Source organism: Monodelphis domestica, chromosome 4 (assembly GCF_027887165.1).
Source record: "Monodelphis domestica isolate mMonDom1 chromosome 4, mMonDom1.pri, whole genome shotgun sequence".
NCBI classification, from domain to species: Eukaryota; Metazoa; Chordata; class Mammalia; order Didelphimorphia; family Didelphidae; genus Monodelphis; species Monodelphis domestica.
In genome coordinates this window covers 449,035,512-449,179,690 of record NC_077230.1, presented here as the reverse complement: position 1 = coordinate 449,179,690, position 144,179 = coordinate 449,035,512, and the positions used below count along the sequence as shown (strand labels likewise).

General features: G+C 40.7%; 3 protein-coding genes across 3 annotated transcripts; all 3 read left to right on the top strand.

Moving 5' to 3' along the window:
• Positions 1-20,753: 20,753 nt before the first annotated feature.
• On the top strand, positions 20,754-28,090 carry LOC107650517 (zinc finger protein OZF-like). Its single transcript, XM_056826313.1, has 2 exons — positions 20,754-21,053; positions 26,472-28,090. Exons 1-2 carry the CDS (start codon positions 20,754-20,756, stop codon positions 27,912-27,914), a joined length of 1,743 nt encoding a protein of 580 aa, XP_056682291.1. The 3' UTR covers positions 27,915-28,090.
• Positions 28,091-56,659: 28,569 nt separating this feature from the next.
• LOC130454045 (zinc finger protein OZF-like) lies at positions 56,660-58,473 on the top strand. The gene has a single exon (XM_056796869.1). It carries the CDS (start codon positions 56,700-56,702, stop codon positions 57,993-57,995), a length of 1,296 nt encoding a protein of 431 aa, XP_056652847.1. The 5' UTR covers positions 56,660-56,699; the 3' UTR covers positions 57,996-58,473.
• Positions 58,474-80,138: 21,665 nt separating this feature from the next.
• LOC107649100 (zinc finger protein 420-like) lies at positions 80,139-113,703 on the top strand. Its single transcript, XM_056796870.1, has 2 exons — positions 80,139-81,118; positions 112,770-113,703. The coding sequence occupies exons 1-2, from the start codon at positions 80,200-80,202 to the stop codon at positions 113,648-113,650; spliced, it is 1,800 nt and encodes a 599-aa protein (XP_056652848.1). The 5' UTR covers positions 80,139-80,199; the 3' UTR covers positions 113,651-113,703.
• The last annotated feature ends 30,476 nt before the right edge of the window (positions 113,704-144,179 follow it).

Here is a 144,179-nt window from a genome sequence, read left to right as displayed (position 1 = left end):
TTGTCTGAGTGTTAGGTAGATGTCTCCCCAAAGAATGTGAAGACTTCCTCAGCTGAATGGGCAGATGAGAACCATTTCTTACAACAGCCATGAAGGCAGTGGTTGAGGCAGGGCTGGGTTTTAGGGCTCTTAGAGTTTGGTTAGACATTTGAAAAAGCCAGGGTCTTCCACTTTGCAACCGAAATATTCTAAGTCTGGGAGCAGGAGGGCAAACAGCTCTCATTCCTAGCCACTTTTTCTTTAAGAGGAATGGGCTGTCTTAAGATCACACTCAACCATCTGAGCCTTTCCCACTAAATCCTGGCTACAAAAAGGCTGTCACCAATAGTGAATATTGAGGATATCTATTTACTCAACCAAACCCAAACCACAAAATAGATGAATTGCAAAAATTAGAGTATGGAAAACATGGCTCCCCAACTGGGATCAAGCGATTTAAGTTCAACCAACAGTCAGGTTTTCCATATCATCCTGGGGAAAATTCTCAGAAGTCTTTAGAGAAGCCAATGGAAATCAGTGGATATACTGAGGAGCTAGCTATCTCTACATATCTGTAGGAGATCTCTATTTCTCCTTTCTGGTGACTTTTTATAAGAAAGAACAAAGAGGGAACAGCCAGGTGATTTAGTGGATTGAGAGCCAGGTTCAAATCTGGCCTCAGACATTTCTAAGCTGTGTGACCCTGGGCACGTCCTGACCCATCCCAGTTGGGCCCCTGGGCACCTCCTGACCCAGGCAGGCTGTCTGTCTCTGGTGTTCACCCTCTGCAGGGACTGCCTGGTCTTCACTGCTCAGCCTGACATGGCCTTCAAGGCTTGGTTCAAGCCCTGCCTTTTCCCTGCCACCTTCCCCAACCAGCCAACCACACCTTCTGCAAGACTCCCTCTCAGATGATCCCAGACTCTCCTGCTCATAGCTCCTGGCTGCCTGTCGTCTCACTTCTTTCTGATGGCTAGTACCAATTTGTTTCCTTCTTTGAAAACTTCCAATTGCTTAGAGAAATTATCATTATAGATGTTGATCCTAAGATTGTTTTGGTTTTCTTCATGCACTGCTTTTCCTTCTTATAGAAACAAATTAATCTTTTTTCACAGTTTCATGTTATGTCTCATTAAGACTTTTCCCCATCATATGTGTAAAAGATTTAATATCATCTTTTATATTTTTGATGAGGATTTTCTAAAACTCTTTATGAATCCATTTGGACATTATGGCTCTGCTATGACACGATCATCTGCTTGTTTTTCTCACGAAACTGATTTCCAGTTTTCCAACAGTTTATTTTTAATCAAAACCTTCTCCCGTGTTTTGTGAGTTTGGGTCTATCCAACCCCAGAATAATACCCAATATGGCACGTGTCATAGTTCTATCTCATCATTATCTAGTCAGATTTCAGATCTTTTTCTATACTTTGTCAATATTTGCCAATTTTGCCTTGCTGTTCTCACTTCCTTACATGTTTACATACTATCTTCTTACATTTTTATCTAGTTTAATGAAGCTTAAGTGCTATTTTGATTGGATAAAACTCTCTAGATTGATTCATTTGAGTACCATCATCATCTTTATCATGTGTATGCAGTATTTTTATCTTTTACTGCACCTGTGATTTAATGTGTACTGAGCTCCTGGTAAGGAATTTTCTTTACCTTTGAGGCACCTTCTTTGCAATTTTTAGTCTTAGAGCTTTGGAGGGACTGAGTTATTAAGTGATTTACCCAGGATCATTCAAATTTGTCAGAAGTAGAACTTGAACTCAGATCTTTAGGACTAGAAGACCAACTTTTTACCAATATTGACATGCTGCCTAATGGTATTATTGAATATATTTTACATATTTAAATTTTAAAAATATTTTATGTCCCCAATTTTATGTAACAGCAATATTCAATGTTTCCTCAAAATTATAAGGTCCAAGTTGTCTCCCTTCTTCCCTTCCCTCTCCCCTCCCCAGAGGGTGAGCAATTTGATCTGGGTTATACATACATGTATTGTCATGCAAATCATACTTCCCATATTGGTCACTGTTGTAAGAGAATAGTCATATAAAACCACATCCCCAAAATAAAAACACAAAGAAAGTGTAAAATAGAATGCTTTGATCTGTATTCCAACCCCCACAGTTCTTTCTCTGGAGGTGGATAGCATTCTTTATCATAAGTCCTTCAGCATTGTCCTGGATTATTACATGGCTGGGAATAGCTAAATCTCTCACAGTTAATCACCATGAGTTATTCTTGTTACTGTGTACAATATTCTGCTGGTTCAATTTATTTCACTCTACATCAGTTCACTTTGGTATAATTCTTCCTGAAGTCATGCTGCTCATCATTTCTTATAGCACAATAGTATTCCATTAACATCATACCCCACTGTCCGTTCAGCCATTCCCCAATTGATGGATATCCCATCAATTTTCACTTCTTTGCTATCATAAAGAGTTGTAAATATATTTGTACAAGTAGGTCCTTTTTGCTGGGGGCCATCAGTCCATGAAGCCTTGACAGAATCACTCATGGTAGCTGGGGAGGCCACAGAGTGTCCTTGGAGAGATGTGACTGCCCACTCTATCCCCCTTGCATGACTTCTTCCATCAATGCCCCTTACCTATGAATTGACATGATTATTATTCCCCCAGTCTCCAAAGAAATAATGCAAGAGCAAAGCACCTGTACCCTAATTCTCCTATACATCACCAAAAGATCAGACCCTCAAACCCAATCCCAAAAGACTATCGTGGGTTACCTTTTACTTAGGTACATAATTCCCAGCAAAACCGCAGCTATAGGCCAAGCCAAACACACTTCCACATACAGAAGCCTCTTCTCATGAAGGCAGCACACAAATCAGTCATAGAGGCCCAAGCGATAAGTACAGGTACATCAATCTTCAGTATGCCTCAGTGACTCGATCCCACAAATCAGTAACTCCCTAGAAGCCACCTGTCTAAATTTGAATTGTGTTCCCAGACCCCTCAGCCTCCATGATATGATTGTTGAATTGTCTTCTATGAACTGCTGATTAATTATTCCGTTTTATTAAAAGCAATACATAATTTTCCTTGATTGCTTATAAGCTCAAAACTTCTCACAAGTTAATGAGAAAATTAAGCCACCTGTGACAGAAATCATTTATCTTGTGCGCAACCTTTATTCTGTCTGTAATCACAATACAAGAATATAGAATGTTAATCAAGTGATTTGTTAAAAGTTGATGTATCACTTTTCCAATTATCTCTCTTTGATTTTGTGTGTCTGCATGCCAAGAATATGGATATAAAATAATCCCAAACCTGGAAATGTCGGAGCAGCTGAGATGCAAAGCAGTCTCATGGCCATAATGATTAAGCTGTCTTATGTTTGTTATTTATTTTATTTTATTTATTTTGACTGATCCTTTGCCATCTGTCAGGAATCCTGGAGTTGCAAGTGGGGCTGGACCACGACCGCGGCACCTTTTCTCTCCCCTTTTTTTATATCACTGGAACAGACCTAGCAATGGTATTAAGGGATCAAAGACTGCCCAGTTTTATAGTGCATTGGGCATGTAATTGGGAAAAGAGCAAAAACAGCAGCAGCAACTAGAAATACTTCCAAATTATATCTAGCAATAGTTATTCTCTTAATGTTATTTTCTAATTCCTTTAGCTAACATATTGAGAAGTATGATAACAATGGGAAGCTTGAATTTCCTATTGTCCTTACTAGGAACTCCTCTTTTCTTTTCCCCATTATAAGCAGTTCTTTTTGCATTTCTATAATCAATGTCGATTTAGAGCATTTTTTTTCCACATGGCTTTAGATAGTTGTGATTTCTTCTGAAAAGCGCTTATTCATATCCTTTGGCCATTTTTCAATTGGGGAATGACTTACAGTCTTACAAATTTGGCTTATTTCTCTATGTATTTCAGAAATGAGGCTTTTATCAGAGAATTTTGCGGTAATATTTTTTAATTATGATTACTATGTATTTCCCTCCATCCAATTTTCCCTATTTATCCTTCTCTCTCCTTTCACCCTATCCCTACTCAAAAATATTTTGCTTCTGAACACCTCCTCCCCTAGTTCACACTTCCTTTAGAACCTCCTTCTATTTTCTTCCCTTCCTACTTTCATGTAGAGCAAGATTAAGATTTCTAAATCCAGCTAAGTATGCATATTATTCCCTCTTTGGGCCAATTCTCTTGAGAGTAACGTTCGAGCATCGCCCACTAACCCCAATCTTCCTCTCTACTTTATATATAGTAATAAAATATGGCACTAGTGGTTCAGAGTCAGTTTTCCCTGGCAGGCTTTCGCTCCGGAAGGGCTGTGGTCAAGCTGGCTGCCCAGCAAACTTCCATATCCTAGAGCCAGGGTCTCCATGGCTTTGGAAAGAAAGGGAAGGTATAAGGGTGGTCAAGACACAACTCTCTAGAGTGCCCTTGGGTCTGTTAGTACAAACTTGCTGCCAGGAGCATGTAATGCAGCTGGAATCAGTAAGCATCAGTTCCTGGTTGTCCCTAACCTTTTCGATGTCCCCATTATAAAGCCAGCTGTCATTGCTTTATGTCTTATATAAAATACTTTTGAGAGATTAAAGGGGTTGTAGAGAAAGAAAAGATCTGTTTGTCATGTTGTTCATATGACCATCTTTGCTTCTTCATAAAAGGCTCTCTATACTTGTTCTCTGTCCATGGTAGTTTGATCAGTCCCATGAGTTCAATTATCTTTAATGTAGAAACATTGCACATAAAGATGCTTTTCTCCATAGCCCATCTCTTCTTCCAAATTTGCTGTTTCTCTTGAGCAACATTATCCTTTACCTTGATTAGAATTTCTTTTATCAGTTAAAATCTTACCTTATGCCAGAGTTCTTTCCTAGTTCCAATCAAAACCGGTGCCTCCACTTGCCCTCTATATCTTGGATGAGCATCATTGGAATGTGAGCTCCTTCCGTGAGGTGACTGTTTTTGTCTTTAGAAGCCTAGTCCTTCACCAGTTCTGGGCACACTTACTAATAATTGTTGATGTGCTGACCATCCTAATAATATATGAAAATATAGTGGTGTCCCTACGTCACTATGCCACAAGGAAGCGTGTTGGTATTTTCTACATGACCTTCACTATTTCTCCAATTACTTTAACTTCTGTTTAATGTTCTCTTTATTTAAGATAGACAGACAGATATATAGATAGATGGACAGACAGACATAGATAGATAGACAGATATAGATAGACATACAGATATAGATAGACAGAGAGAGAGAGAGAGAGAGAGAGAGAGAGAGAGAGAGAGAGAGAGAGAGAGAGAGAGAGAGAGAGAGAGAGAGAGAGAGAGATAGAGAGGGATAGAGGGAGAGAGAGATCCAAATAACAAATCTAACAGACATTTACTAGGCATCCTATGCAGGGCACTCAATTAGATACAAAGAGAAAAACAAGTCTCCACCATCAAGGAGCTTCCATACAAAATTCTATTTCCTCACCTGAATCTATCTATGAAAAGTCACCTTCTAAGAAAGGCTTCATATTTCTATATTCACACTTATTACTGCCAAGGAATGAGAAATTCTATCAATAGCAGAAACATTTTTCTCCCCACAGTCCTGCCAATATTTGATTGGATTGTTTTTAAGTAACTCCTTTCAGTTGTTTGTGATTTGGGAGTAAAGAGCTTGGAGATGTTTGCAGAAGACTCAGAGAAAGTTTAGTTCTTGTAGATTCTGCTCTTGGGATATTTTGGAAGTTTCTACAATCAGACCTTCCTCTGACATCCTCAATTCAAGTCCTCCCACCCTCAAAAGCCTTTACCTTCTGTCTTAGTAGTCATTCTAATAAATGAGCAACAAGAACTAGATATCTAGGGTTGTGACATGCCCACAGTCACATAGTGAAGAAGTGCCTAAACCCAGATTTGTACCCAGGTCCTCCTGACTCTAGACCATCCCTGGTGTCTTAGCTTCTATTCTGAAAGGCAATTTTTTATGCATAAGTTTGAAGAACATGATTACAAGATTCCAAACCATGCCTTTTCGGATTTATACAAATTGGGCTCTTCATGACTTTTAGCTTATAATCTTATGATTTTTGAAGTCTTCATGATGTCAGTTCTATTTTTGTTGTTTAAAGAGCTTTATCTCTATCCTTCTGGAGTTTGAAAATTTTATACAGATTTTGTGCCTACGATTTTGTGTCTTTTTCCTGTTTTAAGTGTTACTGCTAATTCTTCTTAGCTATGAAGGATATTCTTCAACATAATCTTCAAGTTGAATTCCTCACAAATGGCCATTTTGGGTAGGTTGGAGAACCCCAATTCATTCTCAACAACAGATTTCCCTCTGCCTTTGTATAAATCCTAGTATACCTCATCAGGTTTTTGCCCCTCTTCAGCACCTGGCACCTCCTCCTTACCCTGATCATCTTTGTATACATCATCCTAGACATCATCAGGCTTAGTAAGTAGGGATCAGTTTCCCCTGCTCCTCGCCTTGCCTATCAAGTAACTTCTACCAACAAGATTATTCAACCCATCCACATCCCTCTATTTTTATCACTGTCTTAGATTATTTCACAAGTTGTGATATTCTTGAGTTATAAAAGAAGTCTTCTCACAAGTGGGGTCCTTTAGTCTTGACCAGAAGTCCGGCTTTATTATAAGACTGGCACTGTTGTGTAAATCTTAAAATTTCTTAGACTTATAAATGTTGGAAATTTCACCATTCGGGAATTTCATACTTGAAAAATTTCCTATTGAGAGTGGGAACTCTATTGGAATGTCAACCCCATTCGCATGGGAGGTTCCTCCTCCTTCCTTCTTAATATTACTTTAGGACAGAAACCTTTTGCTGAACAATGGAAAGGGCTTTGACCTATGCTTAAGCATACAACAGGAATTTCTTTGAGTCATGATTGATTTTAGAATTGATACAATGGAGATACTTGGAATGACAGGACCAGGTCTTGGAAATTGCAATCTCCACCCTACTCAGTCCTACAGGATTTAGGAAGGGCTGCAGCATAGATCAAAATTTAATTATTCCAATCTCTACCCTACTCAGGGTAACAATATTAAGGAAGGGCTGTAGCAAAAGATCAAGAATTAATTATTTGAGAATATGACCTTCAAAAGATATCCGGGCCTGCCGGACTTCAACGGTGGGGTTCGGGGAGCAGCCACCTAAAAAGAACCCATAGGGGGAGAGAGGGGGAGACCAAGCACGCAATAGAGAGACAGAGTCAATCTGGTAGTGTCAAGGCTCCGTTTATTGCAGGTGTAAGGTAGAATATATATGCTTGAGGTAAAGGGGGGGTGGTGGTGGTGACTAAAGACTGCTTGTACCAGGAGGGAACATGAAGAATGGTTATTGTTATGTTTTGTGGCTGTTGGTCTTGGCGACGCCTGGGAGGTAACTTGTTTGTTCAGTTTCCCTAGGATCTTAAATCTTGTTTCAGGTCAAGTTGTCCCCGAATATGGTCTCTGACAATTCCCCCTTTCTTTTTTATAGAGGGAAGGTTTTAAGTCAGGACCGCAGTGACGGCCCCTGTCTTAGGCTACACAGGGGGAGTTGCTTGACCATCAAGGGTCAAGGACCTGTGCTATTCCCGTCATTGGGTTACCGCCCTGCTAGTAAATTGGAGACGATCAGTAGGGATGTGTGGTCGGTCAGTATCTGTTATTTCGATACGATGGTATTGGACCGTAGGGAACTTAGTAAGGGCTGAGTCAATGTTTGATTTAATAAATCCAGTCAGGTGTTGGAAAGCCCAAGGGCCAAAGGTGAGTATTAGGAGGATGATAATAAAGGGAGCTATTATTGTGGGAATTAGAGTAGAGAGCCAAGGGGATTTTCTTAAAAGATTGTTGTACCATCCTTCTTGGGCCTCGGCCTTCTTTTTTCTAAGGGCTAGGCGTTCTCTTAATTTTGCCATTGATTTTCTGACTATGCCTGTGTGGTCAGCATAAAAGCAACATTCTTCTTTAATGGCTACACATAATCCCCCATCTTTTAAAAAAAGTAGGTCGAGGCCACGTCTGTCCTGCAGTACAACTTCTGAGAGGGAGGATAGGGATTTTGCTAAAGCAGAGACAGACTTTTGTAGGATCTCAATGTCAGTTGTCATATCAGCATGTAAAGTTGTGAGGTGTTGGGTCTGTAGGTAAGCGGTGGTGCCGGTACCAATGCCGGCAGCAAGACCACCAATACCTAGAATAATGGCAATAGTAGAGAGGGGTTCCCGTTTAACCCGAGGGAACGGAGACAAAATTTTTTCTAAAGCAGTGTCTGTGTGATAAGTAATTCTGGGCCATAATTGTATAAGTACACAGAATTCTGAGGAGGTATTAAAGACCTGAAGGGAGATGCAGGGGGTGAGGCCGGTGTTGCAGGCCCAAAAGGTGTTATTGGGGGCCTCTAGATAATAAGGGGAGTGGGAGATGGGAAGGGTAACATTACAAAGATGGGAGTGAGAGGAAGGGGTGTGACCTATGCAAAGGCCTTTTCCGGAGACTTCGGCAAGGGTAAAGTGGTGGGGGAACCGGGCGCATCGAGGGGAAGGGGTAGAGGTGTTGTAAGGGTGATCGGTAAAGGCGATTCCTTCATAGTATGGGGGCTGCGAGTGGAGACATAGCCAACAGCTGATTGTAAGGTTTGGGGCAGTAGCATTCAAAACCAAATAGGAGCTCTCAATGAGTTTGAGGAGTCTATCAGTGGTACCAGGAGGTATTTTGGGAATAGGGGTAGGTGGGAGTGTAAGGGGGGGGAATTGGGTGGGGGAGAGGGGTCGGGGGGGGGGCTGGGGGTACTGATATGAAGGGCGGTGTTGGTCGGTGAGAACAAAATTAGGACCCATAGAGTTGGTAATAGGGGTCACGCGCAGTCGGAGTGTGAAGAGAAAGACATCATCGGGGCCCCTTTTATAAAGGCGCAGTCCCCAGGTGAGTCCTTCTGTCCAACGGGGATCCGTTTTGCCCTTGTTGGTGAATTTGATAATAAGGGGATTGCAATTGGGGGGATTAAAGGAGCAGGTCTGAGGGCGGGAGGGATTTCGGGCGATGGTAATCAAATCTTTGTTGGTGATCCAATAAGCAGTGCCAAAAGTCACACAGCCCCATGTGGCACAGAATCCATCTGACTGGCCCCCACAGTAGTCTGGCTGGCCGAACCCAGGGCAGCCGTATAGAGGGTACTGGGTATATTGAGTCCAATAGTCCTTAATCGGGAGACCAGGCACATTTGGGGAGCAATAGTGCATTGATGACTGGTATGGGATACCGAGGACACAAAGGTCGATGGTCAGTTGGGGGAACCATGTAAGGCGCGGCCACTGGGAACTGGAGACAGAGGCAAGAACGGCTTGGTTCACTGGATTGACAATCTCCCATACTTGATGAACGGGGATGTGTGGACTTCCTGATCTGGTGGCTGGTAGCAGGATACAGATGAGGGTTACTGTCAGAACTGTCGCCATCTGTTCCGTTGTGAAGTAGCTGAAAGAGAACAGAAGATTTTCTCAGGGATGGTCCCTGGAAGCTGATTAAGGGGAGGGGATATTTGTGGTTTTGATTAATCGAGATGGGACCCAGCGGGCGTTGTTTGCTTTGGCATCAAAGATGCAAGCTGAGCCTTTTCCCCAAGTGAGGACAGGGTCAGGGCCTTGCCAAAGGCCTGTAAGTGGGTCTCGCCAAAGGACTTTTGCCAGATCAGATGTGGTGTGTGGATGCCAGTGGCGATCAGCGGCAGAGCATCCCTCTGCATCCAGAGTGAGGAAGTTAAGAACAAAAACTTTGCAACCCCAGACCTTCCCTGTCCTTATGGGGTCGAAAGGAAATGGGGTGGGGGAGGCCTTGTTCCCTTTTTCCAAGGCCCTTCCCTGGGAGGTACCCAGATTTTAACATCATGGTGGTGACAGGGTCACTAGGGCTAACCATGAGAAGTCTCATTTGGGCTAGGATGTCTCTGCCCCAGAGATTGACTGGAAGCCCTGCAACTACATATGGGCGTGTGGTGCCTCTATTGCCCTCAGTATCTTGCCAAGTAAGGATCTTAGAGCTCTGCAGGGTGTCTTGGACTTGGCCTATTCCTGATAAATGGGTAGATGAAGGTTGAAGGGGCCAGGAGCGGGGCCAGTGAGCCTGAGAAATAACAGTGGAATCCGCTCCTGTATCTAGTAATCCAGTGAAGGTTTTCCCTTCGATTTTCAACTGGAGTGTGGGTCGGGACTCAGTAAGTTGCTGCACCCAGTAAATATTGGAGGAGCCTGGGGAGGAGGGGCCCCGTGTGTGGGCTACCGCTGGAAAATTGCCAATCATAGGGAGGGGGAGTGCTTGGGCTAAGCGTTTGCCTGCAGGGATGGTAACAGGGCCATGTGGAGATTCTATGATGATTTTTATTTCTCCTGTGTAATCATTATCGACAAGGGTGGGATGTACTACAACACCTTGCAGGGTGGTGAGTGCTCTACCTATGACCAAGAAAAACATGCCAGGGGGTGGTGGTCCGAATTTGCCAGTAGGGAGAATTATTGGGCCCTCCTCTGGTGTCAGTATTCTGGTGGTGGAGGCACAGAGGTCCAAGCCTGCGCTACCTGCTGTGGCTCGGGTAAGGGAGTTGGACAGGGGCTCCCGAAGGAGCCCCGCACCCCGTTTCCCTGAACCGGGGGAAATATCTGCCCATTAAAGGTGGTTCTGGATCGGCAGTCTCGGGCCCAGTGCCCGCCCTTTCTACACTTTGGGCAAATGCTAGGCGGTGGTTTGTGAGGGGCTATTATTGGTGCGGGTGCCTGCCTAGGATTTTGTCCAGAAGGGCATTGACGTGCAAAATGACCAAGTTGTCCGCATTTAAAGCAATTGCGGGGGGTGTTGGGGCGAGAAGCCTGGATGGCAGCCCCTATGGCTAGGGAGATGGACTTGTTTATTTTGTGATCATAAGCATCAATATCATTGCATAAGCGGATCATTCCATCTAGATCAAGATCTCTTGCTTTTCCTCTTAGGGCAGCCTTACAGGCAGAATTAGCATTTTCAATTGCCAAATGTCTCACCATCGGGTTATCTGCTCCATCTTGGCCCAAGACCCTTTCAGCAGTTTCTAAAAGTTTTGCAACAAATTGAGCGTATGGCTCATTGGGTCCCTGGAGAATTTTTGAGAGGGGTGCTGTGACTGACCCAGCGGCAGGAACTGCCCGCCAAGCAGCCATAGCAGCGTGTGCAGTTTGCATGAGCAAGCCAGGGGTTAATTTCATTTGCTGGCTTTCTGATGCAAAGCGGTCACGGCCGACGATTTTGTCAACCGTCCAAGTAGCTGTCTGGGCATTTTTCAAGTTAAGTTTAGCCTGATTTTCTGCACTTTCAAGGAATTCTGCCTTCCAAATTAAAAATTGTCCCCTGGAGAGGACGGACTGTACTACTTTGGACCATTCGGAGGGGAGCATGTGTCCTTCTCCTCCAAGCCCCTCCAGAATGGAGAGTGTAAAAGGAGCGTTAAGGCCATAATTTTTAACAGCTGAATGGAGGTCTTTAATGTGTTTGAATTTTAACTTTTTATAGATCGGGTTACCGAATTGTGGTGGGGTTGAAATATCAGCCCCTCTAGGATTTTTCCCCTCTGTATCATTTCCTTCTGCTCCTTCAGAGTCAGAGGAATCTTCAGAAGGGGGGAGGGGGGTGTCCTCGGGTAGAATCTGAGTAGCTTGTTGTTGCCTAGTAACAACTGGGAAGGCAAGAGTGGTCTTATCTTTTAATCGAGTTGGCTTGGACTTAGGAATCAGAGGCCGAAAAATATCTATTTGCAGCTCATGTAATTGGTTAGTTAATGTATGCACCTCCTTTTGAAGTCCTAGGAAATTTTTAAGTTCAGTAACTTGCTGGCTGAGTTGTTTTGTGGCCTCTTTAAGATTCTCAGAACCAGGAAGTACGGAAAAATTAGGAGGAGTGAGGCTGCCACAGAGATCGTGCTGGAAAGATTTGTTTTTATACTGCAGGGGGGGCCTGTTTTCCAGGCGATTGCTGTCCTGATAGCGGGCGGCCTCTTCTTCTAGCTCTGTCTGATAATTGGGTTTAAGTATGTTCTCTGATTCGGGGTTTGTATATAGAACAGGATAAAGGTGGGGTTTGGAAGGGACAAGGGGTTCCCTAAGGGAGGAATTTTCAATTGGTTCATCTAAGAGGGAAGGAGGGCGTTTGTCTTTTTCTGGTGGTATTTCCTCCTTCTCAATTTTTGTTTTATGGTCTAAGATAGCCTCTTCAGCTAAGCTAAGGAGGTGGGACACCTGTTTATTGGTGTCGGCTTCTTTAAGAATATCACGGATTAGTCCGTAGTAAGAAAAATATTCATCGGAGATCTCTTGGCCTGATTTTATTAGGCTATTCAATTCTTTACCCACTTTGTTCCAAGTAAGGGGGTGAATTCCCGGGCCATGTAGAATGAGCCAGGGGCATTGTTCCTCTATGAAGCAGAAGAACTTAAATAAATTTTTCTTTTTTACCCTAATACCTCTCTCCCTGAGACTATTTTTTAATTCTTTAACAAATAAAGTTTCTTTTGAGAGTGTCTTCCCCATCTCAGTCAACAATTATTACACACAGTCACATACAGTCACTCTGGGGTAATTACTCTCAACTTCTTATGCCTATGGGGGATGGGACGACTTACCCTTATCTCAAGGCTGTCCATTCAGCCTCTACCGTTTACTTTGTCCGCGGAATCTGTTTCTCAGTCGTCCGGTAAGCTGTCTTACTCAAATCCCAACACGTTGAGACGCCATCTATCCGGGCCTGCCGGACTTCAATGGTGGGGTTCGGGGAGCAGCCACCTAAAAAGAACCCATAGGGGGAGAGAGGGGGAGACCAAGCACGCAATAGAGAGACAGAGTCAATCTGGTAGTGTCAAGGCTCCGTTTATTGCAGGTGTAAGGTAGAATATATATGCTTGAGGTAAAGGGGGGGTGGTGGTGGTGACTAAAGACTGCTTGTACCAGGAGGGAACATGAAGAATGGTTATTGTTATGTTTTGTGGCTGTTGGTCTTGGCGACGCCTGGGAGGTAACTTGTTTGTTCAGTTTCCCTAGGATCTTAAATCTTGTTTCAGGTCAAGTTGTCCCCGAATATGGTCTCTGACAAAAAGACATGTGCAAAGCCACAGACCTCTGGGTGGTCCTGGGTTAAGCTAGAGCCTCCATTGGCACAGGGAAAATGATAGACAGTAATTGGTAGATGTGAGAACTGAGGGGAGGGAACTTGGATGGTTTCCTTAAAGATAGAGGGGTCTGAAGACTGAGGGATTGGTTGGAGAGTTTTGGCTCTGAGTGGTTGGAGAGGTGCTCTGAGAAGCTTGCTCTGAAGAAAGCTGGAGGTGGAGGCCCTTGAGACTGTTTCTCCATTTTGGTCACGTGAGTAATAGGGACTGATCTCTTTTCTTTGCCCCAGCTATCTAAGGGCTTGGGCCTTTTGGCCCAGCCTAAACAGAAGGGGTATTTAAGCCCTATTCCCTTCTCTCCCTTTCTCTCTCTCTCTCTCTCTCTCTCTCTCTCTCTCTCTCTCTCTCTCTCTCTCTAATTCCTTTCTTCCTCCTGTTTGAAATTAAACTCTATAAAAGGTTGACGGCTGACTTGAGTTTTCATTTAGGAATTACATAGCTGAATTCCTTGGCGACCTTAAATTAATATATATCAGTCTTTTAAAGTGATTTCCTTGTCACAGGTGCAATAAACCTATTTCTTTTTGGCTTGGAGACTTGGTTTCCCTTATTTGCATTCCTACAGTTAGAAATTATACAACACTTTACTGAAAGAATGTGGGAAAAACTTCATACACAGGTCACCTTTTTCTCACCATCAGAGAATTCTTACTTAAGTTTTATCTTGACTCTGAATTCTCTGATGATGAGAAAAAGATGACCTGTGTGTGAAGTTTTCCCCACATTCACTCATTACATTTATAAGGTTGCTCTTCAGTATGAATTTTCTGATGTTGAGAGGATAAACTGTCATTGAAAGATTTTCCACAATCAATAAACTTATAAGACTTTGGTCCTATACGAATTCTCTGATGTTTCATAAGGGAAGAGCTGCTACTAAAAGCTTTGCCACATCTACTACATTCATAGGGTTTCTCACCAGTATGAACTCTCAGGTGTAGAACCAGTAATGCATTCTGCCTGAAGGTGTAACCACATTCATTACACTTAAAGGGTTTTTTCTCCAGGATGAATTCTCTGATGATGAGAAAGAGAAGAACTATCACTAAAAGATTTTCCACAAGTACATTTATAAAGTTTCTCTCCAGTGTGAATTCTCTGGTATCGAGTAAAAGATGAACTGTCACTGAAAGATTTTCTACAATCATTGCATTTATTGGGCTTCTCTCCTGTATGAATACTCCGATGCTTAGTAAAAGAAGAGCTATCACCCAAGGCTTTGCCACGCCCACTCCATTCATAGGGTTTCTCACCAGTGTGCATACTCTCATGTAGTATCAGAAATACATTCTGCCTGAATGCTTTGCCACATTCATTACACTTAAAGGGTTTTTCTCCAGTATGAATTCTCTGGTGGGGAGAAAGGGATGACTGTGTGTGAATGCTGCACCACATTCAGAACATTTGTAGGGCTTCTCTCCAGTATGAATTCTCTGATTTTGAGCGAGAGACAAACTGTCAATGAAGGATGTTCCACAGTCACTGCATTTATAAGGTTTCTCTCCTGTATGGATTCTCTGATGTTTAGTAAGAGAAGAGCCATCATTGAAAGCTTTACCACATTCATTGCATTCATAAGGTTTCTCTCCAGTATCAACTCTTTGATGTAGTTTAAGATGAAATTTACCTAAAACTTTCCCACACTCCTTGCATTTATAGTGTTTCCCTCCAGTACACATTCCCTGATGTTGAGTTAAGAACTTACTGTGTAGGAATGCTTCCTCAAATTCATTAAGTTTGTAGGATTTCTCTCCAATAGCTATTTTATTACATAGAGCTGAAGAGTAATTAAATTCTCTCTTACAAACATTTTTGTTACAAAGTCTCTTTCTTGAGATTCTATGTTTTTAATTGCTTCTGAATACTGTTTAAAGTTATTCCCATGTATATCATATTTATAAATACTCTTTCCTAGGGAAATGTCTCTTTATATAACAATACTTGACTTATGAAGGAAATTCTTCCCAAATATATCACATTCACAAATTCTTATTTTATAAGGTATGTTCTTGTGGCTGATGGTTATTTGCCTCAAATTCCTTTCATGGGTCTCCTGTGGCCTCTGGAATCTGCCATCACATTCCCAGTATGGTCCCTAATTGGAGTCCCATAAGTCATATTCTGCAAGTCCTCCCTGGGATAAGTCTTTCAAGGAAGTATCTTGCTTTGCAACTGAGTTCTTGGTCTCAGGTCTAGCCTCCCAATTTATGGGGAAACAAATCATTGGAGTAAAAGCCCATGTTCATATTGGAGATATTTTCTCCTCACTCAGATTAAAAATAACATTTCCTCACAAACATCTGGTGAAATACTTAGACTGAGTAACATCCACATTTACAGATATAGAAAAGCCAGGGGAGACAGGGATTATTAGAAGTAGAAAGACTAAGTAATAGAAGTTCAAGGAAGGGAGGAATAAAAATAATCTGTAATAGCAAAAAAAGGGGGCGGGTGGACATAAGGAAGGTGAGGCTCCAATTGACTAGTAAAAGATGTAGAAGATGTAGAGAATGTGGATTACTGGAGAAGGAGCAGGACAGTTCAGGCAGGAGGCATACTCCTGTTTGTCAGTATATGAAAGAGGTTAGCTTAGATGAGAAAGAGAGTGTTCTTTCAGTAATAAAAAGTTTAAAGCAGGCAAAAGATAAGATACCATTACTAGAGAACTGCAAGGTTGTATTATCACAAGTCTGAAAAAAAAAAGACAAATGGGTGGTCTGACCATATTCAAGAAAACCAAGGGCTCCAAGTCCTACCTTCAACACATAATGGTTGAGGGAATGGCAGGAAAGAAAAGATGAGAAAGTCAGGCAGGTGATTTGATGACAATAGGTCTATGGGAACAAACTAATGTCTGAAAGTCTGAGGCCCCCTCTCCGGGACTAGTAGACTGAGTAAAACTACACACCTAATACTCCAAAGACTGAGGAACAGAGCTATTGACTCCAATAACTACTATCCACTTGTCTTCTCCCTTGCTTACTTGGATATGTGTTTCTTGGTACTTCTTTCTCTGCTGTCCATGATACTTCTTGTTCCAACAGGGAAATCACTTCTGCTTTGGACACCAGAAACCTTGTTCATGAGTTTTTTAAAAAGAAATGAAACAGAGTTCGAGAGAAGTATCAGTCTCACAATTTAATCTTGGCTAATCTTCATTAGGAGAAAGAAGCCATAGGAAAGCTCCAAGAGTGACAGATTTTTAAATTTTATTCTTATATTTCATTTTACAAAAAATTGGTAATTTACCAATAAGAAATTTCCAAATTATTCAAAGTTACAAGATTCAAATTTTCTTCTTCCCTCCCCCTTCACAGAGCTTGCAGGCAAGCAAGCAATTCACTCTGGGTCATACACATATCATCACATTTTCCTTTCCCAACTTAGGAAACACTCATGACCCTCTTTTGGGGTTTTTGTAGATTGTTTTACTCTGGGAAGACCAAAGAAAAACCTGATCTTTGGTTTGGACTCTGAGTCTGTAAAGGTTCAGAGTCCTAACTTGATTCTTGTTGAGACTTGACCAGTAGACTTTCCTATTTTATAATTTGAAGGTGAAGTTGAGAAATATAAGGATAATAGCAGTAGTTTTTGTTTAGATAATATAAATTTGGGTTTGTCAGAACAAAGAGGACTAGTGTAGCCTTCAAATCACAGGAGAAGTGGTTCCTCCTGGAATCTGGGAGTTTATTTGGGTGGATTTAGAATCTCTTAGAATTAGAAGTCCTTTATTTATCCTTATATAGTTCAATAAACATTTTATGTTTATAATAAGAGTCTCTTTAACATCCTTGCACCTCGGTCTGACAGGAAGTTCACATTTGAGCTTCACTTCATCACTGAGGAAACTTTTGATTATATTTATCAAAAGTATTGGAACAGTTTTAAAAAGTTTTGAACCTATATAGAAACAGTTTTTCCAGCTAAATATTTTCTTTATTTTGTAAACCTTAAAATTTCTTAGACTTATAAATGTTGGAAATTTCACCATTGGGAAATTTCATACTTGAAAATTTTCCTATTGATAGTGAGAACTCTATTGGAATGTGAACCCCATTGGCATGGGAGGTTCCTCCTCCTCCCTTCTTAAGATTACTTTAGGACAGAAACCTTTTGCTGAACAATGGAAAGGGCTTTGACCTATGCTTAAGCATAGAACAGGAATTTCTTTGAGTCATGATTGATTTTAGAATGGATACAATAGAGATACTTGGAATGACAGAACCAGGTCTTCGAAATTACAATCTCCACCCTACTCAGTCCTAACAGGATTTAGGAAAGGCTGCAGCATAGATCAAAATTTAATTATTCCAATCTCTACCCTACTCAGGGTAACAGGATTTAGGAAGGGCTGTAGCAAAGGATCAAGTTTAATTATTTGAGAATATGACCTTTAACAGACATGTGCAAAGCCACAGACATCTTGGCGGTCCTGGGTTAAGCTAGAGCCACCATTGGCACAGGGAAGACATGGACAGTGATTGGTAGATGTGAGAACTGAGGGGAGGGAACATGGATGGTTTCCTTAAAGAGAGAGGGGTCTGAGGACTGAGGCGGTTGGTTGGAGAGTTTTGGCTCTGAGTGGTTGGAGAGGTGCTCTGAGAAGATTGCTCTGAAGGATGCTGGAGGTGGAGGCCCCTGAGACTGTTTCTCCATTTTGGTCACGTGAGTAATAGGGACTGATCTCTTTCTTTGCCTCAGCTATCTAAGGGCTTGAGCCTTTTGGCCCAGCCTAAACAGAAGGGGGTATTTAAGCCCTATTCCCTTCTCTCCCTTTTCTTTCTCCCTCTCTCTCTTTATCTCTAATACCTTTCTTCATCCTCTTTGTAATTAAACTTTATAAAAGGTTGACGGCTGACTTGAGTTTTCATTTAGGAATTACATAGCTGAATACCTTGGCGACCTTAAATTAATATATATCAGTCTTTTAAAGTGATTTCCTTGTCACAATTTTTATACTGGATTTCAAGTGGAAGTCTAGCACCATTAATGGAAACAATCCATCCTTCTAGAGGGTCTAGATTCTCCTCTAATTAAACTCCTAAACAGAAAACAGACTCATATGCACGTAAACCCTTGTGGCACATGCATACCCAAAGGCATAGAATTCTAGTCCAAGGATTCTAAACCACAGAGGATCCCAGAATCAGAGGTGGAAGGGACCTTCCCTCTAATTCTGACTCTTTACAACATCCCCAAAGGGGGGTAATTCACATTCCAGATGCTAACCTTCCCCAACAACTCCTTTTGGGCAGCTCTCATATTCAGGATGGTTTCTTTCCATGTCAGAAAGATCTTCCCTTCCCTCTTTTCTTGCCAAGGCACATTCCCATGAACCTTCTACTTTCCTGGGTTAGAGGGACAGCAAAGAGACTGAAAAAAAATTTTGAGAAATTTTTATTAATTAATTTAGAATATCATTCCATGGTTACATGATTCACACTCTTTCCCTCCTCTCCTTCTACCTTCCTCCCATAGCCAACAAGCAATTTCACTGGGTTTTATATATAATGTGAAGAGTGAAATATTGAGGGAACTGATTTACTCATGAAGGGAAATCCAAAATCAGAGAACTTATGCAGAGTATGTAGAAAATGACTCCTCAAAGGGGAGCAAGTTATCTGAGTTCAACCAAGAGACAGGCCTTCAGTATCATCCAGATGTATTAAAAATAGATGATCTGTGGAGCTATTTCTAGTTGCAGTAAATGATATACTCTGCTTCTGATTAGAGAGATACTGGGGAAAACTCAGGAAGCCGAATTGTAATGGAGATAGAGGTACTTCTGAGAGATAGAGAGATACTATTAGAGAGAGATATTCTAGGGTTGCCTATTGATCACTACTGATGTCTAATTGATTATTTTTCCTAAGCTCCTCCTCCCTCAATCCCTCCCTTCACCACCCTATTCTGTAGCCTTGTCTGATTTTGCCTTTGGCTTCGCACCACCCCCCTGAGTGGACTATAAGATTAATGAGGAAAAACTCTTTTCTCTTCCTTTTTCAAGTAAGGGGGTTTATTGGGAACAACAGGATGGAGAACTGAGGTAAGATGAGGTGAGAGGGATAAAGTGTTCCCTAATCTCTAAGGAAGGTTAGGAGGATTTTGGGAAATGTCAGTTCTGTCACAGCTGTGACACAAGTCTGTCAAGGAGATATGAAGGACAATTGATTTTCTTCTGTCTTCTTCTAATCAGCCCAGTATATAACAGTCAATGACCAACATCAGTCACACCAAAGCCTCAGCCTAGGTCAGAAGCCAAGGCAGTCTCTCAGTTCATCCCCTGGCCATGCTCCACCTGATATTCCTGGGAACATTCTATTTGAAATGTTCTTTCTTGATTGACATCTGAGGTCCTTTACTCTCTGTCTCCCATGCATGGAATTATCTCTTCCTTCATGACTCTTCCACATTGCGGAAAACTCCCAGAAGTCTTTAGGGAAGCAAATGGAAAATGGGGATAGACTAAGAATCCATCTTCCCCTACCTGTCTTTAAGAGATCTCTCTTTCTCTTTCCTGCAGTCAGTTTCAAAGAGTCTATCACCATGAGTGCTTGTCTCCAAGAATGAATGAAAAACACTTCTTATCTGCAAAAGTCTTCTACTGATTCTGACTCTCAGGTGGGCACAACATTGGCTTTTCAACACCAATTAGTAGAGCCACATGAAGACAACCACAAGGACTCATGACAAGAAGGGCCCTCTGCCTCCAGAGAAGGAGCTGATGGAGTCTGGATGCAGACTTCCTTTTTTCTTTGCTCAGATTCTCTTCCACTCAGTGATGAGTATGGGGAACAGTTTGACAGTATTGCTTCTGTACACTCCATATCAGATTGCTTGCCCACTGTTACAGGGAAATTAGCAGGAATAAGAGATCCTGCAAGGCAGAAGAGCAAGGTTCCAGAACTCTGGAGAGTGACAGGCAGTTCCTTCTGAGAGGGACAGTAGAGCAGCCAGGAGTTGAGTTTCTGTCTAGTTCTTCTAGGAAGGATGTAGAGAGCTAGATATTCTCTCTCCTGTGGCTTTCCTGGTGATCCAGTCTGTTCTTGTGGGTCCCTGCTACTGCTGAGACTGATTTCCAACAGAGATGCTCAAGACTCCAGAGGACAACTGTCAGCGAGATCTTCCTTTGAATCCTGTTCCTGCTACCTTCAATTCCTCCCCACTTTTATATATTAACTAAGGGGGTTTCATTTCACTAGATGAAGCAAGTAGATTTGTAGGTAGTGAAGTATTAAATGGTGGAGGTAACCACTTGACTTGGGTTTTAGATAGATCATCCCAAATCCCTTCCTTCCCTTATCTGAAAATGAACTATTGTCTCAGTTAGATTTATATACATTATTTCAGTAGAGTTATTTCACCACTCAGAGAAGGGAAGGGGAAGAAGGGAGAGATGCTGTGATTCTTCCACACTCTGCCCTTCTCACAAGGCATACTGGCTGCACTTTCCTGTCCTTTTCCTGGTCTCTCTCTTTCTCGTTGCTAGTCTCCCTAGCAGGCTAACTCTCACTCTCCAAGGCTACAATGGCCCTCAGATCCAATCAGACATGGCAGCTGAAGTAGCCAGAAACAGACATGCTCCAATCAGATTCTCCTCCAGCAGCAGGGATCCCCCACCAGCTCATCCACGCCACTCACAAGACTCCTGGCCAAGAGCAATTCTTTAGGGACACAAAAGACACAAGTGAGCAGGTGAAAAGTGGAACCAACGGATCACAGCCCCACCAAGCCAAACACCAAACCATTCCGGAGCACCGTAGGTGCCTTTCCAAAGAGACAGCCCAGTATATTTCATTTCCAAAAAGATTGCAGGAACCAGAAACAGAATCAATTCGACACAAAAGCCAGGATGGATGTAAAAAGAACTTTGACAAGGCCTGAGGATACATCCCAATGTAAGAGAGCTCAAGTGCAGCCAGAGGAGAGATTGAAAGACCTGGAGAGATGGAAAGAAACAGCTTTAGCCAAGAGACACTCGAGGACTTTTCAACAACTCACTGCCAAGAAGGGTCTGAGCAGCAGTTAATCCCAGAACAACAATGATTTTAGAACACGATCACTCTGTGTTAAACCTGGTCTATGTTGAACCCTGTTGTTGTCCTCTGGTGTTGTCTTATCTGGTGTGCACAAACAAAAAAACCAGGATTGAGCCTAAGAGACGTCTGATCAGAATAAGTAGAGCCCCAAACAAGAAAGTTGTTTGAGGTTATGGATTATATATGAATGAAATCAGAATACTAACAAGAAAGATTTTTATCTCAATTTTAATGTATAAGATTTATGAAAAAAGGGTTTATGGAAATCACACCACTGGGATATTTTTACTTAAAGTCATAAAGTGAAAGATGATTAAATACCCCCCAAAATGATTTCATATTCATACTGAGTATTTAATCATTGATGAGAACAATCTAAATGCTGCTACGAGGCATTTTCATGACTGTAAAAACAAAAGGGGGACAGTAAATCTAATATAGGCAATGGACTTGATTATTGATTAAAAACTGATTTCAGATACTCTGCTTCCTGTGCTCACAAAGTATCCTCAGTTTATATCAGTGAAGTGAAACTCATAAATGAACATCATTTCAGGGCCAGGCACAAGGATGCTAAAGAGACTCTTGTTATCAAAAATAAAATATATGTTGAAATATATAAGAATAAAAGGATTTCTAACTCTAAGGGATTCCAACTCCACCCAAATGAAACACCCTGGTTCCACAAAGATCTGGTTCCACAAAGATCTGCTTCTCCTGTTTTTCACAGGCTACATTAATCCTCCCTGATCTGACTAACCCAAATTTATACTATCTAAATAAAAACTACCACTATTATCCTGATAAATCTTAACTTTGCCTTCAAATTATAAAAAAGCAAAGGATAGCTGGTTGAGTATCAACAAGAACCAAGTCAGGACCCTGAGCCTTAGCAGACTCAGAGTCCAAACCAAAGACCAGATTTTTCTTTGGTCTTCTCAGAGTTAAACAATCTATAACGACAGTAATTGATAGTCAATAGTACTGCACTCAGACAAAGGTCATCATGAAGTCCTCAGTCCCCCCTCACTCTGGAAAGCAAAGAGGTCATTGTAATACCAAGACTGAAAGTACCACACTTGCCTTTCTCCAAGTTACACAGAAGAGATTAGCAATCACAGTTTCTCAGCTTGCTTACCTCTGTAATAGCAACCCTGGTAATGCTCATGTGTGGAGCCATTTTCATAAACATTATCCTGTGGGAGAGTAGCACATCCAGCCCCCCAATGTTGTTGTGCTTAGGATTTTTCTCTCTATAAAAGACTTTCTTTTAGTCACAATAAAGGAAGTCATAGCCCCAGTCATGGTGCCATGATCCTTTCCCCTGGTCCTTCTCAAAAGGCATGCTGGCTTCACCCTTCTGGTCCTTCTCCTTATCTCACTCTTTCTCTCTAGATGCTAGTTTTCCTAGCTGGCTCACTCTCACTCTCCATGGCTACAACAGCCCTCAGATCCAATCACTCATCACCAGTCTCCCACACATGACCCCCATAGAGAGGGGAAAACAATTTGACTCAAAAAAATTTTAAAGGTGGTTAAAAATCATTTTTACATTTAATTAAGGGAAAAAATAGAATGTGATTTTTAAAAATGTACCAGGCTGGGCCCCAAATCTGCTACTTAGATAACGAAATCCAAACCTTCTCAAGGTCTATGCCATCTCCCGAGGGAAGTAAATAAGCCCTGAATTAAGAGAAAATTCTACCACCTGGAGGTGATCAAGATGGGGCAGGGCAGAGCTGAGGCCTGGAATAAAGGCAGAACTCCCAGAGCTTCAGAACCTTGGGAGGAAAGAGGCCAGATAAGGAAGTGAGAGGTACCAGGCCTACACTTTCTGATGGAGACTTCCTCGGGCAGCCCTCAGCCTGGATGAGTCTTTTTAGGTGGGAGCTCTTGTTCTGGTCCCACTGAACTGAACCTGAGGTTACTCTATTGAGCTTCAGGGCCTTCTGGGGTCTGTTCCTGCTGTGGGTGAGTCTGCCCCATTTTCTCCTCCTCCTCCTCAAGTCCTCCTTGCTTCAGTCCCTCACCCCAAGCTCTCAGAGGGGTCTCCTCCTGCCTTAATGAGGACCAATGACCTAGAACAAGGTAGCTGAGGGTCACCCCTGATTGCAGAGGAAAGGAGGCCCTGGATTCCTCAGGGGCCTTAGTTCCCCAATGAAACCCTTATCTATGAAACCTCTGGTAGGTGCTACTCCCAGTTCTAGGTGATGAGGAAGCAAAGGCCAAAGGCAAATAGAACCTTTCCTTTAGGAGTTTCCCATTTACCCTAAGGCAAACAGATAAGAATGTAGGGAATGGGAAGGGACCTCAATACTAAGAAGGGCCAGGGGAACCAGGAGATATTCCCTTGGGTATCCTGTTAATCCTATGTATAGCTTCCTTGGTATGTTTTTGTTTGAATGTTGTCTCCTGTGAGCTTCCTCAGGGAGGAGCCATTTTTTACCCCTTTTTTGGATGTCCAGCACTTAGCATAATACACAGCTCATAACAAGCTCTCAAGACATGTCCACTGATCTATTTTTCATGTTTAGAGTGTTATCAAATCGGTTACAACTTGACATAGAAAATTTAGAAACTTCAGAAGCAGATTTAGAGATAATAGATAAATTAATGGATAAATAAAATATCAACAGCAAGTCTATTCTATGCTGGGCTGTACTGAGCACTTTATTATACTACCATCTCTTAAGATCCTCACAACAATCCTAAGAGGTAGGTTGTCACTTTACCATTGAGGAAAGTGAGTCAGCAGAGGTAAAGTGACTTGGCCAGGGTCACCCAGCTAGGAAGAGTCTGAAGCCCAGATTTGAACTCAAATCTTTCTGACTTTAGGCCCTTGTGAACTCTTCCCTTCACCATCACTTCACTGCCACTAGATTAGGAGGGACTTTATCTGCAATTGGCAGATGAGTGCTGGGGGCCATCAGTCCACGAGACAGAGTCACGCGTGGTAGCTGGGAGACCACAGAGTGGTCCTTGGCGAGACGTGATTACCCACCCAACCCCCTTTTACATGACCTCTTTCATCAATGCCCCTCACCTATGAATTCACATGATTATTATTCCCCCTAGTCTCAAAAGAAATAATAAAAGAACGAAGCACAAGTGCCATAATTCTCCAAAACATCACCAAAAGGTCAGACCCTCAAACCCAATCCCAAAGAGACTGTCATGTGTTACCTTTTACTTAGGAACATAATTCCCAGAAAACCTCATCTACAGGCCAAGCCCAAAACTTGCTCATGAAGTCGGCACCCAAATCAGTCAAAGAGGCCCAAAGATAAGAACTTCAAGCTTCCGTGTGACTCAGGAACTCCCTAGAAGCCACCAGTCTAAATCTGAATTGTGTTCCCAGACCCCACAGCCTCCATGATATGATTGTTGAGTTGTTTTCTAAGAACTGCTGATTAATTATTCCATTTTATTAAAAGCAAGACGTAATTTTCCCTGATTGTTAGCTCAAAACTTCTTACAGGGTGAGAAAATTAAGCCACCTGTGACAAAATCATTGATCTTGTGTGCAACCTTTATTCTGTCTGTAATCACAATACAAGAATATAGAATGTTAATCAAGTCATTTGTTAAAAGATAATGTATTGGGGCAGCTGGGTAGCTCAGTGGATTGAGAGTCTAGAAATGGGAGGACTTAGCTTCAAATATGGGCTCAGACACTTCCCAGCTGTGTGACCCTGGGCAAGTCACTTGACCCCCATTGCCTAGCCCTTACCACTCTTCTGCCTTGGAGCCAATACACAGTATTGAATCCAAGAAGAAAGGTAAGGGTTAAAAAAAAAAAGTTAATGTATCACTTTTCCAATTATCTCTCTTTGATTTTGTGTATCTGCATGCCAACAGAATGGGTATAAAAATAAAGATTAGACATGGAGAAAGCAGAGCAGCAGTCAGATGCAAAGCAATCCCATGGCTGTTATGATTAAGCTCTCTTCTGTTTCTTATTTTTTTGACTGATCGTTCATCACTCAGGAATACCCTGGAGTCTTGGACTTCGCCCATGACACCAGTTAATCCAGTGTCTACTAAGTAGGTAGTCTAATAGTTGAAGCCAGATTTCCTGACTCCTAAACTAGGGTTCTCTTTAGGCCACAGTGCTGCTTCCTATGACTGATGGTGGAGTCTGACTTGACTCTCCTATCCCAATCAGACCATGCCATTCTCCTACTCAAGAAATGCCAGTGACTCCCATTTGCTCTGGAATTCATGGGTCCAACTATGTGACCCTGAGCAAGTCACCTAATCACCACTGTCTACTCTTTCCTGCTCTTTTCCTTTGGAACCGATACACAGTACTGATTCTAAGAGGGAAGGGAAGGGTTTAAAAACCAAAGAATTCATGAGTCTTCCTCTGTTCAGCATTGATAGGCCTCTCTACCTCATTCCAACTTCCTCTTACACAGTGTTTATTCATTACAATCATTCAGTTGTCCTTCTGATATTTCCCCTCATCTTCCTTCATCCTTGAACTCTTTTGGTAGTTCTCATGGCTTGGATTCCCAAATCTCTGATCACTCCTCATTACCCACCTCCTTCAATTCCTTCCTAGCTCTGTGTTGCCCATGGATCATGGCCACTTTTCCCTCCTAGTTCTGTTGACCTTCTCTGCCTTTTCCCCATGAATTCAGGCTATGTTTGAGAGAACTCAAGGGCATTCCTTTTAGGGCTATTGTCACTGTGGGGTATGTGCCTGGTTTTTCTCAGCTACAAGGGTCCCCTTCCCCTAGAAGAGGCCACAAAGGAAATTTGTGTATTTCATTTCATCTCTTTCAGACTGGGAGTCCAGGTCTAAGAGCAAGAAGGAAACTCCAAAATAAGGCATTCCTGAGGAAGAAGGAAGCAAAAAGATTGGTCTTGCATTCTGCTTTTGGAGAAGTAGAAATTGATGAAAACAAATTCTGTGGAGAAATCAGAGAAACCAGGAGTCACATTTGGGGCATTTCATCTTTACTCATTTCAGAAAAGTACCAACATGTATACTGGAGAGAAATTCTACAAGTGCCCTCAATGTAGGAAAGCTTTTAATAAAAGCTCAAAACTCATTTTACATCAGAGAATTCATGTTGGAGAAAACCCTTATGAATGCAATGACTGTGGGAAAGGTTTCCGTCATACGTCAAAACTTAACATACATCGGAGGGCACATACTAGAAAAAATCCTTATCAATGCAATGACTGTGGGAAAATGTTTATTAATGACTCAAAACATATTTTGCATCAGAGGATTCATACTGGTGAGAAGCCTTTTAAATGCAATGATTGTGGGAAAGTCTTCAGTCATAGGTCAAAACTTATTATACACCAGAGAATTCATACTGGTGAGAAACCTTTTAAATGTCATGATTGTGGGAAGGCCTTTATTCGGAGTTCCCACCTCCTTCAACACCAGAGAATTCATACTGATGAGAAGCCATTTCAATGTCATGGTACTGGGAAGGCCTTTAATCAGAATTCCAACATCTCTATTCACCAAAGAATTCATAATATTGAGAGGCTATTTAAATGTAATGATTGTGGTAAGGCCTTTAATCAGAGTTCCCACCTCCTTCAACACCAGAGAATTCATACTGGTGAGAAGCCATTTAAATGTGATGATTGTGGGAAGTCCTTTAATCAGAGTTCCCACCTCCTTCAACACCAGAGAATTCATACTGGTGAGAAGCCATTTCAATGTCATGGTACTGGGAAGGCCTTTAATCAGAATTCCAACATCTCTATTCACCAAAGAATTCATAATATTGAGAGGCTATTTAAATGTAATGATTGTGTGAAAGCCTTTAAACAGAGTTCCCACCTCCTTCAACACCAAAGAATTCATACTGGTGAGAAGCCATTTCAATGTCATGATTGTGGGAAGGCCTTTAATCAGAATTCCCACCTCCTTCGGCACCAGAGAATTCATACTGGTGAGAAGCCTTTTAAATGTAATGATTGTGAGAAGGCCTTTAATCGGAGTTCCCACCTCCTTCAACACCAGAGAATTCATATGGGTGAGAAGCCTTTTAAATGTAATGATTGTGAGAAGGCCTTTAATCGGAGTTCCCACCTCCTTCAACACCAGAGAATTCATACTGGTGAGAAGCCATTTAAATGTGATGATTGTGAGAAGGCCTTTAATCGGAGTTCCCACCTCCTTCAACACCAGAGAATTCATACTGGTGAGAAGCCATTTAAATGTGATGATTGTGAGAAGGCCTTTAATCGGAGTTCCCACCTCCTTCAACACCAGAGAATTCATACTGGTGAGAAGCCTTTTAAATGTAATGATTGTGAGAAGGCCTTTAATCAGAGTTCCCACCTCCTTCAACACCAGAGAATTCATACTGGTGAGAAGCCTTTTAAATGTGATGATTGTGGGAAGGCTTTTAATCAGAATTCCCACCTCCTTCAGCACCAGAGTATTCATACTGGTGAGAAGCCTTTTAAATGTGATGATTGTGAGAAGGCCTTTATTGTGAGTTCTACCCTCCTTAAACACCAGAGAATTCATACTGGTGAGAAGCCATTTCAATGTCATGATTGTGGGAAGGCCTTTAATCAGAGTTCCAACCTCCTTCAACACCAAAGAATTCATACTGGTGAGAAGCCATTTAAATGTAATGATTGTGGGAAGGCCTTTAATCGGAGTTCAAATTTAATTGTCCATCAGAGAATTCATACTGGAAAGCTCATTAAAAAATCATGAATGTGGTAAAGATTTCAATAAGAGAACAAACTTCCTGGTACATCAGAGAATTCACATTGGTGAGGAACCTTATAAATGTGAAGGCTGTGAGAAAGTCCTCAGTTTTCAGTCATATTTTCTTGACCATCAGAGGGCCCATATTGGTGAGAAACTTTAGTAATGTGATGAATATGCCAAAGGGCTCTGTAAGCATCTAGTAGTCATTGATCATCTGATCATGTTAGATATAAACCTTTTCCGTACGCTTCTTGTGAGAATGTTTTGGTACAAAATACAAAATTTTCTACATTAGAAAACTTGTGCTGAAAAAAAACTTTCATGTGAAAAAAAAGTTTCATTTGGCTGTATGATAATCATGAAATGAGTTTCTGTTATGTAACCCAATAATGAATTCAATTTTTTATTTCATTCTTTACCTCATTTTTGACACTCAGATAATACAAACCATTTATATTTATTATTTTTATTAATATATTTTCTCCTCTCATTTATTCCCACTTTTATATAGGATTGATATTTATCTTTACATATTACAAACAAGGTAATGCTTTCTAGTTTGAATGTCACTTCATCTTGATATTAATATTCTAATTTCTGACGTATAATAAAATGTGATTTTTAGAATAATTGCTTATTTTAAAACTAGGGATTGTTTATCTTCAATGGTTTTTAAAACTCACAAGTGTTTTTGTTAATTGAGACATTCCACATGTCTTATTTTAATAAGAAATTCAAACTATTTCTAAAATTTTAGGAATTTCAGTTTATTTTCAATAATTTTCTTTTTATTCTTTTTGTCAATCCCATCATTCATTGATTCATTTATAGCAAAAACATATAATGGGGACAGTAAATGGACAAGTCCAGTAGCAGGAATAAGGGAACATTGCTGAACAGAATATGTCCTCTGTTGGTATATCCATACAATATCTGCACATTAGGTGGATTGTCTGTAAAGGGCTGAGGAAGAAGAGATGAGTTTGGATCTGTACTACTAGGGGCAGATGCAGACTAGTAGTAAATGGGAAGAATTGGGTGTTTAAGGAAATGATAGATTTCCAGATAATGGAGGTAGATAGTTTTGAGTGATGTTAAGATCAAGCATATAATCAACTTTATGGATGGCTAAGTCACCAAGACAATGTTAACGTGGATGTGGAGAGGCTAAAGAAATGGGGGGCCAGCCTATTAGAGGGGGTATCACCATGGATGCTTCAGACTCGTAGATGAGAAGGCGATTGAGTTGGAGGAAAAAATGATGTTGTGAGCACTGGAATCCAAGAGAAGGGAAAGAAGTCTCTCAGTTTTGACGGGTTTTCCACCCTACTATATTGCAATTCTCTCCATTTGCTTTACAAGTTGCACTTGAATGGTTCCTTCTGTCCATGGATGAATACCAGTAGTGAGGAGGTGACAGTTTTGTAAAAAGTTTTCCAAATGATTTTAATTCCAGGTTTCCAAGCAGGCTTCACAGTGTCTTTTGGAGTGGGAGAACTTGGCAATATTCCAGAGAGATTTTTCCATTTTGTCCCAGAAGATGCATTTAGACAAATCGTGTAGACTTCCTCATCTTACAAGGGCAGCCTTCATACACCTTACAGCTAATTTGGGGAGGAGGCAGAGAACTTTTCCCAGTAGGGGCCCTACTCTCCCCACATTCTTTGTTGTCCCTATAATCCATGAAAGTGAAAGATTCATAAGACCTGGCAAGAGAAGATGGGAAGGGCGGATTTCCTCCATTGATGAAAACCATATAACATGAGAGCTGCCCACAGAGGGTAGAAGTGGCTTGGTGGGATAGGGTAGAGGGAAGTTGTTTCTTCACAGGTTAGTAACAGAGAAGTAACTGATCCCTCTTTGAGGATGTTGCACAGGGTCGGGAGAAGATAACTTCCAGCTGCAACTCTAGGATTCTCTGTGGTTCAGGATCTTTGGGCTAGATTCAGTCCTGGGGAATACAACTGTTTCTGTGCTATGTGGCTGGCTGTGCATATCAATCCATTTCCTGTCCAAGAGTTTCATTTGAGGGTAGTCTAGCCCCTCTAGAGGCCAAAGGTTGTTCTCCCATCCATGGGAGGTGTTAAATTTATTTGTGCTTGTGACTGAAATATATTAATTAGGCCTTTGCCAGGGAATTAAATTCTAAATCCCAAGATGAATTACTAAAGTAAATGGAATTAATGATTTATTTATTTACAATTAGGGGAAGATCATATAGAGAGAGACAGAGACAGAGAGACATCAGGATTGGGCTTATTCTGATATCAGTTAGAATTTCTAAGCCCCAGGGGGGTGGGTCTCAAGATGATGGGCCTTTATTAAGAGATTTAGATCTCTGTGTCAGACTTTCACTCACCAAAGGAAAAGCAGTCTGAGGTCTCCTGCAGGAGTTCCTCCAGAGGTCCATTTCCTCTAGTCCAACTCTGTGTTGGATAGAGGAGTCAGAGTATCCTCCATCCAACTCGAATCTTGAATCAAAATATCTTCTTCTGGCCTCTGATCTCTTTAAAGATCTTTTTCTCGTGTCACGTCCAATCACAGCAGATGCTCCTCTCCAGGACTGCCCACTCTTTAGTTCACACTGTCTTTAGTTATATTATCTATTTTTGGTTATTTTAACACCTTTTTTAAATTAGTTCACCTTTTGTAGTTACTTAACACCTTTTGTAGTTAAAATGGGTAGATCGACTTAAAATACTGAATCACCACCTTTTTGTAGATTAACATCTAAAAGTAGATTGTGAATTACAATTCAATCTTCCCAAGAAAGGAAGACCCAAGTGCCTTCATTGTTAGAATCAGGGGATGTAAAGGCGTAAATTTAGGGGTTTTGACTAATATATCATCCTTATGGTCACCAGAGATGAATTCAAATCCAAATAAAAATATTCAAGTCAGTTAGGGAATTTTTTATGTTGGTTCAATTAATATAGAGGGAAGGAATTAAGAAGAGAGAGGGAAAAGGGTATAAGATTTCTCCAGCCAAGCCTGAGCCAAGCTCTTCAGAGATCTTGCAATCATGAGGCCTCCTCCCAAGATGAGGGACCTCCTAGGAGGAAAAAAAGGAATCAGCCTAAACTCCAAGAGAGCTCAGGAAACAGGCCTCACCTGACCCACAATATTAAGCTTCTCCCAGTTACTGTATCAAGGACACTCATCACCAAACCGGGACAATAGCTGCAGCCATGCCAAGATGCCAAGATGCCGAGCACACTGCCACAAGCCACCTCTCTCCACCAAAAGAGAGCTGGCAAGAGGAAGTGCTGTGAATATATAGACTTTTTTTAATATCACTTCCTGCATCTCACATGTACCAATGGTAGCTTAAGCTTGACTTAGGACAGCCTAGGGCATCTGTCAGTTGTTTCAGATTTGTCACTTGATGAAACATATCAAAGAAGGCGTGTAGACATTCCCATTTTGTTAGGATTTCCCAGAAAGTGCCCTCCTACTCCAGGCAGTCACACACAGCAGAATGTGGGCCTCTTGGCAAAGGGAGAAAGGACTACAGAGAAGGCCCAGAGATTCTTCCCTCTCTGACTGTCCGGCAGAAGCTGAAGGGCCCTTTTCCCTCCTATACTATTAAGGTTTTGGGCCTGAGTAATGTAATATTTATAGAGGAAATGGGTGGGATATGAAGAACAGGAGATACTGAAGGTTTTGGAACAGGGAATGGAGGAGTTGAGGGGAGAGAGGAAATATGGCTGCTGATGAGGGAATAGGAGATACCCCCTGCTGAGGCTATTTTTGAAAATGATAGCCTGAGGGGACATCTTCTCTATTTGGATTGATGTGGGAGATACCCCAGAGCAGGAAGGCATGGGACACTCCTGAGGGACAAGGCTCCCTCCAGTCTTAGTTGCCCAGCAGGGGTCAAGGACTATTGATTGTTGAAAAACTGTCCTGAGATTCGGCTCCCTCTATGTCCCCTAAAATGACAGTCCTCTTATCTGACTGCAAAGATAAATTTTAATAACAATGTTGGATTGGGGAAGGTATCAGGGAAGAAGAGGGATTTCCCTAGATGAGGTTTGAGTCTCTCTCAGCTTTTGAGCTGAGGTCAGGACTCACAGAGGGATGGAGGGTTTCTTTTATTCCTGTCTATGCTATTCTGTGCTAGTTTTCTTAAATTCAAAGTCTTAGCAGTAGACAGCAAGAGGAAGAAAAGTTCTGATCTTCAGAGGTGGTTGGGCCTGTCTCTTCGGGCTGATGCCCCTAAATACTAGCCTTACAATCCAAACTGTTTCCACTGAGTCCTTTTGTCCGATGAATATGATCACAGGGATCCAGGTAGAGCACACAGTTGGGAAATTTGTGAATAGAGGCACTTCTATCTAGAAACAGGAAGAGAGTGCTCCTCACACTCAACCATCTGAGCCTCTCCCACTAAATCCTGGCTACAAAAAGGCTGTCACCAATAGTGAATATTGAGGAAATCTATTTACTCAACCGAACCCAAACCACAAAATAGATGAATTGCAAAAATTAGAGTATGGAAAACATGGCTCCCCAACTGGGATCAAGCTATTTAAGTTCAACCAACAGTCAGGTTTTCCATATCATCCTGGGGAAAATTCTCAGAAGTCTTTAGAGAAGCCAATGGCAATCAGTGGATATACTGAGGAGCTAGCTATCTCTACATATCTGTAAGAGATCTCTCTTTCTCCTTTCTGGTGACTTTTTATAAGAAAGAACAAAGAGGGAACAGCCAGGTGATTTAGTGGATTGAGAGCCAGGTTCAAATCTGGCCTCAGACATTTCTAAGCTGTGTGACCCTGGGCATGTCCTGACCCATCCCAGTTGGGCCCCTGGGCACCTCCTGACCCAGGCAGGCTGTCTCTGGTGTTCACCCTCTGCAGGGACTACCTGGTCTTCACTGCTAAGCCTGACATGGCCTTCAAGGCTTGGTTCAAGCCCTGCCTTTTCCCTGCCACCTTCCCCAACCAGCCAACCACACCTTCTGCAAGAATCCCTCTCAGATGATCCCAGACTCTCCTGCTCATAGCTCCTGGCTGCCTGTCATCTCACTTCTTTCTGATGGCTAGTAGCAATTTGTTTCCTTCTTTGAAAACTTCCAATTGTTTAGAGATAGTATCATTATAGATGTTGATCATAAGGTTGTTTTGGATTTCTTCATGCACTGCTTTTCCTTCTTATAGAAACAAATTAATCTTTTTTCACAGTTTCATATTATGTCTCATTAAGACTTTTCCCCATCATATGTGTAAAAGATTTAATATCATCTTTTATATTTTTGATGAGGATTTTCTAAAACTCGTTATGAATCCATTTGGACATTATGGCTCTGCTATGACATGATCATCTGCTTCATTTTCTCACCAAACTGCTTTTCAGTTTTCCAACATTTTATTTTTAATCAAAACCTTCTCCCATGTTTTGTGAGTTTGGGTCTATCCAACACGAGAATAATACCCAATATGGCAAGTGTCATAGTTCTATCTCATCATTATCTAGTCAGATTTCAGATCTTTTTCTATACTTTGTCAATATTTCCCAATTTTGCCTTACTGTTCTCACTTCCTTACATGTTTACATACTATCTTCTTACATTTTTATCTAGTTTAATGAAGCTTAAGTGCTATTTTGATTGGATAAAATAATCTAGATTGATCCATTTGAGTACCATCATCATCTTTATCATGTGTATGCAGTATTTTTATCTTTTACTGCACCTGTGATTTAATGTGTACTGAGCTCCTGGTAAGGAATTTTCTTTACCGTTGAGACACCTTCTTTGCAATTTTTAGTCTTAGAGCTTTGGAGGGACTGAGTTATTAAGTGATTTACCCAGGATCATTCAAATTTGTCAGAAGTAGAACTTGAACTCAGATCTTTAGGACTAGGCGATCAACTTTTTTCCAATTTTGACATGCTGCCTAATGGAATTATTGAATATATTTTACATATTTAAATTTTAAAAATATTTTATGTCCCCAATTATATGTAACAACAATATTCAATGTTTCCTCAAAATTAAAAGGTCCAAGTTGTCTCCCTTCTTCCCTTCCCTCTCCCCTCCCCAGAGGGTGAGCAATTTGATCTGGGTTATACATACATGTATTGTCATGCAAATCATACTTCCCATATTGGTCACTATTGTAAGAGAATAGTCATATAAAACCACATCCTCAAAATAAAAACACAAAGAAAGTGAAAAATAGAATGCTTTGATCCGTATTCCAACTCCCACAGTTCTTTCTCTGGAGGTGGATAGCATTCTTTATCATAAGTCCTTCAGCATTGTCCTGCATTATTACATGGCTGGGAATAGCTAAATCTCTCACAGTTAATCACCATGAGTTATTCTTGTTACTGTGTACAATATTCTGCTGGTTCAATTTATTTCACTCTACATCAGTTCATTCTGGTATAATTCTTTCTGAAGTCATGCTGCTCATCATTTCTTATAGCACAATAGTATTCCATTAAAATCATACCCCACTGTCTGTTCAGCCATTTCCCAATTGATGGATATCCCATCAATTTTCAAATCTTTTCTATCATAAAGAGTTGTAAATATTTTTGTACAAGTAGGTCCTTTTTGCTGGGGACCATCAGTCCATGAAGCCTTGACAGAATCACTCATGGTAGCTGGGGAGGCCACAGAGTGTCCTTGGAGAGATGTGACTGCCCACTCTATCCCCCTTGCATGACTTCTTCCATCAATGCCCCTTACCTATGAATTGACATGATTATTATTCCCCCAGTCTTAAAAGAAATAATGCAAGAGCAAAGCACCTGTACCCTAATTCTCCTAAATATCACCAAAAGATCAGACCCTCAAACCCAATCCCAAAGGGACTATCATGGGTTACCTTTTACTTAGGTACATAATTCCCAGCAAAACCGCAGCTACAGGCCAAGCCAAAAACTCTCCCACATACAGAAGCCTCTTCTCATGAAGGCAGCACACAAATCAGTCATAGAGGCCCAAGCGATAAGTACAAGTACATTAAGCGACTCCCGGGTAATCATGGCTGCAATCTAGACGCCGCACGCTTCCTCTCCCCAGCACCGAACGAAATAGACTACATCAAAGGAGCATAAAATCACCTTTGGAGGAACAGAAGGACTCCCCAGTACCCCACAGAGGCAAAGGTACGTGGGGCTTGAACATTTCCACATTAAAATAAGAAGGAAAAGCTTGCACAGAAAAGTGAACTGAGCTGCCCTTCCACCACCCCACCTCCCCCACTAAACCAGAGTGAGCTACCTGAGCGCTCACCGGGACAGCGAGTGAGTGGGGAGCATCTCTGTCTGGGGGGGGCACTCCAGGGTCCTTGGGATCTGGGGACTGCCAGGAAAAAACGTCTCAGGGCGCTTTCACTGGAGAATCCAGCGGCCCTGGACTTGGGGCGGGCTGCGCTGAACAACGCGCGCTGATTATCTGGGCGGAGCTGAATACCTGGGCTCGGAGGCTGGGAAGAACTAGTCTGAAGCAACCTAAATTCACAGAAAAACCACTCTTATAACCCAGACCCCAGACCAAAAAGGAAAGGGAAATAAAACCACCAAAGGGATGGCTCACATGGCCCAAAATCAAGCCTCCAGGAAGAAAGGGAAAAAAGTGACTATTGAAAACTTTTATGGTGGAAGTACCCAAGGAAAAGAGGAGAATGAGGAGGAAATCCAAAAAAATTCAGAACACGCCTCCCAAAATGGAAACTATCAACAAGCTCTGGAAGATCTCAAACTGGAACTTATCCAAAAGATGGAACCCTTCTGGAAAGAAAAATGGGAGAAAGAGATCAGCTGTCTGACAGATAAGACTGCTCAATTGGAAAAAGAACTCGAAGCATCCAATAGAAGGGCAGACTAGGCTGAAAAGCAAAACCAGTCCCTAATGACCAGAATTAAGCACCTCGAAGAAAGTGAGATTACAAAACAGCAAGAATCAATAAAGCAAACCCAAATAATTAATGAATTGGAAGAAAACATAAAATATCTCACTGAGAAGGTCACGGACCTGGAGAACAGAGGAAGACGAGAAAATCTCCGTATCATCGGTCTCCCAGAAAAACCAGAGGTAAACAACAAATTGGATATTATTCTAGAGGAGATTATAAAAGAAAATTGCCCCCACGTTCTGGAGCAAGGGGGCAAAATAGAAATAGAAAGGATTCATAGAACACCTTCTATACTAAATCCCCAAAAGACAATGCCTAGGAATGTAATTGCCAAATTCAAGAGCTTCCAAGTAAAGGAGAAAATCCTACAAGAAGCCAAGAAGAAGAGCTTCAGATATAAGGGGTCTCCCATAAGGATCACACACGACTTAGCGGCTAATACACTAAGAGACCGCAAAGCATGGAACACGATATTTAGAAAGGCAAGAGAGCTGGGTCTCCAACCAAGAATCAACTACCCAGCAAAACTGACTATATACTTCCAGGGGAAAGTATGGGCATTCAACAAAATAGAAGATTTCCAAGCATTTGCTAAGAAAAGACCAGAGCTCTGTGGAAAGTTCGATATCCAAGCACAGAAAGCAAGAGAAACATGAAAAGGTAAATATGAAAGAAAGGGAAAAGGAGATAAATCTTATCTTTCTCTTTAAGTCAAACTCTCTTCTATAAGGACTACATTTACATCAAATTATACATATTAATATGTGGGGAAAATGTTTTGTGTAACTCTCATAAATTGTATCATCATAAGAGTAGTTAGAAGAAACATGCATAGGGAAAGATTGGGGAATTAAGAAGATTTGGGGAAAGTTGGGGCAAAAAAAGGAAAAGGGAGGGGGGAACCGTGATAATACTAAGATTAACTTCAAGAAATAGGGGGGGAATCAATAGAATAAACTTTCCCATATAAAGATACACATGGGAAGAACTCTCATATGAGAAGGAGAGGAAGAGAGCGTGAAGTGGAATTACTTAAACCTTACTCTCAGTGAAATCAAATCTGAGAGGGAAGAACACCTAGATCCGGTGGGATCCTGAATTCTATCTTATCCATTAGGGCAAGAAAGAAAGGAAAATTAAGGAGGGGGAGGGGGGAGGGAGTACAAGAAGGGAGGGAAGGGGAGGGGGGAGGGGAAGGGAGCATAAAAAGGGAGGGGCTAGAAAGGGAAGCATCTCAAGGGAGGGGACTAGGGGGACTGACCTAAAGTAAATCACTGGTTCAAAAGGAGAAAGCTAAAGAAGAAAGGTCAGAACTAGGGGAAGACATCAAAATGCCAGCAAATCCACAAATAACAATCATAACTTTGAATGGGAATGGGATGAACTCACCCATAAAACGCAGACAAATAGCAGATTGGATTAGAACACAAAACCCTACCATATGTTGTCTTCATGAAACACATATGAGACGGGTTGACACTCACAAGGTTAGAATTAAAGGTTGGAGTAAGACCTTTTGGGCCTCAACCGACAGAAAGAAGGCAGGAGTTGCAATCATGATATCTGACAAAGCCAAAGTACAAATAGACCTGATCAAAAGGGACAGGGAAGGTAAATATATTCTGCTAAAAGGAAGTATAGACAATGAGGAAATATCACTAATCAACATGTATGCACCAAATGGTATAGCATCCAAATTTTTAATAGAGAAACTAGGAGAATTGAAGGAGGAATTAGACAGTAAAACCATATTAGTGGGAGACTTGAACCAACCACTATCAAATTTAGATAAATCAAATCAAAAAATAAATAAGAAAGAGGTAAAAGAGGTGAATGAAATCTTAGAAAAATTAGAATTAATAGACATATGGAGAAAAATAAATAGGGACAAAAAAGAATACACCTTCTTTTCAGCACCACATGGCACATTCACAAAAATAGATCATACACTAGGTCATAGAAACATGGCACTTAAATGCAGAAAAGCAGAAATATTAACTGCAGCCTTTTCAGATCACAAGGCAATTAAAATATTGACCGGCAAGGGTACATGGAGACCCAAATCAAAAATTAATTGGAAATTAAATAACATGATACTCCAAAATCGGATAGTTAGAGAAGAAATCATAGAAACAATTAACAATTTCGTTGAAGAAAATGACAACGGCGAAACATCCTTTCAAACCTTATGGGATGCAGCCAAGGCAGTACTTAGAGGAAAATTCATATCCCTGAGTGCATATATTAACAAATTAGGAAGGACAGAGACCAAGGAATTGGAAATGCAAATAAAAAAACTTGAGAATGAACAAATTAAAAAACCCCAGAAGAAAACCATACTAGAGATCCTAAAAATTAAGGGAGAAATTAATAAAATAGAAAGTGTCAGAACTATTGAGCTAATAAACAAGACTAGAAGCTGGTACTTTGAAAAAACAGACAAAATAGACAAAGTACTGGTTAATTTAATTAAAAAAAGGAAAGAAGAAAGGCAAATTAATAGCATCAAGGATGAAAAGGGGGATCTCACCTCAAATGAAGAGGAAATTAAGGCAATCATTAAAAACTACTTTGCCCAACTATATGGCAATAAATATACCAACCTAGGTGATATGGATGAATATTTACAAAAATATAAATTGCCTAGACTAACAGAAGAAGAAATAGTTTTCTTAAATAATCCCATATCAGAAATTGAAATCCATCAAGCCATCAAAGAACTGCCTAAGAAAAAATCCCCAGGGCCTGATGGATTCACCAGTGAATTCTATCAAACATTCAGAGAACAGTTAACCCCAATATTATACAAACTATTTGACATAATAAGCAAAGAGGGAGTCCTACCAAACTCCTTTTATGACACAAGCATGGTACTAATTCCAAAGCCAGGCAGGCCAAAAACAGAGAAAGAAAACTATAGGCCAATCTCCCTAATGAATATAGATGCAAAAATCTTAAATAGGATACTAGCAAAAAGACTCCAGCAAGTGATTAGAAGGGTCATCCACCATGATCAAGTAGGATTCATACCAGGAATGCAGGGCTGGTTCAACATTAGGAAAACTATCCACATAATTGACCACATCAACAAGCAAACCAACAAGAATCACATGATTATCTCAATAGATGCAGAAAAAGCCTTTGATAAAATACAACACCCATTCCTACTAAAAACACTAGAAAGCATAGGAATAGAAGGGTCATTCCTAAAAATAATAAACAGTATATATCTAAAACCATCAGCTAATATCATCTGCAATGGGGATAAACTAAATCCATTCCCATTAAGATCAGGAGTGAAACAAGGATGCCCATTATCACCTCTATTATTTGACATTGTACTAGAAACACTAGCAGTAGCAATTAGAGAAGAAAAAGAAATTGAAGGCATCAAAATAGGCAAGGAGGAGACCAAATTATCACTCTTTGCAGATGACATGATGGTCTACTTTAAGAATCCTAGAGACTCAACCAAAAAGCTAATTGAAATAATCAACAACTTTAGCAAAGTTGCAGGATACAAAATAAACCCACATAAGTCATCAGCATTTCTATATAATTCCAACACAGCTCAGCAGCAAGAACTAGAAAGAGAAATCCCATTCAAAATCACCCAAGACAAAATAAAATACTTAGGAATCTATCTCCCGAGACAAACACAGGATCTATATGAACACAACTACAAAACACTTTCCACACAACTAAAACTAGACTTGAACAATTGGAAGAACATTAACTGCTCATGGGTAGGACGAGCCAATATAATAAAAATGACCATCCTACCCAAACTCATCTATCTATTTAGTGCCATACCCATGGAACTTTCAAAAATTTTTTTACTGATTTAGAAAAAAACATAACAAAGTTCATTTGGAAGAACAAAAGATCAAGGATATCCAGGGAATTAATGAAAAAAAATACAAAGGAAGGGGGTCTTGCAGTCCCAGATCTCAGACTATATTATAAAGCAGCGGTCATCAAAACAATTTGGTACTGGCTAAGAGACAGAAAGGAGGATCAGTGGAATAGACTGGGGGCAAGTAACCTCATCAAGACAGTATATGACAAACCCAAAGATCCCAGCTTTTGGGACAAAAATCCACTATTTCATAAAAACTGTTGGGAAAATTGGAGGACAGTATGGGAAAGATTAGGCTTAGATCAACACCTCACACCCTACACCAAGATAAATTCAAAATGGATGAATGACTTGAACATAAAGAAGGAAACTATAAGAAAATTAGGTGAACACAGAATAGTATACATGTCAGACCTTTGGGAAGGGAAATACTTCAAAACCAAGCAAGAATTAGAAAGAGATACAAAATGCAAAATAAATAATCTGGATTACATCAAATTAAAAAGGTTTTGTACAAACAAAACCAATGTAACCAAAATCAGAAGGGTAGCAACAAATTGGGAAACAATCTTCATAAAAACCTCTGACAAAGGTTTAATTACTAAAATTTATAAAGAACTAAATCAATTGTACAAAAAATCAAGCCATTCTCCAATTGACAAATGGGCAAGGGACATGAACAGGCAATTCTCAGCCAAAGAAATCAAAACTATTAATAAGCACATGAAAAAGTGCTCTACATCTCTTATAATCAGAGAGATGCAAATCAAAACAACTCTGAGGTACCATCTCACACCTAGCAGATTGGCTAACATGACAGCTATGCAAAGTAATGAATGCTGGAGGGGATGTGGCAAAGTGGGGACATTAATTCATTGCTGGTGGAGTTGTGAATTGATCCAACCATTCTGGAGGGCAATTTGGAACGATGTCCAAAGGGCGATAAAAGACTGTCTGCCCTTTGATCCAGCCATAGCACTGCTGGGCTTGTACCCCAAAGAGATAATGGACAAAAAGACTTGTACAAAAATATTCATAACTGCGCTCTTTGTGGTGGCCAAAAATTGGAAAACGAGGGGATGCCCCTCAATTGGGGAATGGCTGAACAAATTGTGGTATATGTTGGTGATGGAATACTATTGTGCTAAAAGGAATAATAAAGTGGAGAAGTTCCATGGAGACTGGAACAACCTCCAGGAAGTAATGCAGAGCGAGAGGAGCATAACCAGGAAAACATTGTACACAGAGCCTGATACATTGTGGTACAATCGAAGGTGATGGACTTCTCCATTAGTATCAATGCAATCCCTGAACAATCTGCAGGGATCTAAAAAAAAAATACTACCCACAAGCAGAGGATAAACTGTGGGAGTAAAAACACCGCTGAAAAGCAACTGCTTGACTACAGGGTTGGAGGAGATAAGACTGAGGAGAGACTCTAAATGAACACTATAATGCAAACTCCAACAACAGGGAAATGGGTTCGAGTCAAGAACACATGGGATAACCAGTGGAATCATGCCTCGGCTATGGGAGAGGGAAAGGCGGGGGGGTGTGGGGGAGGGGAGGGGAGGAAAAGAAAACGATCTTTGTTTCCAGTGAATAATGTATGAAAACGACCAAATAAAATAATATTAAAATTAAAAACAAACAAACAAACAAAAAAAAACAAGTACATTAAGCTTCATAATGCCTCAGTGACTCGATCCCACAAATCAGTAACTCCCTAGAAGCCACCAGTCTAAATTTGAATTGTGTTCCCAGACCCCACAGCCTCCATGATATGATTGTTGAATTGTCTTCTAAGAACTGCTGATTAATTATTCCATTTTATTAAAAGCAATACATAATTTTCCTTGATTGATTGTAAGCTCAAAACTTCTCACAAGGTAATGAGAAAATTAAGCCACCTGTGACAGAAATCATTTATCTTGTGTGCAACCTTTATTCTGTCTGTAATCACAGTACAAGAATATAGAATGTTAATCAAGTGATTTGTTAAAACTTGATGTATCACTTTTCCAATTATCTCTCTTTGATTTTGTATACCAGCATGCCAAGAATATGGATATAAAATAATCCCAAGCCTGGGAATGTCGGAGCAGCTGAGATGCAAAGCAGTCCCATGGCCATAATGATTAAGCTGTCTTCTGTTTGTTATTTATTTTATTTTATTTATTTTGACTGATTGTTCGCCACTTGTCGGGAACCCTGGAGTTGCAAGTGGGGCTGGACCATGACCGCGGCACCTTTAATCTCCCCTTTTTTTATATCACTGGAACAGACCTAGTAATGGTATTAAAGGATCAAAGACTGCACAATTTTATAGTGCATTGGGCATGTAATTGGGAAAACAGCAAAAATAGCAGCAGCAACTAGAAATACTTTCAAATTATATCTAGCAATATTTATTCTCTTAATGTTATTTTCTAATTCCTTTAGCTAACATATTGAGAAGTATGATAACAATGGGAAGCTTGAATTTCCTATTGTCCTTACTAAGAACTCCTCTTTTCTTTTCCCCATTATAAGCAGTTCTTTTTGCATTTCTATAATCAATGTCGATTTAGAGAATTTTTTTTTCCACATGACTTTAGATAGTTGTGATTTCTTCTTCTGAAAAGTGCTTATTCATATCCTTTGGCCGTTTTTCAATTGGGGAATGACTTACAGTCTTATAAATTTGGCTTATTTCTATATGTATTTCAGAAATGAGGCTTTTATCAGAGAATTTTGCTATAATATTTCTTAGTTATGATTACTATGTATTTCCCTCCATCCAATTTTCCCGATTTATCCTTCTCTCTCCTTTCACCCTATCCCTACTCAAAATTATTTTGCTTCAGAACACCTCGTCCCCTAGTTCACACTTCCTTTAGAACCTCCTTCTATTTTCTTCCCTTCCTACTTTCATGTAGAGCAAGATCAAGATTTCTAAATCCAGCTAAGTATGCATATTATTCCCTCTTTGAGCCAATTCTCTTGAGAGTGAGGTTCGAGCATTGCCCACTAACCCCAATCTTCCTCTCTACTTTATATATAGTAATAAAATATGGCACTAGTGGTTCAGAGTCAGTTTTCCCTGGCAGGCTTTCGCTCCGGAAGGGCTGTGGTCAAGCTGGCTGCCCAGCAAACTTCCATATCCTAGAGCCATGGTCTCCATGGCTTTGGACAGAAAGGGAAGGTATAAGGGTGGTCATGACACTAATGTCTAGAGTGCCCTTGGGTCTGTTAGTACAAACTTGTTGCCAGGAGCATGTAATGCAGCTGGAATCAGTAAGCATCAGTTCCTGGTTGTCCCTAACCTTTTCGATGTCCCAATTATAAAGCCAGCTGTCACTGCTTTATGTTTTATATAAAATACTTTTGAGGGATTAAAGGGGTTGTAGAGGAAGAAAAGATCTGTTTGTCACGTTGTTCATATGACCATCTTTGCTTCTTCATAAAAGGCTCTCTATACTTGTTCTCTGTCCATGGTAGTTTGATCAGTCCCATGAGTTCAATTATCTTTAATGTAGAAACATTGCACATAAAGATGCTTTTCTCCATAGCCCATCTCTTCTTCCAAATTTGCTGTTTCTCTTGAGCAACATTATCCTTTACCTTGATTAGAATTTCTTTTATCAGTTAAAATCTTACCTTATGCCAGAGTTCTTTCCTAGTTCCAATCAAAACCAGTGCCTCCACTTGCCCTCTATATCTTGGATGAGCATCATTGGAATGTGAGCTCTTTCCGTGAGGTGACTGTTCTGGTCTTTAGAAGCCTAGTCCTTCACCAGTTCTGGGCACACTTACTAATAATCATTGATGTGCTGACCATCCTAATAATATATGAAAATATAGTGGTGTCCCTACGTCTCTATGCCATAAGGAAGCGTGTTGGTATTTTCTACATGACCTTCACTATTTCTCCAATTACTTTAACTTCTGTTTAATGTTCTCTTTATTTAAGATAGACAGACAGATATATAGATAGATGGACAGACAGACATAGATAGATAGACAGATATAGATAGACAGACAGATATAGATAGACAGAGAGAGAGAGAGAGAGAGAGAGAGAGAGAGAGAGAGAGAGAGAGAGAGAGAGAGAGAGAGAGATCCAACTAACAAATCTAACAGACATTTATTAGGCATCCTATGCAAGGCACTCAATTACATACAAAGAGAAAAAGAAGTCTTCACCATCAAGGAGCTTCCATACAAAATTCTATTTCCTAACCTGAATCTATCTATGAAAAGTCACCTCCAAGAAAGGCTGCACATTTCTATATTCACATTTACTACTGCCAAGTAATGAGAAATGTGTGGTTGCCCTCCAATCCCGGGAAAAGTGGCTTCGCTCTATCAAATACATCTTGAAAGCTTGAGGGGGTAAAAGCTGGGACAATCACTAATCCTAGAGCAAATTAAACAGCAAGAGGCATTCTCCTTGGACTCTATGGCTTTAAGGATAAACTTTTTAATAGACCTCATTGTTCATGACCAAAGTTCCTGTGTCTAGATGAGGAGAATGAATGAAAGAGCATTTATTAAGCACTTAGATGCTATGTGCTGGCAACACACATAAAAAAGTGGAATGTCTCTGATCTCAGAAATTCACATTCTAATCAGGGAGACACCATATCAAAAGTTTGAGCTACAAGTTCCATGTTCCTCAGGGTACAACAGTAAAACAAGATGGTACGGCACATTCTCTAAAGTGATTTCCATGGATGAAACCACATTCATTTCTAATATTAAATCATTTGACCATGTCAAGGACTCTGGTGGTGAGAACCTGCTTTTCTGAATCCTCCGTCGTGGTTGTTATAGTTGCAAAAGCAGTTTGCCAGGTGGCATCTCCCCAAGGATTGGTATCTTGGTTAACAGGGAACAAGGGCTAAGCTAGAAGTGGTGGTCTGCGTGGCAGTGCTATTTCCAGAAATCTAGGGCCCGGAATCCTGGGCAATCTGCACTCTCACAGGAGTGAGGATGGTGATCCAAGTGGTGGTGGCATGACTCCCCTGACATGTGATCTCCTGTCTTCTCTTCAGGGTGCTTTGCCACTCCCGCTTAATTGGCTTTCTTGCCCCATAGGTACCAATTGGTGGAGGTCACTGGCCCCCTTTGATTAGTTCTGCTACACTGGATGACAGCTATGGGGCTGGGCTAGAAGCAGAGTCTGTGGAGGCCTCCTAGTGCTAGGGCTCTAGCTGCCTGATACTGATAAATGGGGTTGCTCCTTCATTGATGGGGACTAAAGAATTGAAAGAACTGGGTCTCTATGCAATCTCTTTATTTCACCATAAGATGAATAAACAATTGGGAAGAACTTTCAGTAATTCACTCAACATTCTTTTTAATACCTACAATCTTGTAAGCCCTCTCCTCACTTTGCATTACTCTGTGTTGATTCTTTAATATGCCTGCATGTTCCTCATGCTTTTTGCTCTATGGCATGACAGTTTCCATTGAATTGAAGTAATGGTTTGCGTAACCATTTCCCAATCTGGGGTCCTTACACTATTTCCAGATGTGGGCTTTTAAAAAAATACTGTATATAAGACTTCTGGAAACAACTTTGTATATAGTTTTCTTTTCCCCCAAGGACATATTTTAGTCAGAATTACCTCTTCAGAGAAGAAAGCTCTTACAACTATTCTCTATTGTCAGATTGTACAAATTCTATCAATAGCAGAAACATTTTTCTCCCCACAGTCCTGCCAATATTTGATTGGATTGTTTTTAAGTAACTCCTTTCAGTTGTTTGTGATTTGGGAGTAAAGAGCTTGGAGATCTTTGCAGAATACTCAGAGAAAGTTTAGTTCTTATAGATTCTGCTCTTGGGATATTTTGGAAGTTTCTACAATCAGACCTTCCTCTGACATCCTCAATTCAAGTCCTCCCACCCTCAAAAGCCTTTACCTTCTGTCTTAGTAGTCATTCTAATAAATGTGCAACAAGAACTAGATATCTAGGGTTGTGACATGCCCACAGTCACCTAGTTAAGAAGTGCCTAAACCCAGATTTGTACCCAGGTCCTCCTGACTCTAGACCATCCCTGGTGTCTTAGCTTCTATTCTGAAAGGCAATTTTTTATGCATAAGTTTGAAGAACATGATTACTTGATTCCACACCATGCCTTTTAGGATTTATACAAATTAGGCTCTTCGTGACTTTTAGCTTATAATCTTATGATTTTTGAAGGCTTCATGATGTCAGTTCTATTTTTGTTGTTTAAAGAGCTTTATCTCTATCCTTCTGGAGTTTGAAAATTATGTACAGATTTTGTGCATATGATTTTGCGTCTTTTTCCTGTATTAAGTGTTACTGCTAATTCTTCTTAGCTATGAAGGGTATTCTTCAATATAATCTTCAAGTTGAATACTTCACAAATGGCCATTTTGGGTAGGTTGGAGAACCCCAATTCATTCTCAACAACAGATTTCCCTCTGCCTTTGTATAAATCCTAGTATAACTCATCAGGTTTTTCCCCTCTTCGGCACCTGGCAGCTCCTCCTTACCCTGGTCATCTTTGTATACATCATCCTAGACATCATCAGGCTTAGAAAGTAGGGATCAGTTTCCCCTGCTCCTCGCCTTGCCTATCAAGTAGCTTTTACCAACAAGATTATTCAACCCATCCACATCCCTCTATTTTTATCACTGTCTTAGATTATTTCACAAGTTGTGATATTCTTGAGTTATAAAAGAAGTCTTCTCACAAGTGGGTTCCTTTAGTCTTGACCAGAAGTCCGGCTTTATTATAAGACTGGCACTCGTGCAATAAAACTATTTCTTTTTGGCTTGGAGACTTGGTTTCCCTTATTTGCATTCCAACAGTTAGAAATTATACAACACTTTACTGAATGAATGTGGGGAAAACTTCACACACAGGTCACCTTTTTCTCACCATCAGAGAATTCATACTTAAGTTTTATCTTGACTCTGAATTCTCTGATGGTGAGAAAAAGGTGACCTGTGTGTGAAGTTTTCCCCACATTCACTCATTACATTGATAAGGTTTCTCTTCAGTATGAATTTTCTGATGTTGAGAGGATAAACTGTCATTGAAAGATTTTCCACAATCAATAAACTTATAAGACTTTGGTCCTATACGAATTCTGTGATGTTTCATAAGGGAAGAGCTGCTACTAAAAGCTTTGCCACATCTACTACATTCATAGGGTTTCTCACCAGTATGAACTCTCAGGTGTAGAACCAGTAATGCATTCTGCCTGAAGGTGTAACCACATTCATTACACTTAAAGGGTTTTTTTCTCCAAGATGAATTCTCTGATGATGAGAAAGAGAAGAACTATCACTAAAAGATTTTCCACAAGTGCATTTATAAGGTTTCTCTCCAGTGTGAATTCTCTAATGTCGAGTAAATGATGAACTATCACTGAAAGATTTTCTACAATCATTGCATTTATTGGGCTTCTCTCCTGTATGAATACTCTGATGCTTAGTAAAAGAAGAGCTATCACCAAAGGCTTTGCCATGCCCACTCCATTCATAGGGTTTCTCACCAGTGTGCATCCTCTGATGTAGTATCAGAAGTGCATTCTGCCTGAACGCTATGCCACATTCATTACACTTTTTCTCCAGTATGAATCCTCTGGTAGGGAGAAAGGGATGACTGTGTGTGAATGCTGCACCACATTCAGAACATTTATAGGGCTTCTCTCCAGTATGAATTCTCTGATGTTGAGTGAGAGATGAACTGTCAATGAAGGATGTTCCACAGTCACTACATTTATAAGGATTCTCTCCTGTATGGATTCTCTGATGTTTAGTAAGAGAAGAGCCATCATTGAAAGCTTTACCATATTCATTGCATTCATAAGGTTTCTCTCCAGTATCAACTCTTTGATGTAGTTTAAGAGATGAAATTTACTTAAAACTTTCCCACACTCCTTGCATTTATAGTGTTTCCCTCCAGTACACATTCCCTGATGTTGAGTTAAGAACTTACTGTGTAGGAATGCTTCCTCAAATTCATTATGTTTGTAGGATTTCTCTCCAGTAGCTATTTTATTACATAGAGCTGAAGAGTAATTAAATTCTCTCTTACAAACATTTTGGTTACAACGTCTCTTTCTTGAGATTCTATGTTTTTAATTGCTTCTGAATACTGTTTAAAGTTATTCCCACGTATATCATATTTATGAATACTCTTTCCTAGAGAAATGTCTCTTTCTATAACAATGCTTCACTTATGAAGGAAATTCTTCCCAAATATATCACATTCACAAATTCTTATTTTATAAGGTATGTTCTTGTGGCTGATTGTTATTTGCCTCAAATTCCTTTCATGGGTCTCCTGTGGCCTCTGGAATCTGCCATCACATTCCCAGTATGGTCCCAAATTGGAGTCCCATAAGTCATATTCTGCAAGTCTTCCCTGGGATAAGTCTTTCAAGGAAGTGCCTTGCTTTGCAACTGAGTTCTTGGTCTCAAGTCTAGCCTCCCAATTTATGGGGAAACAAATCATTGGAGTAAAATGTTCATATGGAGATATTTTCTCCTCACTCAGATTAAAAATAACATTTCCTCACAAACATCTGGTGAAATACTTAGACTGAGTAACATCCACATTTACAGACATAGAAAAACCAGGGGAGACAGGGATTATTAGAAGGAGAAAGACTAAGTAATAGAAGTTCAAGGAAGGGAGGAATAAAAATAATCTGTAATAGCAAAAAAAAAAAAGATGGTGGTGGACATAAGGAAGGTGAGGCTCCAATTGACTAGTAGAAGATGTAGAAGATGTAGAGTATGTGGATTACTGGAGAAGGAGCAGGACAGTTGAGGCAGGAGGCATACTCCTGTTTGTGAGTATATGAAAGAGGTTAGCTTAGATGAGAAAGAGAGTGTCCTTTCAGTAATAAAAAGTTTAAAGCAGGCAAAAGATAAGATACCATTACTAGAGAACTACAAGGTTGTATTATCACAAGTCTGAAAAAAAAAGACAAATGGGTGGTCTGACCATATTCAATAAAACCAAGGGCTCCAAGTCCTACCTTCAACACATAATGGTTGAGGGAATGGCAGGAAAGAAAAGATGAGAAAGTCAGGCAGGTGATTTGATGACAATAGGTCTATGGGAACAAACTAATGTCTGAAAGTCTGAGGCCCCCTCTCCAGGACTAGTAGACTGAGTAAAACTACACACCTAATACTCCAAAGACTGAGGAACAGAGCTATTGACTACAATAACTACTATCCACTTGTCTTCTCTCTTGCTTACTTGGATATGTGTTTCATGGTACTTCTTTCTCTGCTGTCCATGATACTTCTTGTTCCAACAGGGAAATCACTTCTGCTTTGGACACCAGAAGCCTTGTTCATGAGTTTTTTAAAAAAGAAATGAAAAGGAGCTAGAGAAAAGTATCAGTCTCACAATTTAATCCTAGCTAATCTTCTTTAGGAGAAAGAAGGCATGATAGGAAAGCTCCAAGAGTGACAGATTTTTAAATTTTATTCTTATATTTCATTTTACAAAAAACTGGTAATTTACCAATAAGAAATTTCCAAATTATTCAAAGTTACAACATTCAAATTTTCTTCTTCCCTCCCCCTTCACAGAGCTGGCAAGCAAGCAAGCAAATCAATCTGGGTTATACACATATCATCACGTTTTCCTTTCCCAACTTAGGAAACACTCATGACCCTCTATTGGGATTTTTGTAGATTGTTTTACTCTGGGAAGACCAAAGAAAAACCTGATCTTTGGTTTGGACTCTGAGTCTGTAAAGGTTCAGAGTCCTAACTAGATTCTTGTTGAGACTTAACCAGTAGACTTTGCTATTTTATATTTTGAAGGTGAAGTTGAGAAGTATAAGGATAATAGCAGTAGTTTTTGTTAAGATAATATAAATTTGGGTTTTTCAGATCAGGGAGGAGTAGTGTAGCCTGGAAAAACACAGGAGAAGTGGTTCCTCCTGGAATCTGGGAGTTTATTTGGGTGGATTTAGAATCTCTTAGAATTAGAAGTCCTTTATTTATCCTTATATAGTTCAATAAACATTTTGTGTTTATAATGAGAGTCTCTTTAGCATCCTTGCACCTGGGCCTGATGGAAGTTCACATATGAGCTTTACTTCATCACTGAGGATACTTTTGATTACATCTATCAAAAGTATTGGAACACTTTTTAAAAGTTTTGAATCTATATAGAAACAGTTTTTCCAGCTAAATATTTTCTTTATTTTTACACTGGCTTTCAAGTGGAAGTCTAACACCATTAAGGAAAACAATCCTTCCTTCTAGAGCGTCTAGATTCTCCTCTAATTAAACTCCTAAACAGAAAACAGACTCATATGCACATATACCCTTGTGGCACATGCATACCCAAAGGCATAGAATTCTAGTCCAAGGACTCTAAACCACAGAGGATCCCAGAATCAGAGGTGGAAGGGACCTTCCCTCTAATTCTGACTCTTTACAACATCCCCAAAGGGGGGTAATTCACATTCCAGATGCTAACCTTCCCCAACAACTCCTTTTGGGCAGCTCTCATATTCAGGATGGTTTCTTTCCATGTCAGAAAGATCTTCCCTTCCCTCTTTTCTTGCCAAGGCACATTCCCATGAACCTTCTACTTTCCTGGGTTAGAGGGACAGCAAAGAGACTGAAAAAATTTTTTCAGAAATTTTCATTAATTAATTTAGAATATTATTCCATGGTTACATGATTCACACTCTTTCCCTCCTCTCCTTCTACCTCCCTCCCATAGCCAACAGGCAATTCCACTGGGTTTTATATAGAATGTGAAGAATGAAATATTGAGGGAACTGATTTACTCATGAAGGGAAATCCAAAATCAGAGAACTTATGCAGAGTATGTAGAAAATAACTCCTCAAAGGGGAGCAAGTTATCTGAGTTCAACCAAGAGACAGGCCTTCAGTATCATCCAGGTGTATTAAAAATAGATGATCTGTGGAGCTATTTCTACTTGCGGTAAATGACATACTCTGCTTCTGACGAGAGATACTATTAGAGAGAGATATTCTAGGGTTGCCTATTGATCACTACTGATGTCTAATTGATTATTTTTTCCTAAGCTCTTCCTCCCTCAATCCCTCCCTTCACCACCCTATTCTGAAGCCTTTGGCTTCACAACCACTCCACCCCAACCTGAGTGGACTATAGGATTTATGAGGAAAAACTCTTTTCTCTTCCTTTTTCAAGTAAGGGGGTTTATTGGGAACAACAGGATGGAGAACCGAGGTAAGGTGAGGTGAGAGGGATAAAGTGTTCCCTAATCTCTAAGGAAGGTTAGGAGGATTTTGGGAAATGTCAGTTCTGTCACAGCTGTGACACAAGTCTGTCAAGGAGATATGAAGGACAATTGACTTTCTTCTGTCTTCTTCTAATCAGCCCAGTATATAACAATCAATGACCAACATCAGCCACACCAAAGCGTCAGCCTAGGTCAGAAAACAAGCCAGTCTCCCCTTGGTCAGAAGCTCAAGCAGTCTCTCAGTTCATCCCCTGACCATGCTCCACCTGACATTCCTGGGAACATTCTATTTGAAATGTCCTTTCTTGATTGACATCTGAGGTCCTTTATTCTCTGTCTTCCATGCATGAAATTATCTCTTCCTTCATGCCTCTTCCACATTGGGGAAAACTCCCAGAAGTCTTTAGGGAAGCAAATGGAAAATGGGGATAGACTGAGAATCCAACTTCCCCTACCTGTCTTTAAGACATCTCTCTTTCTCCTTCCTGCAGACAGTTTCAAAGAGTCTATCACCATGAGTGCTTGTCTCCAAGAAGGAATGAAAAACACTTCTTATCTGCAAAAGTCTTCTACTGATTCTGACTCTCAGGTGGGCACAACATTGGCTTTCCAACACCAATTAGTAGAGCCACATGCAAGACAAACATAAGGACTCATGACAAGAAGGGCCCTCTGCCTCCAGAGAAGGAGCTGATGGATCTGGATGCAGACTTCCTTTTTTCTTTGCTCAGATTCTCTTCCACTCAGTGATGAGTATGGGGAACAGTTTGACAGTATTGCTTCTGTACACTCCATATCACATTGCTTGCCCACTGTTACAGGGAAATTAGCAGGAATAAGAGATCCTGCAAGGCAGAAGAGCAAGGTTCCAGAACTCTGGAGAGTGAAAGGCAGTTCCTTCTGAGAGGGACAGTTGAGTAGCCAGGAGTTGAGTTTCTGTCTAGTTCTTCTGGGAAGGATGTAGAGAGCTAGATATTCTCTCTCCTGTGGCTTTCCTGGTGATCCAGTCTGTTCTTGTGGGTCCCTGCTACTGCTGAGACTGATTTCCAACAGAGATGCTCAAGACACCAGAGGACAACTGTCAGTGAGACCTTCCATTGAATCCTGGTCCTGCTACCTGCAATTCCTTCCCACTTTTATATATTAATTAAGGCGGTTACATTTCACTAGATGAAGCAAGTAGATTAGTAGGTAGTGAAGTATTAAATGGTGGAGGTAACCACTTGACTTGGGTTTTAGATAGATCATCCCAAATCCCTTCCTTCCCTTATCTGAAAATGAACTATTGTCTTAGTTAGATTTATATACATTATTTCAGTAGAGTTATTTCACCACTCAGAGAAGGGAAGGGGAAGAAGGGAGAGATGCTGTGATTCTTCCACACTCTGTCCTTCTCAGAAGGCATACTGGCTGCACTTTCCTGTCCTTTTCCTGGTCTCTCTCTTTCTTGTTGCTAGTCTCCCTAGCAGGCTAACTCTCACTCTCCAAGGCTACAATGGCCCTCAGATCCAATCACACATGGCAGCTGAAGTAGCCAGAAGCAGACATGCTCTAATCAGATTCTCCTCGAGCAGCAGGGATCCCCCACCAGCTCATCCACGCCACTCACAAGACCCTGGTTCCACAAAGATCTGCTTCTCCTGTGTTTCACAGGCTACACTAATCCTCCCTGATCTGACTAACCCAAATTTATACTATCTAAATAAAAACTACCACTATTATCCTGATAAATCTTAACTGTGCCTTCAAATTATAAAAAAGCAAAGGATAGCTGGTTGAGTCTCAACAAAAACCAAGTCAGGACTCTGAGCCTTAGCAGACTCAGAGTCCAAACCAAAGACCAGATTTTTCTTTGGTCTTCTCAGAGTTAAACAATCTATAAAGACAGTAATTGATAGTCAATAGTACTGCACTAAGACAAATGACATCATTAAGTCCTGAGTCCCCCCTCACTCTGAAAAGCAAAGAAGTCATTGTAATACCAAGACTGAAAGTACCACACTTGCCTTTCTCCAAGTTACACAGAAGAGATTAGCAATCACAGTTTCTCAGCTTGCTTACCTCTATAATAGCAACCCTGGTAATGTTCATATGTGGAGTCATTTTCATAAACATTATCCTGTGGGAGAGTAGCACATCCAGCCCCCCAGGAATGTTGCTGTGCTTAGGATTTTTCTCTCTATAAAAGTCTTTCTTTTAGTCACAATAAAGGAAGTCATAGCCCCAGTCATGGTGCCATGATTCTTTCCCCTGGTCCTTCTCAAAAGGCATGCTGGCTTCACCTTTCTGGTCCTTCTCCTTATCTCACTCTTTCTCTCTAGCTGCTAGTTTTCCTAGCTGGCTCACTCTCACTCTCCATGGCTACAACAGCCCTCAGATCCAATCACTCATCACTAGTCTCCCACATATGACCCCCATAGAGAGGGGAAAACAATTTGACTCAAAAAAAATTTTAAAGAAAGTTTAAATCATTTTTACATTTAATTAAGGGAAAAAATAGAATGTGATTTTTAAAAATGTACCAGGCTGGGCCCCAAATCTGCTTCTTAGATAAAGAAATCAAAACCTTCTCAAGGTCTATGCCATCTCCCCAGGGAAGTAAATAAGCCCTGAATTAAGGGGAAATTCTACCACCTGGAGGTGATCAAGATGGGGCAGGGCAGAGCTGAGGCCTGGAATAAAGGCAGAACTCCCAGAGCTTCAGAACCTTGGGAGGAAAGAGGCCAGATAAGGAAGTGAGAGGTACCAGGCCTACACTTTCTGATGGAGACTTCCTCGGGCAGCCCTCAGCCTGGATGAGTCTTTTTAGGTGGGAGCTCTTGTTCTGGTCCCACTGAACTGAACCTGAGGTTACTCTATTGAGCTTCAGGGCCTTCTGGGGTCTGTTCCTGCTGTGGGTGAGTCTGCCCCATTTTCTCCTCCTCCTCCTCAAGTCCTCCTTGCTTCAGTCCCTCACCCCAAGCTCTCAGAGGGGTCTCCTCCTGCCTTAATGAGGACCAATGACCTAGAACAAGGTAGCTGAGGGTCACCCCTGATTGCAGAGGAAAGGAGGCCCTGGATTCCTCAGGGGCCTTAGTTCCCCAATGAAACCCTTATCTATGAAACCTCTGGTAGGTGCTACTCCCAGTTCTAGGTGATGAGGAATCAAAGGCCAAAGGCAAATAGAACCTTTCCTTTAGGAGTTTCCCATTTACCCTAAGGCAAACAGATAAGAATGTAGGGAATGGGAAGGGACCTCAATACTAAGAAGGGCCTGGGGAACCAGGAGATATTCCCTTGGGTATCCTGTTAATCCTGTGTATAGCTTCCTTGGTATGTTTTTGTTTGAATGTTGTCTCCTGTGAGCTTCCTCAGGGAGGAGCCATTTTTTACCTCTTCCTTGGATGTCCAGCACTTAGCATAAAACAGAGCTCATAATAAGCTCTCAAGACATGTCCACTGATCTATTTTTCATGTTTAGAGTGTTATCAAATCAGTTACAACTTGACATAGAAAATTTAGAAACTTCAGAAGCAGATTTAGAGATAATAGATAAATTAATGGATAAATAAAATATCGACAGCAAGTCTATTCTATGCTGGCCTGTACTTAGCACTTTATAATACTACCATCTCTTAAGATCCTCACAACAATCCTAAGATGTAGGTTGTCACTTTACCATTGAGGAAACTGAGTCAGCAGAGGTAAAGTGACTTGGCCAGGGTCACCCAGCTAGGAAGAGTTTGAAGCCCAGATTTGAACTCAAATCTTTCTGACTTTAGGCCCTTGTGAACTCTTCCCTTCACCATCACTTCACTGCCACTAGATTAGGAGGGACCTTATCTGCAATTGGCAGATGAGTGCTGGGGGCCATCAGACCACGAGACAGAGTCACGCGTGGTAGCTGGGAGACCACAGAGTGTCCTTGGCGAGATGTGATTACCCACCCAACCCCCTTTTACATGACCTCTTTCATCAATGCCCCTCACCTATGAATTCACATGATTATTATTCCCCCTAGTCTCAAAAGAAATAATAAAAGAACGAAGCACAAGTGCCATAATTCTCCAAAACACCACCAAAAGGTCAGACCCTCAAACCCAATCCCAAAGAGACTGTCATGGGTTACCTTTTACTTAGGCACATAATTCCCAGAAAACCTCATCTACAGGCCAAGCCCAAAACTTTCTCATGAAGTCGGCACCCAAATCAGTCAAAGAGGCCCAAAGATAAGGACATGAAGCTTCCGTGTGACTCAGGAACTCCCTAGAAGCCACCAGTCTAAATCTGAATTGTGTTCCCAGACCCCACAGCCTCCATGATATGATTGTTGAGTTTTCTCCTAAGAACTGCTGATTAATTATTCCATTTTATTAAAAGCAAGACGTAATTTTCCTTGATTGTTAGCTCAAAACTTCTCACAGGGTGAGAAAATTAAGCCACCTGTGACAAAATCATTGATCTTGTGTGCAACCTTTATTCTGTCTGTAATCACAATACAAGAATATAGAATGTTAATCAAGTCTTTTGTTAAAAGATAATGTATTGGGGCAGCTGGGTAGCTCAGTGGATTGAGAGCCTAGAAATGGGAGGACTTAGCTTCAAATATGGGCTCAGACACTTCCCAGCTGTGTGACCCTTGGCAAGTCACTTGACCCCCATTGCCTAGCCCATACCACTCTTCTGCCTTGGAGCCAATACACAGTATTGAATTCAAGAAGAAAGGTAAGGGTTAAAAAAAAAAAGTTAAGGTATCACTTTTCTAATTATGTCTCTTTGATTTTGGGTATCTGCATGCCAACAGAATGGGTATAAAAATAAAGATTAGACATGGAGAAAGCAGAGCAGCAGTCAGATGCAAAGCAATCCCATGGCTGTTATGATTAAGCTCTCTTCTGTTTGTTATTTTTTTTTGACTGATCGTTCATCACTCCGGAATACCCTGGAGTCTTGGACTTCGCCCATGACACCAGTTGACCCAGTGTCTACTAAGTAGGTAGTCTAATAGTTGAAGCCAGATTTCCTGACTCCTAAACTAGGGTTCTCTTTAGGCCACAGTGCTGCTTCCTATGACTGATGGTGGAGTCTGACTTGACTCTCCTATCCCAATCAGACCATGCCATTCTCCTACTCAAGAAATGCCAGTGACTCCCATTTGCTCTGGAATTCATGGGTCCAACTATGTGACCCTGAGCAAGTCACCTAATCACCACTGTCTAGTCTTTCCTGCTCTTTTCCTTTGGAACCAATACACAGTACTGATTCTCAGAGGGAAGGGAAGGGTTTAAAAAACAAAGAATTCATGAGTCTTCCTCTGTTCAGCATTGATAGGCCTCTCTACCTCATTCCAACTTCCTCTTACACAGTGTTTATTCATTACAATCATTCAGTTGTCCTTCTGATATTTCCCCTCATCTTCCTTCATCCTTGAACTCTTTTGGTAGTTCTCATGGCTTGGATTCCCAAATCTCTGATCACTCCTCATTACCCACCTCCTTCAATTCCTTCCTAGCTCTGTGTTGCCCATGGATCATGGCCACTTTTCCCTCCTAGTTCTGTTGACCTTCTCTGCCTTTTCCCCATGAGTTCAGGCTATGTTTGAGAGAACTCAAGGACATTCCTCTTAGGGCTATTGTCACTGTGGGGTATGTGCCTGGTTTTTCTCAGCTACAAGGGTCCCGTTCCCCTAGAAGAGGCCACAAAGGAAATTTGTGTATTTCATTTCATCTCTTTCAGACTGGGAGTCCAGGTCTAAGAGTGAGAAGGAAACTCCAAAATAAGGCATTCCTGAGGAAGAAGGAAGCAAAAAGATTGGTCTTGCATTCTGCTTTTGGAGAAGTAGAAATTGATGAAAACTAATTCTGTGGAGAAATCAGAGAAACCAGGAGGCACATTTTGGGCATTTCATCTTTACTCATTTCAGAAAAGTACCAACATGTATACTGGAGAGAAATTCTACAAGAGCCCTCAATATAGGAAAGCTTTTAATAAAAGCTCAAAACTCATTTTACATCAGAGAATTCATGTTGGAGAAAACCCTTATGAATGCAATAACTGTGGGAAAGGTTTCCATCATAGGTCAAAACTTAAGATACATCGGAGGGCACATACTAGAAAAAATCCTTATCAATGCAATGACTGTGGGAAAATGTTTATTAATGACTCAAAACTTATTTTACATCAGAGGATTCATACTGGTGAGAAGCCTTTTAAATGTAATGATTGTGGGAAAGTCTTCAGTCACAGGTCAAAACTCATTATACACCAGAGAATTCATACTGGTGAGAAGCCTTTTAAATGTCATGATTGTGGGAAGGCCTTTAATCAGAATTCCTACCTCCTTCAACACCAGAGAATTCACACTGGTGAGAAGCCATTTAAATGTGATGATTGTGGGAAGGCCTTTAATCAGAATTCCCACCTCCTTCAACACAAGAGAATTCATACTGGTGAGAAGCCATTTCAATGTCATGATTGTGGGAAGGCCTTTAATCAGAATTCCAACCTCTCTGTTCACCAAAGAATTCATACTAGTGAGAGGCCATTTCAATGTAATGATTGTGGTAAGGCCTTTAATCGGAGTTCCCACCTCCTTCAACACCAGAGAATTCATACTGGTGAGAAGCCATTTAAATGTGATGATTGTGGGAAGGCCTTTAATCAGAGTTCCCACCTCCTTCAACACCAGAGAATTCATACTGGTGAGAAGCCATTTCAATGTCATGACTGTGGGAAGGCCTTTAATCAGAGCTCCCACCTCCTTCAACACCAGAGAATTCATACTGGTGAGAAGCCATTTCAATGTCATGATTGTGGGAAGGCCTTTAGTCAGAATTCCAACATCTCTGTTCACCAAAGAATTCATACTAGTGAGAGGCCATTTCAATGTAATGATTGTGGGAAGGCCTTTAAACAGAGTTCCCACCTCCTTCAACACCAAAGAATTCATACTGGTGAGAAGCCATTTCAATGTCATGATTGTGGGAAGGCCTTTAATCAGAGCTCCCACCTCCTTCAACACCAGAGAATTCATACTGGTGAGAAGCCATTTGAATGTAATGATTGTGGGAAGGCCTTTAATCAGAGTTCACATTTAATTGTCCATCAGAGAATTCATACTGGAAAGCTTATTAAAAAATCATGAATGTGGTAAAGATTTCAATAAGAGAACAAACTTCCTGGTACATCAGAGAATTCACACTGGTGAGGAACCTTATAAACGTGAAGGCTGTGAGAAAGTCCTCAGTTTTCAGTCATATTTTCTTGACCATCAGAGGGCCCATATTGGTGAGAAACTTTAGTAATGTGATAAATATGCCAAAGGGCTCTGTAAGCATCTAGTACTCATTGATCATCTTATCATGTTAGATATAAACCTTTTCCGTACGCTTCTTGTGACAATGTTTTGGTACGAAATACAAAATTTTCTACATTAGAAAACTCGTGCTGAAAAAAAGCTTTCATTTGAAAAAAAAGTTTCATTTGGCTGTGTGATAATCATGAAATGTGTTTCTGTTATGTAGCCCAATAATGAAATCAATTTTTTATTTCATTCTTTACCTCATTTTTGACACTCAGATAATACAAACCATTTATATTTATTATTTTTATTAATATATTTTCTCCCCTCATTTATTCCTAGTTTTATATAGGATTGATATTTATCTTTACATATTACAAACAAGGTAATGTTTTCTAGTTTGAATATCACTTCATCTTGATATTAATATTCTAATTTCTGACGTATAATAAAATGTGATTTTTAGAATAATTGCTTATTTTAAAACTAGGGATTGTTTATCGTCAATGGTTTTTAAAACTCATCACTGTTTTTGTTAATTGAGACATTCCACATGTCTTATTTTAATAAGAAATTCAAACTATTTCTAAAATTTTAGGAATTTCAGTTTATTTTCAATAATTTTCTTTTTATTCTTTTTGTCAATCCCATCATTCATTGATTCATTTATAGCAAAATCATATAATGGGGACAGTAAATGGACAAGTTCAGTAGCAGGAATAAGGGAACATTGCTGAACAGTATATGTCCTCTGTTGGTATATCCATACAATATCTGCACATTAGGTGGATTGTCTGTATAGGGCTGAGGAAGAAGAGATGAGTTTGGATCTGTACTACTAGGGGCAGATGCAGACTAGTAGTAAATGGGAAGAATTGGGTGTTTAAGGAAATGATAGATTTCCAGATAATGGAGGTAGATAGTTTTGTGTGATGTTAAGATCAAGCATATAATCAACTTTATGGATGGCTAAGTCACCAAGACAATGTTAACTTGGATGTGGAGAGGCTAAAGAAATGGGGGGCCAGCCCATTAGAGGGGTATCACCATGGATGCTTCAGACTCGTAGATGAGAAGGCGATTGTGTTGGAGGAAAAAATGATGTTGTGAGCACTGGAATCCAAGAGAAGGGAAAGAAGTCTCTAAGTTTTGACGGGTTTTCCACCCTACTATATTGCAATTCTCTCCATTTGCTTTACAAGTTGCACTTGAATGGTTCCTTCTGTCCATGGATGAATACCAGTAGTGAGGAGGTGCCAGTTTTGTAAAAAGTTTTCCAAATGATTTTAATTCCAGGTTTCCAAGCAGGCTTCACAGTGTCTTTTGGAGCGGGAGAACTTGGCAATATTCCAGAGAGATTTTTCCATTTTGTCCCAGAAGATGCATTTAGACAAATCGTGTAGACTTCCTCATCTTACAAGGGCAGCCCTCATACACCTTACAGCTAATTTGGGGAGGAGGCAGAGAACTTTTCCCAGTAGGGGCCCTACTCTCCCCACATTCTTTGTTGTCCCTATAATCCATGAAAGTGAAAGATTCATAAGACCTGGCAAGAGAAGATGGGAAGGGCGGATTTCCTCCATTGATGAAAACCATATAACATGAGAGCTGCCCACAGAGGGTAGAAGTGGCTTGGTGGGATAGGGTAGAGGGAAGTTGTTTCTTCACAGGTTAGTAACAGAGAAGTAACTGACCCCTCTTTGAGGATGTTGCACAGGGTCGGGAGAAGATAACTTCCAGCTCCAACTCTAGGATTCTCTGTGGTTCAGGATCTTTGGGCTAGATTCAGTCCTGGGGAGTACAACTGTTTCTGTGCTATGTGGCTGGCTGTGCATATCAATCCATTTCCTGTCCAAGAGTTTCATTTGAGGGTAGTCTAGCCCCTCTAGAGGCCAAAGGTTGTTCTCCCATCCATGGGAGGTTTAAATTTATTTGTGCTTGTGACTGAAATATATTAATTAGGCCTTTGCCAGGGAATTAAGTTCTAAATCCCAAGATGAATTACTAAAGTAAATGGAATTTATGATTTATTTATTTACAATTAGGGGAAGATTATATAGAGACAGAGACAGAGACAGAGAGACATCAGGATTGGGCTTATTCTGATATCAGTTAGAATTTCTAAGCCCCAGGGGGTGGGGGTTGGGGGGTGTGGTCTCAAGATGATGGGCCTTTCTTAAGAGATTTAGATCTCTGCTTCAGACTTTCACTCACCAAAGGAAAAGCAGTCTGAGGTCTCCTGCAGGAGTTCCTCCAGAGGTCCAGTTCCTCTAGTCCAACTCTGTGTTGGATAGAGGAGTTAGAGTATCCTCCATCCAACTCGAATCTTGAGTCAAAATATCTTCTTCTGGCCTCTGATCTTTTTAAAGATCTTTTTCTCGTGTCACGTCCAATCACAGCAGATGCTCCTCTCCAGGACTGCCCACTCTTTAGTTCACACTGTCTTTAGTTATATTATCTATTTTTGGTTATTTTAACACCTTTTTTAAATTAGTTCACCTTTTGTAGTTACTTAACACCTTTTGTAGTTAAAATGGGTAGATCGACTTAAAAAACTGAATCACCTCCTTTTTGTAGATTAACATCTAAAAGTAGATTGTGAATTACAATTCAATCTTCCCAAGAAAGGAAGACCCAAGTGCCTTCATTGTTAGAATCGGAGGATGTAAAGGGGTCAATTTAGGGGTCTTGACTAATATATCATCCTTATGGTCACCAGAGATTCATTCAAATCCCAATAAAAATATTCAAGTCAGTTAGGGAATTTTTTATATTGGTTTAATTAATATAGAGGGAAGGAATTAAGAACAGAGAGGGAAAAGGGTATAAGATTTCTCCAGCCAAGCCTGAGCCAAGCTCTTCAGAAATCTTGCAATCATGAGGAATCCTCCCAAGATGAGGGACCTCCTAGGAGGAAAAAAAGGAATCAGCCTAAACTCCAAGAGAGCTCAGGAAACAGGCCTCACCTGACCCACAATATTAAGCTTCTCCCAGTTACTGTATCAAGGACACTCGTCACCAAACCGGGACAATAGCTGCAGCCATGCCAAGATGCCCAGCACACTACCACAAGCCACCTCTCCACCAAAAGACAGCTGGCAAGAGGAAGTGCCGTGAATATATAGACTTTTTTTAATATCACTTCCTGCATCTCACATGTACCAATGGTAGCTGAAGCTGGCCTTAGGACAGCCTAGGGCATCTGTCAGTTGTTTCCGATTTGTCACTTGATGGCACATATCAAAGAAGGCGTGTAGACATTCCCGTTTTGTTAGGATTTCCCAGAAAGTGCCCGCCTACTCCAGGCAGTCACACACAGCAGAATGTGGGCCTCTTGGCAAAGGGAGAAAGGACTGCAGAGAAGGCCCAGAGATTCATCCCTCTCTGACTGTCCGGCACAAGCTGAAGGGCCCTTTTCCCTCCTATACTATTAAGGTTTTGGGCCTGAGTAATGTAATATTTATAGAGGAAATGGGTGGGATATGAAGAACAGGAGATCCTGAAGGTTTTGGAGCAGGGAATGGAGGAGTTGAGGGGAGAGAGGAAATATGGCTGCTGATGAGGGAATAGGAGATACGCCCTGCTGAGGCTATTTTTGAAAATGATAGCCTGAGGGGACATCTTCTCTATTTGGATTGATGTGGCAGATACCCCAGAGCAGGAAGGCATGGGACACTCCTGAGGGACAAGGCTTCCTCCAGTCTTAGTTGCCCAGCAGGGGTCAAGGATTATTGATTGTTGAATAAGTGTCCTGAGATTCAGCTCCCTCTATGTCCCCTGAAATGACAGTCCTCTTATCTGACTGCAAAGATAAATTTTAATAACAATGTTGGATTGGGGAAGGTATCAGGGAAGAAGATGGATTTCCCTAGATGAGGTTTGACTCTCTCTCAGCTTTTGAGCTGAGGCCAGGTCACACAGAGGGATGGAGGGTTTCTTTTATTCCTGTCTATGCTATTCTGTGCTAGTTTTCTTAAATTCAAAGTCTTAGCAGTCGACAGCAAGAGGAAGAAAAGTTCTGATCTTCAGAGGTGGTTGTGCCTGTCTCTTCGGGCTGATGCCCCTAAATACTGGCCTTACAATCCAAACTGTTTCCACTGAGTCCTTTTGTCCGATGAATATGATCACAGGCATCCAGGTAGAGCACACAGTTGGGAAATACGTGAATGGAGGCACTTCTATCTAGAAACAGGAAGAGAGTGCTCCTCACAGGACCAACATCCACTTCCAGCTGCCCCTCCCCCCACCAACTGTCATTCTTGTCAATATCTTGTCTCAAATATTCCAACTAATGTTTGTTCCACCTGACTGGCAGAAAGTCCAAAACTTGCTTTAGTTTTCCTTTCCACTGTAATGGCCAGAGGCTAGGCTACCCCAGGGCTTGAGAAGAGCAGCCAAGTGGATGAAGATGAGAAGGAAGGTACTGTGAAAAATAGACTCAAATACAGGACTACAATCCCCATGAGCCTTTGCTCCACTTCCCCAGAATGCCTTGTAATCTCACCTGGGCCGAGATCGAGAAGATATTTAAGCAAAGGCTTTTGAAGGCTCAGGGGGTCTTTTGGACTTCTGGTTTTGGAGCAGAGGCTTCTCTTCCATGATGTGAGGTTATTTTGTCTAGGCCTCTGGCCTAGGCACATGTTTCTTACTTGTATATTCTTAATCTTTAACCTTTAATAAACCTCTAAAAAATATAATACTCCTTGCAGAAAGAAACTAATTTCTACCTGCCTCAGTCTCCCCATCTCCCCTAAATTTTAATCTTTACAGTAGCTACAGAGCTGGAGAGGTCAGGAATGGGATGTAGGATGTTGGCAGAAGTCAGGAACTTGGTGAAGGGGTTAGAGGGCAACAGGAAGCTAAGGAAAGAGATAGGGAATGGAGAGGAGGAAAGACCAGGCAGGGGGTAGAGAGAAAAGGGAATATTAAGAAGGATAAAGCAGAGAGGGGAGAAGAGAGATTAATGAGAGTAGCTGGCATTGACATGGGACTTTAAGGCTGGCAAAAGGCTTTAGAGGAGCAGCCTCATTTGATACTTAAATGACCTCTTGCATTATTTATGATGAATTCAGAAAATAAAGAAACTGAGGCTCAGAAATATCATGGCCTGACTAGAATCACACAGCTTCTCTTCTGGACTTAGTGCTTCTGTGAAGAAGCATCCAGTCAGAGGAAGAGGACACAGGGACAGAATGATTTACAATGTAAGTCCAGAAGGTCAGTGAGTTTCCAGAGTAAATATGTTTCTGTGGCATATCTGGCAGAGGAAGGATAGGGGCCAGGAGTATAGCCTGGACTCCAACATGCTGCTGCTAATGGCCCTAAGAATTCCTACCAGCATGGAGGGAGACCATATGGATAACCTTCACCAGAGGCAACTCTGCTTTAAATAAAACATAGCCAGTTCCTTTGACACTGGTTTGATGTCCTGCTCTCTTCCTTCTTTTGGAATTTGGCAACCCAGCAATGTTGAGTGCCAGGATTCTTGGCTGTGCTTGATTAATTTGGTTTTAAAATATACTTTAATAACAATTCCAATACAACTGCTTCCTTTGGACTACTATGATTCTGTTTTATACATTAAAAAAAAATTGTATCCCTGCAAAGTAAAACCCCTCTGAGGTACCACATATTATTTCTGTCACCCTTCCCATCACTCCCTTCTCCCTCTTCATGGCCTGTGAAGGGTCCTTGCCAAGGCTCTGGCTGATTCTTGCATGGCCCTTTGCCCTGTCTCCCCCTCACACACAATTCTGTGAAAGGGAATTCTTTATTCCCAGTATCTATTTTGAGTTAACACTCTAGTTAACACTAACCCCTACTTAGATTTTGAAGACAGGATTAACTCTCCTTTGTCTACATTTGAATTGAATCAACAAGATTGAACACAGGTAAAAAGCTATCAAGGTACTTAGAGAACTCACAAGTCACTTACTGAGAGAGCTCCACCCTTTTAACTCAGTCCCAAACTTGTGAATATGATGATCAGAGTTTAACCCTCAGAAACTCAATCAGCCAGGAATCTGTGAACCTTGTTGATGAGTATTCACCCCCCCGCCCCAGAAGATGAGAAATGGTTCCTATGAGCACTGCCCCCTGAGCAGTGCTGGACAATTTGGAAACTGTGACTGGCCCCTGTGAAGAGAGATAGGGACAAAAATTCACTATGAAAGCCATGAATTCTTCAGTTTGAGTCAGTCTTGTGGAGATAGACTCCTGACTGGAGAGAGTTTTCAAGGGAGCTTCACTGGAGACTGTGCATTGGATCCAGGGCTTAGAGCTTGGCTTCAACTTGGATCCTGACACCAAGACTTCTTTGCGAGGGGAGTGAAAGTTTGACTCCATTCCTAGTTTCTGGAGAGACTAGCTTCCATCTTGGAGGAAGCTGTATGGTTACTGACTACAGGCCTTCCTGGTTGAGAGCTAATTAACTTCTGCCTGGATTAAGATAGGATGGATAACCTCTCTAATCCCCTCACATTTCTCTTCTTTATTGTTTCTTCTCTATTTGTAAATAAAGTTCTGGCTCAAAGTATTATAAATATTGGTGAACACATAATTTCATAAAAGTATTGTCCAACCATTAAATTCAACCTTTATAGTTCCAGATATAGAACTGTAAAAGAACATAGGAGGAATGCACCACATAAAAGGGAGCTGAGTTGCCTTTCTTCCTGAGAGTCTCCTTCAGGCCTTCTTATTTGTTTTCAGTTGTTTACCATGATTTACAGAACTTCACCACCCTGGGCCAGAGAACTGCAGGCCTAACCCTCTACTGCTGCTCTTGCTATGGGCGTGTGGCAGCCCCTGCAAGGGTCCAGAACACCAGATCACTCCATCAGAACTTGGGTCCTCAGCTGAGACCAAGCTGAAAACTTCTGTGCATGTACCCTCATTAAAGGGAGTCTCTGAATCTACCAGTGAACTTTGATCCAATATCGATCCTGACCACCATGTTGCTGTACCCTGGCCAGGGTACAGATCTCCTGTATGACAGAGCAGTCCAAGCCTAGAACTCCATCATACCACAAAGTTGAAGATTGTAATATTCTTCTCTAAGACTACACACACACATGTATACACACATATATGTTCCCTTTTCTTTCTCATATAGTATGTGGAGTCCGCGGTATATCTTTGCCACCTATCTACCTGCCACCAAACTCTTACCTTTGGCAGCAGTCACACACACACCAGTAAACTAAGCCTCAAACTTGTCTGAGTGTTAGGTAGATGTCTCCCCAAAGAATGTGAAGACTTCCTCAGCTGAATGGGCAGATGAGAACCATTTCTTACAACAGTCATGAAGGCAGTGGTTGAGGCAGGGCTGGGTTTTAGGGCTCTTAGAGTTTGGTTAGACATTTGAAAAAGCCAGGGTCTTCCACTTTGCAACCGAAATATTCTAAGTCTGGGAGCAGGAGGGCAAACAGCTCTCATTCCTAGCCACTTTTTCTTTAAGAGAAATGGGCTGTCTTAAGATCACACTCAACCATCTGAGCCTTTCCCACTAAATCCTGGCTACAAAAAGGCTGTCACCAATAGTGAATATTGAGGAAATCTATTTACTCAACCAAACCGAAACCACAAAATAGATGAATTGTAAAAATTAGAGTGTGGAAAAAATGGCTCCCCAACTGGGATCAAGCGATTTAAGTTCAACCAACAGTCAGGTTTTCCATATCATCCTGGGGAAAATTCTCAGAAGTCTTTAGAGAAGCCAATGGAAATCAGTGGATATACTGAGGAGCTAGCTATCTCTACATATCTGTAAGAGATCTCTCTTTCTCCTTTCTGGTGACTTTTTATAAGAAAGAACAAAGAGGGAACAGCCAGGTGATTTAGTGGATTGAGAGCCAGGTTCAAATCTGGCCTCTGACATTTCTAAGCTGTGTGACCCTGGGCATGTCCTGACCCATCCCAGTTGGGCCCCTGGGCACCTCCTGACCCAGGAAGGCTGTCTGTCTCTGGTGTTCACCCTCTGCAGGGACTGCCTGGTCTTCACTGCTCAGCCTGACATGGCCTTCAAGGCTTGGTTCAAGTCCTGCCTTTTCCCTGCCACCTTCCCCAACCAGCCAACCGCACCTTCTGCAAGAATCCCTCTCAGATGATCCCAGACTCTCCTGCTCATAGCTCCTGGCTGCCTGTCGTCTCACTTCTTTCTGATGGCTAGTAGCAATTTGTTTCCTTCTTTGAAAACTTCCAATTGCTTAGAGATAGTATCATTATAGATGTTGATCATAAGGTTGTTTTGGTTCTCTTCATGCTCTGCTTTTCCTTCTTATAGAAACAAATTAATCTTTTTTCACAGTTTCATGTTATGTCTCATTAAGACTTTGCCCCATCATATGTGTAAAAGATTTAATATCATCTTTTATATTTTCGATGAGCATTTTCTAAAACTCTTCATGAATCCATTTGGACATTATGGCTCTGCTATGACATGATCATCTGCTTCCTTTTCTCACCAAACTGCTTTCCAGTTTTCCAACAGTTTATTTTTAATCAAAACCTTCTCCCATGTTTTCTGAGTTTGGTCTATCCAACACCAGAATAATACCCAATATGGCAAGTGTCATAGTTCTATGTCATCATTATCTAATCAGATTTCAGATCTTTTTCTATACTTTGTCAATATTTGCCAATTTTGCCTTGCTGTTCTCACTTCCTTACATGTTTACATACTATCTTCTTACATTTTCATCTAGTTTAATGAAGCTTAAGTGCTATTTTGATTGGATAAAACTCACTAGATTGATTCATTTGAGTACCATCATCATCTTTATCATGTGTATGCAGTATTTTTATCTTTTACTGCACCTGTGATTTAATGTGTACTGAGATCCTGGTAATGAATTTTCTTTACCGTTGAGGCACCTTCTTTGCAATTTTTAGTCTTAGAGCTTTGGAGGGACTGAGTTATTAAGTGATTTACCCAGGATCATTCAAATTTGTCAGAAGTAGAACATGAACTCAGATCTTTAGATAGACAGATATAGATAGACAGAGAGAGAGAGAGAGAGAGAGAGAGAGAGAGAGAGAGAGAGAGAGAGAGAGAGGGATAGAGGGAGAGAGAGAGAGAGATCCAAATAACAAATCTAACAGACATTTATTAGGCATCCTATGCAAGGCACTCAATTAGATACAAAGAGAAAAACAAGTCTCCACCATCAAGGAGCTTCCATACAAAATTCTATTTCCTCACCTGAATCTATCTATGAAAAGTCACCTCCAAGAAAGGCTGCACATTTCTATATTCACACTTATTACTGCCAAGGAATGAGAAATGTGTGGTTGACCTCCTATCCAGGGAAAAGTGGCTTCGCTCTTTCAAATACATCTTGAAAGCTCGAGGGGGTAAAAGCTGGGACAATCACTAATCCTAGAGCAAATTAAACAGCAAGAGGCATTCTCCTTGGACTCTATGGCTTTAAGGATAAACTTTTTAAGAGACCTCATTGTTCATGACCAAAGTTCCTGTGTCTAGATGAGGAGAATGAATGAAAGAGCATTTATTAAGCACTTAGATGCTATGTGCTGGCAACACAAATAAAAAAGTGGAAGGTCTCTGATCTCAGAAATTCACATTCTAATCAGGGAGACACCATATCAAAAGTTTGAGCTACAAGTCCCATGTTCCTCAGGGTACAACAGTAAAACAAGATGGTACGGCACATTCTCTAATGTGATTTCCATGGATGAAACCACATTCATTTCTAATGTTAAGTCATTTGACCATGTCAAGGACTCTGGTGGTGAGAACCTGCTTTTCTGAATCCTCAGTTGTGGTTGTTATAGTTGCAAAAGCAGTTTGCCAGGTGGCATCTCCCCAAGGATTGGTATCTTGGTTAACAGGGAACAAGGGCTAAGCTAGAAGTGGTGGTCTGCGTGGCAGTGCTATTTCCAGAAATCTAGGGCCCGGAATCCTGGGCAATCTGCACTCTCACAGGAGTGAGGATGGTGATCCAAGAGGTGGTGGCATGACTCCCCTGACATGTGATCTCCTGCCTTCTCTTCAGGGTGCTTTGCCACTTCTGCTAAATTGGCTTTCTAGCCACATAGGTACCAATTGGTGGAGGTCACTGGCCCCCTTTGATTAGTTCTGCTACACTGGATGACAGCTATGGGGCTGGGCTAGAAGCAGAGTCTGTGGAGGCCTCCTAGTGCTAGGGCTCTAGCTGCCTGATACTGATAAATGGGGTTGTTCCTTCATTGATGGGGACTAAAGAATTGATAGAACTGGGTCTCTATGCAATCTATTTATTTCACCATAAGATGAATAAACAATTGGGAAGAACTTTCAGTAATTCACTCAATATTCTTTTTAATACCTACAATCTTGTAAGCCCTCTCCTCACTTTGCATTACTCTGTGTTGATTCTTTAATATGCCTGCATGTTCCTCATGCTTTTTGCTCTATGGCATGACAGTTTCCATTGAATTGAAGTACTGATTTGCGTAACCATTTCCCAATCTGGGGTCCTTACACTATTTCCAGATGTGGGCTTTTAAAAAAATACTATATATAAGACTTCTGGAAACAACTTTGTATATAGTTTTCTTTTCCCCCAGGGACATATTTTAGTCAGAATTATCTCTTCAGAGAGGAAAGCTCTTACAACTATTCTCTATTGTCAGATTGTACAAATTCTATCAATAGCAGAAACATTTTTCTCCCCACAGTCCTGCCAATATTTGATTGGATTGTTTTTAAGTAACTCCTTTCAGTTGTTTGTGATTTGGGAGTAAAGAGCTTGGAGATGTTTGCAGAAGACTCAGAGGAAGTTTAGTTCTTGTAGATTCTGCTCTTGGGATATTTTGGAAGTTTCTACAATCAGACCTTCCTCTGACATCCTCATTTCAAGTCCTCCCACCCTCAAAAGCCTTTACCTTCTGTCTTAGTAGTCATTCTAATAAATGAGCAACAAGAACTAGATATCTAGGATTGTGACATGCCCACAGTCACATAGTGAAGAAGTGCCTAAACCCAGATTTGTCCCCAGGTCCTCCTGACTCTAGACCATCCCTGGTGTCTTAGCTTCTATTCTGAAAGGCAATTTTTTATGCATAAGTTTGAAGAACATGATTACTAGATTCCAAACCATGCCTTTTAGGATTTATACAAATTAGGCTCTTCATGACTTTTAGCTTATAATCTTATGATTTTTGAAGTCTTCATGATGTCAGTTCTATTTTTGTTGTTTAAAGAGCTTTATCTCTATCCTTCTGGAGTTTGAAAATTATATACAGATTTTGTGCATATGATTTTGTGTCATTTTCCTGTTTTAAGTGTTACTGCTAATTCTTCTTAGCTATGAAGGATATTCTTCAACATAATCTTCAAGTTGAATTCTTCACAAATGGCCATTTTGGGTAGGTTGGAGAAACCCAATTCATTCTCAACAACAGATTTCCCTCTGCCTTTGTATAAATCCTAGAATACCTCATCAGGTTTTTGCCCCTCTTCAGCACCTGGCACCTCCTCCTTACCCTGGTCATCTTTGTATACATCATCCTAGACATCATCAGGCTTAGAAAGTAGGAATCAGTTTCCCCTGCTCCTCGCCTTGCCTATCAATTGACTTCTACCAACACGATTATTCAACCAATCCACATCCCTCTATTTTTATCACTGTCTTAGATTATTTCACAAGTTGTGATATTCTTGAGTTATAAAAGAAGTCTTCTCACAAGTGGGGTCCATTAGTCTTGACCAGAAGTCCGGCTTTATTATAAGACTGGCACTCGTGCAATAAACCTATTTCTTTTTGGCTTGGAGACTTGGTTTCCCTTATTTGCATTCCTACAGTTAGAAATTATACAACACTTTACTGAATGAATGTGGGGAAAACTTCACACACAGGTCACCTTTTTCTCACCATCAGAAAATTCATACTTAAATTTTATCTTGACTCTGAATTCTCTGATGATGAGAAAAAGATGACCTGTTTGTGAAGTTTTCCCCACATTCACTCATTACATTTATAAGGTTTCTCTTCAGTATGAATTTTCTGATGTTGAGAGGATAAACTGTCATTGAAAGATTTTCCACAATCAATAAATTTATAAGACTTTGGTCCTATACGAATTCTCTGATGCTTCATAAGGGAAGAGCTGCTACTAAAAGCTTTGCTACATCTACTACATTCATAGGGTTTCTCACCAGTATGAACTCTCAGGTGTAGAACCAGATATGCATTTTGCCTGAAGGTGTAACCACATTCATTAAACTTAAAGGGTTTTTTCCTCCAGGATGAATTCTCTGATGATGAGAAAGAGAAGAACTATCACTAAAAGATTTTCCACAAGTACATTTATAAGGTTTCTCTCCAGTGTGAATTCTCTGGTGTCGAGTAAAAGATGAACTGTCACTGAAAGATTTTCTACAATCATTGCATTTATTGGGCTTCTCTCCTGTATGAATACTCTGATGCTTAGTAAAAGAAGAGCTATCACCAAAGGCTTTGCCACGCCCACTCCATTCATAGGGTTTCTCACCAGTGTGCATCTTCTGATGTAGTATCAGAAGTGCATTCTGCCTGAAAGCTTTACCACATTCATTACACTTAAAGGGTTTTTCTCCAGTATGAATTCTCTGGTGGGGAGAAAGGGATGACTGTGTGTGAATGCTGCACCACATTCAGAACATTTGTAGGGCTTCTCTGCGAGAGACGAACAGTAAATGAAGGATGTTCCAGAGTCACTACATGTATAAGGTTTGACTCCTGTATGGATTCTCTGATGTTTAGTACGAGAAGAGCCATCATTGAAACCTTTACCACTTTCATTGCATTCATAAGGTTTCTCTCCAGTATCAACTCTTTGATGTAGTTTAAGAGATGAAATTTACTTAAAATTTTCCCACACTCCTTGCATTTATAGTGTTTCCCTCCAGTACACATTCCCTGATGTTGAGTTAAGAACTTACTGTGTAGGAATGCTTCATCAAATTCATTATGTTTCCTGGATTTCTCTCCAGTAGCTATTTTATTACATAGAGCTGAAGAGTAATTAAATTCTTTCTCACAAACATTTTTGTTACAATGTCTCTTTCTTGAGATTCTACGTTTTTAATTGCTTCTGAATACTGTTTAAAGTTATTCCCACGTATATCATATTTATGAATACTCTTTCCTAGAGAAATGTCTCTTTCTATAACAATGCTTGACTTATGAAGGAAATTCTTCCCATATATATCACATTCACAAATTCTTATTTTATAAGGTATGTTCTTGTGGCTGATTGTTATTTGCCTCAAATTCCTTTCATGGGTCTCCTGTGGCCTCTGGAATCTGCCATCACATTCCCAGTATGGTCCCAAATTGGAGTCCCATAAGTCATATTCTGCAAGTCTTCCCTGGGATAAGTCTTTCAAAGAAGTACCTTGCTTTGCAACTGAGTTCTTGGTCTCAAGTCTAGCCTCCCAATTTATGGGGAAACAAATCATTGGAGTAAAAGCCCATGTTCATATTGGAGATATTTTCTCCTCACTCAGATTAAAAATAACATTTCCTCACAAATATCTGGTGAAATATTTAGACTGAGTAACATCCACATTTACAGATATAGAAAAGCCAGGGGAGACAGGGATTATTAGAAGGAGATAGACTAAGTAATAGAAGTTCAAGGAAGGGAGGAATAAAAATAATCTGTAATAGCAAAAAAAAAAAGGGGTGGTGGACATAAGGAAGGTGAGGCTCGAATTGACTATTAGAAGATGTAGAAGATGTAGAGTATGTGGATTATTGGAGAAGGAACAGGACAGTTGAGGCAGGAGGCATACTCCTGTTTGTCAGTATATGAAAGAGGTTAGCTTAGATGAGAAAGAGAGTGTCCTTTCAGTAATAAAAAGTTTAAAGCAGGCAAAAGATAAGATACCATTACTAGAGAACTGCAAGGTTGTATTATCACAAGTCTGAAAAAAAAAAAGACAAATGGGTGGTCTGACCATATTCAAGAAAACCAAGGGCTCCAAGTCCTACCTTCAACACATAATGGTTGAGGGAATGGCAGGAAAGAAAAGATGAGAAAGTCAGGCAGGTGATTTGATGGCAATAGGTCTATGGGAACAAACTAATGTCTGAAAGTCTGAGGCCCCCTCTCCAGGACTAGTAGACTGAGTAAAACTACACACCTAATACTCCAAAGACTGAGGAACAGAGCTATTGACTCCAATAACTACTATCCACTTGTCTTCTCCCTTGCTTACTTGGATGTGTGTTTCTTGGTATTTCTTTCTCTGCTGTCCATGATACTTCTTGTTCCAAAAGGGAAATCACTTCTGCTTTGGACACCAGAAGACTTGTTCATGAGTTTTTTAAAAAAGAAATGTAACGGAGTTGGAGAAAAGTGTGGAGTCAGTCTCACAATTTAATCCTAGCTAATCTTCATTAGGAGAAAGAAGGCATGATAGGAAAGCTCCAAGAGTGACAGATTTTTAAAATTTATTCTTATATTTCATTTTACAAAAAATTGGTAATTTACCAATAAGAAATTTCCAAATCATTCAAAGTTACAACATTCAAAATTTTTTTTCCCTCCCCTTTCACAGGGCTGGCAGGCAAGCAAGCAATTCAATCATCACGTTTTCCTTTCCCAACTTAGGAAACACTCATGACCTTCTATTGGGGTTTTTGTAGATTGTTTAACTCTGGGAAGACCAAAGAAAAAACTGATCTTTGGTTTGGACTCTGAGTCTGTTAAGGTTCAGAGTCCTAACTTGATTGTTGTTGAGACTTAACCAGTAGACTTTGCTATTTTATAATTTGAAGGTGAAGTTGAGAAGTATAAGGATAATAGCAGTAGTTTTTGTTTAGATAATATAAATTTGGGTTAGTCAGATCAGGGAGGAGTAGTGTAGCCTGCAAAACACAGGAGAAGTGGTTCCTCCTGGAATCTGGGAGATTATTTGGGTGGATTTAGAATCTCTTAGAATTAGAAGTCCTTTATTTATCCTTATATAGTTCAATAAACATTTTATGTTTATAAAAAGAGTCTCTTTAGAATCCTTTCACTTGGGCCTGACGGGAAGTTCACATTTGAGCTTCACTTCATCGCTGAGGATACTTTTGATTACATCTATCAAAAGTATTGGAACAGTTTTAAAAAGTTTTGAACCTATATAGAAACAGTTTTTCCAGCTAAATATTTTTTTTATTTTTACACTGGCTTTCAAGTGGAAGTCTAACACCATTAAGGGAAACAATCCTTCCTTCTGGAGGGTCTAGATTCTCCTCTAATTAAACCCCTAAACAGAAAACAGACTCATATGCACATATACCCTTGTGGCACATGCATACCCAAAGGCATAGAATTCTAGCCCAAGGATTCTAAACCACAGAGGATCCCAGAATCAGAGGTGGAAGGGACCTTCCCTCTAATTCTGACTCTTTACAACATCCCCAAAGGGGGGTAATTCACATTCCAGATGCTAACCTTCCCCAACAACTCCTTTTGGGCAGCTCTCATATTCAGGATGGTTTCTTTCCATGTCAGAAAGATCTTCCCTTCCCTCTTTTCTTGCCAAGGCACATTCCCATGAACCTTCTACTTTCCTGGGTTAGAGGGACAGCAAAGAGACTGAAAAAATTTCTTCAGAAATTGTCATTAATTAATTTAGAATATTTTTCCATGGTTACATGATTCACACTCTTACCCTCCTCTCCTTCTACCTCCCTCCCATAGCCAACAAGCAATTCCACTGGGTTTTATATATAATGTGAAGAGTGAAATATTGAGGGAACTCATTTACTCATGAAGGGAAATCCAAAATCAGAGAACTTATGAGAGTATGTAGAAAATGACTCCTCAAAGGGGAGCAAGTTATCTGAGTTCAACCAAGAGACAGGCCTTCAGTATCATCCAGGTGTATTAAAAATAGATGATCTGTGGAGCTATTTCTAGTTGCAGTAAATGATATACTCTGCTTCTGACTAGAGCGATACTGGGGAAAACTCAGGAAGCCCAGTTGTAATGTAGATAGAGGTACTTCTGAGAGATAGAGAGATACTATTAGAGAAAGATATTCTAGGGTTGCCTATTGATCACTACTGATGTCTAATTGATTATTTTTCCTAAGCTCGTCCTCCGTCAATCCCTCCCTTCACCACCCTATTCTGAAGCCTTTGGCTTCGCACCACCCCCCTGAGTGGACTATAGGATTTATGAGGAAAAACTCTTTTCTCTTCCTTTTTCAAGTAAGGGGGTTTATTGGGAACAACAGGATGGAGAACTGAGGTAAGATGAGGTGAGAGGGATAAAGTGTTCCCTAATCTCTAAGGAAGGTTAGGAGGATTTTGGGAAATGTCAGTTCTGTCACAGCTGTGACACAAGTCTGTCAAGGAGATATGAAGGACAATTTTCTTTTTTCTGTCTTCTTCTAATCAGCCCAGTATATAACAGTCAATGACCAACATCAGCCACACCAAAGCCTCAGCCTCGGTCAGAAACCAAGCCAGTCTCCCCTTGGTCAGAAGCCAAGGCAGTCTCTCAGTTCATCCCCTGGCCATGCTCCACCTGACATTCCTGGGAACATTCTATTTGAAATGTTCTTTCTTGATTGACATCTGAGGTCCTTTACTCTCTGTCTCCCATGCATGGAATTATCTCTTCCTTCATGACTCTTCCACATTGCGGAAAACTCCCAGAAGTCTTTAGGGAAGCAAATGGAAAATGGGGATAGACTAAGAATCCAACTTCCCCTACCTGTCTTTAAGAGATCTCTCTTTCTCTTTCCTGCAGTCAGTTTCAAAGAGTCTATCACCATGAGTGCTTGTCTCCAAGAAGGAATGAAAAACACTTCTTATCTGCAAAAGTCTTGTACTGATTCTGACTCTCAGGTGGGCACAACATTGGCTTTTCAACACCAATTAGTAGAACAACATGAAGACAACCACAAGGACTCATGACAAGAAGGGCCCTCTGCCTCCAGAGAAGGAGCTGATGGAGTCTGGATGCAGACTTCCTTTTTTCTTTGCTCAGATTCTCTTCCACTCAGTGATGAGTATGGGGAACAGTTTGACAGTATTGCTTCTGTACACTCAATATCACATTGCTTGCCCACTGTTACACGGAAATTAGCAGGAATAAGAGATCCTGCATGGCAGAAGAGCAAGGTTCCAGAACTCTGGAGAGTGACAGGCAGTTCCTTCTGAGAGGGACAGTTGAGCAGCCAGGAGTTGAGTTTCTGTCTAGTTCTTCTGGGAAGGATGTAGAGAGCTAGATATTCTCTCTCCTGTGGCTTTCCTGGTGATCCAGTCTGTTCTTGTGGGTCCCTGCTACTGCTGAGACTGATTTCCAACAGAGATGCTCAAGACTCCAGAGGACAACTGTCAGCGAGACCTTCCTTTGAATCCTGGTCCTGCTACCTGCAATTCCTTCCCACTTTTACATATTAACTAAGGGGGTTTCATTTCACTAGATGAATCAAGTAGATTTGTAGGTAGTGAAGTATTAAATGGTGGAGGTAACCACTTGACTTGGGTTTTAGATAGATCATCCCAAATCCCTTCCTTCCCTTATCTGAAAATGAACTATTGTCTGAGTTAGATTTATATACATTATTTCAGTAGAGTTATTTCACCACTCAGAAAACGGAAAGGGGAAGAAGGGAGAGATGCTGTGATTCTTCCACACTCTGCCCTTCTCACAAGGCATACTGGCTGCACTTTCCTGTCCTTTTCCTGGTCTCTCTCTTTCTCGTTGCTAGTCTCCCTAGCAGGCTAACTCTCACTCTCCAAGGCTACAAAGCCCTCAGATCCAATCACACATGGCAGCTGAAGTAACCACAAACAGACATGCTCCAATCAGATTCTCCTCGAGCAGCAGGGATCCCCCACCAGCTCATCCACACCACTCACAAGACTCCCGGCCAAGAGCAATTCTTTAGGGACACAAAAGTCACAAGTGAGCAGGTGAAAAGTGGAACCAACGGATCACAGCCCCACCAAGCCAAACACCAAACCATTCCGGAGCACCGTAGGTGCCTTTCCAAAGAGACAGCCCAGTATATTTCATTTCCAAAAAGATTGCAGGAACCAGAAACAGAATCAATTCGACACAAAAGCCAGGATGGATGTAAAAAGAACTTTGACAAGGCCTGAGGATACATCCCAATGTAAGAGAGCTCAAGTGCAGCCAGAGGAGAGATTGAAAGACCTGGAGAGATGGAAAGAAACAGCTTTAGCCAAGAGACACTCGAGGACTTTTCAACAACTCACTGCCAAGAAGGGTCTGAGCAGCAGTTAATCCCAGAACAACAATGATTTTAGAACACGATCACTCTGTGTTAAACCTGGTTTATGTTGAACCCTGTTGTTGTCCTCTGGTGTTGTCTTATCTGGTGAGCACAAACAAAAAAACGAGGATTGAGCCTAAGAGAACTCTGATCAGAATAAGTAGAGACCCAAACAAGAAAGTTGTTTGAGGTTATGGATTATATATGATTGAAATCAGAATGCTAATAAGAACACGTTTTTATCTCAACTGTAATGTATAAGATTTCTGAAAAAAGGGTTTATGGAAATCACACCACTGGGATATTTTTACTTAAAGTCATAAAGTGAAAGATTATTAAATACCCCCCCAAAAGGATTTCATATTCATACCGAGTATTTAATCATTGATGAGAACAATCTAAATGCTGCTACGAGGCATTTTCATGCCTCTAAAAACAAAAGGGGGACAGTAAATCTAATATAGGCAATGGACTTGATTATTGATTAAAAACTGATTTCAGATACTCTGCTTACTGTGCTCACAAAGTATCCTCAGTTTATATCAGTGAAGTGAAACTCATAAATGAACATTTCAGGGCCAGGCACAAGGATGATAAAGAGACTCTTGTTATCAAAAATAAAATATATGTTGAAATATATAAGAATAAAAGGATTTCTAACTCTAAGGGATTCCAACTCCACCCAAATAAAACTCCCTGGTTCCAGAAGAAACGGCTCATCCTGTGTTTCACAGACTATACTAATCCTTCCTAATCTGACTAACCCAAATTTATACTATCTAAATAAAAACTACCACTATTATCCTGATGAATCTTAACTTTGCCTTCAAATTATAAAAAAGCAAAGGATAGCTGGTTGAGTCTCAACAAGAACCAAGTCAGGACCCTGAGCCTTAGCAGACTCAGAGTCCAAACCAAAGACTAGATCTTTCTTTGGTCTTCTCAGAGTTAAACAATCTATAAAGACAGTAATTGATAGTCAATAGTACTGCACTCAGTCAAAGGACATCATTAAGTCCTGAGTCCCCTCACTCTGGAAAGCAAAGAAGTCATTGTAATACCAAGACTGAAAGTACCACACTTCCCTTTCTCCAAGTTACACAGAAGAGATTAGCAATCACAGTTTCTCAGCTTGCTTACCTCTATAATAGCAACCCTGGTAATGCTCATGTGTGGAGTCATTTTCATAAACATTATCCTGTGGGAGAGTAGCACATCCAGCCCCCAAGAATGTTGTTGTGCTTAGGATTTTTCTCTCTATAAAAGACTTTCTTTTAGTCACAATAAAGGAAGTCATAGCCCCAGTCATGGTGCCATGATTCTTTCCCATGGTCCTTCTCAAAAGGCATGCTGGCTTCACCTTTCTGGTCCTTTTCCTTATCTCACTCTTTCTCTCTAGCTGCTAGTTTTCCTAGCTGACTAACTCTCACTCTCCATGGCTACAACAGCCCTCAGATCCAATTACTCATCACCAGTCTCCCACACATGACCCCCATAGAGAGGAAAAAACAATTTGACTCAAAGAAATTTTAAAAGAGGTTAAAAATCATTTTTACATTTAATTAAGGGAAAAAAATAGAATGTGATTTTTAAAAATGTACCAGGCTGGGCCCAAAATCTGCTACTTAGATAAAGAAATCAAAACCTTCTCAAGGTCTATGCCATCTCCCGAGGGAAGTAAATAAGCCCTAAATTAAGGGGAAATTCCACCACCTGGAGGTGATCAAGATGGGGCAGGGCAGAGCTGAGGCCTGGAATAAAGGCAGAACTCCCAGAGCTTCAGAACCTTGGGAGGAAAGAGGCCAGATAAGGAAGTGAGAGGTACCAGGCCTACACTTTCTGATGGAGACTTCCTCAGGCAGCCCTCAGCCTGGATGAGTCTTTTTAGGTGGGAGCTCTTGTTCTGGTCCCACTGAACTGAACCTGAGGTTACTCTATTGAGCTTCAGGGCCTTCTGGGGTCTGTTCCTGCTGTGGGTGAGTCTGCCCCATTTTCTCCTCCTCCTCCTCAAGTCCTCCTTGCTTCAGTCCCTCACGCCAAGCTCTCAGAGGGGTCTCCTCCTGCCTTAATGAGGACCAATGACCTAGAACAAGGTAGCTGAGGGTCACCCCTGATTGCAGAGGAAAGGAGGCCCTGGATTCCTCAGGGGCCTTAGTTCCCCAATGAAACCCTTATCTATGAAACCTCTGGTACGTGCTACTCCCAGTTCTAGGTGATGAGGAAGCAAAGGCCAAAGGCAAATAGAACCTTTCCTTTAGGAGTTTCCCATTTACCCTAAGGCAAACAGATAAGAACATAGGGAATGGGAAGGGAACTCAATACTAAGAAGGGCCAGGGGAACCAGGAGATATATATTTCCTTGGATATCCTGTCAATCCTATGTATAGCTTCCTTGGTATGTTTTTGTTTGAATGTTGTCTTCTGTGAGCTTCCTCAGAGTAGGGGCCATTTTTTACCTCTTTCTTGGATGTCCAGCACTTAGCATAATACACAGCTAATAATAAGCTCTCAACACATGTCCACTGATCTATTTTTTAATGTTTAGAGTGTTATCAAATCAGTTACAACTTGACATAAAAAATTTAGAAACTTCAGAAGCAGACTTAGAGATAATAGATAAATTAATGGATTAATAAAATATCGACAGCAAGTCTATTCTATGCTGGGCTGTACTGAGCACTTTATAATACTACCATCTCTTAAGATCCTCACAACAATCCTAAGAGGTAGGTTGTCACTTTACCAGTGAGGAAACTGAGTCAGCAGAGGTAAAGTGACTTGGCCAGGGTCAGCCAACTAGGAAGAGTCTGAGGCCAAATTTGAACTCAAATCTTTCTGACTTTAGGCCCTTGTGAACTCTTCCCTTCACCATCACTTCACTGCTACTAGATTAGGAGGGACATACTCTGCAATTAGCAGGGGAATTAAGAGAAGTCAGTGATTGACCCAGTGTCTACTAAGTAGGTAGTCTAATAGTTGAAGCCAGATTTCCTGACTCCTAAACTAGGGTTCTCTTTAGGCCACAGTGCTGCTTCCTATGACTGATGGTGGAGTCTGACTTGACTCTCCTGTCCCTATCAGACCATGCCATTCTCCTACTCAAGAAATGCCAGTGACTCCCATTTGCTCTGGAATTCATGGGTCCAACTATGTGACCTTGAGCAAGTCACCTAATCACCACTGTCTAGTCTTTCCTGCTCTTTTCCTTTGGAACCGATACACAGTACTGATTCTGAGAGGGAAGGTAAGGGTTTAAAAAACAAAGAATTCATGAGTCTTCCTCTGTTCAGCATTGATAGGCCTCTCTATCTCATTCCAACTTCCTTTTACACAGTGTTTATTCATTACAATCATTCAGTTGTCCTTCTGATATTTCCCCTCATCGTCCTTCATCCTTGAACTCTTTTGGTAGTTCTCATGGCTTGGATTCCCGAATCTCTGATCACTCCTCATTACGCACCTCCTTCAATTCCTTCCTAGCTCTGTGTTGCCCATGGATCATGGCCACTTTTCCCTCCTAGTTCTGTTGACCTTTTCTGCCTTTTCCCCATGAGTTCAGGTTATGTTTGAGAGAACTCAAGGGCATTCCTTTTAGGGCTATTGTCACTATGGGGTATGTGCCTGGTTTTTCTCAGCTACAAGGGTCCCGTTCCCCTAGAAGAGGCCACAAAGGAAATTTGTGTATTTCATTTCATCTCTTTCAGACTGGGAGTCTAGGTCTAAGAGCAAGAAGGAAACTCCAATATAAGGCATTCCTGAGGAAGAAGGAAGCAAAAGGATTGGTCTTGCATTCTGCTTTTGGAGAAGTAGAAATTGATGAAAACAAATTCTGTGGAGAAATCAGAGAAACCAGGAGTCACATTTGGGGCATTTCATCTTTACTCATTTCAGAAAAGTACCAACATGTATACTGGAGAGAAATTCTACAAGTGCCCTCAATGTAGGAAAGCTTTTAATAAAAGCTCAAAACTCATTTTACATCAGAGAATTCATGTTGGAGAAAACCCTTATGAATGCAATGTCTGTGGGAAAGGTTTCCATCATAGGTCAAAACTTAGCATACATCAGAGGGCACATACTAGAAAAAATCCTTATCAATGCAATGACTGTGGGAAAATGTTTATTAATGACTCAAAACTTATTTTACATCAGAGGATTCATACTGGTGAGAAGCCTTTTAAATGTCATGATTGTGGGAAGGCCTTTAATCAGAGTTCCACCCTCCTTCAACACCAGAGAATTCATACTGGTGAGAAGCCTTTTAAATGTCATGATTGTGGGAAGGCCTTTAATCAGAGTTCCAACCTCCTTCAGCACCAGAGAATTCATACTGGTGAGAAGCCATTTCAATGTAGTGATTGTGGGAAGGCCTTTAATCGGAGTTCCCACCTCTTTCAACACCAGAGAATTCATACTGGTGAGAAGCCATTTAAATGCGATGATTGTGGGAAGGCCTTTAATCAGAATTCCCACCTCCTTCAACACCAGAGAATTCATACTGGTGAGAAGCCATTTCTATGTCATTATTGTGGGAAGGCCTTTAATTGGATTTCCAACCTCCTTCAACATCAGAGAATTCATACTGGTGAGAAGCCATTTAAATGTAGTGATTGTGGGAAGGCCTTTAATCAGAATTCCAACCTCATTAAACACCAGAGAATTCATACTGGTGAGAAGCCATTTAAATGTAATGATTGTGGGAAGGCCTTTAATCAGAGTTCAAATTTAATTGTCCATCAGAGAATTCATACTGAAAAGGTTATTAAAAAATCATGAATGTGGTAAAGATTTCAATAAGAGAACAAATTTCCTGGTACATCAGAGAATTCACACTGGTGAGGAACCATATAAATGTGAAGGCTGTGAGAAAGTCCTCAGTTTTCAGTCATATTTTCTTGACCATCAGAGGGCCCATATTGGTGAGAAACTTTAGTAATGTGATGAATATGCCAAAGGGCTCTGTAAGCATCTAGTACTCATTGATCATCTGATCATGTTAGATATAAACCTTTTCCGTACGCTTCTTGTGAGAATGTTTTGGTACGAAACACAAAATTTTCTACACTAGAAAACTCGTGCTGAAAAAAAAAACAACTTAGGTCCACAAGTTTCATTTGGCTGTATGATTATCATGAAATGTGTTTCTGTTTAGTAGCATAATAATGAATTCAATTTTTTATTTCATTCTTTACCTCATTTTTGACAATCAAATACAAACCATTTATATTTATTATTTTTATAAATATATTTTCTCCTCTCAGTTATTCCTAGTTTTACATGGGATTGATATTTATCTTTACATATTTCAAGCAAGGTAATGTGTTCTAGTTTGAATGTCACTTCATCTAGATGTTAATATTGCAATTTCTGTCTTATAATAAAATATTATTTTTACAATATTTGCTTATTTTTAAACTAGGGATTTTGTGTATTATTTATCTTCAATGATTTATAAAAATCATAAGTTTTTTGTTGCATGAGACATTCTACGTGACTTATTTTAATAAGAAATTCAAACTATTTCTAAAATGTTAGGAATTTCAGTTTATTTTCGATAATTTTCTTTTCATGATTTTTGTTAATTCCATCATTCATCTACAGCAAAGCCCTTTAATGGGTAAGGTAAAAGGACAAGTTCAATAGACTTTTATTTGAGGGGAGTCTAGCCCCTCTAGAGGCCAAAGGTTGTTCTCCCATCCATGGGAGGTGTTAAATTTATTTGTGGTTGAGATGGAAATATTAATTAGGTGGTCGCCAGGGATTTAAATTCTAAATCCCAAAATGTATTACTCAAGTAAATAGAATTTATGGTAGTTTATTTATAATAGAGGGAATATATATATATATATGTATATGTATATGTATATATATATGTATGTATACAGAGAGAGAGAGAGGGAGAGATCTGGCTTCTTCTGATATCAGAATTTCTAAGCCCCAGCCAGGAGAAAAAAGTCTCAAAATGATGGGACTCTCTCAGAAGTTTAGACCTCTGAGAAAGGCATGGTCACTAAGTCAGCCTTTCACTCACCAATGGTGACCATCTAAAAGGAAAAGCAGTCTGAGGTCTCCGGCCTGAGTTCCTTCAGGGGTCCAGTTCCTCGGGTCCAACACCAAGTCAGAGAATCCTACATCCAACTCGAATCTTGAATCAAAATATCTTCTTCTGGCCTCTGATCTTCTTAAAGATCTTTTTCTCTTGTGTCACCTCCCCTAAATTTCACACAAATCACAGCAGATGCTACTCTCCAGGACTGCCCACTCTTTAGTTCATACCTTCTTTGGTTTGAGTAAACCTTTTTTAGTTATTTAACACCTTTTTTGGTTAGATCACTTTTTGTAGCTACTTAACACCTTTTGTATTTAAAATGGGTAGATCTACTTAAAATACTGAGTTACCACCTTTTTGTAGATTAAAGTCTAAAACTACATTGTGTATTACAATTCAATCTTCCCAATAAAGGAAGAGCTAAGTACCTTCATTGTTACAATCAGAGGATGTAAGGGGTAAATGTAGGGGTTCTGACTAATATATTATCCTTATAGTCACCAGGGATTCATTCAAATCCCAATAAAAATATTCAAGTCAGTTTGGGAATTGTATGTTAGTTTAATTAATATAGAGGGAAGGAATGAAGAAGAACAGAGAGGGGAAAGGGTATAAGATTTCTCTGGCCTAGCCTGAGCCAAGGGGAGTTCAGAGACCTTCCAGCCACAAGGCCTCCTCCGAGATGAGGGGCCTCCTAGGAGGATGATGTTTTTAGGAAAGGTAAAGGAAAAAAAGGAATCAGCCTAAACTCCAAGAGAGTTCAGAGAACACGCCTCACCTGACCCACAATATTAAGCTTCTCCCAGTTACTGTATCAAGGACACTCATCACCAAACCGGGACAATAGCTGCAGCCATGCCAAGATGCCCAGCACACTGCCACAAGCCACCTCTCCACCAAAAGAGAGCTGGCAAGAGGAAGTGGCGTGAATATATAGACTTTTTTTAATATCACTTCCTGCATCTCACATGTACCAATGGTAGCTTAAGCATGACTTAGGACAGCCCAGGGGGTCTGATAGTTGTTTCTAATTTGTCACTTGATAGAACATGTTGGTCATTGGGCATCCTTCTCAACATTTGATCCATAAATACGGGTGTAGACAACCTTGTTTTGTTAGGATTTTAAAGATTTAATCAGGATGGCCAAAATCTAAAATTCACAGGGATTACAATTTAATCTTCACAATAAAAGAAGAGCTAAGTATCTTGATTGTAACAATCAGGGGAGAGCTAAATCCAATCTTCACAGAGGATTTTCCTGTGTGTCCTCAGAGAAGGACGCCTTTTATTCTAGCCAATAAGGCCAGCCTGGAGTGATGGCCAGGTGATCCTTCCTGAGCCTGATGTCCCAGAAAGTGCCCTCCTATTCCAGGCAGTCACACACAGAACATAGTCCTCTTGGGAAAGGGAGAAAGGACTGCAGAGAAGCCTGATTCTTTCCTCTCTGTCTGTCTGGCAGAGAGGAACGAGCTAAACTCTGAGCAGAGAGGCTGAAGGAGATGCACCATTTCCCTCCTGTACTCAGGGGATGAGTAATGTAATATTTATAGGGAAAATGGGTTGAATATAAAGAACAGGGGATACTGAAGGTTTTGTAACAAGGAATGGAGGAGTTGAGGGGAGAGAGGAAATATGGCTGCTGGTGAGGGAAAAGGAGTGAGATGCCCGTTACTGAGAGGCTATTTTTGAAAAATGGGGTTCCCAAGAAATGGGCCACTTATGATAGCCTGAGGAGACATCTTCTCTATTGGATTGATGTGGAAGATATCCCAGAATAGGTAAAAACAGATCCTCCTGAGGAAAAGCCTCCCCCCAGACTTAGTTGCCCAGAAGGGGTCCAATAAGGACCATTGATACTTGAATGACTATCTTGAGATTCAGCCCCCTCTATGTCCCCTGAAATGATAGTCCTCTTATCTGACTGCGGTTATTTAAATAAAGATAAATTTTAATGACAATGTTGGATTGGGGAAGGTATCAGGGATGAAGGAAGAGGGATTTCCCTAGATGAGGTTTGAGTCTCTCTCAGCTTTTGAGCTGAGGCCAGGTCTCACAGAGGGATGGAGGGTTTCTTTTATTCCTGTCTATGCTATTTTGTGCTAGTTTTCTTAAATTCAAAGTCTTAGCAGTAGACAGCAAGAGGAAGAAAAGTTCTGATCTTCAGAGGTGGTTGGGCCTGTCTCTTCGGGCTGATACCCCTAAATACTGGCCTTACAATCCAAACTGTTTACACTGAGTCCTTTTGTCCGATGAATATGATCACAGGGATCCATGTAGATCACACAGTTGGGAAATTCATGAATAGAGGCACTTCTATCTAGAAACAGGAAGAGAGTGCTGCTCATAAGACCAACTTCCACTTCCAGTTGCCCCTCTCTCCACCAACTTTCATTCTTGTCAATATCTTGTCTCTAACATTCCAACTACTGTTTGTTCCACCTGACAGGCAGAAAGTCCAAAACTTGCTTTAGTTTTCCTTTCAACTGTAATGGCCAGAGGCTAGGCTATCCCAGGGCTTGAGAAGAGCAGCCAAGTGGATGAAGATGAGAAGGAAGGTAGCTACAGAGCTGGAGAGGTCAGGAATGGGATGTAGGATGTTGGCAGAGGTCAGGAACTTGGTGAAGGGGTTAGAGGGCAACAGGAAGCTAAGGAAAGAGATAGATAGGGAATGGAGAGGAGGAAAGACCAGGCAGGGGGTAGAGAGAAAAGGGAATATTAAGAAGGATAAAGCAGAGAGGGGAGAAGAGAGATTAATGAGAGTAGCTGGCATTGACATGGGACTTTAAGGCTGGCAAAAGGCTTAAGAGGAGCAGCCTCATTGGATACTCAAATGACCTCTTGCATTATTTATAATGAATTCAGAAAATAAAGAAACTGAGGCTCAGAAATGTCATGGCCTGACTAGAATCACACAGCTACTCTTCTGGACTTAGTGCTTCTGTGAAGAAGCATCCAGTCAGAAGAAGGGGACACAGGGACAGAATTATTTACAATGTAAGTCCAGAAGGTCATTGAGTTTCCAGAGTAAATATGTTTCTGTGGCATATCTGGCAGAGGAAGGACAGGGGCCAGGAGTATAGCCTGGACTCCAACATGCTGCTGCCAATGGCCCTAAGAATTCCTACCAGCATGCAGGAAGACCACATGGATAAACTTCAACAGAGACAACTCTGCTTTAAATAAAACATAGCCAGTTCCTTTGACACTGGTTTGATGTCCTGCTCTCTTCCTTCTTTTGGAATTTGGCAACCCAGCAATGTTGAGTGCCAGGATTCTTGGCTGTGCTTGATTAATTTGGTGTTAAATATAATTTAATAACAATTCCAATACAACTGCTTCCTTTGGACTACTATGATTCTGTTTTATACATTAAAAAAATTGTATCCCTGCAAAGTAAAACCCCTCTGAGGTACCACATATTATTTCTGTCACCCTTCCCATCACTCCCTTCTCCCTCTTCATGGCCTGTGAAGGGTCCTTGCCAAGGCTCTGGCTGATTCTTGCATGGCCCTTTGCCCTGTCTCCCCCTCACACACAATTCTGTGAAAGGGAATTCTTTATTCCCAGTATCTATTTTGAGTTAACACTCTAGTTAACACTAACCCCTACTTAGACTGTGAAGACAGGATTAACTCTCCTTTGTCTACATTTGAATTGAATCAACAAGACTGAACACAGGTAAGAAGCTAACAAGGTACTTGGAGAACTCACAAGTCACTTACTGAGAGAGCTCCACCCTTTTAACTCAGTACCAAACTTGTGAATATGATGATCAGAGTTTAAACCCTCAGAAACTCAATCAGCTAGGAATCTGTGAACCTTTTTGATGAGTATTCACCCCCCCAGAAGATGAGAAATGGTTCCTATGAGCACTTCCCCCTGAGCAGTGCTGGACAATTTGGAAACTGTGACTGGCCCCTGTGAAGAGAGATAGGGACAAAAATTCACTATAAAAGCCATGAATTCTTCAGTTTGAGTCAGTCTTGTGCAGATAGACTCCTGACTGGAGAGTGTTTTCAAGGCAGCTTCACTGGAGACTGTGCATTGGATCGAGGGCTTAGAGCTTGGCTTCAACTTGGACCCTGACTCCTAGACTACTTTGCGAGGGGAGTGAAAGGTTGACTACTTTCCTAGTTTCTGGAGAGACTAGCTTCCATATTGGAGGAAGCTGTATGGTTACTGACTACAGGTCTTCCTGGTTGAGAGCTAATTAACTTCTGCCTGGATTAAGATAGGATGGATAACCTCTCTAATCCCCTCACATTTCTCTTCTTTATTGTTTCTTCTCTATTTGTAAATAAAGTTCTGACTCAAAGTATAATAAATATTGGTGAGCACATAATTTCATAAAAGTATTGTCCAACCATTAAATTCAACCTTTATAGTTCCAGATATAGAACTGTAAAAGAACATAGGAGGAATGCACCACATAAAAGGGAGCTGAGTTGCCTTTCTTCCTGAGAGTCTCCTTCAGGCCTTGTTATTTGTTTTCAGTTGTTTCCCATGATTTACAGAACTTCACCACCCTGGGCCACAGAACTGCAGGCCTAACCCTCTACTGCTGCTCTTGCTATGGGCGTGTGGCAGCCCCTGCAAGGGTCCAGAACACCAGATCACTCCATCAGAACTTGGGTCCTCAGCTGAGACCAAGCTGAAAACTTCTGTGCATGTACCCTCATTAAAGGGAGTCTCTGAATCTACCAGTGAACTTTGATCCAATATCGATCCTGACCACCATGTTGCTGTACCCTGGCCAGGGTACAGATCTCCTGTATGACAGAGCAGTCCAAGCCTAGAACTCCATCATACCACAAAGTTGAAGATTGTAATATTCTTCTCTAAGACTACACACACACATGTATACACACATATATGTTCCCTTTTCTTTCTCATATAGTATGTGGAGTCCGCGGTACATCTTTGCCACCTATCTACCTGCCACCAAACTCTTACCTTTGGCAGCAGTCACACACACACCAGTAAACTAAGCCTCAAACTTGTCTGAGTGTTAGGTAGATGTCTCCCCAAAGAATGTGAAGACTTCCTCAGCTGAATGGGCAGATGAGAACCATTTCTTACAACAGCCATGAAGGCAGTGGTTGAGGCAGGGCTGGGTTTTAGGGCTCTTAGAGTTTGGTTAGACATTTGAAAAAGCCAGGGTCTTCCACTTTGCAACCGAAATATTCTAAGTCTGGGAGCAGGAGGGCAAACAGCTCTCATTCCTAGCCACTTTTTCTTTAAGAGAAATGGGCTGTCTTAAGATCACACTCAACCATCTGAGCCTTTCCCACTAAATCCTGGCTACAAAAAGGCTGTCACCAATAGTGAATATTGAGGAAATCTATTTACTCAACCAAACCCAAACCACAAAATAGATGAATTGCAAAAATTAGAGTATGGAAAATATGGCTCCCCAACTGGGATCAAGCGATTTAAGTTCAACCAACAGTCAGGTTTTCCATATCATCCTGGGGAAAATTCTCAGAAGTCTTTAGAGAAGCCAATGGAAATCAGTGGATATACTGAGGAGCTAGCTATCTCTACATATCTGTAGGAGATCTCTCTTTCTCCTTTCTGGTGACTTTTTATAAGAAAGAACAAAGAGGGAACAGCCAGGTGATTTAGTGGATTGAGAGCCAGGTTCAAATCTGGCCTCAGACATTTCTAAGCTGTGTGACCCTGGGCATGTCCTGACCCATCCCAGTTGGGCCCCTGGGCACCTCCTGACCCAGGCAGGCTGTCTGTCTCTGGTGTTCACCCTCTGCAGGGACTGCCTGGTCTTCACTGCTCAGCCTGACATGGCCTTTAAGGCTTGGTTCAAGCCCTGCCTTTTCCCTGCCACCTTCCCCAACCAGCCAACCACACCTTCTGCAAGACTCCCTCTCAGATGATCCCAGACTCTCCTGCTCATAGCTCCTGGCTGCCTGTCGTCTCACTTCTTTCTGATGGCTAGTACCAATTTGTTTCCTTCTTTGAAAACTTCCAATTGCTTAGAGAAATTATCATTATAGATGTTGATCATAAGGTTGTTTTGGTTTTCTTCATGCACTGCTTTTCCTTCTTATAGAAACAAATTAATCTTTTTTTCACAGTTTCATGTTATGTCTCATTAAGACTTTTCCCCATCATATGTGTAAAAGATTTAATATCATCTTTTATATTTTTGATGAGGATTTTCTAAAACTCGTTATGAATCCATTTGGACATTATGGCTCTGCTATGACACGATCATCTGCTTGTTTTTCTCACGAAACTGATTTCCAGTTTTCCAACAGTTTATTTTTAATCAAAACCTTCTCCCGTGTTTTGTGAGTTTGGGTCTATCCAACCCCAGAATAATACCCAATATGGCACGTGTCATAGTTCTATCTCATCATTATCTAGTCAGATTTCAGATCTTTTTCTATACTTTGTCAATATTTGCCAATTTTGCCTTGCTGTTCTCACTTCCTTACATGTTTACATACTATCTTCTTACATTTTTATCTAGTTTAATGAAGCTTAAGTGCTATTTTGATTGGATAGAACTCTCTAGATTGATTCATTTGAGTACCATCATCATCTTTATCATGTGTATGCAGTATTTTTATCTTTTACTGCACCTGTGATTTAATGTGTACTTAGCTCCTGGTAAGGAATTTTCTTTACCGTAGAGGCACCTTCTTTGCAATTTTTAGTCTTAGAGCTTTGGAGGGACTGAGTTATTAAGTGATTTACCCAGGATCATTCAAATTTGTCAGAAGTAGAACTTGAACTCAGATCTTTAGGACTAGAAGACCAACTTTTTACCAATATTGACATGCTGCCTAATGGTATTATTGAATATATTTTACATATTTAAATTTTAAAAATATTTTATGTCCCCAATTTTATGTAAAAGCAATATTCAATGTTTCCTCAAAATTATAAGGTCCAAGTTGTCTCCCTTCTTCCCTTCCCTCTCCCCTCCCCAGAGGGTGAGCAATTTGATCTGGGTTATACATACATGTATTGTCATGCAAATCATACTTCCCATATTGGTCACTGTTGTAAGAGAATAGTCATATAAAACCACATCCCCAAAATAAAAACACAAAGAAAGTGTAAAATAGAATGCTTTGATCTGTATTCCAACTCCCACAGTTCTTTCTCTGGAGGTGGATAGCATTCTTTATCATAAGTCCTTCAGAATTGTCCTGGGTTATTACATAGCTGGGAATAGCTAAATCTCTCACAGTTAATCACCATGAGTTATTCTTGTTACTGTGTACAATATTCTGCTGGTTCAATTTATTTCACTCTACATCAGTTCACTTTGGTATAATTCTTCCTGAAGTCATGCTGCTCATCATTTCTTATAGCACAATAGTATTCCATTAACATCATACCCCACTGTCCGTTCAGCCATTCCCCAATTGATGGATATCCCATCAATTTTCACTTCTTTGCTATCATAAAGAGTTGTAAATATATTTGTACAAGTAGGTCCTTTTTGCTGGGGGCCATCAGTCCATGACGCCTTGACAGAATCACTCATGGTAGCTGGGGAGGCCACAGAGTGTCCTTGGAGAGATGTGACTGCCCACTCTATCCCCCTTGCATGACTTCTTCCATCAATGCCCCTTACCTATGAATTGACATGATTATTATTCCCCCAGTCTCAAAAGAAATAATGCAAGAGCAAAGCACCTGAACCCTAATTCTCCTAAACACCACCAAAAGATCAGACCCTCAAACCCAATCCCAAAAGACTATCGTGGCTTAACTTTTACTTAGGTACATAATTCCCAGCAAAACCGCAGCTACAGGCCAAGCCAAAAACTCTCCCACATACAGAAGCCTCTTCTCATGAAGGCAGCACACAAATCAGTCATAGAGGCCCAAGCGATAAGTACAAGTACATGAAGCTTCAGTATGCCTCAGTGACTCGATCCCACAAATCAGTAACTCCCTAGAAGCCACCAGTCTAAATTTGAATTGTGTTCCCAGACCCCTCAGCCTCCATGATATGATTGTTGAATTGTCTTCTATGAACTGCTGATTAATTATTCCGTTTTATTAAAAGCAATACATAATTTTCCTTGATTGCTTATAAGCTCAAAACTTCTCACAAGGTAATGAGAAAATTAAGCCACCTGTGACAGAAATCATTTATCTTGTGCGCAACCTTTATTCTGTCTGTAATCACAATACAAGATTATAGAATGTTAATCAAGAGATTTGTTAAAAGTTGATGTATCACTTTTCCAATTATCTCTCTTTGATTTTGTGTGTCTGCATGCCGAGAATATGGATATAAAATAATCCCAGGCCTGGAAATGTCGGAGCAGCTGAGATGCAAAGCAGTCTCATGGCCATAATGATTAAGCTGTCTTATGTTTGTTATTTATTTTATTTTATTTATTTTGACTGATCCTTTGCCATCTGTCAGGAATCCTGGAGTTGCAAGTGGGGCTGGACCACGACCGGGGCACCTTTTCTCTCCCCTTTTTTTATATCACTGGAACAGACCTAGTAATGGTATTAAGGGATCAAAGACTGCACAGTTTTATAGTGCATTGGGCATGTAATTGGGAAAAGAGCAAAAACAGCAGCAGCAACTAGAAATACTTCCAAATTATATCTAGCAATAGTTATTCTCTTAATGTTATTTTCTAATTCCTTTAGCTAACATATTGAGAAGTATGATAACAATGGGAAGCTTGAATTTCCTATTGTCGTTACTAGGAACTCCTATTTTCTTTTCCCCATTATAAGCAGTTCTTTTTGCATTTCTATAATCAATGTTGATTTAGAGCATTTTTTTTCCACATGACTTTAGATAGTTGTGATTTCTTCTTCTGAAAAGTGCTTATTCATATCCTTTGGCCATTTTTCAATTGGGGAATGACTTACAGTCTTACAAATTTGGCTTATTTCTCTATGTATTTCAGAAATGAGGCTTTTATCAGAGAATTTTGCTGTAATATTTCTTAGTTATGATTACTATGTATTTCCCTCCATCCAATTTTCCCTATTTATCCTTCTCTCTCCTTTCACCCTATCCCTACTCAAAAAATATTTTGCTTCTGAACACCTCCTCCCCTAGTTCACACTTCCTTTAGAACCTCCTTCTATTTTCTTCCCTTCCTACTTTCATGTAGAGCAAGATTAAGATTTCTAAATCCAGCTAAGTATGCATATTATTCCCTCTTTGGGCCAATTCTCTTGAGAGTAACGTTCGAGCATCGCCCACTAACCCCAATCTTCCTCTCTACTTTATATATAGTAATAAAATATGGCACTAGTGGTTCAGAGTCAGTTTTCCCTGGCAGGCTTTCGCTCCGGAAGGGCTGTGGTCAAGCTGGCTGCCCAGCAAACTTCCATATCCTAGAGCCAGGGTCTCCATGGCTTTGGAAAGAAAGGGAAGGTATAAGGGTGGTCAAGACACAACTCTCTAGAGTGCCCTTGGGTCTGTTAGTACAAACTTGCTGCCAGGAGCATGTAATGCAGCTGGAATCAGTAAGCATCAGTTCCTGGTTGTCCCTAACCTTTTCGATGTCCCCATTATAAAGCCAGCTGTCATTGCTTTATGTCTTATATAAAATACTTTTGAGAGATTAAAGGGGTTGTAGAGAAAGAAAAGATCTGTTTGTCATGTTGTTCATATGACCATCTTTGCTTCTTCATAAAAGGCTCTCTATACTTGTTCTCTGTCTATGGTAGTTTGATCAGTCCCATGAGTTCAATTATCTTTAATGTAGAAACATTGCACATAAAGATGCTTTTCTCCATAGCCCATCTCTTCTTCCAAATTTGCTGTTTCTCTTGAGCAACATTATCCTTTACCTTGATTAGAATTTCTTTTATCAGTTAAAATCTTACCTTATGCCAGAGTTCTTTCCTAGTTCCAATCAAAACCGGTGCCTCCACTTGCCCTCTATATCTTGGATGAGCATCATTGGAATGTGAGCTCTTTCCGTGAGGTGACTGTTCTGGTCTTTAGAAGCCTAGTCCTTCACCAGTTCTGGGCACACTTACTAATAATTGTTGATGTGCTGACCATCCTAATAATATATGAAAATATAGTGGTGTCCCTACGTCACTATGCCACAAGGAAGCGTGTTGGTATTTTCTACATGACCTTCACTATTTCTCCAATTACTTTAACTTCTGTTTAATGTTCTCTTTATTTAAGATAGACAGACAGATATATAGATAGATGGACAGACAGACATAGATAGATAGACAGATATAGATAGACAGACAGATATAGATAGACAGAGAGAGAGAGAGAGAGAGAGAGAGAGAGAGAGAGAGAGAGAGAGAGAGAGAGAGAGAGAGAGAGAGAGAGAGAGGGATAGAGGGAGAGAGAGATCCAAATAACAAATCTAACAGACATTTACTAGGCATCCTATGCAAGGCACTCAATTACATACAAAGAGAAAAACAAGTCTCCACCATCAAGGAGCTTCCATACAAAATTCTATTTCCTCACCTGAATCTATCTATGAAAAGTCACCTTCTAAGAAAGGCTTCACATTTCTATATTCACACTTATTACTGCCAAGGAATGAGAAATTCTATCAATAGCAGAAACATTTTTCTCCCCACAGTCCTGCCAATATTTGATTGGATTGTTTTTAAGTAACTCCTTTCAGTTGTTTGTGATTTGGGAGTAAAGAGCTTGGAGATGTTTGCAGAAGACTCAGAGAAAGTTTAGTTCTTGTAGATTCTGCTCTTGGGATATTTGGGAAGTTTCTACAATCAGACCTTCCTCTGACATCCTCAATTCAAGTCCTCCCACCCTCAAAAGCCTTTACCTTCTGTCTTAGTAGTCATTCTAATAAATGAGCAACAAGAACTAGATATCTAGGGTTGTGACATGCCCACAGTCACATAGTGAAGAAGTGCCTAAACACAGATTTGTACCCAGGTCCTCCTGACTCTAGACCATCCCTGGTGTCTTAGCTTCTATTCTGAAAGGCAATTTTTTATGCATAAGTTTGAAGAACATGATTACAAGATTCCAAACCATGCCTTTTCGGATTTATACAAATTGGGCTCTTCATGACTTTTAGCTTATAATCTTATGATTTTTGAAATCTTCATGATGTCAGTTCTATTTTTGTTGTTTAAAGAGCTTTATCTCTATCCTTCTGGAGTTTGAAAATTTTATACAGATTTTGTGCATACGATTTTGTGTCTTTTTCCTGTTTTAAGTGTTACTGCTAATTCTTCTTAGCTATGAAGGATATTCTTCAACATAATCTTCAAGTTGAATTCCTCACAAATGGCCATTTTGGGTAGGTTGGAGAACCGCAATTCATTCTCAACAACAGATTTCCCTCTGCCTTTGTATAAATCCTAGTATACCTCATCAGGTTTTTGCCCCTCTTCAGCACCTGGCACCTCCTCCTTACCCTGATCATCTTTGTATATATCATCCTAGACATCATCAGGCTTAGAAAGTAGGGATCAGTTTCCCCTGCTCCTTGCCTTGCCTATCAAGTGACTTCTACCAACAAGATTATTCAACCCATCCACATCCCTCTATTTTTATCACTGTCTTAGATTATTTCACAAGTTGTGATATTCTTGAGTTATAAAAGAAGTCTTCTCACAAGTGGGGTCCTTTAGTCTTGACCAGAAGTCCGGCTTTATTATAAGACTGGCACTGTTGTGTAAATCTTAAAATTTCTTAGACTTATAAATGTTGGAAATTTCACCATTCGGGAATTTCATACTTGAAAAATTTCCTATTGAGAGTGGGAACTCTATTGGAATGTCAACCCCATTCGCATGGGAGGTTCCTCCTCCTTCCTTCTTAATATTACTTTAGGACAGAAACCTTTTGCTGAACAATGGAAAGGGCTTTGACCTATGCTTAAGCATACAACAGGAATTTCTTTGAGTCATGATTGATTTTAGAATTGATACAATGGAGATACTTGGAATGACAGAACCAGGTCTTGGAAATTGCAATCTCCATCCTACTCAGTCCTAACAGGATTTAGGAAGGGCTGCAGCATAGATCAAAATTTAATTATTCCAATCTCTACCCTACTCAGGGTAACAATATTAAGGAAGGGCTGTAGCAAAAGATCAAGAATTAATTATTTGAGAATATGACCTTCAAAAGATATCCGGGCCTGCCGGACTTCAACGGTGGGGTTCGGGGAGCAGCCACCTAAAAAGAACCCATAGGGGGAGAGAGGGGGAGACCAAGCACGCAATAGAGAGACAGAGTCAATCTGGTAGTGTCAAGGCTCCGTTTATTGCAGGTGTAAGGTAGAATATATATGCTTGAGGTAAAGGGGGGGTGGTGGTGGTGACTAAAGACTGCTTGTACCAGGAGGGAACATGAAGAATGGTTATTGTTATGTTTTGTGGCTGTTGGTCTTGGCGACGCCTGGGAGGTAACTTGTTTGTTCAGTTTCCCTAGGATCTTAAATCTTGTTTCAGGTCAAGTTGTCCCCGAATATGGTCTCTGACAATTCCCCCTTTCTTTTTTATAGAGGGAAGGTTTTAAGTCAGGACCGCAGTGACGGCCCCTGTCTTAGGCTACACAGGGGGAGTTGCTTGACCATCAAGGGTCAAGGACCTGTGCTATTCCCGTCATTGGGTTACCGCCCTGCTAGTAAATTGGAGACGATCAGTAGGGATGTGTGGTCGGTCAGTATCTGTTATTTCGATACGATGGTATTGGACCGTAGGGAACTTAGTAAGGGCTGAGTCAATGTTTGATTTAATAAATCCAGTCAGGTGTTGGAAAGCCCAAGGGCCAAAGGTGAGTATTAGGAGGATGATAATAAAGGGAGCTATTATTGTGGGAATTAGAGTAGAGAGCCAAGGGGATTTTCTTAAAAGATTGTTGTACCATCCTTCTTGGGCCTCGGCCTTCTTTTTTCTAAGGGCTAGGCGTTCTCTTAATTTTGCCATTGATTTTCTGACTATGCCTGTGTGGTCAGCATAAAAGCAACATTCTTCTTTAATGGCTACACATAATCCCCCATCTTTTAAAAAAAGTAGGTCGAGGCCACGTCTGTCCTGCAGTACAACTTCTGAGAGGGAGGATAGGGATTTTGCTAAAGCAGAGACAGACTTTTGTAGGATCTCAATGTCAGTTGTCATATCAGCATGTAAAGTTGTGAGGTGTTGGGTCTGTAGGTAAGCGGTGGTGCCGGTACCAATGCCGGCAGCAAGACCACCAATACCTAGAATAATGGCAATAGTAGAGAGGGGTTCCCGTTTAACCCGAGGGAACGGAGACAAAATTTTTTCTAAAGCAGTGTCTGTGTGATAAGTAATTCTGGGCCATAATTGTATAAGTACACAGAATTCTGAGGAGGTATTAAAGACCTGAAGGGAGATGCAGGGGGTGAGGCCGGTGTTGCAGGCCCAAAAGGTGTTATTGGGGGCCTCTAGATAATAAGGGGAGTGGGAGATGGGAAGGGTAACATTACAAAGATGGGAGTGAGAGGAAGGGGTGTGACCTATGCAAAGGCCTTTTCCGGAGACTTCGGCAAGGGTAAAGTGGTGGGGGAACCGGGCGCATCGAGGGGAAGGGGTAGAGGTGTTGTAAGGGTGATCGGTAAAGGCGATTCCTTCATAGTATGGGGGCTGCGAGTGGAGACATAGCCAACAGCTGATTGTAAGGTTTGGGGCAGTAGCATTCAAAACCAAATAGGAGCTCTCAATGAGTTTGAGGAGTCTATCAGTGGTACCAGGAGGTATTTTGGGAATAGGGGTAGGTGGGAGTGTAAGGGGGGGGAATTGGGTGGGGGAGAGGGGTCGGGGGGGGGGCTGGGGGTACTGATATGAAGGGCGGTGTTGGTCGGTGAGAACAAAATTAGGACCCATAGAGTTGGTAATAGGGGTCACGCGCAGTCGGAGTGTGAAGAGAAAGACATCATCGGGGCCCCTTTTATAAAGGCGCAGTCCCCAGGTGAGTCCTTCTGTCCAACGGGGATCCGTTTTGCCCTTGTTGGTGAATTTGATAATAAGGGGATTGCAATTGGGGGGATTAAAGGAGCAGGTCTGAGGGCGGGAGGGATTTCGGGCGATGGTAATCAAATCTTTGTTGGTGATCCAATAAGCAGTGCCAAAAGTCACACAGCCCCATGTGGCACAGAATCCATCTGACTGGCCCCCACAGTAGTCTGGCTGGCCGAACCCAGGGCAGCCGTATAGAGGGTACTGGGTATATTGAGTCCAATAGTCCTTAATCGGGAGACCAGGCACATTTGGGGAGCAATAGTGCATTGATGACTGGTATGGGATACCGAGGACACAAAGGTCGATGGTCAGTTGGGGGAACCATGTAAGGCGCGGCCACTGGGAACTGGAGACAGAGGCAAGAACGGCTTGGTTCACTGGATTGACAATCTCCCATACTTGATGAACGGGGATGTGTGGACTTCCTGATCTGGTGGCTGGTAGCAGGATACAGATGAGGGTTACTGTCAGAACTGTCGCCATCTGTTCCGTTGTGAAGTAGCTGAAAGAGAACAGAAGATTTTCTCAGGGATGGTCCCTGGAAGCTGATTAAGGGGAGGGGATATTTGTGGTTTTGATTAATCGAGATGGGACCCAGCGGGCGTTGTTTGCTTTGGCATCAAAGATGCAAGCTGAGCCTTTTCCCCAAGTGAGGACAGGGTCAGGGCCTTGCCAAAGGCCTGTAAGTGGGTCTCGCCAAAGGACTTTTGCCAGATCAGATGTGGTGTGTGGATGCCAGTGGCGATCAGCGGCAGAGCATCCCTCTGCATCCAGAGTGAGGAAGTTAAGAACAAAAACTTTGCAACCCCAGACCTTCCCTGTCCTTATGGGGTCGAAAGGAAATGGGGTGGGGGAGGCCTTGTTCCCTTTTTCCAAGGCCCTTCCCTGGGAGGTACCCAGATTTTAACATCATGGTGGTGACAGGGTCACTAGGGCTAACCATGAGAAGTCTCATTTGGGCTAGGATGTCTCTGCCCCAGAGATTGACTGGAAGCCCTGCAACTACATATGGGCGTGTGGTGCCTCTATTGCCCTCAGTATCTTGCCAAGTAAGGATCTTAGAGCTCTGCAGGGTGTCTTGGACTTGGCCTATTCCTGATAAATGGGTAGATGAAGGTTGAAGGGGCCAGGAGCGGGGCCAGTGAGCCTGAGAAATAACAGTGGAATCCGCTCCTGTATCTAGTAATCCAGTGAAGGTTTTCCCTTCGATTTTCAACTGGAGTGTGGGTCGGGACTCAGTAAGTTGCTGCACCCAGTAAATATTGGAGGAGCCTGGGGAGGAGGGGCCCCGTGTGTGGGCTACCGCTGGAAAATTGCCAATCATAGGGAGGGGGAGTGCTTGGGCTAAGCGTTTGCCTGCAGGGATGGTAACAGGGCCATGTGGAGATTCTATGATGATTTTTATTTCTCCTGTGTAATCATTATCGACAAGGGTGGGTTGTACTACAACACCTTGCAGGGTGGTGAGTGCTCTACCTATGACCAAGAAAAACATACCAGGGGGTGGTGGTCCGAATTTGCCAGTAGGGAGAATTATTGGGCCCTCCTCTGGTGTCAGTATTCTGGTGGTGGAGGCACAGAGGTCCAAGCCTGCGCTACCTGCTGTGGCTCGGGTAAGGGAGTTGGACAGGGGCTCCCGAAGGAGCCCCGCACCCCGTTTCCCTGAACCGGGGGAAATATCTGCCCATTAAAGGTGGTTCTGGATCGGCAGTCTCGGGCCCAGTGCCGGCCCTTTCTACACTTTGGGCAAATGCTAGGCGGTGGTTTGTGAGGGGCTATTATTGGTGCGGGTGCCTGCCTAGGATTTTGTCCAGAAGGGCATTGACGTGCAAAATGACCAAGTTGTCCGCATTTAAAGCAATTGCGGGGGGTGTTGGGGCGAGAAGCCTGGATGGCAGCCCCTATGGCTAGGGAGATGGACTTGTTTATTTTGTGATCATAAGCATCAATATCATTGCATAAGCGGATCATTCCATCTAGATCAAGATCTCTTGCTTTTCCTCTTAGGGCAGCCTTACAGGCAGAATTAGCATTTTCAATTGCCAAATGTCTCACCATCGGGTTATCTGCTCCATCTTGGCCCAAGACCCTTTCAGCAGTTTCTAAAAGTTTTGCAACAAATTGAGCGTATGGCTCATTGGGTCCCTGGAGAATTTTTGAGAGGGGTGCTGTGACTGACCCAGCGGCAGGAACTGCCCGCCAAGCAGCCATAGCAGCGTGTGCAGTTTGCATGAGCAAGCCAGGGGTTAATTTCATTTGCTGGCTTTCTGATGCAAAGCGGTCACGGCCGACGATTTTGTCAACCGTCCAAGTAGCTGTCTGGGCATTTTTCAAGTTAAGTTTAGCCTGATTTTCTGCACTTTCAAGGAATTCTGCCTTCCAAATTAAAAATTGTCCCCTGGAGAGGACGGACTGTACTACTTTGGACCATTCGGAGGGGAGCATGTGTCCTTCTCCTCCAAGCCCCTCCAGAATGGAGAGTGTAAAAGGAGCGTTAAGGCCATAATTTTTAACAGCTGAATGGAGGTCTTTAATGTGTTTGAATTTTAACTTTTTATAGATCGGGTTACCGAATTGTGGTGGGGTTGAAATATCAGCCCCTCTAGGATTTTTCCCCTCTGTATCATTTCCTTCTGCTCCTTCAGAGTCAGAGGATTCTTCAGAAGGGGGGAGGGGGGTGTCCTCGGGTAGAATCTGAGTAGCTTGTTGTTGCCTAGTAACAACTGGGAAGGCAAGAGTGGTCTTATCTTTTAATCGAGTTGGCTTGGACTTAGGAATCAGAGGCCGAAAAATATCTATTTGCAGCTCATGTAATTGGTTAGTTAATGTATGCACCTCCTTTTGAAGTCCTAGGAAATTTTTAAGTTCAGTAACTTGCTGGCTGAGTTGTTTTGTGGCCTCTTTAAGATTCTCAGAACCAGGAAGTACGGAAAAATTAGGAGGAGTGAGGCTGCCACAGAGATCGTGCTGGAAAGATTTGTTTTTATACTGCAGGGGGGGCCTGTTTTCCAGGCGATTGCTGTCCTGATAGCGGGCGGCCTCTTCTTCTAGCTCTGTCTGATAATTGGGTTTAAGTATGTTCTCTGATTCGGGGTTTGTATATAGAACAGGATAAAGGTGGGGTTTGGAAGGGACAAGGGGTTCCCTAAGGGAGGAATTTTCAATTGGTTCATCTAAGAGGGAAGGAGGGCGTTTGTCTTTTTCTGGTGGTATTTCCTCCTTCTCAATTTTTGTTTTATGGTCTAAGATAGCCTCTTCAGCTAAGCTAAGGAGGTGGGACACCTGTTTATTGGTGTCGGCTTCTTTAAGAATATCACGGATTAGTCCGTAGTAAGAAAAATATTCATCGGAGATCTCTTGGCCTGATTTTATTAGGCTATTCAATTCTTTACCCACTTTGTTCCAAGTAAGGGGGTGAATTCCCGGGCCATGTAGAATGAGCCAGGGGCATTGTTCCTCTATGAAGCAGAAGAACTTAAATAAATTTTTCTTTTTTACCCTAATACCTCTCTCCCTGAGACTATTTTTTAATTCTTTAACAAATAAAGTTTCTTTTGAGAGTGTCTTCCCCATCTCATTCACACAATTATTACACACAGTCACATACAGTCACTCTGGGGTAATTACTCTCAACTTCTTATGCCTATGGGGGATGGGACGACTTACCCTTATCTCAAGGCTGTCCATTCAGCCTCTACCGTTTACTTTGTCCGCGGAATCTGTTTCTCAGTCGTCCGGTAAGCTGTCTTACTCAAATCCCAACACGTTGAGACGCCATCTATCCGGGCCTGCCGGACTTCAATGGTGGGGTTCGGGGAGCAGCCACCTAAAAAGAACCCATAGGGGGAGAGAGGGGGAGACCAAGCACGCAATAGAGAGACAGAGTCAATCTGGTACTGTCAAGGCTCCGTTTATTGCAGGTGTAAGGTAGAATATATATGCTTGAGGTAAAGGGGGGGTGGTGGTGGTGACTAAAGACTGCTTGTACCAGGAGGGAACATGAAGAATGGTTATTGTTATGTTTTGTGGCTGTTGGTCTTGGCGACGCCTGGGAGGTAACTTGTTTGTTCAGTTTCCCTAGGATCCTAAATCTTGTTTCAGGTCAAGTTGTCCCCGAATATGGTCTCTGACAAAAAGACATGTGCAAAGCCACAGACCTCTGGGTGGTCCTGGGTTAAGCTAGAGCCTCCATTGGCACAGGGAAAATGATAGACAGTAATTGGTAGATGTGAGAACTGAGGGGAGGGAACTTGGATGGTTTCCTTAAAGATAGAGGGGTCTGAAGACTGAGGGATTGGTTGGAGAGTTTTGGCTCTGAGTGGTTGGAGAGGTGCTCTGAGAAGCTTGCTCTGAAGAAAGCTGGAGGTGGAGGCCCTTGAGACTGTTTCTCCATTTTGGTCACGTGAGTAATAGGGACTGATCTCCTTTCTTTGCCCCAGCTATCTAAGGGCTTGGGCCTTTTGGCCCAGCCTAAACAGAAGGGGTATTTAAGCCCTATTCCCTTCTCTCCCTTTCTCTCTCTCTCTCTCTCTCTCTCTCTCTCTCTCTCTCTCTCTCTCTCTCTCTCTAATTCCTTTCTTCCTCCTGTTTGAAATTAAACTCTATAAAAGGTTGACGGCTGACTTGAGTTTTCATTTAGGAATTACATAGCTGAATTCCTTGGCGACCTTAAATTAATATATATCAGTCTTTTAAAGTGATTTCCTTGTCACAGGTGCAATAAACCTATTTCTTTTTGGCTTGGAGACTTGGTTTCCCTTATTTGCATTCCTACAGTTAGAAATTATACAACACTTTACTGAAAGAATGTGGGAAAAACTTCATACACAGGTCACCTTTTTCTCACCATCAGAGAATTCTTACTTAAGTTTTATCTTGACTATGAATTCTCTGATGATGAGAAAAAGATGACCTGTGTGTGAAGTTTTCCCCACATTCACTCATTACATTTATAAGGTTTCTCTTCAGTATGAATTTTCTGATGTTGAGAGGATAAACTGTCATTGAAAGATTTTCCACAATCAATAAACTTATAAGACTTTGGTCCTATACGAATTCTCTGATGTTTCATAAGGGAAGAGCTGCTACTAAAAGCTTTGCCACATCTACTACATTCATAGGGTTTCTCACCAGTATGAACTCTCAGGTGTAGAACCAGTAATGCATTCTGCCTGAAGGTGTAACCACATTCATTACACTTAAAGGGTTTTTTCTCCAGGATGAATTCTCTGATGATGAGAAAGAGAAGAACTATCACTAAAAGATTTTCTACAAGTACATTTATAAAGTTTCTCTCCAGTGTGAATTCTCTGGTGTCGAGTAAAAGATGAACTGTCACTGAAAGATTTTCTACAATCATTGCATTTATTGGGCTTCTCTCCTGTATGAATACTCTGATGCTTAGTAAAAGAAGAGCTATCACCAAAGGCTTTGCCACGCCCACTCCATTCATAGGGTTTCTCACCAGTGTGCATACTCTCATGTAGTATCAGAAATGCATTCTGCCTGAACGCTTTGCCACATTCATTACAATTAAAGGGTTTTTCTCCAGTATGAATTCTCTGGTGGGGAGAAGGGGATGACTGTGTGTGAATGCTGCACCACATTCAGAACATTTGTAGGGCTTCTCTCCAGTATGAATTCTCTGATGTTGAGCGAGAGACAAACTGTCAATGAAGGATGTTCCACAGTCACTGCATTTATAAGGTTTCTCTCCTGTATGGATTCTCTGATGTTTAGTAAGAGAAGAGCCATCATTGAAAGCTTTACCACATTCATTGCATTCATAAGGTTTCTCTCCAGTATCAACTCTTTGATGTGGTTTAAGATGAAATTTACTTAAAACTTTCCCACACTCCTTGCATTTATAGTGTTTCCCTCCAGTACACATTCCCTGATGTTGAGTTAAGAACTTACTGTGTAGGAATGCTTCCTCAAATTCATTAAGTTTGTAGGATTTCTCTCCAGTAGCTATTTTATTACATAGAGCTGAAGAGTAATTAAATTCTTTCTTACAAACATTTTTGTTACAAAGTCTCTTTCTTGAGATTCTATGTTTTTAATTGCTTCTGAATACTGTTTAAAGTTATTCCCATGTATATCATATTTATGAATACTCTTTCCTAGAGAAATGTCTCTTTCTATAACAATACTTGACTTATGAAGGAAATTCTTCCCAAATATATCACATTCACAAATTCTTATTTTATAAGGTATGTTCTTGTGGCTGATGGTTATTTGCCTCAAATTCCTTTCATGGGTCTCCTGTGGCCTCTGGAATCTGCCATCACATTCCCAGTATGGTCCCTAATTGGAGTCCCATAAGTCATATTCTGCAAGTCCTCCCTGGGATAAGTCTTTCAAGGAAGTATCTTGCTTTGCAACTGAGTTCTTGGTCTCAAGTCTAGCCTCCCAATTTATGGGGAAACAAATCATTGGAGTAAAACCCCATGTTCATATTGGAGATATTTTCTCCTCACTCAGATTAAAAATAACATTTCCTCACAAACATCTGGTGAAATACTTAGACTGAGTAACATCCACATTTACAGATATAGAAAAGCCAGGGGAGACAGGGATTATTAGAAGTAGAAAGACTAAGTAATAGAAGTTCAAGGAAGGGAGGAATAAAAATAATCTGTAATAGCAAAAAAAGGGGGCGGGTGGACATAAGGAAGGTGAGGCTCCAATTGACTAGTAAAAGATGTAGAAGATGTAGAGAATGTGGATTACTGGAGAAGGAGCAGGACAGTTCAGGCAGGAGGCATACTCCTGTTTGTCAGTATATGAAAGAGGTTAGCTTAGATGAGAAAGAGAGTGTCCTTTCAGTAATAAAAAGTTTAAAGCAGGCAAAAGATAAGATACCATTACTAGAGAACTGCAAGGTTGTATTATCACAAGTCTGAAAAAAAAAAGACAAATGGGTGGTCTGACCATATTCAAGAAAACCAAGGGCTCCAAGTCCTACCTTCAACACATAATGGTTGAGGGAATGGCAGGAAAGAAAAGATGAGAAAGTCAGGCAGGTGATTTGATGACAATAGGGCTATGGGAACAAACTAATGTCTGAAAGTCTGAGGCCCCCTCTCCGGGACTAGTAGACTGAGTAAAACTACACACCTAATACTCCAAAGACTGAGGAACAGAGCTATTGACTACAATGAGTACCATCCACTTGTCTTCTCCCTTGCTTACTTGGATATGTGTTTCTTGGTACTTCTTTCTCTGCTGTCCATGATACTTCTTGTTCCAACAGGGAAATCACTTCTGCTTTGGACACCAGAAGCCTTGTTCATGAGTTTTTTAAAAAGAAATGAAACAGAGTACGAGAGAAGTATCAGTCTCACAATTTAATCTTGGCTAATCTTCATTAGGAGAAAGAAGGCATGATAGGAAAGCTCCAAGAGTGACAGATTTTTAAATTTTATTCTTATATTTCATTTTACAAAAAACTGGTAATTTACCAATGAGAAATTTCCAAATTATTCAAAGTTACAAGATTCAAATTTTCTTCTTCCCTCCCCCTTCACAGAGCTTGCAGGCAAGCAAGCAATTCACTCTGGGTCATACACATATCATCACGTTTTCCTTTCCCAACTTAAGAAACACTCATGACCCTCTTTTGGGGTTTTTGTAGATTGTTTAACTCTGGGAAGACCAAAGAAAAACCTGATCTTTGGTTTGGACTCTGAGTCTGTTAAGGTTCAGAATCCTAACTTGATTCTTGTTGAGACTTGACCAGTAGACTTTCCTATTTTATAATTTGAAGGTGAAGTTGAGAAATATAAGGATAATAGCAGTAGTTTTTGTTTAGATAATATAAATTTGGGTTTGTCAGAACAAAGAGGACTAGTGTAGTCTTCAAATCACAGGAGAAGTGGTTCCTCCTGGAATCTGGGAGTTTATTTGGGTGGATTTAGAATCTCTTAGAATTAGAAGTCCTTTATTTATCCTTATATAGTTCAACAAACATTTTATGTTTATAATAAGAGTCTCTTTAACATCCTTGCACCTCGGTCTGACGGGAAGTTCACATTTGAGCTTCACTTCATCACTGAGGATACTTTTGATTATATTTATCAAAAGTATTGGAACAGTTTTAAAAAGTTTTGAACCTATATAGAAACAATTTTTCCAGCTAAATATTTTCTTTATTTTGTAAACCTTAAAATTTCTTAGACTTATAAATGTTGGAAATTTCACCATTGGGAAATTTCATACTTGAAAATTTTCCTATTGATAGTGAGAACTCTATTGGAATGTGAACCCCATTGGCATGGGAGGTTCCTCCTCCTCCCTTCTTAAGATTACTTTAGGACAGAAACCTTTTGCTGAACAATGGAAAGGGCTTTGACCTATGCTTAAGCATAGAACAGGAATTTCTTTGAGTCATGATTGATTTTAGAACGGATACAATAGAGATACTTGGAATGACAGAACCAGGTCTTCGAAATTACAATCTCCACCCTACTCAGTCCTAACAGGATTTAGGAAGGGCTGCAGCATAGATCAAAATTTAATTATTCCAATCTCTACCCTACTCAGGGTAACAGGATTTAGGAAGGGCTGTAGCAAAGGATCAAGTTTAATTATTTGAGAATATGACCTTTAACAGACATGTGCAAAGCCACAGACATCTTGGCGGTCCTGGGTTAAGCTAGAGCCACCATTGGCACAGGGAAGACATGGACAGTGATTGGTAGATGTGAGAACTGACGGGAGGGAACTTGGATGGTTTCCTTAAAGAGAGAGGGGTCTGAGGACTAAGGCGGTTGGTTGGAGAGTTTTGGCTCTGAGTGGTTGGAGAGGTACTCTGAGAAGATTGCTCTGAAGGAAGCTGGAGGTGGAGGCCCCTGAGACTGTTTCTCCATTTTGGTCACGTGAGTAATAGGGACTGATCTCTTTCTTTGCCTCAGCTATCTAAGGGCTTGAGCCTTTTGGCCCAGCCTAAACAGAAGGGGGTATTTAAGCTCTATTCCCTTCTCTCCCTTTTCTCTCTCCCTCTCTCTCTTTATCTCTAATACCTTTCTTCATCCTCTTTGTAATTAAACTTTATAAAAGGTTGACGGCTGACTTGAGTTTTCATTTAGGAATTACATAGCTGAATTCCTTGGCGACCTTAAATTAATATATATCAGTCTTTTAAAGTGATTTCCTTGTCACAATTTTTACACTGGCTTTCAAGTGGAAGTCTAGCACCATTAATGGAAACAATCCATCCTTCTAGAGGTTCTAGATTCTCCTCTAATTAAACTCCTAAACAGAAAACAGACTCATATGCACGTAAACCCTTGTGGCACATGTATACGCAAAGGCATAGAATTCTAGTCCAAAGACTCTAAACCACAGAGGATCCCAGAATCAGAGGTGGAAGGGACCTTCCCTCTAATTCTGACTCTTTACAACATCCCCAAAGGGGGGTAATTCACATTCCAGATGCTAACCTTCCCCAACAACTCCTTTTGGGCAGCTCTCATATTCAGGATGGTTTCTTTCCATGTCAGAAAGATCTTCCCTTCCCTCTTTTCTTGCCAAGGCACATTCCCATGAACCTTCTACTTTCCTGGGTTAGAGGGACAGCAAAGAGAGTGAAAAAAAATTTTGAGAAATTTTTATTCATTAATTTAGAATATCATTCCATGGTTACATGATTCACACTCTTTCCCTCCTCTCCTTCTACCTTCCTCCCATAGCCAACAAGCAATTTCACTGGGTTTTATATATAATGTGAAGAGTGAAATGTTGAGGGAACTCATTTACTCATGAAGGGAAATCCAAAATCAGAGAACTTATGCAGAGTATGTAGAAAATGACTCCTCAAAGGGGAGCAAGTTATCTGAGTTCAACCAAGAGACAGGCCTTCAGTATCATCCAGATGTATTAAAAATAGATGATCTGTGGAGCTATTTCGAGTTGCAGTAAATGATATACTCTGCTTCTGATTAGAGAGATACTGGGGAAAACTCAGGAAGCCCAATTGTAATGGAGATAGAGGTACTTCTGAGAGATAGAGAGATACTATTAGAGAGAGATATTCTAGGGTTGCCTATTGATCAGTACTGATGTCTAATTGATTATTTTTTCTAAGCTCCTCCTCCCTCAATCCCTCCCTTCACCACCCTATTCTGTAGCCTTGTCTGATTTTGCCTTTGGCTTCGCACCACCCCCCTGAGTGGACTATAAGATTTATGAGGAAAAACTCTTTTCTCTTCCTTTTTCAAGTAAGGGGGTTTATTGGGAACAACAGGATGGAGAACTGAGGTAAGATGAGGTGAGAGGGCTAAGGTGTTCCCTAATCTCTAAGGAAGGTTAGGAGGATTTTGGGAAATGTCAGTTCTGTCACAGCTGTGACACAAGTCTGTCAAGGAGATATGAAGGACAATTGATTTTCTTCTGTCTTCTTCTAATCAGCCCAGTATATAACAGTCAATGACCAACATCAGCCACACCAAAGCCTCAGCCTAGGTCAGAAGCCAAGGCAGTCTCTCAGTTCATCCCCTGGCCATGCTCCACCTGATATTCCTGGGAACATTCTATTTGAAATGTTCTTTCTTCATTGACATCTGAGGTCCTTTACTCTCTGTCTTCCATGCATGGAATTATCTCTTCCTTCATGTCTCTTCCACATTGGGGAAAACTCCCAGAAGTCTTTAGGGAAGCAAATGGAAAATGGGGATAGACTAAGAATCCAACTTCCCCTACCTGTCTTTAAGAGATCTCTCTTTCTCTTTCCTGCAGTCAGTTTCAAGGAGTCTATCACCATGAGTGCTTGTCTCCAAGAAGGAATGAAAAACACTTCTTATCTGCAAAAGACTTCTACTGATTCTGACTCTCAGGTGGGCACAACATTGGCTTTTCAACACCAATTAGTAGAGCCACATGAAGACAACCACAAGGACTCATGACAAGAAGGGCCCTCTGCCTCCAGAGAAGGAGCTGATGGATCTGGATGCAGACTTCCTTTTTTCTTTGCTCAGATTGTCTTCCACTCAGTGATGAGTATGGGGTACAGTTTGACAGTATTGCTTCTGTACACTCCATATCAGATTGCTTGCCCACTGTTACAGGGAAATTAGCAGGAATAAGAGATCCTGCAAGGCAGAAGAGCAAGGTTCCAGAACTCTGGAGAGTGACAGGCAGTTCCTTCTGAGAGGGACAGTAGAGCAGCCAGGAGTTGAGTTTCTGTCTAGTTCTTCTGGGAAGGATGTAGAGAGCTAGATATTCTCTCTCCTGTGGCTTTCCTGGTGATCCAGTCTGTTCTTGTGGGTCCCTGCTACTGCTGAGACTGATTTCCAACAGAGATGCTCAAGACTCCAGAGGACAACTGTCAGCGAGACCTTCCTTTGAATCCTGGTCCTGCTACCTGCAATTCCTTCCCACTCTTATATATTAATTAAGGGGGTTTCATTTCACTAGATGAAGCAAGTAGATTTGTAGGTAGTGAAGTATTAAATGGTGGAGGTAACCACTTGACTTGGGTTTTAGATAGATCATCCCAAATCCCTTCCTTCCCTTATCTGAAAATGAACTATTGTCTTAGTTAGATTTATATACATTATTTCAGTAGAGTTATTTCACCACTCAGAGAAGGGGAAGGGGAAGAAGGGAGAGATGCTGTGATTCTTCCACACTCTGCCCTTCTCAGAAGGCATACTGGCTGTACTTTCCTGTCCTTTTCCTGGTCTCTCTCTTTCTCGTTGCTAGTCTCCCTAGCAGGCTAACTCTCACTCTCCAAGGCTACAATGGCCCTCAGATCCAATCACACATGGCAGCTGAAGTAGCCAGAAACAGACATGCTCCAATCAGATTCTCCTCGAGCAGCAGGGATCCCCCACCAGCTCATCCAAGCCACTCACAAGACTCCTGGCCAAGAGCAATTCTTTAGGGACACAAAAGACACAAGTGAGCAGGTGAAAAGTGGAACCAATGGATCACAGCCCCACCAAGCCAAACACCAAACCATTCCGGAGCACCGTAGGTGCCTTTCCAAAGAGACAGCCCAGTATATTTCATTTCCAAAAAGATTGCAGGAACCAGAAACAGAATCAATTCGACACAAAAGCCAGGATGGATGTAAAAAGAACTTTGACAAGGCCTGAGGATACATCCCAATGTAAGAGAGCGCAAGTGCAGCCAGAGGAGAGATTGAAAGACCTGGAGAGATGGAAAGAAACAGCTTTAGCCAAGAGACACTCGAGGACTTTTCAACAACTCACTGCCAAGAAGGGTCTGAGCAGCAGTTAATCCCAGAACAACAATGATTTTAGAACACGATCACTCTGTGTTAAACCTGGTCTATGTTGAACCCTGTTGTTGTCCTCTGGTGTTGTCTTATCTGGTGTGCACAAACAAAAAAACGAGGATTGAGCCTAAGAGAACTCTGATCAGAATAAGTAGAGCCCCAACAAGAAAGTTGTTTGAGGTTATGGATTATATATGAATGAAATCAGAATGCTAATAAGAACAGGTTTTTATCTCAACTGTAATGTATAAGATTTCTGATAAAAGGTTTTATGGAAATCACACCACTGGGATATTTTTACTTAAAGTCATAAAGTGAAAGATGATCACATACCCCCCAAATGATTTCATATTCATACCGAGTATTTAATCATTGATGAGAACAATCTAAATGCTGCTACGAGGCATTTTCATGACTGTAAAAACAAAAGGGGGACAGTAAATCTAATATAGGCAATGGATTTGATTATTGATTAAAAACTGATTTCAGATACTCTGCTTACTGTGCTCACAAAGTATCCTCAGTTTATATCAGTGAAGTGAAACTCATAAATGAACATCATTTCAGGGCCAGGCACAAGGATGATAAAGAGACTCTGGTTATCAAAAATAAAATATATGTTGAAATATATAAGAATAAAAGGATTTCTAACTCAAAGGGATTCCAACTCCACCCAAATGAAACACCCTGGTTCCACAAAGATCTGCTTCTCCTGTGTTTCACAGGCTACATTAATCCTCCCTGATCTGACTAACCCAAATTTATACTATCTAAACAAAAACTACCACTATCATCCTGATAAATCTTATCTTTGCTTTCAAATTATAAAAAAGCAAAGGATAGCTGGTTGAGTCTCAACAAGAACCAAGTCAGGACTCTGAGCCTTAGCAGACTCAGAGTCCAAACCAAAGACCAGATTTTTCTTTGGTCTTCTCAGAGTTAAACAATCTATAAAGACAGTAATTGATAGTCAATAGTACTGCACTCAGTCAAAGGTCATCATTAAGTCCTGAGTCCCCCCTCACTCTGGAAAGCAAAGAGGTCATTGTAATACCAAGACTGAAAGTACCACACTTGCCTTTCTCCAAGTTACACAGAAGAGATTAGCAATCACAGTTTCTCAGCTTGCTTATCTCTATAATAGCAACCCTGGTAATGCTCATGTGTGGAGTCATTTTCATAAACATTATCCTGTGGGAGAGTAGCACATCCAGCCCCCCAGGAATGCTGTTGTGCTTAGGATTTTTCTCTCTATAAAAGTCTTTCTTTTAGTCACAATAAAGGAAGTCATAGCCCCAGTCATGGTGCCATGATTCTTCCCCCTGGTCCTTCTCAAAAGGCATGCTGGCTTCACCTTTCTGGTCCTTCTCCTTATCTCACTCTTTCTCTCTAGCTGCTAGTCTTCCTAGCTGGCTCACTCTCACTCTCCATGGCTACAACAGCCCTCAGATCCAATCACTCATCACCAGTCTCCCACACATGACTTCCATAGAGAGAAGAAAACAATTTGACTCAAAAAAATTTTAAAGGTGGTTAAAAATCATTTTTAGATTTAATTAAGGGAAAAAATAGAATGTGATTTTTAAAAATGTACCAGGCTGGGCCCCAAATCTGCTCCTTAGATAAAGAAATCAAAACCTTCTCAAGGTCTATGCCATCTCCCCAGGGAAGTAAATAAGCCCTGAATTAAGGGGAAATTCCACCACCTGGAGGTGATCAAGATGGGGCAGGGCAGAGCTGAGGCCTGGAATAAAGGCAGAACTCCCAGAGCTTCAGAACCTCGGGAGGAAAGAGGCCAGATAAGGAAGTGAGAGGTACCAGGCCTACACTTTCTGATGGAGACGTCCTCAGGCAGCCCTCAGCCTGGATGAGTCTTTTTAGGTGGGAGCTCTTGTTCTGTCCCACTGAACTGAACCTGAGGTTACTCTATTGAGCTTCAGGGCCTTCTGGGGTCTGTTCCTGCTGTGGGTGAGTCTGCCCCATTTTCTCCTCCTCCTCCTCAAGTCCTCCTTGCTTCAGTCCCTCACCCCAAGCTCTCAGAGGGGTCTCCTCCTGCCTTAATGAGGACCAATGACCTAGAACAAGGTAGCTGAGGGTCACCCCTGATTGCAGAGGAAAGGAGGCCCTGGATTCCTCAGGGGCCTTAGTTCCCCAATGAAACCCTTATCTATGAAACCTCTGGTAGGTGCTACTCCCAGTTCTAGGTGATGAGGAAGCAAATGCCAAAGGCAAATAGAACCTTTCCTTTAGGAGTTTCCCATTTACCCTAAGGCAAACAGATAAGAATGTAGGGAATGGGAAGGGACCTCAATACTAAGAAGGGCCAGGGGAACCAGGAGATATTCCCTTGGGTATCCTGTTAATCCTATGTATAGCTTCCTTGGTATGTTTTTGTTTGAATGCTGTCTCCTGTGAGCTTCCTCAGGGAGGAGCCATTTTTTACCTCTTTTTTGGATGTCCAGCACTTAGCATAATACAAAGCTTATAATAAGCTCGCAAGACATGTCCACTGATCTATTTTTTCATGTTTAGAGTGTTATCAAATCGGCTACAACTTGACATAGAAAAGTTAGAAACTTCAAAAGCAGATTTAGAGATAATAGATAAATTAATGGATTAATAAAATATCGACAGCAAGTCTATTCTATGCTGGGCTGTACTGAGCACTTTATAATACTACCATCTCTTAAGATCCTCACAACAATCCTAAGAGGTAGGTTGTCACTTTACCATTGAGGAAACTGAGTCAGCAGAGGTAAAGTGACTTGGCCAGGGTCACCCAGCTAGGAAGAGTCTGAAGCCCAGATTTGAACTCAAATCTTTCTGACTTTAGGCCCTTCTGAACTCTTCCCTTCACCATCACTTCACTGCCACTAGATTAGGAGGGACATTATCTGCAATTAGCAGATGAGGAAATAAGAGAAGTCAGTGATTGACCCAGTGTCTACTAAGTAGTTAGTCTAATACTTGAAGCCAGATTTCCTGACTCCTAAACTAGGGTTCTCTTTAGGCCACAGTGCTGCTTCCTATGACTGATGGTGGAGTCTGACTTGACTCTCCTATCCCAATCAGACCATGTCATTCTCCTACTCAAGAAATGCCAGTGACTCCCATTTGCTCTGGAATTCATGGGTCCAACTATGTGACCCTGAGCAAGTCACCTAATCACCACTGTCTACTCTTTCCTGCTCTTTTCCTTTGGAACCGATACACAGTACTGATTCTGAGACGGAAGGTAAGGGTTTAAAAAACAAAGAATTCATGAGTCTTCCTCTGTTCAGCATTGATAGGCCTCTCTACCTCATTCCAACTTCCTTTTACACAGTGTTTATTCATTACAGTCATTCAGTTGTCCTTCTGATATTTCCCCTCATCTTCCTTCATCCTTGAACTCTTTTGGTAGTTCTCATGGCTTGGATTCCCGAATCTCTGATCACTCCTCATTACGCACCTCCATCAATTCCTTCCTAGCTCTGTGTTGCCCATGGATCATGGCCACTTTTCCCTCCTAGTTCTGTTGACCTTCTCTGCCTTTTCCCCATGAGTTCAGGCTATGTTTGAGAGAACTCAAGGACATTCCTTTAAGGGCTATTGTCACTGTGGGGTATGTGCCTGGTTTTTCTCAGCTACAAGGGTCCCGTTCCCCTAGAAGAGGCCACAAAGGAAATTTGTGTATTTCATTTCATCTCTTTCAGACTGGGAGTCCAGGTCTAAGAGTGAGAAGGAAACTCCAAAATAAGGCATTCCTGAGGAAGAAGGAAGCAAAAAGATTGGTCTTGCATTCTGCTTTTGGAGAAGTAGAAATTGATGAAAACAAATTCTGTGGAGAAATCAGAGAAACCAGGAGTCACATTTTGGGCATTTCATCTTTACTCATTTCATTAAAGTACCAACATGTATACTGGAGAGAAATTCTACAAGTGCCCTCAATGTAGGAAAGCTTTTAATAAAAGCTCAAAACTCATTTTACATCAGAGAATTCATGTTGGAGAAAACCCTTTTGAATGCAATGACTGTGGGAAAGGTTTCCATCATAGGTCAAAACTTAAGATACATCGGAGGGCACATACTAGAAAAAATCCTTATCAATGCAATGACTGTGGGAAAATGTTTATTAATGACTCAAAACTTATTTTACATCAGAGGATTCATACTGGTGAGAAGCCTTTTAAATGTAATGATTGTGGGAAAGTCTTCAGTCACAGGTCAAAACTCATTATACACCAGAGAATTCATACTGGTGAGAAGCCTTTTAAATGTCATGATTGTGGGAAGGCCTTTAATCAGAATTCCTACCTCCTTCAACACCAGAGAATTCATACTGGTGAGAAGCCATTTAAATGTGATGATTGTGGGAAGGCCTTTAATCAGAATTCCCACCTCCTTCAACACCAGAGAATTCATACTGGTGAGAAGCCATTTCAATGTCATGATTGTGGGAAGGCCTTTAATCAGAATTCCAACCTCTCTGTTCACCAAAGAATTCATACTAATGAGAGGCCGTTTCAATGTAATGATTGTGGTAAGGCCTTTAATCGGAGTTCCCACCTCCTTCAACACCAGAGAATTCATACTGGTGAGAAGCCATTTCAATGTCATGACTGTGGGAAGGCCTTTAATCAGAGCTCCCACCTCCTTCAACACCAGAGAATTCATACTGGTGAGAAGCCATTTCAATGTCATGATTGTGGGAAGGCCTTTAGTCAGAATTCCAACATCTCTGTTCACCAAAGAATTCATACTAGTGAGAGGCCATTTCAATGTAATGATTGTGGGAAGGCCTTTAAACAGAGTTCCCACCTCCTTCAACACCAAAGAATTCATAATGGTGAGAAGCCATTTCAATGTCATGATTGTGGGAAGGCCTTTAATCAGAGCTCCCACCTCCTTCAACACCAGAGAATTCATACTGGTGAGAAGCCATTTGAATGTAATGATTGTGGGAAGGCCTTTAATCGGAGTTCACATTTAATTGTCCATCAGAGAATTCATACTGGAAAGCTTATTAAAAAATCATGAATGTGGTAAAGATTTCAATAAGAGAACAAACTTCCTGGTACATCAGAGAATTCACACTGGTGAGGAACCTTATAAACATGAAGGCTGTGAGAAAGTCCTCAGTTTTCAGTCATATTTTCTTGACCATCAGAGGGCCCATATTGGTGAGAAACTTTAGTAATGTGAGGAATATGCCAAAGGGCTCTGTAAGCATCTTGTACTCATTGATCATCTGATCATGTTAGATATAAACCTTTTCCGTACGCTTCTTGTGACAATGTTTTGGTACGAAATACAAAATTTTCTACATTAGAAAACTCGTGCTGAAAAAAAACTTTCATTTGAAAAAAAAGTTTCATTTGGCTGTATGATAATCATGAAATGTGTTTCTGTTATGTAGCCCAATAATGAATTCAATTTTTTATTTCATTCTTTACCTCATTTTTGACACTCAGATAATACAAAACATTTATATTTATTATTTTTATTAATATATTTTCTCCTCTCATTTACTCAGTTTTATATAGGATTGATATTTATCTTTACATATTACAAACAAGGTAATGTTTTCTAGTTTGAATGTCACTTCATCTTGATATTAATATTCTAATTTCTGACGTATAATAAAATGTGATTTTTAGAATAATTGCTTATTTTAAAACTAGGGATTGTTTATCGTCAATGGTTTTTAAAACTCATCACTGTTTTTGTTAATTGAGACATTCCACATGTCTTATTTTAATAAGAAATTCAAACTATTTCTAAAATTTTAGGAATTTCAGTTTATTTTCAATAATTTTCTTTTTATTCTTTTTGTCAATCCCATCATTCATTTATTCATTTATAGCAAAAACCTATAATGGGGACAGTAAATGGACAAGTTCAGTAGCAGGAATAAGGGAACATTGCTGAACAGAATATGTCCTCTGTTGGTATATCCATACAATATCTGCACATTAGGTGGATTTTCTGTAAAGGGCTGAGGAAGAAGAGATGAGTTTGGATCTGTACTACTAGGGGCAGATGCAGACTAGTAGTAAATGGGAAGAATTGTGTGTTTAAGGAAATGATAGATTTCCAGATAATGGAGGTAGATAGTTTTGAGTGATGTTAAGATCAAGCATATAATCAACTTTATGGATGGTTAAGTCACCAAGACAATGTTAACTTGGATGTGGAGAGGCTAAAGAAATGGGGGGCCAGCCCATTAGAGGGGTATCACCATGGATGCTTCAGACTCGTAGATGAGAAGGCGATTGAGTTGGAGGAAAAAATGATGTTGTGAGCACTGGAATCCAAGAGAAGGGAAAGAAGTCTCTCAGTTTTGATGGGTTTTCCCCCCTACTATATTGCAATTCTCTCCATTTGCTTTACAAGTTGCACTTGAATGGTTCCTTCTGTCCATGGATGAATACCAGAAGTGAGGAGGTGCCAGTTTTGTAAAAAGTTTTCCAAATGATTTTAATTCCAGGTTTCCAAGCAGGCTTCACAGTGTCTTTTGGAGTGGGAGAACTTGGCAATATTCCAGAGAGATTTTTCCATTTTGTCCCAGAAGATGCATTTAGACAAATCGTGTAGACTTCCTCATCTTACAAGGGCAGCCTTCATATACCTTACAGCTAATTTGGGGAGGAGGCAGAGAACTTTTCCCAGTAGGGGCCCTACTCTCCCCACATTCTTTGTTGTCCCTATAATCCATGAAAGTGAAAGATTCATAAGACCTGGCAAGAGAAGATGGGAAGGGCGGATTTCCTCCATTGATGAAAACCATATAACATGAGAGCTGCCCACAGAGGGTAGAAGTGGCTTGGTGGGATAGGGTAGAGGGAAGTTGTTTCTTCACATGTTAGTAACAGAGAAGTAACTGATCCCTCTTTGAGGATGTTGCACAGGGTCGGGAGAAGATAACTTCCAGCTCCAACTCTAGGATTCTCTGTGGTTCAGGATCTTTGGGCTAGATTCAGTCCTGGGGAGTACAACTGTTTCTGTGCTATGTGGCTGGCCGTGCATATCAATCCATTTCCTGTTCAAGAGTTTCATTTGAGGGTAGTCTAGCCCCTCTAGAGGCCAAAGGTTGTTCTCCCATCCATGGGAGGTGTTAAATTTATTTGTGCTTGTGACTGAAATATATTAATTAGGCCTTTGCCAGGGAATTAAATTCTAAATCCCAAGATGAATTACTAAAGTAAATGGAATTTATGATTTATTTATTTACAATTAGGGGAAGATTATATAGAGACAGAGACAGAGACAGAGAGACATCAGGATTGGGCTTATTCTGATATCAGTTAGAATTTCTAAGCCCCAGGGGGGTGGGGGTGGGGTCTCAAGATGATGGGCCTTTCTTAAGAGATTTATATCTCTGCTTCAGACTTTCACTCACCAAAGGAAAAGCAGTCTGAGTTCTCCTGCAGGAGTTCCTCCAGAGGTCCAGTTCCTCTAGTCCAACTCTGTGTTGGATAGAGGAGTTAGAGTATCCTCCATCCAACTCGAATCTTGAGTCAAAATATCTTCTTCTGGCCTCTGATCTTTTTAAAGATCTTTTTCTCGTGTCACGTCCAATCACAGCAGATGCTCCTCTCCAGGACTGCCCACTCTTTAGTTCACACTGTCTTTAGTTATATTATCTATTTTTGGTTATTTTAACACCTTTTTTAAATTAGTTCACCTTTTGTAGTTACTTAACACCTTTTGTAGTTAAAATGGGTAGATCGACTTAAAAAACTGAATCACCTCCTTTTTGTCGATTAACATCTAAAAGTAGATTGTGAATTACAATTCAATCTTCCCAAGAAAGGAAGACCCAAGTGCCTTCATTGTTAGAATCAGGGGATGTAAAGGCGTAAATTTAGGGGTTTTGACTAATATATCATCCTTATGGTCGCCAGAGATTCATTCAAATCCCAATAAAAATATTCAAGTCAGTTAGGGAATTTTTTATATTGGTTTAATTAATATAGAGGGAAGGAATTAAGAAGAGAGAGGGAAAAGGGTATAAGATTTCTCCAGCCAAGCCTGAGCCAAGCTCTTCAGAGATCTTGCAATCATGAGGCCTCCTCCCAAGATGAGGGACCTCCTAGGAGGAAAAAAAGGAATCAGCCTAAACTCCAAGAGAGCTCAGGAAACAGGCCTCACTTGACCCACAATATTAAGCTTCTCCCAGTTACTGTATCAAGGACACTCATCACCAAACCGGGACAATAGCTGCAGCCATGCCAAGATGTCCAGCACACTACCACAAGCCACCTCTCCACCAAAAGAGAGCTGGCAAGAGGAAGTGCCGTGAATATATAGACTTTTTTTAATATCACTTCCTGCATCTCACATGTACCAGTGGTAGCTTAAGCTTGACTTAGGACAGCCTAGGGCATCTGTCAGTTGTTTCCAATTTGTCACTTGATGGCACATATCAAAGAAGGGGTGTAGACATTCCCATTTTGTTAGGATTTCCCAGAAAGTGCCCGCCTACTCCAGGCAGTCACACACAGCAGAATGTGGGCCTCTTGGCAAAGGGAGAAAGGACTGCAGAGAAGGCCCAGAGATTCATCCCTCTCTGACTGTCCTGCACAAGCTGAAGGGCCCTTTTCCCTCCTATACTATTAAGGTTTTGGGCCTGAGTAATGTAATATTTATAGAGGAAATGGGTGGGATATGAAGAACAGGAGATACTGAAGGTTTTGGAACAGCGAATGGAGGAGTTGAGGGGAGAGAGGAAATATGGCTGCTGATGAGGGAATAGGAGATACGCCCTGCTGAGGCTATTTTTGAAAATGATAGCCTGAGGGGACATCTTCTCTCTTTGGATTGATGTGGGAGATACCCCAGAGCAGGAAGGCATGGGACACTCCTGAGGGACAAGGCTTCCTCCAGTCTTAGTTGCCCAGCAGGGGTCAAGGATTATTGATTGTTGAGTAACTGTCCTGAGATTCAGCTCCCTCTATGTCCCCTGAAATGACAGTCCTCTTATCTGACTGCAAAGATAAATTTTAATAACAATGTTGGATTGGGGAAGGTATCAGGGAAGAAGACGGATTTCCCTAGATGAGGTTTGACTCTCTCTCAGCTTTTGAGCTGAGGCCAGGTCTCACAGAGGGATGGAGAGGGATGGAGAAGATGAGAAATGGTTCCTATGAGCACTTCCCCCTGAGCAGTGCTGGACAATTTGGAAACTGTGACTGGCCCCTGTGAAGAGAGATAGGGACAAAAATTCACTATAAAAGCCATGAATTCTTCAGTTTGAGTCAGTCTTGTGGAGATAGACTCCTGACTGGAGAGAGTTTTCAAGGGAGCTTCACTGGAGACTGTGCATTGGGTCGACGGCTTAGAGCTCCGCTTCAACTTGAACCCTGACTCCTAAATTACTTTGCGAGGGGAGTGAAAGGTTGACTCTGTTCCTAGTTTCTGGAGAGACTAGCTTCCATCTTGGAGGAAGCTGTATGGTTACTGACTACAGGCCTTCCTGGTTGAGAGCTAATTAATTTCTGCCTGGATTAAGATAGGATGGATAACCTCTCTAATCCCCTCACATTTCTCTTCTTTATTGTTTCTTCTCTATTTGTAAATAAAGTTCTGACTCAAAGTATAATAAATATTGGTGAACACATAATTTCATAAAAGTATTGTCCAACCATTAAATTCAACCTTTATAGTTCCAGATATAGAACTGTAAAAGAACATAGGAGGAATGCACCACATAAAAGGGAGCTGAGTTGCCTTTCTTCCTGAGAGTCTCCTTCAGGCCTTGTTATTTGTTTTCAGTTGTTTCCCATGATTTACAGAACTTCACCACTCTGGGCCACAGAACTGCAGGTCTAAACCTCTACTGCTGCTCTTGCTATGGGCGTGTGGCAGCCCCTGCAAGGGTCCAGAACACCAGATCACTCCATCAGAACTTGGGTCCTCAGCTGAGACCAAGCTGAAAACTTCTGTGCATGTACCCTCATTAAAGGGAGTCTCTGAATCTACCAGTGAACTTTGATCCAATATCGATCCTGACCACCATGTTGCTGTACCCTGGCCAGGGTACAGATCTCCTGTATGACAGAGCAGTCCAAGCCTAGAACTCCATCATACCACAAAGTTGAAGATTGTAATATTCTTCTCTAAGAAGAGGAGAACATTGTACACAGAGACTAATACACTGTGGTATAATCGAACGTAATGGACTTCTCCATTAGTGGTGGTGTAATGTCCCTGAACAACTTGCAGGGATCCAGGAGAAAAAAACACCATTCATAAGCAAAGGATAAACTATGGGAGTGGAAACATCGAGAAAAAGCAACTGCCTGAATACAGAGGTTGAGGGGACATGACAGAGGATAGACTCTAAATGAACACTCTAATGCAAATACTATCAACAAAGCAATGGGTTCAAATCAAGAAAACATCTAATGCCCAGTGGACTTACGCGTCGGCTATGGGGGGTGGGGGGGAGGAAAAGAAAATGATCTATGTCTTTAACGAATAATGCTTGGAAATGATCAAATAAAATATATTTAAATTTAAAAAAAAATATTCTTCTCTAAGACTACACACACACATGTATACACACATATATGTTCCCTTTTCTTTCTCATATAGAATGTGGAGTCCACGGTACATCTTTGCCACCTATCTACCTGCCACCAAACTCTTACCTTTGGCAGCAGTCACACACACACCAGTAAACTAAGCCTCAAACTTGTCTGAGTGTTAGGTAGATGTCTCCCCAAAGAATGTGAAGACTTCCTCAGCTGAATGGGCAGATGAGAATCATTTCTTACAACAGTCATGAAGGCAGTGGTTGAGGCAGGGCTGGGTTTTAGGGCTCTTAGAGTTTGGTTAGACATTTGAAAAAGCCAGGGTCTTCCACTTTGCAACCAAAATATTCTAAGTCTGGGAGCAGGAGGGCAAACAGCTCTCATTCCTAGCCACTTTTTCTTTAAGAGGAATGGGCTGTCTTAAGATCACACTCAACCATCTGAGCCTTTCCCACTAAATCCTGGCTACAAAAAGGCTGTCACCAATAGTGAATATTGAGGAAATCTATTTACTCAACCAAACCCAAACCACAAAATAGATGAATTGCAAAAATGAGAGTATGGAAAACATGGCTCCCCAACTGGGATCAAGCGATTTAAGTTCAACCAACAGTCAGGTTTTCCATATATATCATCCTGGGGAAAATTCTCAGAAGTCTTTAGAGAAGCCAATGGAAATCAGTGGATATACTGAGGAGCTAGCTATCTCTACATATCTGTAAGAGATCTCTCTTTCTCCTTTCTGGTGACTTTTTATAAGAAAGAACAAAGAGGGAACAGCCAGGTGATTTAGTGGATTGAGAGCCAGGTTCAAATCTGGCCTCAGACATTTCTAAGCTGTGTGACCCTCGGCATGTCCTGACCCATCCCAGTTGGGCCCCTGGGCACCTCCTGACCCAGGCAGGCTGTCTCTGGTGTTCACCCTCTGCAGGGACTGCCTGGTCTTCACTGCTCAGCCTGACATGGCCTTCAAGGCTTGGTTCAAGCCCTGCCTTTTCCCTGCCACCTTCCCCAACCAGCCAACCGCACCTTCTGGAAGACTCCCTCTCAGATGATCCCAGACTCTCCTGCTCATAGCTCCTGGCTGCCTGTCGTCTCACTTCTTTCTGATGGCTAGTAGCAATTTGTTTCCTTCTTTGAAAACTTCCAATTGCTTAGAGATAGTATCATTATAGATGTTGATCCTAAGGTTGTTTTGGTTTTCTTCATGCACTGCTTTTCCTTCCTATAGAAACAAATTAATCTTCTTTCACAGTTTCATGTTATGTCTCATTAAGACTTTTCCCCATCATATGTGTAAACGATTTAATATCATCTTTTATATTTTTGATGAGGATTTTCTAAAACTCTTCATGAATCCATTTGGACATTATGGCTCTGCTATGACAGGATCATCTGCTTCCTTTTCTCACCAAACTGCTTTCCAGTTTTCCAACAGTTTATTTTTATTCAAAACCTTCTCCCATGTTTTGTGAGTTTCGGTCTATCCAACACCAGAATAATACCCAATATGGCAAGTGTCATAGTTTTATCTTATCAATATCTAATCAGATTTCAGATCTTTTTCTATACTTTGTCAATATTTGCCAATTTTGCCTTACTCTTTTCACTTCCTTACATGTTTAAATACTATCTTCTTACATTTTTATCTAGTTTAATGAAGTTTAAGTGCTATTTTGATTGGATAAAACTCTCTAGATTGATCCATTTGAGTACCATCATCATCTTTATCATGTGTATGCAGTATTTTTATCTTTTACTGCACCTGTGATTTAATGTGTACTGAGCTCCTGGTAAGGAATTTCCTTTACCGTTGAGGCACCTTCTTTGCAATTTTTAGTCTTAGAGCTTTGGAGGGACTGAGTTATTAAGTGATTTACCCAGGATCATTCAAATTTGTCAGAAGTAGAACTTGAACTCCGATCTTTAGGACTAGAAGACCAACTTTTTACCAATTTTGACATGCTGCCTAATGGTATTATTGAATATATTTTACATATTTAAAATTTAAAAATATTTTATGTCCCCAATTATATGTAACAACAATATTCAATGTTTTCTCAAAATTATAAGGTACAAATTGTCTCCCTTCTTCCCTTCCCTCTCCCCTCCCCAGAGGGTGAGCAATTTGATCTGGGTTATACATACATGTATTGTCATGCAAATCATACTTCCCATATTGGTCACTGTTGTAAGAGAATAGTCATATAAAACCACATCCTCAAAATAAAATCACAAAGAAAGTGAAAAATAGAATGCTTTGATCTGTATTCCAACTCCCACAGTTCTTTCTCTGGAGGTGGATAGCATTCTTTATCATAAGTCCTTCAGAATTGTCCTGGGTTATTACATACCTGGGAATAGCTAAATCTCTCACAGTTAATCACCATGAGTTATTCTTGTTACTGTGTACAATATTCTGCTGGTTCAATTTATTTCACTCTACATCAGTTCATTTTGGTATAATTCTTTCTGAAGTCATGCTGCTCATCATTTCTTATAGCACAATAGTATTCCATTAACATCATACCCCACTGTCCGTTCAGCCATTCCCCAATTGATGGATATCCCATCAATTTTCACTTCTTTGCTATCATAAAGAGTTGTAAATATTTTTGTACAAGTAGGTCCTTTTTGCTGGGGGCCATCAGTCCATGACGCCTTGACAGAATCACTCATGGTAGCTGGGGAGGCCACAGAGTGTCCTTGGAGGGATGTGACTGCCCACTCTATCCCCCTTGCATGACTTCTTCCATCAATGCCCCTTACCTATGAATTGACATGATTATTATTCCCCCAGTCTTAAAAGAAATAATGCAAGAGCAAAGCACCTGTACCCTAATTCTCCTAAACATCACCAAAGAACAGACCCTCAAACCCAATCCCAAAAAGACTATCATGGATTACCTTTTACTTAGGTACATAATTCCCAGCAAAACCGCAGCTACAGGCCAAGCCAAAAACTCTCCCACATACAGAAGCCTCTTCTCATGAAGGCAGCACACAAATCAGTCATAGAGGCCCAAGCGATAAGTACAAGTACATGAAGCTTCAGTATGCCTCAGTGACTCGATCCCACAAATCAGTAACTCCCTAGAAGCCACCAGTCTAAATTTGAATTGTGTTCCCAGACCGCTCAGCCTCCATGATATGATTGTTTAGTTGTTGTAAAAAATAGACTCGAATACAGGACTACAATCCCCATGAGCCTTTGCTCCACTTCCCCAGAATGCCTTGTAATCTCACCTGGGCCGAGATCGAGAAGATATTTAAGCAAAGGCTTTTGAAGGGCTCGGCCTTTTTTGGACGTCCGTTTTTGGAGCAGAGAGGTCTCTTCCATGATGTGAGGTTATTTTGTCTAGGCCTCTGGCCTAGGCACATGTTTCATACTTGTATATTCTTAATCTTTAACCTTTAATAAACCTCTAAAAAAATATATATTCCTTGCAGAGAGAAACTAATTTCTACCTGCCTCAGTCTCCCCCTCTCCCCTAAATTTTAATCTTTACAGTTTTGGAGACCACTACGGGAAAAAGAACTTTCAATCTTCTGATTTCTTTTCTGATCTTAAATTCAGTTTTAATATCTAGTACCTAGAAATTTTTTTGAGCCATAACTCTCTGGCCAAGGTTTTCTTCCCTCACAAAGCTGCTACAGGCTCCGGACCTGCTGCCCACCCCACCTGGCTCGGCCCCGCCGCTTCCTGCCTGCAGCCTGCAGCCCTGATCATCCTCACCTGGTACCTGGTCCCGGCCTTGCCCACCCCCACAGCCGCTCCTCCTCCTGGCCTCTCACCGGCCCTCCGGCCCTACCTGCCTGCCAGACCCTCCAGCGTGACCCCAGACGGCTCATCACCCAGATCCTCGGAGCAGATTGCTCAGGACTCATTGCGACCAGCTGGTAACAGTATTGGCCACGTGGGCGGAGGGGAGAGACCAGAGGGAAAGGAGATTTTCCCTTAGGCTAAGCCTCCACATGGCTGGGGGTATTGGCCACTGCGGGATCAGAGAGGGGAAAGAGAGAAAAGACTAGAGAGGAAACAGACTTTTCAAACAGAAACCTAAAAACAATGGGCTGTTTAAAAGAATTTTTGACTCTTCTGGCAATTTCATTGATTTTGCCTGCCTGTCTGGGAGCAGACTCAGCCCAAAGATTCAACTTTAACTTTGGGGAGGAAAATGGGTGGCCCAGCGAACTGGAAGCCAGGCCCAGAGACGGGAGGTCTCTAGCTAAAATCTGGCCTCTGATACTTCCCAGCTATGGGGCCCTGGACGGATCCCTTGAACCCCTTAGCCTATCCTTTACTACTCTACCTTCGGACAATAGACATTTAAATGGATAGTTAAAAACAAACAAACAAGAAAAAACAACCCAAGGAACTTTGAAGAGACTAAAGGCTCTAAGGCATTTCAGACTCCAATGGTTTATTAAAAAATCTCTGTATTCTATTGCATTTTTTGTTTAAGGTTTAACTTTGTGATTTTAAGTTCATATATTACTGGATTGAATATTATTCTGTGAACTGAAGGTTGATTGAATTTATTTTGAATGTACTGAGTTTTAAAATTCGGTTGTTTTTCCCCTATAACTGTTGAAAAAATATTATTGTGAATAAGCCCATATATGAAAAAACAGCTTTTTTCTATTTTGCTGAGGATAGATGGACTTCAGAACTGGTTATAATTGTATTAACAACCTTTGAAAATTTTAATGTGCTAAATACCTCAAATGATTTGATTTTAAGGGTTTTTTAAATATGATTTTTGGAATTTTAACAATCTGGTTATTTTTGCCTGCCCCTACCACGAGGTAAGGCCCATTCTAGTAGCTGAAGTGAAATGTATTTTATAACCCCCAACCTTCCCACATGTGAATGGAAGTTGGGCAGTTAATTTCAGGGCATTTGTACCCTTGGGAAAAGCCTCCAAGAACAAGGAGCACCCCTTTATTTATGCTCTTCAGCTCACTATTTTACTTCTACCAGGATGATATATAGATTTCTTGATTATGTTCTAAACCCAAGATGAGTTTTACTTTGTTTTAAAATATGTTTAAATACCAAGGTTGAAAGATTGCTACGTTTGTAAAAATTGTGACAAATGTCCATCAATTCATAGGTTTTAAAAATGTCACACAGCAACTTATGTGAAATATGAAAGTGTGTTTGCTATTGTAATTAATTGGGCTATTGAGAATTTTGGGGATTTTGATCAATCACCCACAACACGGGGGAATGTAAAAAATATCATTATTTAAATTGCAAAGTTTAAATTCCTTTTGAGAAGAATTTTAGGTAAAGAAGATGCTACCTCTCTGAATCCAGAACTGAACTGATGGAGAAGCCACCATGAAGAAGCCTCCAGACCACAAGTTGCACAAAATTGAACTTTGGGTGTGGTTGATTGAACATTTATTTGTATGTATACTTTTATGCCAAAGGGGACTGCCCCCTAACGGCTTTTTGCCAATGTGTTCAGAAATTATTGGTTTTATTCTTTTTTCTCTTATCCTCACACTATTGTAATCTTTTAAGTTTATTATGTTTTTATGATCCTTTTGGGGAAAAATTAATTTTTCCACAAATGATCACACGGGGGGATGTAAAAAATAGACTCGAATACAGGACTACAATCCCCATGAGCCTTTGCTCCACTTCCCCAGAATGCCTTGTAATCTCACCTGGGCCGAGATCGAGAAGATATTTAAGCAAAGGCTTTTGAAGGGCTCGGCCTTTTTTGGACGTCCGTTTTTGGAGCAGAGAGGTCTCTTCCATGATGTGAGGTTATTTTGTCTAGGCCTCTGGCCTAGGCACATGTTTCATACTTGTATATTCTTAATCTTTAACCTTTAATAAACCTCTAAAAAAATATATATTCCTTGCAGAGAGAAACTAATTTCTACCTGCCTCAGTCTCCCCCTCTCCCCTAAATTTTAATCTTTACATTGTCTTCTAAGAACTGCTGATTAATTATTCCGTTTTATTAAAAGCAATACATAATTTTCCTTGATTGACTGTAAGCTCAAAACTTCTCACAAGGTTATGAGAAAATTAAGCCACCTGTGAAAGAAATCATTTATCTTGTGTGCAACCTTTATTCTGTCTGTAATCACAATACAACAATATAGAATGTTAATCAAGAGATTTGTTAAAAGCTGATGTATCACTTTTCCAATTATCTCTCTTTGATTTTGTGTGTCTGCATGCCGAGAATATGGATATAAAATAATCCCAAGCCTGGAAATGTCGGAGCAGCTGAGATGCAAAGCAGTCCCATGGCCATAATGATTAAGCTGTCTTATGTTTGTTATTTATTTTATTTTATTTATTTTGACTGATTGTTCGCCACTTGTCGGGAACCCTGGAGTTGCAAGTTGGGCTGGACCATGACCGCGGCACCTTTTCTCTCCCCTTTTTTTATATCTCTGGAACAGACCTAGTAATCGTATTAAGGGATCAAAGACTGCACAGTTTTATAGTGCATTGGGCATGTAATTGGGAAAAGTGCAAAAACTGCAGCAGCAACTAGAAATACTTCCAAATTATATCTACCAATAGTTATTCTCTTAATGTTATTTTCTAATTCCTTTAGCTAACATATTGAGAAGTATGATAACAATGGGAAGCTTGAATTTCCTATTGTCCTTACTAAGAACTCCTCTTTTCTTTTCCCCATTATAAGCAGTTCTTTTTGCATTTCTATAATCAATGTCGATTTAGAGCATTTTTTTCCACATGACTTTAGATAGTTGTGATTTCTTCTTCTGAAAAGTGCTTATTCATATCCTTTGGCCATTTTTCAATTGGGGAATGACTTACAGTCTTACCAATTTGGCTTATTTCTCTATGTATTTCAGAAATGAGGCTTTTATCAGAGAATTTTGCTGTAATATTTTTTAGTTATGATTACTATGTATTTCCCTCCATCCAATTTTCCCTATTTATCCTTCTCTCTCCTTTCACCCTATCCCTACTCAAAAAATATTTTGCTTCTGAACACCTCCTCCCCTAGTTCACACTTCCTTGAGAACCTCCTTCTATTTTCTTCCCTTCCTACTTTCATGTAGAGCAAGATTAAGATTTCTAAATCCAGCTAAGTATGCATATTATTCCCTCTTTGAGCCAATTCTCTTGAGAATAAGGTTCGAGCATTGCCCACTAACCCCAATCTTCCTCTCTACTTTATATAAAGTAATAAAATATGGCACTAGTGGTTCAGAGTCAGTTTTCCCTGGCAGGCTTTCGCTCCAGAAGGACTGTGGTCAAGCTGGCTGCCCAGCAAACTTCCATATCCTAGAGCCAGGGTCTCCATGCCTTTGGACAGAAAGGACAGGTATAAGGGTGGTCATGACACAAATGTCTACAGTGCCCTTGGGTCTGTTAGTACAAACTTGCTGCCAGCAGCATGTAATGGAGCTGGAATCAGTAAGCATCAGTTCCTGGTGGTCCCTAACCTTTTGGATGTCCCAAATATAAAGCCAGCTGTCATTGCTTTATGTCTTATATAAAATACATTTGAGAGATTAAAGGGGTTGTAGAGAAAGAAAAGATCTGTTTGTCATGCTGTTCATATGACCCTCTTTGCTTCTTCATAAAAGGCTCTCTATACTTGTTCTCTGTCCATGGTAGTTTAATCAGTCCCATGAGTTCAATTATCTTTAATGTAGAAACATTGCACATAAAGGTGCTTTTCTCCATAGCCCATCTCTTCTTCCAAATTTGCTGTTTCTCTTGAGCAACATTATCCTTTATCTTGATTAGAATTTCTTTTATCAGTTAAAATCTTACCTTATGCCAGAGTTCTTTCCTCGTTCCAATCAAAACCGGTGCCTCCACTTGCCCTCTATATCTTGGATGAGCATCATTGGAATGTGAGCTCCTTCCGTGAGGTGACTGTTTTTGTCTTTAGAAGCCTAGTCCTTCACCAGTTCTGGGCACACGTACTAATAATCATTGATGTGCTGACCATCCTAATAATATATGAAAATATAGTGGTGTCCCTACATCTCTATGCCACAAGGAAGCGTGCTGTAATTTTGTACATGAACATCACTATTTCTACAATTACTTTAACTTCTGATTAATGTTCTCTTTAAGATAGACAGATAGACAGACAGATATATAGATAGATGGACAGACAGACATAGATAGACAGATAGATAGAAAGAGAGAGAAAGAGAGAGAGAAAGAGAGAAAAAGAGAGAGAGAGAGTGAGTGAGAGAGAGAGAGAGAGAGAGAGAGAGAGAGAGAGAGAGAGAGAGAGAGAGAGAGAGAGATCCAACTAACAAATCTAACAGACATTTATTAGGCATCTTATGCAAGGCACTCAATTACATACAAAGAGAAAAACAAGTCTCCACCATCAAGGAGCTTCCATACAAAATTCTATTTCCTCACCTGAATCTATCTATGAAAAGTCGCCTCCAAGAAAGGCTGCACATTTCTATATTCACACTTACTACTGCCAAGGAATGAGAAATGTGTGGTTGCCCTCCAATCCCGGGAAAAATGGCTTCGCTCTTTCAAATACATCTTGAAAGCTTGAGGGGGCAAAAGCTGGGACAATCACTAATCCTAGAGCAAATTAAACAGCAAGAGGCATTCTCCTTGGACTCTATGACTTTAAGGATAAACTTTTTAATAGACCTCATTGTTCATGACCAAAGTTCCTGTGTCTAGATGAGGAGAATGAATGAAAGAGCATTTATTAAGCACTTAGATGCTATGTGCTGACAACACAAATAAAAAAGTGGAATGTCTCTGATCTCAGAAATTCACATTCTAATCAGGGAGACACCATATCAAAAGTTTGAGGTACAAGTCCCATGTTCCTCAGGGTACAACAGTAAAACAAGATGGTATGGCATATTCTCTAATGTGATTTCCGTGGATGAAACCACATTCATTTCTAATGTTAAATCATTTGACCATGTCAAGGTCTCTGGTGGTGCGAACCTGCTTTTCTGAATCCTTAGTCGTGGTTGTTATAGTTGCAAAAGCAGTTTGCCAGGTGGCATCTCCCCAAGGATTGCTATCTTGGTTAACAGGGAACAAGGGCTAAGCTAGAAGTGGTGGTCTGCGTGGCAGTGCTATTTCCAGAAATCTAGGGCCCGGAATCCTGGGCAATCTGCATTCTCACAGGAGTGAGGATGGTGATCCAAGAGGTGGTGGCATGACTCCCCTGACATGTGATCTCCTGCCTTCTCTTCAGGGTGCTTTGCCACTTCTGCTAAATTGGCTTTCTTGCCCCATAGGTACCAATCGGTGGAGGTCACTGGCCCCCTTTGATTAGTTCTGCTACACTGGATGACAGCTATGGGGCTGGGCTAGAAGCAGAGTCTGTAGAGGCCTCCTAGTGCTAGGGCTCTCGCTGCCTGATACTGATAAATGGGGTTGCTCCTTCATTGATGGGGACTAAAGAATTGAAAGAACTGGGTCTCTATGCAATCTATTTCTTTCACCATAAGATGAATAAACAATTGGGAAGAACTTTCAGTAATTCACTCAACATTCTTTTTAATACCTACAATCTTGTAAGCCCTCTCCTCACTTTGCATTACACTGTGTTGATTCTTTAATATGCCTGCATGTTCCTCATGGTTTTTGCTCTATGGCATGACAGTTTCCATTGAATTGAAGTACTGGTTTGCGTAACCATTTCCCAATCTGGGGTCCTTACACTATTTCCAGATGTGGGCTTTTAAAAAAATACTGTATATAAGACTTCTGGAAACAACTTTGTATATAGTTTTCTTTTCCCCCAAGGACATATTTTAGTCAGAATTACCTCTTCAGAGAAGAAAGCTCTTACAACTATTCTCCATTGTCAGATTGTACAAATTCTATCAATAGCAGAAACATTTTTCTCCCCACAGTCCTGCCAATATTTGATTGGATTGTTTTTAAGTAACTCCTTTCAGTTGTTTGTGATTTGGGAGTAAAGAGCTTGGAGATCTTTGCAGAGTACTCAGAGAAAGTTTAGTTCTTATAGATTCTGCTCTTGGGATATTTTGGAAGTTTCTACAATCAGACCTTCCACTGACATCCTCAATTCAAGTCCTCCCACCCTCAAAAGCCTTTACCTTCTGTCTTAGTAGTCATTCTAATAAATGAGCAACAAGAACTAGAGATCTAGGGTTGTGACATGCCCACAGTCACATAGTTAAGAAGTGCCTAAACCCAGATTTGTACCCAGGTCGTCCGGACTCTAGACCATCCCTGGTGTCTTAGCTTCTATTCTGAAAGGCAATTTTTTATGCATAAGTTTGAAGAACATGATTACAAGATTCCAAACCATGCCTTTTCGGATTTATACAAATTAGGCTCTTCATGACTTTTAGCATATAATCTTATGATTTTTGAAGTCTTCATGATGTCAGTTCTATTTTTGTTGTTTAAAGAGCTTTATCTCTATCCTTCTGGAGTTTGAAAATTATATACAGATTTTGTACATATGATTTTGTGTCTTTTTCCTGTTTTAAGTGTTACTGCTAATTCTTCTTAGCTATGAAGGATATTCTTCAACATAATCTTCAAGTTGAATTCTTCACAAATGGCCATTTTGGGTAGGTTGGAGAACCCCAATTCATTCTCAACAACAGATTTCCCTCTGCCTTTGTATAAATTCTAGTATACCTCATCAGGTTTTTGCCCCTCTTCGGCACCTGGCACCTCCTCCTTACCCTGGTCATCTTTGTATACATCATCCTAGACATCATCAGGCTTAGAAAGTAGGGTTCAATTTCCCCTCCTCCTCGCCTTGCCTATCAAGTGACTTCTACCAACACGATTATTCAACCAATCCACATCCCTCTATTTTTATCACTGTCTTAGATTATTTCACAAGTTGTGATATTCTTGAGTTATAAAAGAAGTCTTCTCACAAGTGGGGTCCTTTAGTCTTGACCAGATGTCCGGCTTTATTATAAGACTGACACTGGTGTGTAAACCTTAAAATTTCTTAGACTTATAAATGTTGGAAATTTCACCATTGGGAAATTTCATACTTGAAAAATTTCCTATTGAGAGTGAGAACTCTATTGGAATGTGAACCCCATTGGCATGGGAGGTTCCTCCTCCTCCCTTCTTAAGATTACTTTAGGACAGAAACCTTTTGCTAAATAATGGAAAGGGCTTTGACCTATGCTTAAGCATAGAACAGGAATTTCTTTGAGTCATGATTGATTTTAGAATGGATACAATGGAGATACTTGGAATGACAGAACCAGGTCTTGGAAATTGCAATCTCCACCCTACTCAGTCCTAACAGGATTTAGGAAGGGCTGCAGCATAGATCAAAATTTAATTATTCCAATCTCTACCCTACTCAGGGTAACAAGATTTAGGAAGGGTGTAGCAAAAGATCAAGATTTAATTATTTGAGAATATGATCTTCAACAGAAATGTGCAAAGCCACAGAGCTCTGGGCGGTCCTAGGTTAAGCTAGAACCACCATTGGCACAGGGAAAATGATGGACAGTGATTGGTAGATGTGAGAACTGAGGGGAGGGAACTTGGATGGTTTCCTTAAAGAGAGAGGGGTCTGAGGACTAAGGGGTTGGTTGGAGAGTTTTGGCTCTGAGTGGTTGGAGAGGTGTTCTGAGAAGCTTGCTCTGAAGGAATCTGGCGGTGGAGGCCCTTGAGACTGTTTCTCCATTTTGGTCACGTGAGTAATAGGGACTGATCTCCTTTCTTTGCCCCAGCTATCTAAGGGCTTGGGCATTTTGGCCCAGCCTAACAGAAGGGGTATTTAAGCCCTATTCCCTTCTCTCCCCATTCTCTCTCTCTCTCTCTCTCTCTCTCTCTCTCTCTCTCTCTCTCTCTCTCTCTCTCTCTCTCTCTGTCTCTCTCTCTCTCTCTAATTCCTTTCTTCCTCCTGTTTGTAATTAAACTCTATAAAATGTTGAAGGCTGACTTGAGTTTTCATTTAGGAATTACATAGCTGTATTCCTTGGCGACCTTAAATTAATATATATCAGTCTTTTAAAGTGATTTCCTTGTCACATTGTGGCTGACCACACGGGAGTCTAAAGAATTCTCTCAATAAACTTCTGAAATTCCTTGCCTTTTTAGTATACCGTCTCACCACTTAGTCCCTTTTAACAAAAAACTTGGCTTAAAGACATAGCTGCTAGAACACGTGAGTATAAAAAACTTTTTCTCTCTTCTCTTTTGTCATTAAGTTAAATTGGAATCAGCATTTTTTCTTTTTCTTCCCTTTAATCTTAAGGGACAGCTGGGTAGCTCAGCAGATTGAGAGCCAGGCCTAGAGACAGAAGGTCCTGGGTTCAAATTGGACCTCGGATACTTCCCAGCTGTGTGACTCTGATGGGCAGAAAACAGCTGTTTTAAATCTCAGCAACAGGACCCTAAAGTCCTGGCTGGAAGAGCTGTTTCTAAATATCCTTTCCCTTAAGGAACAACTTCCTGGATTAGAAAAAAAAAAACAAAAACAAAAACAAAACCCTGTGGAAAGTTTGTTGCTTTGCCGTGCTTCCCATGTGTTTTGTGAAATTACAAAATATATATATATATAAATGACTACTACATTCTTTGACAATTATATGGCAGCTGAAGAATTAGGGGCATTGAGGAATGAAGGATACCTCCAAATTTTTATATTAATAGGTACTGTCATTTTTGTACTCCTCAATACTATATTTAGAGATGCTAAAATAAAAATTATTGAGGATAAAATAGAAAAAATTGAGGATAAAATGCAAGCCCAATTAGAAGATCTAAAATGTTTCTTACAGGATCAATGCGCAAACACCCACTCTACCAGAAACAGACCTGTTTCTGAACCTTTGAATGAGGAAATTTCCTTCCCTGAAATAGAGATGGAAAACACCTTCCCTATAGCCCAGTTAACAGACTGCTTCTCTCATGTAGTGCAAATCTTGTCTGAATTTAATCCCCAAAACCCTTCCCCTGCAATCCCAGTTTCTCATGTTCCCTCTCCTACAGAAAACCAAATTCCAATGCAAAGGAAATCTTGTCCTCCTAGAGAAACCTGTCCTTGTCAAACTGACCCACAGGTACAAAATTCAACTAGAGGCCTGTTTCCTCTAAGAGAAGTACCTGAAATAGGACGGAATGGGGATGTGGTGACTTTAAGACATAGGATACTGTTTACTCCCCAAGAAATAAATGAATTTACACGAAATATCCCCACATATGAACAAGATCCTTTTCTAGTAACAAAAAGGATAGGAGACTTATTTTTTCAGTATAATCCGTCTTACAAGGACATTGAGAACTTACTACAGGCTTTTTTAAGTGAACGTGAAAAAAATAAAATAATTGCTCATGTCAACAAAACCCGGGGGCATAATGCAGCACATTGGCCATCTCAGGATCCCGAATGGGACTACAACAATCCTGAGGATTATCTACAACTATACCTTTGTAGAGAGGCCATCATCACGGCAATGAAGGAATGTGCAGACAGTACAGATAAGTGGATGGAACTGGAAAAAAATTAAGCAAAACGAAGAAGATTCACCGTCCAGATTTATTGATAGAATTATCGAGTTTGGGGACAGATACTTAGATTGGGACTTAACTAAAGAGAGTAGTTTAAGACAAGTTAGAAGAATCTTTGTAAATAACTCTTGCAAAGCAATTAAGAATTATTTTAGAACACAATGCCCAAGATGGACAGATATGGACCTTGAAGAATTGCGAAAAACAGCTATATATGTTTTAAAGGGAAACAAGGAAAAGGAGGAAGAAAATAATGATGACATGGAGGAAATGAAGAAAAAAATGAGATATTTAATAGATAGGATGACTAAATTAGAAAGTGGGCATGATAATGAACCAACGACAATTGCCCCTCTCCAGAAATCCAATTATCAATCCATTACTTGCCACTTCTGTGGGAAGAAGGCCACAATATGATGAAATGTAGAACCTTTCTTAAGATGATTGGAAGGAATATACAGTTTAATAATAGCTTTAGAAATAATAACTATAGAAATGATGATAATGGTTATAGAAACCAGAATTCTAGAAATTATAATAATGACTATGGAAATAACTATAATGAATATAGAAATAGGAACTTTAGAAACCAGAATTATAGAAATAGGAATTGGGAAAATAATGACAATGCTCCAATTAAAGAAAATTATAATGATAATGAACAACAACAATATATCAGAAATGGCGCTCGTCCAAAAAATACTCGAGGTACTAATGACCCTCAGAGAGGTGCCCTTCAGGGGGGTGCCCAAGGAATATCCCAAACACAATGATGGTGTCCGGGGGTGGGGGGGCTGGGGCACAGGAATCAGAGGATACAACCTTTGATTTCCCAGACCCTGATGTCCTACTACCCGTTGTCCCTATCCACTGCCCTCCCCATACTAATGAACCCCATGTTACCTTAAAGGTGGATAACACCTATTATAATTGTCTATTAGACACAGGAGCTTCCTGGTCTGTATTAAAGAGAACACCTTCTTTACAATGTTATTCTATTGGCTCAGAGAATGTAATGGGGGTATCAGTAATAACCCAAAGAGTTAAAAGACTTCCTCCTAGAATGGTGTCTGTAGGACCCCTAGAGGTACAACACTCCTTCCTTTTGATGCCTGACTCCCCTTTAAATTTGCTGGGGAGGGACCTTCTATGCAAACTCAGAGCCACAATAACCTGCTCCCCAGATGGCTCATTATCATTAGAAGTACCAGAGGAATCTTTAAATTTACTCCCTGTACTTCTCTCGGAAAACCAGGAGGCAAAAGAGCCTTCCATTTTTGAAATACCTAAAGATATACCGCAGTCTCTTTGGGCCACATCTTCTTCTGATGTAGGCTTACTTAAATCTGCTGTTCCTGTGCAGATAAAAACTAAATCTAGCCCACCTCCTTCTATCCCTCAGTATCCCCTCTCAAAGGAGGCAATTGAGGGTATTACACCAGTTATTAACTCATTAATAGAACAGGTAAAAATAATCCCTTGCAAATCTGAATACAACACGCCCTTCCTGCCAACTAAAAAACCAAAAAGAGGGCCCGATGGCAAGTACCTCTATAGATTCGTACAGGATCTAAGGGCAGTGAATAATCACATTATAAAGAGACACTCCGTAGTTTCTAACATACATACTATTATTTCATCTATTCCTAGCACAGCTACATACTTTACAGTAGTAGACTTGTGTTAAGCTTTCTTTTCCATACCAATACATGAGAACTCCAGGCATCTTTTTGCTATCACCTGGAAGGGCTCACAATATACCTGGTGTCGGCTGCCACAGGGTTATGTCGAAAGTCCGAGCTTATTTGAGCAAATTTTGAGCCAAGACACAGACAATATAACATTTAAAAATAGCAAATTAATCAAATATGTAGATGATCTACTCTTGGCTTCAACAGATGCAAAAACATGTCAAGAAGATAGCAAACACCTTCTTTTGGAATTGCACAAAAGAGGACATAAAATCTCTAAGGATAAAATTCAATGGTGTCTCCAAAAAGTAGAATATTTGGGATTCATCTTGACTGCGGGTGCTCGTTATATTTCTCTAAAACGAATTGAGAACATTCAAAAATTGAGTGCTCCTACCACTAAGAAACAGCTGAGAGCAATTTTAGGAGCAACAGGATTTTGTAGACAATGGATTCCTTGCTATGGGCAAATCACTAAACCCCTTATAGCATTAACAAAGGATTCGGTTCCTGAATCCCTCAAATTAGAGCCTGAACACTTGTCAGCTTCATCAGATCTAAAAAAGGCTATCATGTCTGCCCCTGCTCTAGGCATCCCAGATTACAACAAGCCATTTACCTAATATGTGCATGAGCGAAGAGGAGTGGCCTCTGGTGTGTTAACTCAGACTTTGGGACCTTCTCAGTGCCCAATTGCTTATTATTCTGCCCAACTAGACACAGTAGCAGCAGGAGCACCACCATGCCTTAGAGGAGTAGCTGCTACAGCCTTACTAGTCACAAAAACGGTTGATTTAGTATTGGGATGTCCATTAATAATAATGTGCCCACATGAGATAGAAGCATTATTGATAAAACATAGAACACAGGCATTCTCGGATCAGAGAATTACAAGGTATGAAATAACCTTATTAAATAGTGAAAATATTACCTTGAAACGCTGTGCAACTCTTAACCCTGCCACCGTGCTTCCAGATTTACCTTCTTCAGGAGAACCACTACATAACTGTGAAACATTAGTGTCCATGGCAGGAAAGCCTCGAGATAATCTCTTGGACACTCCCTTAGACAATGCAGATCTGATTTTGTTTGCCGATGGTTCCTCTTTTATGAGGGATGGCATACGTTACACTGGAGCTGCCGTGGTCTCAGAATATGCCACTGAATGGTCAGCTTCACTACCTTCTAACATTAGCGCTCAAGGAGAAGAACTCATAGCTCTAAAACAAGCTTGTATAATTGCCAAGGATAAAATGGCAACAATTTATACGGATTCTAGATATGCTTTTGGCATTTGTCACTCAGTTGGGATCCTATGGCTCCAGAGAGGATTTTTAACCTCAGCTGGAAAATCCATAGCTAATGCAGAAATTATTAATGAAGTTCTTTCTGCTCTCAAACTGCCTAATGCCCTAGCTGTAGTTCACTGCTCTGCCCATACAGGTGGCTCTGACCCTGTCTCTAGAGGAAATGACTGAGCAGATGCAGCTGCAAAACTAGCAGCCATAGAAGGACCTGGATTAATTTTAACATTAACAACCAGTGATCATTTAAATTTATCACTTTCCTATAATGAAAAGGAAGTGGAAAAATGAAAACAAAAATTTAAAGCAAAACAAATTAATGGAGTATGGGTGTCATCTGAAGGAAAACCCCTGCTCCCTAGAAGTTTCTATAACCAAATTTGCCAATCTATTCATAAAAATGGTCATTTTGGCACCCAGGGCATCGTGGACTCTGTCAAGAGAGTATGGATAGCCCCTGGTATAACTACCATAGCCTCTAAAGTGTGTTCAGCCTGCCCTATCTACCAGGCATATAACCAACATGCATATCGTGGAAAAGCCTTTGGGGGACGTCCTCTGGCTTACACACCTTTCGAACATCTACAGATAGATTTCATAACGATGCCAAAGGCTGGATGTTATAAATTTTGTCTAGTAATTGTAGATCAACTAACCAGATGGCCGGAAGCATTTCCTACGACCCGAGCCACAGCAGATTTTGTTGCAAAGATACTTTTAAAAGAAATTATTCCTCGTTTTGGCCTGCCAGCACGTATTGACTCCGATAGAGGGAGTCATTTTACCGATTTTGTCTTAAACCAAATATATTCTTGCTTGGGGATAACTCCAAAATACCATGTTCCATATCACCCCAAGAGCTCAGGCCAAGTGGAGAGGATGAAAAAGAACTTAAGACTCTGATTGGCAAATTATGCACTGAGACCCATTTAAAATGGCCTGAAATTCACCCTCTGGCCCTATTTTATCTTAGAAGCAGGCCTAGAGGAGACTTACATATTTCACCATTTGAGATGCTTTTTGGACATCCGCCTATACAGGCCAAGCCTTTCTCCCCGGCTTATACATCGCTATTAGGGGGAGATATTACTATTGCTTCCTATATACAGGAGTTACAGCACAAACTACGTGAACTTCATGAATCCGGAGCTGCAGTACAAGCCGGACCATTAGACTTTTCTCTGCATGACCTGAACCCAGGAGATAAAGTTTATATCAAGAATTTCAAGTGAACTGGAGCAACTCAACCTTCATGGGAAGGACCATTCCAAATATTATTAACTACTCCAACATCTATAAAGATTGGAGAAAGAGACTCTTGGATTCACTGCTCACATGTGAAGAAAGCATCTTCTGCTGAGACTGATTGACTCTATCCTATCCTATGAATTGTGACTCTATCTTATGATATGAATTGGAGATAATAATCCATAGACAAATGGATGCTGTTTTTTTTTCAAGAATATATTGAATTACTGATTTTTTTCTTCTTTTTCTTATTTCTTTTCTTTTATTTTTTGATCAGAATATTTGATTTTTTCTCATTTTTTGTACTGAAGGTACACATAATGAATATTAATATTATTTTTCCCTGCAGTAATACAAGTTAATATATATACTCTTGCTATAATATCAATATATGCCTAAAAGCTTTAAACTATGGGAACCTGCCATTTATTGATAAAATATTATAGGACTGAGATTAATGTTTGTGTCTGATTCCAGGAAAAGGGATAAAAACAAGGAGCACAGACTAAACCTGAATAGTGCCAATAGAGTACACAAGAAATATTAAAGTGAGACTCGACGTTGCGACGCTTAACTTATGTTTAACTCGTATGACTTCCTTGTATCTACACTCTTTGTGAAGTACTCAAACAAGTACAAAGCCTGACTATCATACTGGCTCCCTATATCCCTGAAGAAAAAATCAGACAAGGGAATGACATTTCCCCATCAAAATAGAATTCTAATTTTTTTCTTCTTATATTATGGCAACTTCCTGTAGTCTTGAATTTTTTTTAAGATTTTACTTTTATAAAAAAAAATTCAAAGATTTTGATTCTGTTCGAGAAAAGATCTTCAAGAAAGAAGCTTGAAACTTTTATATCCAGAGAATGAACTGTTGCAGAAAGATGCCGAAAACCTACACTTCATCAAGAAGATCAAGAATGAACTTAGGATGTGATTGATTGGACTGAACTTTTGATTGAACATTTATTGTAACTGTACACATTTATGCCAAAAGGGACTGCCCCTAATTTGGCTTTCTGTCAATGCGCCTAGCAAACATTGGTTTTGCTTTCTTTTCTTTTCTATTTCCTCTCTCACTATTCTAATTTCTCTTGGAAAATTGAATATTGTGTATATCTTTAGTTAGAAGTGAATGTAGAACTACAAAATGATTATGTTAAATGATCAATGGGGAGACTACTCTCCCAATGATCATCAGGGGGGATTGGAAAACTTAAAATTTCTTAGACTTATAAATGTTGGAAATTTCACCATTGGGAAATTTCATACCTGAAAAATTTCCTATTGAGAGTGGGAACTCTATTGGAATGTGAACCCCATTGGCATGGGAGGTTCCTCCTCCTCCCTTCTTAAGATTACTTTAGGACAAAAACCTTTTGCTGAACAATGGAAAGGGCTTTGACCTATGCTTAAGCATAGAACAGGAATTTCTTTGACTCATGATTGATTTTAGAATTGATACAATGGAGATACTTGGAATGACAGAACCAGGTCTTGGAAATTGCAATCTCCACCCTACTCAGTCCTAACAGGATTTAGGAAGGGCTGCAGCATAGATCAAAATTTAATTATTCCAATCTCTACCCTACTCAGGGTAACAGGATTTAGGAAGGGCTGTAGCAAAAGATCAAGATTTAATTATTTGAGAATATGACCTTCAACAGACATGTGCAAAGCCACAGACCACTGGGCGGCCCTGGGTTAAGATAGAACCACCATTGGCACAGGGAAAATGATGGACAGTGATTGGTAGATGTGAGAACTGAGGGGAGGGAACTTGGATGGTTTCCTTAAAGATCGAGGGGTCTGAAGACTGAGGGGTTGGTTGGAGAGTTTTGGCTCTGAGTGGTTGGAGAGGTGCTCTGAGAAGCTTGCTCTGAAGGAATCTGGCGGTGGAGGCCCTTGAGACTGTTTCTCCATTTAAACTAACTTCCTTGTCACAGGTGCAATAAACCTATTTCTTTTTGGCTTGGAGACTTGGTTTTCCTTATTTGCATTCCTACAGTTAGAAATTATACAACACTTTACTGAATGAATGTGGGGAAAACTTCACACACAGGTCACCTTTTTCTCACCATCAGAGAATTCATACTTAAGTTTTATCTTGACTACGAATTCTCTGATGATGAGAAAAAGATGACCTGTGTGTGAAGTTTTCCCCACATTCACTCATTACATATTTAAGGTTTCTCTTCAGTATGAATTTTCTGATGTTGAGAGGATAAACTGTCATTGAAAGATTTTCCACTATCAATAAACTTATAAAACTTTGGTCCTATACGAATTCTCTGATGTTTCATAAGGGAAGAGCTGCTACTAAAAGCTTTGCCACATCTACTACATTCATAGGGTTTCTCACCAGTATGAACTCTCAGGTGTAGAACCAGTAATGCATTCTGCCTGAAGGTGTAACCACAATCATTACACTTAAAGGGTTTTTTCCTCCAGGATGAATTCTCTGATGATGAGAAAGAGAAGAACTATCACTAAAAGATTTTCCACAAGTACATTTATAAGGTTTCTCTCCAGTGTGAATTCTCTGGTGTTGAGTAAAAGATGAACTGTCACTGAAAGGTTTTCTACAATTATTGCATTTATTGGGCTTCTCTCCTGTATGAATACTCTGATGCTTAGTAAAAGAAGAGCTATCACCAAAGGCTTTGCCATGCCCACTCCATTCATAGGGTTTCTCACCAGTGTGCATCCTCTGATGTAGTATCAGAAGTGCATTCTGCCTGAACGCTTTGCCACATTCATTACACTTAAATGGTTGTTCTCCAGTATGAATTCTCTGGTGGGGAGAAAGGGGTGACTGTGTGTGAATGCTGCACCACATTCATAACATTTGTAGGGCTTCACTCCAGTATGAATTCTCTGATGTTGAGTGAGAGACGAACTGTCAATGAAGGATGTTCCACAGTCACTACATTTATAAGGTTTCTCTCCTGTATGAATTCACTGATGTTTAGTACGAGAAGAGCCATCATTGAAAGCTTTACCACATTCATTGCATTCATAAGGTTTCTCTCCAGTATCAACTCTTTGATGTAGTTTAAGAGATGAAATTTACTTAAAACTTTCCCACACTCCTTGCATTTATAGTGTTTCCCTCCAGTACACATTCCCTGATGTTGAGTTAAGAACTTACTGTGTAGGAATGCTTCCTCAAATTCATTATGTTTGTAGGATTTCTCTCCAGTAGCTATTTTATTACATAGAGCTGAAGAGTAATTAAATTCTTTCTTACAAACATTTTTGTTACAACGTTTCTTCTTTGAGATTCTATGTTTTTAATTGCTTCTGAATACTGTTTAAAGTTATTCCCATGTATATCATATTTATGAATACTCTTTCCTAGAGAAATGTCTCTTTCTATAACAATGCTTGACTTATGAAGGAAATTCTTCCCAAATATATCACATTCACAAATTCTTATTTTATAAGGTATGTTCTTGTGGCTGATTGTTATTTGCCTTAAATTCCTTTCATGGGTCTCCTTTGGCCTCCTGAATCTGCCATCACATTCCCAGTATGGTCCCAAATTGGAGTCCCATAAGTCATATTCTGCAAGTCTTCCCTGGGATAAGTCTTTCAAGGAAGTATCTTGCTTTGCAACTGAGTTCTTGGTCTCAGGTCTAGCCTCCCAATTTATGGGGAAACAAATCATTGGAGTAAAAGCCCATGTTCATATTGGAGATATTTTCTCCTCACTCAGATTAAAAATAACATTTCCTCACAAACATCAGGTGAAATATTTAGACTGAGTAACATCCACATTTACAGATATAGAAAAGCCAGGGGAGACAGGGATTATTAGAAGGAGAAAGACTAAGTAATAGAAGTTCAAGGAAGGGAGGAATAAAAATAATCTGTAATAGCAAAAAAAAAAGGGGGGGGTGGACATAAGGAAGGTGAGGCTCCAATTGACTAGTAGAAGATGTAGAAGATGTAGAGTATGTGGATTATTGGAGAAGGAGCAGGACAGTTGAGGCAGGAGGCATACTCCTGTTTGTCAGTATATGAAAGAAGTTACTTAGATGAGAAAGAGAGTGTCCTTTCAGTAATAAAAAGTTTAAAGCAGGCAAAAGATAAGATACCATTACTAGAGAACTGCAAGGTTGTCTTATCACAAGTCTGAAAAAAAAAGACAAAGGGGTGGTCTGACCATATTCAAGAAAACCAAGGGCTCCAAGTCCTACCTTCAACACATAATGGTTGAGGGAATGGCAGGAAAGAAAACAAGAGAAAGTCAGGCAGGTGATTTGATGGCAATAGGTCTATGGGAACAAACTAATATCTGAAAGTCTGAGGCCCCCTCTCCAGGACTAGTACACTGAGTAAAACTACACACCTAATACTCCAAAGACTGAGGAACAGAGCTATTGACTACAATAACTACCATCCACTTGTCTTCTCTCTTCCTTACTTGGATATGTGTTTCTTGGTACTTCTTTCTCTGCTGTCCATGATACTTCTTGTTCCAACAAGGAAATCACATCTGCTTGGACACCGGAAGCCTTGTTCATGAGTTTTTTAAAAAAGAAATGAAACTGAGTTGGAGAAAAGTATCAGTCTCACAATTTAATCCTAGCTAATCTTCATTAGGAGAAAGAAGGCATGATAGGAAAGCTCCGAGAGTGAGAGATTTTTAAAATTTATTCTTATATTTCATTTTACAAAAAATTGGTAATTTACCAATAAGAAATTTCCAAATCATTCAAAGTTACGAGATTCAAATTTTTTTCTTCCCTCCTCTTTCACAGAGCTGGCAGGCAAGCAAGCAATTCAATCTGGGTTATACACATATCATCACGTTTTCCTTTCCCAACATAGGAAACACTCATGACCTTCTATTGGGGTTTTTGTAGATTGTTTAACTCTGGGAAGACCAAAGAAAAACCTGATCTTTGGTTTGAACTCTGAGTCTGTTAAGGTTCAGAGTCCTAACTAGATTCTTGTTGAGACTTAACCAGTAGATTTTGCTATTTTAGAATTTGAAGGTGAAGTTGAGAAGTATAATGATAATAGCAGTAGTTTTTATTTAGATAATATAAATTTGGGTTAGTCAGATCAGGGAGGAGTTGTGTAGCCTGCAAAACACAGGAGAAGTGGTTCCTCCTGGAATCTGGGAGTTTATTTGGGTGGATTTAGAATCTCTTAGAATTAGAAGTCCTTTATTTATCCTTATATAGTTCAATAAACATTTTATGTTTATAATAAGAGTCTCTTTAGCATCCTTGCACCTGGGCCTGACGAGAAGTTCACATTTGAGCTTTACTTCATCACTGAGGATACTTTTGATTACATCTATCAAAAGTATTGGAACAGTTTTAAAAAGTTTTGAACCTATATAGAAACAGTTTTTCCAGCTAAATATTTTCTTTATTTTTACGCTGGCTTTCAAGTGGAAGTCTAACACCATTAAGGGAAACAATCCTTCCTTCTGGAGGGTCTAGATTCTCCTCCAATTAAACTCCTAAACAGAAAACAGACTCATATGCACGTATACCCTTGTGGCACATGCATACCCAAAGGCATAGAATTCTAGTCCAAGGATTCTAAACCACAGAGGATCCCAGAATCAGAGGTGGAAGGGACCTTCCCTCTAATTCTGACTCTTTACAACATCCCCAAAGGGGGGTAATTCACATTCCAGATGCTAACCTTCCCCAACAACTCCTTTTGGGCAGCTCTCATATTCAGGATGGTTTCTTTCCATGTCAGAAAGATCTTCCCTTCCCTCTTTTCTTGCCAAGGCACATTCCCACTTTCATGGGTTAGAGGGACAGCAAAGAGACTAAAAAATTTTTTTGAGAAATTTTTATTAATTTAGAATATTTTTCCATGGTTACATGATTCACACTCTTTCCCTCCTCTCCTTCTACCTCCATCCCATAGCCAACAAGCAATTCCACTGGGTTTTATATATAATGTGACGAGTGAAATATTGAGGGAACTCATTTACTCATGAAGGGAAATCCAAAATCAGAGAACTTATGCAGAGTATGTAGAAATGACTCCTCAAAGGGGAGCAAGTTATCTGAGTTCAACCAAGAGACAGGCCTTCAGTATCATGCAGGTGTATTAAAAATAGATGATGTGTGGAGCTATTTATAGTTGCGGTAAATGATATACTCTGCTTCTGACTAGAGAGATACTGGGGAAAACTCAGGAAGCCCAGTTGTAATGGAGATAGAGGTACTTCTGAGAGATAGAGAGATACTATTACAGAGAGATATTCTAGGGTTGCCTATTGATCACTACTGATGTCTAATTGATTATTTTTCCTAAGCTCCTCCTTCTTCAATCCCTCCCTTCACCACCCTATTCTGAAGCCTTTGGCTTCGCAACACCCCCCTGAGTAGACTATATGATTTATGAGGAAAAACTCTTTTCTCTTCCTTTTCCAAGTAAGGGGGTTTATTGGGAACAACAGGATGGAGAACTGAGGTAAGATGAGGTGAGAGGGATAAGGTGTTCCCTAATCTCTAAGGAAGGTTAGGAGGATTTTTTGGAAATGTCAGTTCTGTCACAGCTGTGACACAAGTCTGTCAAGGAGATATGAGGAAAATTGATTTTCTTCTGTCTTCTTCTAATCAGGCCAGTATATAACAATCAATGACCAACATCAGCCACACCAAAGCCTCAGCCTAGGTCAGAAGCCAAGGCAGTCTCTCAGTTCATCCCCTGGCCATGCTCCACCTGACATTCCTGGGAACATCCTATTTGAAATGTTCTTTCTTGATTGACATCTGAGGTCCTTTACTCTCTGTCTTCCATGCATGGAATTATCTCGTCCTTCATGCCTCTTCCACATTACATAAAACTCCCAGAAGTCTTTAGGGAAGCAAATGGAAAATGGGGATAGACTCAGAATCCAACTTCCCCTACCTGGCTTTAATAGATCTCTCTCTCTCCTTCATGCAGTCAGTTTCAAAGAGTCTATCATCATGAGTGCTTGTCTCCAAGAAGGAATGAAAAACACTTCTTATCTGCAAAAGTCTTCTACGAATTCTGACTCTCAGGTGGGCACAACATTGGCTTTTCAACACCAATTAGTAGAGCCACATGAAGACAACCACAAGGACTCATGACAAGAAGGGCCCTCTGCCTCCAGAGAAGGAGCTGATGGATCTGGATGCAGACTTCCTTTTTTCTTTGCTCAGATTCTCTTCCACTCAGTGATGATTATGGGGAACAGTTTGACAGTACTGCTTCAGTACACTCCATATCAGATTGCTTGCCCACTGTTACAGGGAAATTAGCAGGAATAAGAGATCCTGCAAGGCAGAAGAGCAA

Excerpts from the sequence above, each read along its gene's own strand:
- LOC107650517 (XM_056826313.1), top strand. The coding sequence starts at position 20,754 with ATGCTCCAATCAGATTCTCCTCCAGCAGCAGGGATCCCCCACCAGCTC. Across the intron at positions 21,054-26,471 it reads GTAAAAAGAACTTTGACAAG|CCTTTTAAATGCAATGATTG; the intron begins GCCTGAGGATAC and ends ACTGGTGAGAAG.
- LOC130454045 (XM_056796869.1), top strand. The coding sequence starts at position 56,700 with ATGAAAACTAATTCTGTGGAGAAATCAGAGAAACCAGGAGGCACATTT.
- LOC107649100 (XM_056796870.1), top strand. The coding sequence starts at position 80,200 with ATGAAAACAAATTCTGTGGAGAAATCAGAGAAACCAGGAGTCACATTT. Across the intron at positions 81,119-112,769 it reads GAGTTCAAATTTAATTGTCC|ATCAGAGGATTCATACTGGT; the intron begins ATCAGAGAATTC and ends AACTTATTTTAC.